This window comes from Danaus plexippus, chromosome 7 (assembly GCF_018135715.1).
Source record: "Danaus plexippus chromosome 7, MEX_DaPlex, whole genome shotgun sequence".
NCBI classification, from domain to species: domain Eukaryota; kingdom Metazoa; phylum Arthropoda; class Insecta; order Lepidoptera; family Nymphalidae; genus Danaus; species Danaus plexippus.
The window spans coordinates 7,052,241-7,196,419 of record NC_083541.1 but is presented as its reverse complement, the minus strand read 5'-3'; the positions used below and the strand labels follow the sequence as shown (position 1 = coordinate 7,196,419).

General features: G+C 30.5%; 1 protein-coding gene across 1 annotated transcript; it reads left to right on the top strand.

The window, feature by feature from the left end:
- Positions 1-56,694: 56,694 nt before the first annotated feature.
- On the top strand, positions 56,695-129,427 carry LOC116770787 (connectin-like). The gene is made up of 4 exons (XM_061520937.1): positions 56,695-56,886; positions 56,968-57,018; positions 126,514-127,576; positions 128,224-129,427. Exons 3-4 carry the CDS (start codon positions 126,523-126,525, stop codon positions 128,706-128,708), a joined length of 1,539 nt encoding a protein of 512 aa, XP_061376921.1. The 5' UTR covers positions 56,695-56,886; positions 56,968-57,018; positions 126,514-126,522; the 3' UTR covers positions 128,709-129,427.
- Positions 129,428-144,179: the final 14,752 nt, after the last annotated feature.

The window sequence follows — 144,179 nt, the reverse complement described above, 5'->3', positions numbered from 1 at the left end:
GAATTGTTAATACAGATCTTTATTTACAAACAGATTCATTCTATAACGAAGCTGATATTAATTTATAAGTATTATATTATATTATTATAATACCTACAATAATAATAATATAAGTAGAAAACTATTTCTATAGCGTATTGTCTCCAACTAAAACACTCTATGAATCGTATATAAACTTTCTCCCTTCTAAATGTATTGTAAAACTTTTTTCTTCCCTTATTTCTATAACTTCATAGATCTTGTTCCTTTACAAACCACAAAACTAGAAACGTATCGCCGAGTCCTTTAACGGGTCCATTCAATTACGTGTCGTTAGACTTTTACTCTTTAAATAGATGTATATTTACATTACATTATTTAAAATATTAAAAAAAACTCACCCGTCAATTGTTTATAAAGGGGTGGACTTTATCTTCACTCTAATGTTAATCATAACTATTTGCATACGATTTTATTTTTTATGTCGTTTAATAAATATTACATTATTTTTTTGTGCTATCATTAATAATTTGTCAACTTTAATCATTATGTATGTTGTTACATATAAGTTTAGCATAATCGTTGTAATTTTAACTCTAAATTAATGAGATATCTTGTCAATAAGAGCTATGTTAAGAAAAATACCGCTTCGCGACTTAAGATTTTCGGCTTTATAACTTTAAAAAATGAATAATAAATGGTCTTTCTGACTTGAGTGTATGTAGTGATATCATGTGAATTTTACAGAGCCGAACTTGGCATTTCTTTGGTTTACCGATATTTGTTTTTTGAAAATGTGTTGTCACAGTTAGTGCTTAATTTTAATGTTAGCTGATATTGAATGAAGAGTTTTTTTTTTATTAATGAAAATTTGAAGAAGGAATGTCTTTTGATTTTGTTGAAAGTTTATATTATTCAAAGTCTCATTATGAACATTGATTTTTTTGGTTAATATCGTCAATAGAAAATGTGCAAATTTCAAATATATGTTTTATAATATGTTTCAACTCACTATGCTGCTTGTAGTTATAAATAGCGATCGTTATTTCCCTCGACATTTTCTTTAAAACATCTCTCGCAGCTAGCTCCAGATATATTGAACTCAAGGCATAGACATATAATGTCACGGCTTTTACAACCGCTGCAGACGTAGACTTGTAAACAGCTGGCATATTTACAAATTATTTTATCCTACATAATAATATAATCTATAACGAACAATTTACGAAGCAGCAAAGATATATGAGGAATACTTTTGACGGAGTTTTGAATTGTTATTACTGTTCTAATAACTTGGACAACTAAGGGATATTGCAAAAAGTTAGACAGCATATTGTATAAAAGTTATGTCTTAATTTTTCATGGTCTGGAATAAAATACTTTTCATTTATAAATGTAATAAAAGGTTTACAACCTAATTTTTTTTTCATTTCAGCTGAAATCACAGTGTATTTAATTGTAATGTTAGGAAAAGCTTCTCTTATATTAGTGTTACTGCACGAGTTGCGTTGCTTAACTTTTATGTGATTCATTTACACATAACGTATGATATAGGACATGTAAATATTATAATTCAACTTCCTTTAGTCCACAACTCCGCTCGCTTCGTTGTCATTTATCAATTAATGAAGTAACCTATTTCATTATCCTCTATGACCCTACAAAGATCCATAGAAAATTTCATTTAAAAGCTTGCTGCCTCGAAAAGTAACTGACAGACAGACAGAGTAACTTTCACATTTATGATATTGGTATGGCTAAAATCCCCTAACAGAATTTATATTAAAGTTTGGATAAATTCCGACCCTTTTATTTGCATCTTTAGATTTCGTTCGTCTATTTATGGTTCTAAAAATAAAATACTACAAATATAACTTAACATATTTTAATGCTTTAACATTTAATCTGGAATTTAATATTTCGTTTTGAATGTAAAATGTGAAATTATGGCTAATAATCAATTATATTCAGATTATAACTAATAATACATAATTATAATATAAAATAGATGAGACTGACCTTAATGAAACATAACGTTATTTTTCAGTATCACGTAATATCTAGTATATAAAAAGTAACTATAGTTTTATACTATCATAATAGCCTTGAACAAATGTGGTGATGCAAATAGATGTGAATTCCTATTCATAGCAGGAATTTTAGTCAAACAGTATGAAGTTTAAAATTAAGTTAACACACTTAAGTTCATGTAAATTTAAGTTCGAATAAGTCATAATATGGTAATAGGTATAAAGCTGGTTAGGGGAAGCTCCAAGTCTATTATATATACACAAGAAATTTTGGAATAATTTGGATTTTGTTACAAACATATCTGTTATTTTAAAAATAATATGATAGGATTACATATAGTTACTAAATACTGTGACATTATAATTGTTTTTCACCTATACGAATGTCAAAAATACGTTTAAATTACGTTTTATATGAATAATGAAATATATAAAAGGAAACGTGTTCCTATTTAAGAATTGTCATGTAGTTCGTATTGAATACTTTGTAAGATTTTATCTACTCTTAAAGTTTTCTATTATTTAACGTTTTTAATAATTCTGTATTAAAATAATACTTATATATATTTGGGTTATTTGAATGATATTAATTTTCTGATTCTGCTGGAAACCTGGCTTTATTACATTAAGAACCACAACATAAAAAAGTTATTATATGTATGTAACGTCTAATATTGTGAATATTATAAAATTATATTTTTTCAGCAATGAAACCTATTTCAGATTAATATCACATTTAACTTAATCGTTAAATGTGATATCGTACTTAGCGAAATCTGTACAAGTGGAATTCAATTCATCTTGTTTGAAAGATAAGCGAATTCAAATCCAATTTACAAGAATTCATCAAATACAATTTTAATGAAATTGTTGAAGATATTAAGAAACTTCCTTCTATATTTTGTGGCTTAATCGTACTTTTATGGAAAGAAATAGATCTCATTTCGTCATTATGAACTCGGGACATTTTATTACATATTAATTTTTATTTTTCCTATTTCATTAAGAAAAAAATTCTTTTGAGAGGCTTTTCTTTGGCACTATGAGATATTAAATTTTCAAAGGATGTTCTTAATACGGGCTTAGAAATAAATTTATACATTTTTTAATTTTGTTAGACACAAATATTGTACGTAAGAAAATTATTTAAGAAAAGAATAGAAACAAAATATAGCAAATTATTTAATTCATTATATTTGAGAGATACTTCATCCAAACTACCTTTAATTCTGTCAATTTCTTCGTTTGTTTGATTAAAAATATTTTTACTATAACGTACAAACTATTTTCAAATCTAGTTTTCTATAAGGAATATATAATAGTTATAAACCACAAATTGTGTTTTTATAAGGGTAAGTTCCTAGTTATCCAAATATTTTGAACAGATTTTAGATTCTATATGATTTCAAAGACTATATATAAGTGGATTATTTCAGATTTGAAGGGCTTATCGTCTTTCTTTATTAGAATTTTTTTTGGTACTATCTCTTTTGATTCACAGATAAATAATATTATCTAGATTTAAACATTTTTATGTGCAACAAGAAAGGGTTGCTGAGGGGAAACTTAATGGAAATTGCAATAGAAAATATAGACTTAAAAATCCGTCTCATCTTGGTGAATTTCGGGTTCTATATTAAAAAGATACACTTAAAAATAAAATAGAAACAAATGTACTTAAAATCTAATTTTCGTCAAATTATCCATATTATAAATGCGAAAGTAACTCTGTCTGTCTGTCTGTTACTCAAACACGCCTAAACTACTGAAACAATTTGCACGAAATTTGGTATGGAGATATTTTGATATCCTAGAAAGGACATAGGCTACTTCTTACCCCGGGAAAATGTCGCATTTTCATGGGAAAATTCAGGTGGGCCGATCGCTTTTACGCCTAAACTACTGAACAAATTTAAATGAAATTTGGTAAGGACATAGTTTGAGACTTAAGAAAGGACATGAGTTACTTTTGACCGCAAGAAAACAACGCGTTCCTATTGGAAAAATTACTTTTTTGGCCAAGAAAAGAAAAACAAGAAACATCGTATATAATAATGTATTGCAGTAACCTACTTCTTCTTAAAATGTGGTAACCTAACCTTTTTTTTTTTTTGGTAACGAGCGGAAATCTTCTGAAAGACTTCCGACCGAGGGGGAACCCGGTCGGGGTATGTGGGATTTTTACCCACTAAAACCACCTCGACGTTCTCGCCGCAGTGCGTAAGCTAGTGTAACGGGGACGGCCTGCCATTCATCCGTTCACTACGCACGAGCCCCTAAAAGGGGACTCCGCCTTCGGTAGGAGAGGTGGGCCCCACCCACACCCCTCTTCCTTCTCCAATAACTGCCTGCCAGAACGTAAGGCCTGCAGCTCTCCATTTGCCTGGATCATCGGGCATCGGATTACCCCTCCGACACCCGCAGGCTCCTCTCACTGGAAAGGCATTCGGCGGGCATAAGCCCGCTGCCTACGACCCAGCCTACGTCGGCGCATTGGCGCCGAGGAGGGATCATCTTCCCTCCCCCTTTCGGCAGTCTCCTTCAGCGAGATGACAACCTCACAGAAAGAGACCACCGCCGCCCAGGCCCTCTCATTACCGACCATAGCCTTGACTACGGCCGGCAGCGAAAGGTCCGCGCCAACTTCGGTGATTAGTTGGCGACGCTCCACCTCCCACGAAGGGCACTCCGCTAATGTATGGTCGGACGTATCATCCACGCAACTGCAATGGTGACACGCCGCCGTCGGCTCTCTTCCGACTATGTGGCACAGATACCGCCCGAAGCTACCGTGCCCCGAGAGGATCTGCACCAGCCAGAAGGTCAAGGAACCGTGTCGGCGATCCACCCACTCCTTAAGGAGCGGTCGAATCACCTCCACGGTGCGCAACCCGGCCACTGGCGTGGTAACCTAACCTTTTTTTTTTTTTTTTGATGACGCAGGGAAACTCTTTTTACGAGCCGTCTAACCGGCCTTGGTGGGACCGGAGAGGATGTGTGAGACTCGGCCTGGGCAGGCCCCTACTCACTAAAACCACTGCGAAAGCCATCGGCCGCTATGTTGGTGCACCCCGGATCTGTCAGCAACAGGGCACACCAGCGACTGGCCGGTCCTGGCAAAGACCGGACTTACTCTCTCGGACAAAGGGGGCGATCCCGGCAATTAGGATCGCCCCGACGACGCCGGGCTTTCACAGGGGCCGGGTTACCAGCCCGACCCCAGCCCGGAGTGCAGGGGCGCTATTGGAGGCGTTGCAAATATCGCCTCCGGCGCACCCCCGTCCGTCGTCTGCGGAGGGAGGGTGCATCAGCCGCATCCTCCCTTTCCCGCTCAGATGCCTCCTTCGTGGACATGACCGTCTCACAGAAGGAGGACACCGCCAGCCAGGACCTGTCACTCTCGAGCATCTTCTCCGCGATACTCGAAAGCGACAAGTCCACTCCGCCGAGAGCCGCCACAAGATCTTGGCGCTGCGCAGCCCATCTCGGGCACACCTCGAGGGTGTGCTGGGCCGAGTCCACCGCAGCGCCGCACTCATGACAGCCTCTTCCCGGCTCTCTCCTGGCCGTCCGACACAAGTAATCACCAAAGCACCCGTGCCCGGTGAAGACCTGCGTCAGACGGAAAGTGAGAGGTTTGCGTTTCCACCTCATCCAACGCTCTAGGACCGGACGGAGCGCTGCCGTTGTACGTTTACCGTACGGCTGCCCCGCCAGGTCCTCCTCCCACTCCCGCATAAGACGTGACTCCCCCTGCCGGCGAACCGCCCGGATCTCTTCTGATGAAGGGTTCTCTCCGAGAGCCCTCCTACCCGAGACGTAGGAGAACACCTCGGCGAGAACCGACGCCACAAGATCCCAAGGCGGATCGCCGGCAAGAGTCGTCGCTGCGGCCCAGGAGACCGTACGATACCCCCTAACCACCCTCACCGCGGGTGCCCTTTGCGCCGAGCGCAGTAGGGCCTTGACCCCGCGGCTCATCGGGCGATCAGCCCAAACGGGAGCACCGTACGTGGCTATACTCCGACAGACCCCAGAGTATAGCCGCCTGCAAGCTGCGCTGGGTCCTCCGAGGTTCGGGAGGAATTTTCCCAGAGCACCTGCCATCCTCATGACCTTTGGCCCCAACTCCCTGAAATGGGGCACGAAGGTCCACCCTCCGTCAAGGGTGAGCCCCAGGTATTTCATGGTCGGGCTCACCCTGACCCTCCCTCCTCCTATGAGGAGGGTGGCACCCGGCGGGGGTCCTTTCCGCCCAGTCCCGCGGAAGAGGAGGGCTTCGGTTTTGTCGATTCTGACCCGAAGCCCCAACCTCTCTATGCGGCTGATCACGAGGTCAGTTCCGACCTCGGCCAGCCGCGCCGCCTCCTTGTAGCTCCGTCCCCGGGATAAGACGAGGGTGTCATCTGCATAGCAAATGACACCCATCCCGGGGAGGAGGCGACTCCGCAGGACCCAGTCGTATCCAACATTCCACAGGACAGGTCCCAAGACCGAACCCTGTGGAACGCCGTTTTCGACTGTCCACCACTCTATGAACCCCCTCCGGTTCTCGACTGCCACCCTCCTCTGGGAGAGGTAGTCGCCTATCAGCCTCCTCAGATACAGGGGCACTTCGAAGTACTCGAGTGCCACCTGTATCGCGCTGTGTGGGAGGCTGTTGAAGGCGTTGGCGATGTCCAACGACACCGCCAACACTACCTCTCCTCTGCGTTCCGCCTCTTCCGTCACCACCCTCAGGCGTTTGACGGCATCCACGGTCGACCGGCGGGCTCGGAACCCGAACTGGGACTCTGACAGTCCCGGGCCCGAGCCTTCCTCCAGATGCCGAACGAGACGGGTGGCCATTATCTTCTCCAGGGCCTTCCCCGCCTCGTTCAGCACAACCACCGGTCGCACCGCCGAAGCCGAGTCCGGTGGCCGGCTGCCTTTTGGGAGTAGGCAAAGCCGGCCTTCCTTCCAGGCCCTCGGGAACTGCCCGGACCTCAGACAGAGGTCGAACAGCTCCCTGAGGGCTCCCCCGAGGTGCACCAGGGAGAGAGCGAGAACTCTCCCGTGCACCCCGTCCGGACCCGGTGCGCTCTTCTTACTCTGGAGGCGAGCCAGAATCGCCTCCATTTCAGACTCCGTGACGGGCGGTGGAACGCGGTCGCCCTCTTCCAGCGTCGGCCGGGCCATTCTGGGGGGAGTGAATCCCGCAGGAGCGTCGGGGAAGAGTTCCCCGACGATCCCCCTCAGAGCAGCCGGCTGGAGCACCTCCGTGATGGGGGCCAACTGGGCGCAGATTTTATTCCGCGCCCGCTTGTATGGTCGGCCCCAAGGGTCTCGGTCGAGACCCTCCACCAGCTCCAGCCAGGCTGCCTCCTTGGCCCGGCAGATGGCCTGCTGCAGGATCAACTTTTTCGCCACGTAGATCCTGTACAGCCGGCCATCTCGCTCCTCGTCCTGGGGGCGGCGACGCCTGCTCCGGGTGTATGCCCTCCTGGCCCCGTTGCAGGCGACCCGGAGGTCGGAGATGTTATCCGACCACCAGTATACCGCTCCCCGAGGGGGGGGACGCCCTACGGGGGGCATCGCCGCTCTGCAGACGTTTTGGAGAACGTCTCCAAAGCGACTAGCCCCTTCATCCACCCCCAACTCCGCACTCTCCGGGAGGCTCCAGCAGCCGACAACGGCCGCTTCTTCGGCAAGTTCCCGGTTGAGCTTTGACAGCGCCCAACGCGGGAACCTACTTCTCTCCCGGGGCGACGAGGAATTCGACGCTGGACTCCGGCGACCGGCAGGAGAAGCAGACACTTCGAACCGTATGTAGCGGTGGTCCGAAAGCGTCTCCACTCCTGCCTCAACCCTCCATCCCTCCACTCTGCGTGCGAAGGTCGGAGTGGCGAACGAGACGTCCACCACTGAACCTCCCAACCGTCGCACGCACGTCTGGACTGTCCCCGTGTTGAGTAGGGACAGCCCGGCAGTTAGCGCCCATTCCTCCAGTTCCCTTCCTCTGGGTGTTGTGAGGGGGTTTCCCCACGCCGTGGACTTGGCGTTGAGGTCCCCCATCACAACCACCTGGAGAGGCGCTAACTGCCCTACTACCGGCCCGAGAGAGTCGAGAAATCTCTCGAAGGCCGGCAGGTCGCGGTTCGGGGAGAAATATACCCCGACTATGGCAATCTCCCCGCGAACCGCAGCCACATACCCGTGGCCCCTCGCTTTGACTGCGAGGGGGGGCACCGCGCCCGGCCGCGTGACGATCACGACGGAACCGTCCATGTCTCCCGCCCAATGAGGTTGGGCAGGGACACAGTACGGCTCCGACATGACCGCCACGTCAACGGCCCACTCCACCATGGACTGCAGGAAGAGATCCTGAGCCCCGGCGGAGTGGTTGCCGTTGGCCTGCAGGAACCTGAGATGTCCGGCCATTACTCGGACATCTCAGCTCCTGACGCCTGCCTCGAAACCCCAGCCCTTGTTGGCTGGGCCGGAAGTTTCCCACGGGTGGATGGGGGGCGGCACGAATGACCCCCCATCACATGGTCCGCCGGCTTGCTCGCGTCCGCGCACACAGCGCAGCGTGGTGACGCGGAGCACTGGGCGGACCTGTGGCCCTCCTTGCCACAGCGGTAGCACAGACCGCTGCGGTCTTTTGGGCTGGGGCACGCGGCCGCAACGTGCCCCATTCCCAAGCACTTGAAGCAGTGCTTGGGTCGTGCCTCCATGTATGAGAGCCGCACCTGGCTCCACCCCACCGATATATTACCCAACTGCAGCAGCTTTTTGGCCGCCGCAGCCGGTACCTCCAGCAGGGCAGAGCCTGTGCCGCGAGGCCCAGATCGCACGTTGCGCAGCCTGACCTGGGCCTCGGTGCAGTTCCCCTCTTGCGCGACAGCGGCTACTAGCCGGTCCGCGGTCGTTGCGTCGTTGAGGCCCGTGACCCTCACGTCCGTGAATTTCACAGGCCTCGACACCTCCACCTCCCCTGCCAGTGCGGATTTCAACCTCGCGGCCAAGGCGTCAGCCTTGTCCGCACTGGTGGAGCCAGGCACCTCAATGATGCGGGCCCCCGTTGCCGTTGCCCGGATTTTTAGGGGCCCTATGCCCAGCTCCTTCCTATCCACCTCCTTTTCGGCCCTCAGAAGGACCGACAAATATGACGCTCCCTTGGCCGCTGCCTCAGGCCGTAACTTGAGCATTACGGCCTGTGAGCGCGGGAGCGTCACTTTCTTAGGGCCTTCCTTAGGGCCCGCCTTCTTTTGTTGTGGTGCCGGCGTCTTGGGCACCGGCACCACTTCCGTCTTCTTCTTGGGGGCCTTACGGCGGACCACCTCCGTCCACTCCGCCGCATTGGCCCCGTTCCCCACTTTACCCGGTCCCTTTTTCCCGGTCCCTCCGCCCGACGTCGATGGACCGAACGCGGTCCATGCCACTTCCTTCCCTCCATTAGTCCCCTTGCCTTTCCCTTTGGAAGGCGCAGGGAGGGAAGGGAACTCATCCTCCGATATTAACTCCGGCGCCGATGAAGCCGGTAAAGGGGCCGATGACTTCACCCCTCTCGAAAGGGCTGCCTGGCGGATCGCCCTCTTGGCGGCTAAGGCGACGGCCGAATTGTCACCCGCCAGAGGGGGGCGGGTGAACTCTTCCCTCATGAGCCGGGACTCCAGCGCAGAAAGCCGCCCATCGACCAGGTTGCCAACCAACCTGGCGATGTTGGCCTCCAGCATCTGGAGCTGATCATGACCGACCAGCCCGTCTGAAGCCGCCTTTGCCGCTGCCGTCCTCTCCTTCCTCATTTCCTCAAATTGGAGGCGGTGTGCGCGCACCTCCTCCTTGAGACCCGCGTTCTCTCTCTGGAGCCGACCAATGTCAGCTCTGAGACGGCGGGTCTCTTCCGCCTCCGTGCGCGTAACAAGCACGTCCAACACCTCCCTCAAGAAGGCCGAGGCCTTCATGATCTTGGACGAGTACCCCCCTTTGAGGTTTGAACTCTTCCCGACCAGATCCTTAATTAGGTTGAGGCTCTTTTCTGCCTCAACGACGATGGCCTCCGCCCCCATAGTCTCCAGTTCTAGAGGGACCTCCCTCTTCTTCGCTCTTACCCCGTCCCTCTCCCTCCCGAGGCTCCTTTCCAAGCAGGAGTCAAACGCGGCCTCTAACTCCTCTTCCTGCCGTTCCCGCAGGAATTTCTTGGCTTTACCCAGCGTACGAACGCGGCCTCGCCTTCCCACCGGATCCGATTTTCGGATAACACCGCCCCCAGTCTCGGTGTCGGAGCCAGACACCTCCGAAAAGAGTCGTTTTGCTCCTAACGCTGACTCTGGACGCGATGACATCGAGTCATCCGCACCACAACTATCCTCCATCGACTTACCCGGAATCCCCCCCCGGGCACCCCCCCACCATCATACTCCCTATCACCCATCTCAAAACGAACCAACAACCACAAATCAACAACGAAAGCACCAAAAAACAACGAAAGTAGCGAAAACCGGAATTTTTTCAAGACGTCCGTACCCTGCAAAGGCTCGAGCGAGACCGTGGTAACCTAACCTAACCTAACCTATGACAATCACACTTAGTATGGCCTCATCCCATCTCGGCACAATTCAAAGATACGTACAAGAAAGTACAAGTCAAAAGTATAAGTCACGGCTAAAAGCTATATATAACTAATTCTGAAATTTACGCGGACGAAGTCGCGGGCCAAAAACTAGTATTGAATAAATATGAATTAAATATACGGTAGTTGTCATAAGGATTTTCGAGTAGAATCCCCTTTGGCGGTTACTTCACTAAATTATGAATTCAATTTTATACGAAACGAAACCAACATAAGCACTTTGAAGGTATACCATACCATACCTACACTCAAAAATATTATAAAATTGACGTTATTTAAAGATTTGTGATTATCTTTTTAACTAAAGGAAATTTTAATTTTTTGGATTAAGTCACATTAACTTACACACTATGTTAGTTTTGTAGTTATAAGCAATTTCAAATATTTTTAGACTATAAATCTAGATAGATATCTATAAAAAAAAAAAATAATTTACTTGCATTAACGTCTACATTTATAATTGTTCTTTTTTTTGTTTAATAAGCAAAGGTATCAATGCAATATAAGGTTGCATCGATTGCATCGATGATAAAATGTAGGTCAATAATGAATAAAATATCCAAAATTCCATTGTAAATAAGCATAAATTATATGAATAAATTTTTCAATTAAATTCGCAATGCTAGATTAAAAATGATACAAAACTCTGATCAAGTATCCCTGGACACAAGGTATCGTTTATTTTATTATGGTACATTTTACCCGACATTTCGATTTTATTGAATTTACCGTAGGCACGGACAGACGACGCGTTTACTTGCGAAAATTTCATATATCATTATTACAATTTGTTGTTCTTCGTGAAAGCTATATATGCTATCATAGTTTATTTGTCAATTATAAGTCAATATAAATGAGGTTAGATAAGTTAAAGTAATTAAATAATTAATTTTAATAAAAAATATCTATTATAACGAAAACTTAACCTAAGGAGCACAAAGGAACGCATGAAAAAAAAAACGAAAGATAATAATGAAAAGATGTTTGAGATTCTGTTTCATCTGTAGAACTTTAAATTCAATATTTTTAAAATCTTCAATTGAACATTGAAAAATTTTAAAGAATTAAAGAAAAATTAAATTAAATTAAATAATAACTGTGTTTTATTTAACCTTCAAAACTAAGTTCTTAATACAATTTAAATACACTTGAGCAATCTTTTATAACGAGAAATTATAAGAATTTATTGTTGTTGATATTGTTGTGTAATTACAGCAATTATTCTAAAATTGTTTATAAAATTTCTCTTGCAAAAACATTTTTAAATATCATAACTAAATTCTCTCAAAGCGTTTCCTCAAAAATGTTTAATCGATATGGACACTAGTTTGAACAGTCGACACCTAATAAAATTACATACGATGGTATCTCAAATTTACAGAACGAAGTGTACCCATAATTCAATATATAAACTAATAGACGTTCTAAGGACGTAAAATATTATACACATATATTAAAATTGACAGAGCGTAATCATGACGTTACATATATTGGACCGAATATCTTTTATTTACCTAATTAATTATTAAGTGTAGTTAAAATTATCAGATGTCACCTGCATAACCACTTGCGTAGCCATTTGTGCAAGTGCAGTCACAACCATGAATGTGAGTTGGTATAAAAAGTTACTTGAGCCGTTGCAGACATCGGACCTCTTCGAAATAAAGGATGCATCCGACCGTCTACGACGTCTACTACGTCTACTACGGTTACCTAAAAAAGCTCGACAGTCAGACGATAATCAAGAATAAAGTAACTTGCGAGGTCTGTTATGCTGGCGTTACTCTTTTAAAAACGACGAAATGGTAATAACTCCAACATATATTATCCGATATAATTTTTAGTTGGTCTAGTTAAACGAGTACTTATTTATATTTACAGGAATTCCAGTTTAGCGTTCAGTTTTTTAAGAATCCAGCTAACAAGTCGAATTCAATAAACAATTAAAGATTAAAGATCTGTTTTAAAAATATTATATAAAACATGATATGGCATTTTCTTTACTATCTCTAGTAAATTTTGTGAAGGAATTATTATTACTTTATATGCCAATGAATAGAAAAACTGCTTGAAATATCTAAACGGTAAAATTGTAGCTTTTATTTTTTTCTATTTTTTCATCAAAACTTGAAGTTTAATTGATAACCTTTATGTTGATTTAGGAAAGGGGTTTTCATTTCAACATTATGTCGTATTTGCTCCTTTACCCCTTTTTCTATTAATTTTTTTTTTTTTATACTGAACACAAACAACAATCCCAAGTTAGTATGCATATAATATAGGGTTTTCCATTAAGGGCGCTTGATCTTTGAAATGCAAAAAAAAATACATGTAGGAAAGATATTTGCGAAATTTTTTTTTTATTTGGAAGGTCTATCGACCCCATTATGTATGGAATATGACATCATTCAAATGACCGCCACGGCTTCGGTTGGTGGCGCGCACACGAAAGGTCCAATTTTCGATGACTCTGGCGCACAAATCGGGCTGTATTTGATCGATGGCGTGGCGTATGTTGACTTTGAGGGCATCGGTGGTTTGCGGCTTGTTGGCATAGACCTGCGACTTAAGAAAACCCCACAAGAAAAAGTCCAACGGGGTCAAATCGCACGATCTCGGTGACCAGTTCACGTCGCCTCCACGCGAGATGACCATGTCCAGAAATTGCTCGTGCAGAACTTCCATCGTAGCGTGTGCTGTGTGGCACGTAGCGCCGTCCTGTTGAAACCACATGTTGTCCAGATCCATATTCTCGATTTCAGGCCAAAAGAAGTTGGTTATCATCGACCGGTATCGCTCACCATTGACGGTGACGGCCACACCATTATCGTTTTCGAAAAAATACGGACCAATCACGCCTCCGGCCCAAAATCCGCACCAAACAGTCACTTTCTGCGGGTGCATTGCCACTTGGTGAACCTCGTGTGGATTGGTCTCGTCCCAAATACGGCAATTTTGCTTGTTGACATAGCCATTCATCCAAAAATGCGCCTCGTCGCTGAAGATGATTTTTTTGCCAAAATCGGCGTCAACTTCCAACTGCTCTAATGCCCAGTCAGCGAACACACGGCGCTGTCTATGGTCATTAACCTTGAGCTCTTGGGTCAGCTGGATCTTGTACGGGTGCAGGCTCAAGTCACAACGCAAAATTCGCCAAGTTGTCGTCTGCGAAAGGCCGAGTTCCTGTGCGCGACGCGGAATTGACTGCCGCGGGTTTTCGAGGACACTGTCGCGCACAGCGGCGATATTCTCGGCAGATCTCGCTTTACGTTGACGCACGGGAACCGGCTGATTGTTAACTGACCCGGTTGACTCGAATTTGTCCACCAATCGACGGATAGTCGACTCGGCAGGACGATCATCGCGACCGTAAAACGGGCGAAGTGCGCGGAACGTTGCTCGAACTGAAGACCCATTTTCATAAAACAATTTTATGATTTGCACGTGCTGCTCGACACTGTTACCTGCCATGGTGGTTTGGGAGGACGGAATGAATATAACACACTGCATTTGACAGCTGTCACTCAAACAACATGGCCGCAATCAGCTGTCAAAGTTCAAGCGTCCCTATTGGAAAACCCCTTATATACATATAAATGTAATATACTCTAGAATATACGAATATATTAAAAAAAAAATGTTTCGGCATATCTGTTATTGAGGGTAGTTTTTATAGGTAATGAAAAATATTTAAAAAGACATAAGTTTCGTTTTTCAAACGATATTGACCAAATGCAGGCCAATCTATACCCAATATCAAAAAAGTAACTAGTACCATTCGATTCAATCAAATTGTTTAATAAGTCAGAAAGATTTAATCTTAACAATATCTACAATATTCTTTAAAAATTTAACATTTATAGAAACAAGGAAGAAACAGCAGTGATAAGAATACTTTAAAAGAAAACAATTCTCAGAGAACTTTGTTAAAAAGTATAAACCTAAATAAAGACGTTATTACGAAGTTTATAATATTCGCCAATGTTAAAAGATATTAGCAGTCATGAGAATAGTAAACACTTAAAGGAATATATCGCAGAAGAATAACAAGCAAGTGAGATGACAGATGTAAATCAATTTCCTTCAAGTTTAATCAAAAACTAAAGATCTTCCAACATAAAAAATGTACGGACTATATGAGCATACACCTGACCAGAGGTCACTGGCCGCAAATTATCGACCAGCTCCACCTAGAAATTTTCTATCTCATCAGAATTGAGGTGATGACACTTGGAGGGTAGATGAGACTTAGGATACTAGCACTTTAGATGGAAGTTACTTCCGCCCGTCATCACGTTTACTGTAAAGTAATTGAAACGTCGGGTAAAATGTAATATAACAAATACCAAAAAATATCGTTTTATTTAAATGTGTACTTGCGCAAATCTTCGATAACATTGCGCACATCATATTCTTTATTTATTATCCAGGATTCTATTTTAAGTCGGATAATATCTTTTTAAATTTAATTGTTAGTAAAACTATGGCACACTCATTATTCAATACAAATTTCAAGTACCATACTTTTTCATATAATTTTTTCTTTGTTTTTGTGAACATTTCATAAGTTTTTTTTCCGCTGATCTTCGTTTTATGCATTTGACGATACAAAATGATGACTGGGCTAATCTGATTTATATTGACAGATATAAAAGAACAAACATAAAGCATTTTACCTTAGTTGATGTTCTTGCACAGGTTCTTTCTTGTCTTTGACACAAAATAATTAAGTATCTTATGTTTGAAATTCACCTTCTTCTCATAGACCTTTTAGTTCAAAGTGTGCATTTGTGAATCTCGATCAGCGTAAGAGTCTCTCTGATTGTATTCATGTCTATAGAAACAGTTTTCGTCTAATAGACAAGTCATATTCTGGTTCATATTTGACGTTTGATGAGGAGTTAGAGAAAAAGCAGCCTTACTTTCAGATTCTCTTTCTACTAGTATTAAGCAAAAATTCCTCTTAGTCTCAAACTTTACGGCTGCTTTCGTTATTCTGACGTTGGGTATTATTAAGACTGGGTAACATTTGTCACCATTACCATTATCGATCATCATGCTACCCTTATAAGGCCGTTAGTTCATTATATAATCTCCACTTCAGTGTGACCTCAACTGACTATATGTAGCTCTGGTGACATGTACAGTCATTTTCCATAGTAGCATAATAATTCAACACATAATATCGGCAACTTAGTGATATATATATATATTAAATCAATATTAAACAAATACTGAGATTAAAATTTGAAAACAAAAAAAAATTGAAATAATTCATAACATGAGTAGGTTTCAAATTTCTTCTTACAAAATATTGAAATCAAGCAACCGGAATGCGGTATTCTGGAAGCTCTAGGTGTTTTTGTTTTCTAAAGGTTTGGTCAGAAAATAATAAGAATGGAATATATTTATTTCTTCTGATATTTATCTAAAATCTAAGTCTTCAAGATTCTGTAGAGTTTAAAAAGAATTAATGAATATTATACATACATTTTATCATCTGAAATTTTATTTTAATCTTTTCTAAAATCTTTTTGATAATTCGTAAATTTTTATAAATTTTTTACATAAAGTCTGCGAGATCTTTTTTATATTTCAATTAGCTCAAGCATACACAAATTCAGCACTTTTAAACTATATTCAAAGAAATGAATGAGAATTACGCAGATTAAAAGTACGAATAGAGAGAAATCGTATAAAAATATGAGACCATTTTCAATTTAACTTAATACGAAACGAAACTGCTAACTCTGCTTTCAACGCGTTAAATACATTTTTCTGTATAAGAAATATCGGAAAATTGACAGAGCTACTTAATGCGCTGTGTGAAATAGTGAAACTATTTATACAATTTTATTCTTTAAGTTCGAAGCTAAAAGGACTAAGTTTATATGAATTACTGACTGTAGACATATAACTCCCTACATTTATATTCAAACTAGCCCCAGTGCTTCCATTGGAAGGAAAGTGTTTCTATTTATAAAATTTTTACTTAATAGAGTATTTTTGTTAGATCACAAATAATTTTCAACAAGTGTTATTGTTTGATTAAAAGATTAGATAGTAAATAATAACCAATAAAATTATTGATAAAGCTATTGATTTGGTTCTCTATTTCATAATCTTTACTTAGCTTTTTTTTTTATAAAGGAAATGAATAATGTTCTCTTTATTAGATATGTTAACCAAACCCACATACAGATTTATCGTCTGCGTATACTACATGATACTCTTAAACTGTGTTCCCGTGAAAATAATATGAAAACAATTGATAAATCATAGTTTTTATATTAATCTGAGATCTAAGCTACATAATTCGAAAAAAATTATCAAAATCCGTTTAGTATCTTTTTTAGAAAATAGCAACAAACATCCATACATCCATAAACCTTCTTATATTTTCGCATTTATTATATTAGACGATTTTAAGCTAACCTTAAAATAAATAATCTATAAATTCAAGTATTATAAGGCTATTTAATATCGCACCTGATCTTAAGAAACATTATCTGTTATCCTAAAAAGTAAAAGGTATTAATATTAATCTCCAGAGAAACTTACAGTTCAGGAAGAGATTATTTCGATCAAAAGAATTTTATACTGTGGATATCTTTAAACGTCTGCTTTAATTTCAGTTTGTTTCAAACAAATTAAAGTTTATTTTTTTATTTTATTTTTATATTATACATTAACGACAACCTTTGTGGTGTTCCCGTTCCAGCATTACATTTAAATTATGTTAATTATTTTAATCCGTCTCTAATGACATCGATTTTAAAATTATTTGTATGTTTCATAGTTTAAAAATATCATAATTGAACTGATCATAATTTGCAGCTTCAACAAGTTCGTGTTGTAGTTGAATATAATATAAAATATAACTTTAGCAAAATGACAAGGGATTTTGATGAAACCATATTTTAATAAATTAAATAAGATTTAAGTTTTTTGATAGTTTTATTATTGTTGGCTGTTCTATAAAACTTTAATGAGCAATCGATTATCACAAATACATTTGTTTCACAATCTTTAACATTAGCACACGTTGCAAGGTGCGACCTTGTAGCTCGTTCTCTTATCATTTTAAGTTGTTTATATGATTTTGATTTGATTGATTGGGCTATCAAAGTCATAAAAGTAATTGATATGGGTCCTCTCGATATGTAGTGTGTTATTGCTTAAATAAAATTATAAAATGTCTCATTACGCCTAAAAATTTTCAAGGGACTAAACTGTCAGAAATGTATTAAAATTTTTCTCCTTTCATTGTCTCCAAGCTATTTTTCTTTTAATCTCAATTCTTGATTATTGATGTGAAATGTACTGAAAAAGTAAATTTAATTTATGTATACGGGTATGCTATGCTTTTGTTAGTTTATGTTAGAATAATGCGAAAAAGTTGGACGAATGTCCTACTTAAACTTAAAGGTTCAAGTGAATTTTTCATTCAGGTCTAAAAACACAAAAGTCTAATTAAGAAACTTTTAGTTTTCAGTAAGTGGACCGACACTCAGAGTTTGTCGAATCGAGTTACACTAATTGTCCTAATGGGAGGTTGAACTGTTGAAACTAGTCTTTTTATGTCACTGCTTATACTTTGGTTATATCTTTAGTTAATATTTAAATACATTTTAAGTAACACGAGGTTTTTTATGGAAATTTGTTAATAGCTGTACTATCTAGATTTAAGTAGTTTCATCGTTATCTACATTATTCTTAGAAAATTATTTTGTCTCAATATAAAAAAATACATAAATATCTTGTAATATAAATTAATAATTAATAAAAATATAAAATTTAAACCATTATCAGAATCACCTCTTACAAATGCATTGCTACGTCGATTTCAAAGATCATATGAGAAATGGCGTGCAAGTACCTTTTGATGGCGAGAGGCTACAAGTACATTTCAACAAACGAGGTATGCACCTGAGGTCGAGATGCGGTGCTTTGTTCCTGTAATTACACCAGAGTTTAATCATATAGTGAAACTAAGTAAGAAAGTTATTCAACTTTGCTGTAAGTGTTTATTTTAACTGTTTGAATTAGTTATGTTTCGAGGTTTGGTTAAAATTAATTTACAGTTTTGTTAAGTACATTAGTCAAGAGACACATATTTTTTATTTAAAAGATTTCATACTTTAACCTTATTTAGAAGAAGGTGTAAAATGCTCTTAATTAATCTTTATGCAAATGGGGATACGTGTCATAAAATAAAGGACATATGTTTTGTCGCAACAAAAAATCACCTGTGTTATATTTTACAACTGCACGCTAGATTTTTTTTTTCATAAGGATTAAAGAAACCCATGAGACATCAAATCCACAAATTATTACAAAACTCAAGGTTAGGAGCACTCAGAATATGAATCACATCACCACCAAGATGCCTTTAATGAAAGTACAAATCGCTCCTGTCAATGACGTTATTCAAAGCAAACCCTGTCTCTCTAATAAGATCCATCAAGACATTTTTTTATTAAAATATGTGTGTGCTAGATAGGAAATGGTCTAAATTGTTAATTACGTATGCTACCTACCTATGCACCTAAGTTATACTTTTTACACATCGGCACGGAATAAAGCGTACAGTAATAAAGTATGGAATTGTTTCCTACTCTAAGCTGCGCTACATTGTATGATTGCATTCAATGTAAAGCAATGTAACCTACATTTCTCCATAAAACTGCATACAATTTAAAATTCAGAGCTTATATCCCGAGTAATCTTTGAAAAGCTTATTGCCTTTGCTTAGTGTTTTTGACATTTTGTAAAGCGTGAAAATAGCTTTCAACTTAGTTGCGCCATTTAAAAAATAAACTGATGTTTACGCAGCGTGTTTTAACAGAAGATAAAGAAGATAAGATAATTAAAAGTAAAGAATGTTTTCTGAACTTTGATTTATTTAAGTTTTCTTTTTATATTTTCATCAAAAAAATATATAATAAAGGAAAATAAATGTTTTGAAATCCAAATATTTATTTAAAACAAAACGAAATAACAGAGCTACATAACTTTACTCGTGTAGCGTGGGTTCGTCTGGATTTGCTAAGACGCCAGCTGAGATAATGTCAATTTAGGAACAGGCGTTTATAACAACATAATATTTTATAAATATAATAAAAATAACATGTTATACCTTTGTAGATAATTATATTTCAAAAGATAAATAGCTTATATTTTGGGTTGCTCAGTTAATGCTCAGTTAATTAAATTTAACATAATTAACTTCATTAATGAAGATTAAAAAAATGCCTGCATTTTAATTATATATAGAAAACTGATAAAATAATACTGACGAAATAAATTAAAGACACTCCTCCACTTGGAAGCTTTTATTTCGAATAATACTTTATTATAACTTTATGTTGATGTAAAAATTCATGTTAGTTTTTTTTTAAATTTAAATTTGGTAAAAATTTGTAAAAATATATTAATAATTGAATTCTGTGTGAAAATAATTGTCTCAGAAAAGCACAATGAAAACGAAAACTCTGCTCAATGAATTATCTTACGTCAGCCAAAAAGGTCAGTGTATTTCTTGTCCCATTTCAACAATATTCTTTTTTGTACCTTTTTAGATAAAGTATTGTTGGTTAAAGTGAGTTTAAATTTTCTTTGGTAATGATGTGATTCGTTTAATATCGTTTATTAAAAACAGTTTCCTTTATTCGAAAATCTATTATTGCAAAAATATATATATCAATTAAGAAATGTAAGTTACGTTAATATTACAAATAAAAAAAAAAATCTCTTAAAATTACGTGATTTCTTTTTGTGAGGTTTTTCCTTAAAAATAACAAAGATAAATGCTATCATTATCTTTTATATACGAATCAAAAATACTAAGTATATTAGCCACTCTTATTCCAAATAGTCCGACTGTTTCTAAAAAAACATTCAGTCTTCCTGTCGCCGACTGTGGTAATTAGACTCGGGTTTTTTATGTTTTTATTCCATAGGACCATAATTTGTCTGGCTTTATTCTATCTTTCAGTTACCGCTTTTATATCAGAGTCTGACATCAAATTAATTATTGTGTATAATATGAATAGTTTCGTTTTCTTTTGTGCTATCTTCACGTCACTTCAAAATAAAAATATATTCTTAATTAAACAAAGAACTTTGTTTTTCATGAACATTGAATTGCTTTCCTTGTTTATATTTATAAATATCTTCTTAAATCACAAAGAGTGTTTGAAAAAATCAATATTAATAATTAATAATCCAATAAAAAAAGTTTTAAAATTATTATGTTGCAATATTTTAACCGTTCTGGAGATTCTAAATTTGAAATATCAGGGACTAAATTTTTTCATCCAATGCAACAGAAACGTGGAGCATAAACATTGAACTCAAATCACTTTCATTCTTTCAGCATGATTGAGCAACACAGCAACCTAATTATGATATTTGTTCCAAGGACGAAGGCTTCAAATTATATTTCCATCGACGAAAACAACTTCTTTAACGTATTTCTAAAATACTGTTTGTGATGAGGATACTTCGGGGCTTTAAAACTCGTTTATAGTAGATCAGTTGAAAATTACTATAGAAGTTGGAAAAGGTTAAATGGCGTTGGATATCACAGCGTGCGGTTATGCGTCGTGGTTTCGATGTAGTTAAGTGTCGGTGATTAACTGCCGCTTGTAATGCTGAGAATAACATTTCAGCTGGATGCTAATGTTTTTGTGTTGTTGGCGTATTGTTTAACATGTTAATTTTGGTTTTGCTTGTCTTTATAGACGGTCACCGTTGAAATGCTTAGATTACTCAAAATAAGAGTTACTGTGGATAATGTTTAAATATTTTTATTACACATTGTTCTGGGTGGACTAATGATTCTTGGCTATTACTCTTCTTAATACTTCAATCAGGCGTAAACCTCTTTGTTGATCATAATACTATACTTGACAATTATATTATGTCTTTTTACATAAATCAAAATCATAGTTAATAATTACAGTATGTATATTAAGAAGCTCATGTTTTTTCACCTACCGCTTGATTACTTAATCTACCCTCGAGTGAGTTACTGGTCAGCTAGGTATTTAAGACGCTAAAAAATTTGCCAGAGTTACTTAAGCTGCAATAATTGATCAGACTGGTTATTGTGAAATAGAGTATTGTTGTACTGTATATATATTGAGTGAAATTAAGTGAAATACAGTGAAATTATGTGGTTAGAAACAAAGTTAATAATAAGGAGAGCATATTTGAATCTATGTCCTAATAGTCTTAATAAAATAAAATTCGTTTAATATTCCGTATTTTATAAATGATTTGGAATTGTCAACTAAATAAAATTCAGTTTCACGTCATTTAAACAAGTAAATAGAATGAAATGACAAATTAATTTATGTGTTTCCGGTTCGCTGTATAGTCGTCTATACAATTGATAAACATCGTGACCGTATTGTATAATCAAATATCATACCGCGTTGAAATAATATTATATGGTCATGAATATTGTATAAATATTAATAATAACTAGCTTTTGGTATGGTTTATCATTCCGGAAAATAGGATATGGGTTAATGCAAGTCTGTCTTGCATACCAAATGCTCCGTACCTAAATGCATATAAAGCGGTCGACATTAAGTCCATACAGAAATACTAAGGAGAATTACGATAGTGATATTGAATAAGAAAATTTAAAAACTTGAAAACAATGTTATATAAAATAAAGACGTGACTTGTCGTATTTACCGGACGAAACGGAACGAATAAAATAATGTATTTTTATTTTGGAAATATGTGATTACAAAATAAAGAAATTATAATAATAATATTTAAAGGGAAAAAAAATGAGGAATTTAAAAACATATTTTTTTCGAAAACTTAAGTTTTATAATAAAGCTAATTTAAATGTTTGTATTCATCAATGATATTGTTAACTTATCATTGGATAATATGGAGTTATATGGCAATAAAGATCAAAGAATTGCATGCAATAAATAGGTCGTAGCTTTCAGTGAATTAAACCGTAGCGGACAATTTTATGAGAATATTTTGAAGTTGCATTTTATCCGTCACAATGGTCTCTCCAAGAGAATATAAGATGCCAATCTTGAATGTTGCTTTTTCATCTTACATTTCAAAATTTTTGTGGTTCTCTCTCTTTGGTTATACAATATTTTTATGATTTCCCCTTAGATGCATTTATGCAGTTGTGAACATTAAGAGCGTATTTTGAACGTTCTAAAGATACAGACGTCGTTTAGTAATGACTTCAAGAGAATGTCATAGCTATGATGCTTTTATATAGACTCTTAAACTTAGATTTTTTCTAAAAATTACAAGCAACCATGAAATTTTGGAAGTGTTTTTGACGTATTTATATATTTTATATATATTAAGACTCAGATTAGAGTCATGGCTGCTTAAAGACTGTAATCTCTTATCACTATTAAAGGGTATGAATTGTTCTTGTAATAAAATTTATAATAATTTTTAAACATAAGTATATTTCTAGATAAATTAACACTTATTGCTTCACATTATCGTTTGTAATAATAAGTGGTCAGGGCCCTTGTAAGTCCAATGTGCTTTGTTAGGAGACCCTTTTAAAGCATTATTTGTTGACTTGGACATTACGCTTGTCAGTAATATAGATTTATATAATAAATAAAAGGAAAACTTTGTCACAGAAGTAATCTTGTTTAGTAATTGGATCTCCTAATAATATAAAAATAATTAATTAAAAAATACTATTGAAAAGTGCTTTTATAAGGTTATATAGTATACAAGTATGAGTATTTAAGATGTGATGAAGATCTCTTAAGATTATTAGTTCTGACAAGATGAGATATAGAAATACAATAAGAGAGGAAGTATTTAATAAACAATATTTATTTTTATCTATATCTACAAACATTTATATAAGAACTGTAAATATGAATACGATCCAATTACATTCTTCAATGTGCTGATAGAAAAAGTTCCAAAGGTTTACTCCGGGAGAGATATTAGTTTACCGGAGGTCTTCCAAATAAACTAGTTGGAGACTGCGCCGAGTTTTATCAAATTTATTCCGACTATTAGAGCGGAGAAACCCGGTATTCTTTGTGAAAAAAGTTTCCTTTTATCATCCGGTCCTTTCGGAATACAATGAGGTAATGGAGTAATGAAGGCAACTCTCGAGTATGTTTTTGCGTTTAGCTGAAACTGTTCTTGAAACTTTGATGGTATTTGCGTTTAATGTTAATTCGGTCAAGATCATTTGTCATGATTTATATATTATATGGATACGATCCCAATCTGTGTACAATTATATCTGGTTAAATGTTTCACTGTGATAAGCATACGCTTTGATGTTTTATCGTTTCGTTTCCTCGTTAGCTTTTCAAATACATGTTAAATATGTATACTATCCAAATTTGCGTCATAATTTCGAGTGATTTTACTAAAGGTTGTTTAATTTTCCTAACTATAAAGTTTTGATTACTACAGAACTTTTTTTACATGTTAAAACGTGATCTACCTAAAATATCATTACGAGGTAATAAGAAAATTTATTAGTGTGAATAAAATTTACATGAAATGCTTTCGAACTCTTAATTTTTTTCTTTGTAATGTAATAAAAATATTTTATTCGTACAAATGTATTTCACAATTTACTAAATCAAAGCATTGACAAATTTTCGATACGGCTCTCAATTTATACTAACAGATAAAGCCTTATTCAAATCCTTGGAGATATTCCTTTAGGCAATTAGGTAAGCGCAGTGACGTCGTCACAAGTCAAGGGATTTGGCGGGTTTAAAATATTGAAAGTATGAGTCATGGTGCTGGTATCTTTGTTAAGAAATGTAAAAAGGTATAAGTGATAATAATTTGGTTCAACCACTTATCCATCCATTAATATTGAAAAAATTACAAATTAAAATATTAACTTTTCAATTTTTTACAACAATTTCACGACCACAGTAATAAATTCGTTGCTTTAAATTAAAAAAGAGAAGATACATTCCTTAGATCAAATCTCATTGATCTTATACTTTGTACTCACCAAACGCTAGCCAACAAATTGCGTAATATCCAAATTAGATTTGTCTTTAACCCCTTGGGGGCTTATAATCTGCACAAAGCTAAGTCCAAAATCTGATGTCAGCTGAATCTATACGCTCTCATGGATCCAACACTCATTAAATGGATTACAAATCCGATTCAAAAATGACATTTGATTCATTATTATATTATCAATATAAAAATAGAAAAATCGTTTAAAACAAACATTACCAATATTTTTTCCTATTCTGAGCAGCGTCATTGTTAACAATCATGTTAGTTTATTCAGAGTATATAAATTTTTTCATAGGAAAAGTATTCTAGGTAACTTATTTTATCATTTGTAACATCAGTAAAGATTTACACTAACCGATGAGAGTTGGCCGAAGCGGTCTACTTGGTTCGTTGTTTCAGAATTGACGGATCCGGGATTTATTTCTCACGGTTTTTATATTTGCATGATGAAGCCGTTTGGTCTGCGAAAGAAAAATGTTGCAAGAATACTTTTACATTTATTTAGTATTCAGAATTGAAACATTAACCTGCCGTTCTGGAAACAGTTATAAATGTAATGATGTTACTTTTATTTATATTATTTTCAAACTATCTTTTTATAAAATACAATACATAACATAAGTTAAGTTATCAGAAATTAAGTAATTATATGGTTATATGAAACACTGAATTTGATTTTCTAAAATATTGAGTTGAATTAATGAGTAGATAAATAAAGTTATAGTTTTGTTTTAATACAAAGTAAATAATTGCTTATTTAACACGCACGTCTAGTTGCTTTCCAAATAAAATGGTTTCCACAAAGTTTATAAATCTATTACAATAAGTAAAATATGCTTTAATAAGTTGTATATTGGCAGATAGTTACAGGTATAATTTAATTTGGTCTATATAAAATCGTATTAATTATATTATAATATTAATAAACATAAGATCAAGATCAAACATCACTTATAATATAATACAATAATTTTCTATAATCTTCTCGTTTAAGAGATTTATCCTAATATAAACAAATCATACATAAATGCCCCTTTTCAAAATGAAATTAATCGTACCAAAATAATTTGGGGCCCACGTAATAAAACACATATAAATTGGAAGGCTCACGTCCAAACAAGATGGCAATTTAGTATTCCGACATTAAATTAAACAGATTCTCTTATTCAATTTGTTAAGCCCCGAATGTCTTTAAGACCACAGAATAAAATAAGTTAAAAGTTACTAAAACGCCTCTGTGCATATGTACTATATATAATTACTATCATTATTAAATGTAGGTAGTATGAAACGGTTATCTTTGTGTTTTAAAATAAAATATTTTTATATCTTTTTCTCTAGGCCACATAAGGCATGTGTCATTGCAACTGCCCCGGAGTAAGGGTAGTGCAAACGCTTGATAAAAGCTGTGAGTTGTTTCTGACCATTTAGCATTTATTTACACTTGTTCGCGAAACCGGTCATTTGTATATTTGTGTTTCAATTGGTAATTTCTAACATAAACATTTCGTTTTTAATTCCTATTGATATACGAATGATTGTCCACTATCATTCCAAATAAGTAATAATTAATTTCGTGAAGCCGTGGTAGCCTGGAGGTTTAAAAGCCCGCCTCTCTACGTGAGGGCGCGGGTTCGAAACGTGGCAAGTAACAATGTGATTTTTTCTGAGTCATATTTACTTTCTAATAGTATTTAGACACCACTTAAGAACGGTGTCACCGAGCAGCGGCGGGATAATCACAAGCCCAGCCGGAAAACTGGCTGGAAGAGGTTACAGCAAGCCTTGGGGGGTTACATAAAGCCAAGCCGTGATGACCACGACGAGTCTGCAAAGACTCTTGCGACGATTATACGAATGAATAATTAATTTAAGATTAGTAACGAGATTCAATCTTCCCGCAACCGAATATATAATTTGTCAAAAATTATCAATAAATTACATGCGAAGCGAACAAAGGTAAAATAGTAATTATATAAAACAGATTTGTTTGATATCAATAATTTAATATCAAACTGTTTGGTAAAAGCTAAAGGATAAAGAAAATTATATATCTTGTAGGTAATACGATTTTTTTTTAATAAAATTTACCAAGTTTTCAAATCACAAGTAATAAAAGTCACCCCATTTACCGATAAATTTGTTACAGCATTAAATAGACTACGACAGATGCTTAGAAAAAAGCTTTTAGGAAGAAATGTAATTTTGATTTATGTTTTCCATGTGTACAGTTGTTGACATATGATTATTTTTTATTTAGTTTTTTTCTTTAATAAATCTTCTTATTTAATGTTATATAAAACAATGTATTGTTATTTTAGTTAATAGTTAATTAAGTACAAATAGATTCGTCCTGTGCAGCTGAGGTTATAAATATAAAAAATAAATAAAAAAGAATTCCGAAATAACGAATACTTACCCGAGAAACGTTGAAATCATTAAAAATCCTGAACTGAGAAAACAAAGCATTCCAGTTTCATCGTGCTTTCAAAATTCAAATTGAATATCTATCATGAAATTCTAAGGATAAAAAAATGTTCCGTAAAACCGTTCTGGAGGCCTCGATGCTGGAGGTTTAATAATTTAAAGATGTTTATACACTGTTTGACGTGTAAAAAATAATTACGCCGCAAAATTCAACCCGCAAAATGGAAAAATATTTATAGCGCACTACCGCATGTCACTTTTATTTCGAAATATTAAGGCGAGTAAAATCTTTATTAGTTTTTAATTTTGAACGAAAATTTGATTGTTTCCGTGTTGTTTTAAATATAAAATATATTAGCTCTTTAGGAATTTTCATTGAATACTATGTTATAATATTTTTATGTACTACAGATTTTATAAAAAAATGTAAATAAGGAATTTTTACCGGTATATGGCTTTAATAATTACGTATCTTTCGTGATTTCAAAGTTTGTTTGAAAGTTTTTATACATCAATCATTTAAAATTAACATATAATTTAGAGAACAATTATTTATTAGGTTTGAAAGCTCGAGTATAGTATACATTTATCCCATAAATCTTACAAATATAGGAGCTCTGTGGTAAACCTAACTCGTGAGGGAAGACGTGGGTAAAATATAGTCCTTAATAAAACGAACAGGAAAGTATAAAACAAGTACTTAAAACTGTTTGTATCCAGTAAATTCCAGATCATTCCAGAACTCCGCCATATTTCGTGCGCCGCGTGCCGACATCGCGTAGCAGAAATTTAATTCCAAGGCACCTTGCGCTCAGTTTGAGCTCAAAGCGTACATTTCATACCATCACATGAGCTATATACCTGTGGCAATTTTAAAAGACAAACCGCTTAAATGCATTAAAGCAAAAATTTGAGACTATTTTCATTGGAGCAACGTTACTTCCCCTGTCTATTTACAGACATGAACTATGTATTATGACTATCAACGTACCTAAGTTTGTTTCTGCGTGACGTTTACTTTATTATATTATTGAATTTACATTCGATCCTTTTCCTTGTTTGTAGCAGTCCTTATTTTCAAGTTATAAATTTTCTTTTCTAAAAATAGACTTATATGAACAAGGATTAAATGTAAAATTGTAAAATCGCTACGAGGATGGCTAATACACATAACAATAGTCCGATAGTCCCAGAGCCCATGCCTCAAGTAATACGCATCCAGCACAAATGTAGAACGGCTTAGTCTAAGCCGGGATTTTGAAATATAAGTATAAGCTCTCAGTTCGTTATGTCTGGAACAATTCGGGAATTATGTACTGTTGTTCGTTTTAAAAATAAAAACTTATGTTAAAATAATAATTATAAAAAATATTAAACACCCATGAACGCGGAAAGTTTAGGGGATTAAAAATAGAACCTAGGTGACCGAGTTTCGCTCGCTATATCCGACTTTTATTTGGAAATCCTACGAAATGGTGATAGATAAAAACCCTGAAAAAACGGATAACGCTATGTTGACTTGAAATTAGACTTGACTAGGTCACCTTCCACGTGTTATATAAATTGAAATTCCGAAAGACTTCTAAATGATAGAAGTCGTTAATTATAATTTATTACAAATTATATATTCAACTTAATATTTTAAATAATAGTGATATATACTTGTTGTGTAATGACTTATATATTATTACAGAATTTTCAAAAAATTGAATAGTTTAGTTCAAATGATGTTCATATATTACACGTGCTGAATACAAAAAAAAAATGCTGACAATTTATTAACAACTCAATTTTGAATTAATTTATATGAATTTGAATATATGAAATTGAAAGCACATGAAGTTATTAAATCTAATTTATATTTTCCTAGTTCCACACTGACTATCAAATATCACAATAGGGCTGTAGAACTAAGTCGCACTTCCTAGGATTCCTAAAGTTACTTTATATTCGATTTTAGTTTATCCTTCATGCACTAGACTTCATTTTATTGGATTTTAAGATCTAGGTACCGAAGGGAAATCTTACGCCGCAAAATACTTCCATGATTTAAATTTAGTTAATATAACTCTTACTAAATGTTTCCTCACAGTTCAAATCGTACTTATTTTCGTTTCGTAATATATGTAACATAATACATTTCATTCAAAATTACTTCCATTGTTTTTGTTTTTGAATGTGCCAGATTTGATAAAACGCCGTATAACATATTCTGTCTAAATAAAAATCTAATTGTAAATGGGAAAAGAATCGGTTTACTAGTTGTGCTTTCACAATAAAAATAAAGGAAGTATTTTTCATTCACAGCATAAATAAGGATTTAAAAACAAAACAATATTTTGTTTAGAATTAATATTCAGAAATGTTATTGAAACAAAAGTTTAAACTTGGTTGAAAAACGTGTGGCTTAAAGTGGCTTGGTTAAACAAAACGCTACGGATTTGTTAACTTTGCGGCGTGTTCCTGCAGTTGCATTACAATAGGCTTTGTCTGGGAAATTAATAAGATACTATTGTTTTAACGTTTATATATTACGTAACTTTCAATAATGGATATGAAGACAGTGTTTTCTTACAGAGGGTTATGAAACGAGTATAGGCTAATGATTAAAGTTTGTATGGAAATGATTTTGAATTTTAACGTTATTGTAACAATATTATACAATGGCTCAATTTTAAGAGTGACAAATAGACAAACAAACGATCTAATTGTAGTAATCGTTAACTGTCGTTGGTCGATGTTCTTAATTATCGTTGTAATAGTGTTGTTTTGGTAAGGGCTTCACTTATTCATATAAACAAAACTTTTAAGACTTTATTTAACTAATTTCATAAACTTTATATTTTATAACAAAATTTTATGAAACTCAAAATAAAAAGCGTAATATTTTAATTGTTATTTTATTAAGATATATACACCTTTCACATTTTTTTACATTTATACATTATTTTAGTGTCATTAAAAGAAGTAAAGTCTCTTTCAAAATTTTTACAAGGCTCAATAAATTTTATTTTAACAATTCCTTTTTAAAACATTTTTTATATTATAAATTCGGCTATTTTTTTACACATATAACATATAATTAAATCCTGAAATAATATAATATGCGTTTTCTATGGTGATCCACGTGTATAAATTAAAGATATAACTATTTTAAATTAAAACAAGTGACTGCATAGATGTTCTTAATGTATCGATGAACAGATTTCGTTGGAATTCACTAGAGATAAAATTATCTCCTTCAAATGTAGTGATGTTTTATTTTTTACTAAGTACAATAAAATATCAAAATTGAAATAGTATATATCTTACAAATATATAAATAAGGAAATGTCGATTTAAGCGTAATCTTAATCGATTTTCTTTCAAAAATATGTGTAAGCAATTATTATTGTATTTATATGAATATTAAAGAATTTTATACGTGATTAATTCTTATTAATTTATGGAAAACCAGCGAGATTATTTTAAAGTTTTATTCCATGTAGCTCACAGATTTTTATAATAATTTGTTTTTTGTTCACAAACTAAAATGGAGGAGCTTTTGCAGATTATATTATCTAAGGTATAACACATACTACAGTACTATAAGTAGGTGTTATTCTGCAGAATTTTATTATATTATAGTTTAAGTTAAACAGCATGCTATACTCTTAATCAAGATTATCTTACACCAGCTTTACAAGTTGCCAAGTTTTTAATGAAATTCATATACTCTCGAATCTGTACGAAATGTTTTTTATGGAATATAAGGAAAATGTACATCAAGCAGAGCGGGACAATGGAGCCACAAAAGTATCTACAAATTAGTATTTGTACCAACGTAACGTGTTACGCTTGATGTGATGCGAATTTAATGAAACGACGAATATGTTATATGACTGTCGAAATATAACGAGGTCTAATAACACAAATTACGATGCGCCTTATTGGAAAGACGGGTGATGTCATGTGATTACTTAAATGTCGTAAATTTACAATTTGGTTGTATAACAAGAATTGGTGAGGGTTACTCGTACCATTATAAATTCTAAATTTATTCGATAAAATTTTTCATAGCATTATGCATGTGTATGTGATTAGTGTCTTTGTTTCATTTACTCGAGCTCTGCGTTAAACAGAGTAACTATACTTATAATGCAAAATAAGTTTGTTATTCTAATAATATAGAAATTACACACAATTTATAGTCTAACTTAACATTAATACTTATTGGTTGTTTCGAAACACACAAGTCAATAAAAACATAGAATTTAATAGAAGGAGAAGCGTACAAATAAAAGTTTACAAAAAACATATTCTTGCATTGTTTCTTATATAAAAATATTTTTATTTAAATGTGATTCATAGCGTGGAATAATTTTGGTTTAATTACCTTATTCATACAAGATAAAAATCTCCATCTGTGACCTAAAATAATAACGAAAACGTATATTGGTTACACTTTCTCCAGTTTCGCTATATTATTCAATTACTAGTACAAAGTAGTTGTCTTTATACAAAAGTCTTTTCTGTGACATTTTAAATGATGAATTCAAATGATTGTCGTCCTATTAGACAGAAAACCTGTTCAAATTTGTTTGCGCGTCTATGGCTTCATAGATATTCAAGACATTGTGATCATTGTCATATAATTAAAATGATGGTTTTTATAAAAAAATCAATATTAACAAAAAAATCCACATAATATAAGATTAAGGACATTATAAACCTGCAATATTTCAGGATTCACAGTAAATGGTTTCAACTCCTTCTTTCATTTTACGTAGCAAGCGCGATTATAACTACTTTATAAGGTAGCTGTAGAACCCAAACGTTTAAACCTAACCGAATATTTCTTGAATATCTTACGTAGTTTTTTATAACTGTTCTTTGTCATATTATGCACATTATGACTGTTATTAAATTGAGTCTTCAATTTTGTGTTTGTAAGGCAATTATAAACTCATTGACTGTCAGCATTTTTTAAATTGTACTCAATAAAGTGGTCACCGTCACCCATAGACATATTAATAATCATTTTGTCAACATGAGGGATGTTGAGGACGCGTTACCAACCGTGATTGTGGGAGAGGAAAGAGCAGGAGAAGGTGGGAAAAGGAAAAGACTAACCGGCTCTCTCACTAATCGGACGAAACGCAGCCATTTAAGACTACTTCACGCCGATCTTCTGTGAGAGGGTGGAACTTCCCCGGTCGAGTCAGCTCATGCTCAAGCTGTAGTAATTTGACCACAGCTACACTCTATCCTACCTTCAGAAGAGGAAGAATGATTTTATTTTGCAGACTAAATATTGAAATTTAGAACAAATAAATTTTGTTTACATGTTTGTTTCGAACGCGAAAAGTATTGAAAATGAAACGAACATCTCCGGGGTGACACCCTTGTATGGATAAAGTATGTAACGAGTGGCGCTGCTGACTCCGCAGAACGAACACCTGGTCGTGTGAACCAGAAGATTCATGATACCACACAAGCAACTTTAATGTCAAATCATATTTTTAAGACTTACGAATATCGTATTTAAAATGGTATCTATATTATAACACATACACAGAATAAATGCAGAATTATACAAAATTTAATAATATTACAAAAATAATATGTAATGATATTAAATATTTTCGCGTGCACTCATTACAATGGAACTAAGTTTCTCGGATGCTACGCGCACACGAGATAAAAGCCCGTGATTACGGTTGCTGTAAAGGAACCGAAGTGTCCAAGTTCTGTAGTTATAAAATAATAAAAAACGTGTGGTATCCTAAAACCTAGGTTTCATTTAAAATAATATACTTTCCCATTTTTTATAGATTTTACTCAATGATTTTTCTCTATGAATATCATCTGAACTAAATATAAGTTCTTCATATTTTTTGTTAGATATCTTGCATTTTAATTAGTTTATTTTATATAAAAGAAGATGGTTTATAATATTATATTTAAAAATCAGTAAAAATCATTTGTATTAATTTTATATTTTGGCTTTATCGAAAAATAGAAAAAAAATGTTATAATTTTTGTCAAACCGTGTTAAAACAAGATCACCCTAAAAATTATTTTATTTATTTATAATAATTAAATGATAAGGCACCGCTCAATCGCGAATGAAGTTGTAGCGAGGGATTCTCAACCCAGAACTCTGAACCTTTATCACTCTGAAACCGATATTACGTTTTTATATAATACAGTATCATAAGTGTGATATTGGTACTTAGGTTTCACTTTAGCTTACAAAAGACCAAGGTATCAGTAACGTATACTTACGTTACAAAACAAAATACTCTTCTTACATAAATTATTCTTAGCAACAAAATAATATTTGTATTGATATAAACATAATTGGATTCGATATATGTATGTATATAAAGTATATTGTTTGAAATTTAGAAAGTAATTGGGGACAAAATTACTAATTTAGCGACTTAAGAAATAAAATATTCATACAATTTATATAATTTTTAACATTAATAAATTATAAAACCTAGTTTGTGTAATTAAATATTTATATTAGACTTATATTTTAATTTATTTTGGAAACCTTTTTTTGATTACGACATAAATTGTTACTACTAAATATTTAACTTTACTAAAATTATAAATTTGAATAAAGCAATATCCATGTACACTCCTATAATTTTATATTTTATTCTATTCACCTTTTAGGTTATCTAATCAATGCAAGACATACCAACATTCACCGTAAGTCCCTTACTGTAAACCTCAACTTGTCATTATGAGTATTTTATAATAACAGACGTGGCTTAGTCACCCAAATCGTGGTGTGCTTATTTTTTTAAGGAGGTTAGTAACAGTCGATGTCGCGGACTCCATTTTCATCCTGCAGGGTCTGAATTAGTGTAACGATGTCCATCGATAAACACATACAAAGGATAGATCACAAGATCAATCAAATTGCATCTTATAAGACAAGAGAATGTTATCTTTCCGAAACTGTTTACCCATTCATTAGGAGACGTTTTCAAAAGAAACTTATTTTAGAACCATCTCGGTCTTAGTACCAATTTCCTTGATATCATCAAAAAATCTTGTAGAGTGTCCATCAAGGTGACAGGGTCATCAGCAAATCATAGTTTATTTTCTGATAATGCCAAGCATCTTGAGAAACATTTAAAAAGATTTGGATGTTCTAATGGGACCTTGCCGAACAATCCATTTAGGCTGATGTGATTTTGAAAAGGAAGAAAACTGAAGGATACTTCTACGCTAGGTAGTGTTCAGAAAACTACTTTATATTCTTGAGTAGTCAATGTCACAATTTTTATAGACCAGAGTATTTAACATCTGGTCGAAAAATTCAAGGCCCTTCCACGAGTTTGAGAACCTTGCAATGCTTGTAGTTTCTATTTCTGATCAAATTACGGTTAAAGTGGTATGCCAATGAACTAAATCTCCGTCTCCATAAGAAGATAGATGGAGTCGAAAATTGTTGTAGTGAAGGCCATGTAAAGTAACAACAGCATAACCTGCAGCAAAGTGGAAAGACTATTTGTGAAAGGTACAAATTTTAGGATATAATTTTTTTGTAATTTTGTTCTGGTAGCTATTGCGTCAATGTCTGTTGTTAAATTATATTATATAAATCCTAATTAGCATAAAATAAACAGTTCCGTATCAAATGTTTAATAAAAAAAACATTTTTAAATCTATATTTTTTTTTAATTGAAAACTCAGTATTATTAGTAAGTAAATAGTTTTCTTGCCTAAACTTATGATAAAACGTCCTGTGAAATCCTCATCTTTTAAGGCATACTGGAAAACTTAGACGCAATCAAAATAAATGTATGTAAGTGGACTAGTTCATTTTAGCCATTTTCATAGTAATGTGTCTTCCGTTATGAACTTGCCTGTTAATGTAGATAACATCGACTCATTTTCCTTTAAAAAAGAGATTGTAACGGGATATAGTGTATTGACTAAAATAAAAATGAGATTTCTATCCATTGTTCAAATGAACCATTTTTTTTCTACATATTTTCATTAATATATACAATAATAATAATTTAGATTTTAAACATTTTATATTCAATTCTATTTCTTTGTCTCTCTATAAATGTAAGCGGAGTCTTTATGATGGCTTTTACGTTAAAACATATTTTAAAATCGTAAATTAATTTGTTAAACAACTCAAATGTACTTGCTGCTAACTTCAGTCTCTTTTATATATTTTTTTCTCCGTCGCGTCACTTAATTGCCTCGGCTGAAGTATTTCACACATTTCTACTTTAAAAATTTTTCGAATATTCACTCTGTAGTATTAGTATGTTTATTTTAAATTTCAGAAAAGTAGTCTGTATTAATATGTTATGTGCTAAAAATATAACACAATCGTTGATGTCGTGTCAATTACGTGAAATGCTGTCAAGATTTTTTGTTTATTATGACTTAAAATAAATAGAATTTAAAGTTTAAATTATACATAGAATCAGCAGAAAAACCCGCGAAATTATCTTAAATATTGAAAAAAAAATGTTAACTGTCAGACTATACCGTGGTCATAAGACGTGAAGCACAAAACAAACGTGAGATATCTTCAATTGTTCATTTGTTTTAATACAACAAATTGGTCTGTAGTTCGTGTAAAAATAAAAAATGAGATCTAAGATTTTCGCGAGTATTCATTTAAATGAAACTAGTATTTTTCGGATTTACTACGCGGATTTTATTATTTAAAAACTACATAATCCCGACGTTTCGGTTACTTTTCAGCAACCGTGATCACGGGCAGACGAGGTGTGAATGTCTGTCAGTTGGTCCTTGTTATTTATCATCTACCGCCATCGATTTCTTAATTTTCTGGCGTACCGCTCTGGATGCCGGCAGAATGCGCTCACGGTGTCGGTACAAGGGTTAAGGAACACATCTCAGACATCAAAAACAGGCGCGCGTCGAAGTCAGCAGTGTGTGAACACACAATGGACAAACCAGGCCAATACATTCGTTTTGATAAACCTCAAATCCTCGCTTGGGAAGACAAGTATATACCGAGATTAATTCGCGAGGCTATTGAAATTAAAAAACATCCCAATTTCAATAGAGAAGATGGCTGGAATCTATCAAACACCTGGGACCCCGTTCTTAAAAATATAAAATCCCATGTCCGAAACCACACCGCAGGACCTCAAGACACCGTGAGCGCATTCTGCCGGCATCCAGAGCGGTACGCCAGAAAATTAAGAAATCGATGGCGGTAGATGATAAATAACAAGGACCAACTGACAGACATTCACACCTCGTCTGCCCGTGATCACGGTTGCTGAAAAGTAACCGAAACGTCGGGATTATGTAGTTTTTAAATAATAAAATCCGCGTAGTAAATCCGAAAAATACTAGTTTCATTTAAAAATAAAAAAGTTGTGATTATCAATAAAATTTGTTATTTAAAATATTTTCAATTTTTTTTCATTCCGACTAAATGATAATGGATTTTGTAATATTTTTATTGAAATAATAAACGAATATGCAAGGCCCAAATAGGTTATAAAAATTTTATTCAATTTAAAAAACACCCCTTCATATTGTTTGTCATTTAAAGGATATACTGGCATGTGTGAGACACCTACCTAATCACGTTATCATCGTCCAAATATGCCTTAAATCTTTTTGAATAGCTGACACCCTTACACTGCTAGACCGATATTAGCCAAAACTGGCTCAGAACTACCGCAAGGAAACTGGATTTTAAGAGAAGAAAATCTACATTGAATCATTATAATCGTTCCAGTGCCACGTACAAAGGCATACGCTCATATTCACATTCACGCACACTCACACACATAAAGCCATCGACGTCAAATTTATACCACCACTCTTTTGCCGTCGGGGATTCATAATATTATTCAACAAAATCGGTATCGAAATGTGGTTGTATTATTAATAGCAACTAATCTATCAAACTAACAACAGCATCTTTTGTATCGATCGTCATAGAGCAAACTTCCATATAAGCTCTGGGGAATTCAATAAGATAGTTATAAAGAAGAACATTTTAGAATGTTATATCCTTATTTAATACTTAACGTTGATGTTTATAGACTTACAACTGTCTTTATAGAGTAAATTTTTATATAACTTGACTAAACCATGGCATACATTTTATAGCAACGGTGAAATAATATGATATAATAATAATAAATTTATTATTTAATATTACTTAAACCTGCTTTTGTCAAGAAAAAAAAATTAATTAATATCTGTTATGAGAAGGGAAATAAAACGAGTGTGTATTGTAAGAAACAGCTTACATGGTACGTTCATTATACATATTGATTAAATATTAAATGAATGTGCCCTCACCTTCAGAAGATTAACATCTTGATGCTACTCCTGTTAAATATTGAACTCTTGTTCTCGTTTATGACATATAACACCCCTCTAAAAAAATATTATACCATAATTAACATTCTAAATCAAGTAACTGAAATGGAAAGTATAAAAGGAAAAAATAACAAGTAATTTAATCATCACGATCGTACTAACAATATCAAATTGTTTTTGCGTGTTGACGTTATATAAATGAAAGGAACGAGGAAAACAATTATAACTAGTAATTACGTTATAACGATCTTTAAAACCTTTTAATAATCTGTTTTAAATGTCAATTAAAATAACCTAAATATTTATTATATAAGCAACGAGTTGTTTACTATAAAGCAACTAAATGAATATAGAACAAAAATATAATCATAAAATTAAGGTTCATAGTATTATTTATATTGAAATCGAGCGAAGGGCAGATAGTAAGTATAATTAAAATATACCATAATAAATAAATCCTTTTGTTAACATTAACGAAAAACAGAAAAGTGAAACTGTTTTATTGTGTGTATCTGATTACCCTTTATATCTTACCTGACTTGAACACTTCAGTAAATATTTAATGCTTGTTCCTGATGCGAAATTCAACGGTTTAAAAATTTTAAATTACCAATACCGTTGAACCCCAAAGGAATAACCGATGTATAAGTTAAATACACTTTTCTCAAAAGCTATACGGTGACGAAAACTTTGAATTAAAAATTGCACATTCAACAATGTTAATTTTATTTTACATGGAACTAAATAGAATCTTAAATGACTATTTGTCAAGATACGATTGTATATATAGTACTGAAATTGTATACTTAGTAGCATTGAACGTCTCTAACTAAGCTCGATGCTGCATTTGCACAAGTTGTCGACACATACTAAAATGTCCACAGTATTATTTAAGTGCGACATTACTCTTGTAAGTCAGATTCATAAATCTTTGTTAGTTAAAATTAGTTAATTAAAATTAACGTTTATTTACATGTTACTCATATAAATAGACTTTGCCCTTTCGCTTTTACTTATCTGTCACAGTTATTCAAGAATTTCATTGTGATAGTGTTGTTACTATTAATATATAAAGTTATACAAACATTAAAAATACAATTCGGATTTTTTGCTATTTTATAATATAATATAAAATTATAAATAAAATTACACACAATGGGGCGACTTATAAGCATTTAAACTATAAAATAATTGAAAAACAAGTCTGAAGAATCTACTGCCGTGTTTTTCCATATACATATTCTACTCTTCTATCTTATTAAATAAAAAATAGATAAAAAAACTATCAATTACAGCCAAAACTATTTTAAAATACTTTGTTTTTCATTTTTTCACATGTTAGCAGGAACAACTTTTATAAAATAACTGTTAAAAATATACCTCTATTTGTGACGTGACAATGTCGCCTGGTGAATTTTTTTTTGTACTAGTTCATTACTTCGTTTTGCGGACAAAATGGTACAGTGAGCTTGAACTATAAAAATAACAACGAGCGTTCAATTGATATAAATCACAAAGAAAAACAGGAACGAATTTCATGAAACAGTAAAAATGTCTATTATTATTATAAGAAAGAAAAAAACTCGAACAAAAAAAATCTTTGTTAAACTTTAATAATATATCACTCTTTCGAATTAACTTTGCTGATCCCTGTATTATTAAGATTATCGCACGCCTGCTTTAAAAGTTTCCAAGTTTCTGAAAGGCATTCTATATGAATAATTTCTTTTTGATTCACATACGTATTTCAATTCAAACAAATGAGAATACCATAGCGAGGGTAGAATATATTATATATTATTAGGAAGTTATTTTCCTAACATGAGAAAAGACACAAATAAATTTTTGAATTACAGCGGAACATGACAATCATTGTTGATGTTTTACGTATATTTTTATACATTTCCCCATTTCTTGTATTATATACATGTATGTGGTATTCACAAAGAATTCATTCATCGCGTACTACCCATTCAGGGCATGTAAGAAATGTAATTACTTGTGAAAATAAACAGAGACTTCGTTCCACTTTCTTTATGGTTATTATGTTATCAAAGTATGTTTGTATTTCTTACAGTTAATAACCACAATATTGTCTTACTTCTAAAAACTAATCAGATTGATTTTTTAAGAGTATCAACAAAATATAGTTGTAACGAAATGGCGAAAGAACAACTATCTAATAGGGTGTAAATATATCGATAAAATTGATGCCTCCATTATTTTTCCCACTAAAAGAATATAAGTTATAAAACCTTGTATTAATATTCATGCCTTAAATATTATTATTTTTTTACTTACAATTTTTTCTTACAGTAATGTAGCCTGTCTTATGATATAGGTATACACCTATACATGTATGTTAACGTAAATATGGAATATTTTAATAGAAATTGATTCGGATATATTGCCTTGATAGAGTAAGACACGCACGAGCTTACAAACTTTCCTGCTAGGACAAATTACTCCCAATGAAATTACGAAAATATTCAATGTATAAAAAAATTATATCAATTGAAAATTTTAAATATATTTCCTATATTGTGTGACTGTAGTCAGTATAGCTCTTATTCCATCTGTCAAATGTCGGTCTGAGTCCATGGTTTTGTCGTTATATACTATGTTTGTCCCTTAACTATTTATATTTAAATGATAACATTATGCAGAAACGAAAATTAAGAAAAAGGCCTTACCACAGGTTTGCATTTGCAGACTACACACGAAGCGTTTTTAGTTTTTCATTTATAATTACTCAAACCTAACCTTATCAACATAGATTATTGAATAAAAAAAAGAAAACGCTCCGTATATATTGTATATAGGTATACATTATTAATAAATTTAATTTTACGTTCATAAACAGCTCATAAACATATTATACGTGTTGAAAAAAAAAGGTGATTTTATTGGTTGAATATAGAAGCAATAAGATTCGACTTGAAATAAATATATATAACATTTTTATTGACGTCTTGCAAATTTTACTTTGATTAAGATTTTAATCACATTTGGTTTATTAGAAAACATTATTTACTATTTTCCTAACGATTGTTTATTTATTTTATAAGTATCATGAAAGTTGTAATTTTTTTGCTACGGTTCGTTATAAATATGAAAGAAGTTAATTTAAGTTAAAATTTGACTTATGAAATGTAAATAAATGTTAAATTATTGTCAATACATTTTACCATTCAAAAGTAACGTATATAAATTCAATTTTCTCTTCAAATTATTATCTGAATAAAGATTGTCTAAAAGTTTATTGTAAAATACACAAAAGTACATATTAAATAGCTTAGTAGTTTTAGGTAACAAAGACCCAAAAAATAAATGAGTATTCAATTTTAAATATCCTGCTTTTTTATTAATTAAAAATCAACATACTTCCGACGTTTCGGTTACTTTGCAGCAACCCTGATCAGCAGTTAAATAAATACTCGCCAGTCTTCTAAGACTCTTTCTATCTATCATATCTATCTCATAGTCCTGCTTTCGTTGATATTTTTTTTTGTTATATACTATTAATTTAATTGAATTATGGTAATGACGTACATATACGTAAAAATAAAGATACATTATTTAAATATAAGAAAAGCCGTTAAACAATTTAATACGCAATAAATGTTCTTGTAACATATTTAAATGTATTAAAAACATAATCAATTTTTCAACACCCAGCCTGATGTTAAAAAATTACCGATTGTTACCTGCATGTGTGGGCTATGTTCCAAAACACCAAATACAAGTCCAGTATCTAATTATGCCTATAAAAGTGATATTCAATAAAATCTATTTCAATATTAATTCTAGAACACAGCTGGAAATTGCCTAAATGTAAGAAAACATAGATAAAAATGAAAAAATGAATGTCGTCGATTAATTTTAAAACTTTACTTCGTGAAATAACAAATAATGTTAAAATTGATTCCGAAACCTTTGTTTTGCGAAAAGCGATGAAATAGTGTATATTTGTTCCATTATTGGATCCGGATATTTTCGCGGAAATCAGCAACAGAATTGTTTATCGATATAATATTTCAGTTATAATAATAGTTAAGTTCCAAAATAGCTCTTCCATTTCACATTTCAATTAAGTTTAAATATATTTAAATATGCTCTTAATTGCAACGAAATTTATATTCTATTTAGGTTCCACAGGTGAAGATATTTTTTTTAAATTTAAATCTGCCTTCGAGAGAAATCTGTCGGCCTACAAGATGACAATATTTTTTTTTTATTAACTATGTTTATTTAACAAAAGAGCGGTGCATTTTAGAATTACGTTTTCTGACTTAAAATTCTGATTATAGCCTATCCAAAAAATGTATTCGCTTTTATAAACACAAATAAGCTTTTAATCAAGTTGACAATAGAAGTGAAGTTAAACGGATGAGGATTTTGATCGAGATTTTTTTTTAAATCTACTTTCATTCTGATTATAATACGTGCTCCCCTGTTCATAGCTACACCCCTGTTCTCCCTCGCATGCAATTATTTTACTTATGGTAGAAACGTAACATAAAACTAAACCACGAAAAAATCCTAACCTAAACGAACATTATTGTTAGAGGTGTTATTTTGTGTTAGGAAGACCAAGAATATATATATAGGTTGTGTCAATATTTTATGAAACAATAAAAATTTCGTAAATAAAACGTTAACATTAATAATATGGAAACGCTATTTCTTTTTTAAATAATCAGGCAAATGTTTAACATCTTATGAGGCACTTTATTATTTAATTTAAAACAGTAACTCATTTAAGACAAGGAACTACAGTATGTGTCAACAAACATAAAAGTTACATTTACATGTGGCTGAATTATTATGATTACCATTAATCCAAGGATCGTCACGTCAGCGTTGTTCTTCAATATTCTTATTCGCTTGCCATTTCGCTTAAGTGACGTATTTCTTAGCCTCATTTATTAATGTCACGTCGAGTATAAACTTGCGAATGTGGCGCATAATGTTCCACGAGAGTTTTTCTAATATTTGATAGACTAAAGATTTAGGAGCAAATATATTTGTTATGTAGATAAAATATTTGAAAACTTATTCACTATTTATTTAATTACAATTTCATCACCTATCTATAAGGCAATAAAAAATATTTTTTTATTTAAGTAAATTTGTCTTAGTATTATAATTATAAATAAATCTGACGTCATATACACTTGTTGCAAAATATACAGTATGCTAAACATTTAGCACAATAGAACATAAATTTAGTGTCAAAGTCTACAAAAATTATATAAACGGGACAACGAGATGTAAATCGCTCTTTGAAGCTATGAGTAGGTATTTGCATATTTCGTCGGGAGTCAGGTGCAGACAATATGTAAACATGCTGTCGGTCTTGTGTTTATAATTCATTCTAAATTAAAAGCATGAAGTATTCTCTGTGATTCATTTGTGTTAATACTTAAGTATTCATTAGTTATATATTAGTTATATACATTTGGTTTATGCAATAACATATTTTTTTATTAGTTAATCTTATTTAACGCTGCGAATATCATAAAAAATACATATTTTTTATAGTTACCGCAAAGAAATGTTTTGCCGACAGGAATCTTAAATGCCAACAAAGCCGAAGTCAAGCTTCGTAAATTTATTAGTTTTACTTGTTATAATGTTTTCAATGATTTAAATAATAAGAAGTCGTATTTTATAAGTTTATGTATTTGTATATTTTTTCTCTGAATTAGAGAAAAAATTTACGCCGCAAAGGTAATTATGTTATCGGTATTTCCAGTTTAATGAGTTTGTTGCCTATAATTATGTTATTTATATACATATGACATAATATAATAATTCATTAGATTATTTATAGCATATGGGGTCAATTCCCTTTTTTTTCTTATGAAAAAAGTTTCTTGTTTAGAAATTGATAACTGTCAAAAGTTTAAATTTAAATTATAATATCTATCGGATCAGTTATGGTTAATATAGAGAAAGTTTACTGGCTCCTACTTTCCTTAGGACAAAATGGTTGGTGTTTTTTTTCTGTTTGAATAATTTTTTGGGTATCATGCCTCGAAGAATATTTTAAATATTTGTATAAATATTTAAGGATAGACTGTTCTGTAACTACAAATAAACTATATTTCCTAGTAAGTAACCATAAAGCAGTTTTCAAGGAGTCCAAATATTATAATTAATTAAATTAAAATACACATTTTTTCAATATAAGTATATATATCACATTTACTATATATTCAGGATGATAAACATTTTAATGATAACATAAGATAAGAGAACAGGGTACCTTTCTGTAGATTTATTAAGGTATAAAATACAATGAATGAGGATAAAATTTTAGGTAGTCTTTAGGAAGTTTGGTTTAAGTGCCGTGACATTCAGGGAGAACCGATCCAAGAGTGTATCGCTAACTACCGGCTTATTAGTTGGTGATCCAACCTTCAGTGTCCAGGTCAACGGCTTCACCCTAAAAATGACAAAATCATGCTAGTCAATAGCTTTGCTGTAATGGGAGACTATAGTGGAATTCAGCTTGTAATAGTGGGTGGAGTAAGAACCGTCAGCCCCCTTTGCGTGCGACACAGGGATTCAACATTCAACGTGAATGAATAATTGCAGTACCAGTAGATATCACAAAAGGCCTTTAACTTCAATAGGGCACAAATTTGTGCATATCCAAACAAAAATTCCCTGATTGTAAAATTCTCAAAAATTCTAATCCTATCTTCAAAATATTGGCGAAAGTTTTCATCTATGGGTTCGGTTAATAGTTAAAAAAATATTAATTTCCGTAATAAGGGCTACTGAATAGAGAGAGTTCATGACAAATATTAGAAATAATTATAACGATAGTAAGATGCACCTTCTTTCATTATAATTTAATGAGGTCACTGCTTTTAAACATAAAGCATTGAATTTTGATAGACTTCTTTAAATTTTATTCACTAAATTTGAAAATTCTAGAATAAATAATTGATGAATTACTTCATACATTTCGATTACATTAAACTTTACCTAGAACACTATACCTTTAATTTTCATTACTAATACGTAACCATTATACAACTTTAGTTAGAACTTTAGTCGGAACTACTAAGAATTAGTAGACAACTTTAGTTAGAACTACTAAGAATATAAAAAAACTACGACTAAGTTACTTGCCTAAGAAATACATTATAAATGACATAAATCCAAATTCCGTCTGTCAAAGACTAACAAAAATTACACAAACGGGTCAACGAGATGTAAATCGGTCTCTGAAGCTATGAGTCTGTATTTGCATATTTCGTCGAGACAGAGTCAGGTGCAGACAATATGTAAACATGCCGTTGTTCTTGTATTTGTAATTCATGGTTTCCAGTAAATTAGAACGCTGAGAAAAAAATCGTGATTAAATGTTGAATAAACGCTACAAACATCCAACAATATTTTGAAAACATCCAACACAAAGTAAAGTGGGCCTTTGAAAATAATAATGTTGTATTTTGTTCTCTTTTAAAATTAATATAGTCGACTTCTAGTTTCTTTACTTGAGTAAAAAAGAGTATATAATTTGGACTTGTGTGGTTTCAACAAAACTTATAAACGTATAATCAGTTAATACGTGGATAGGTACATCGGCATTTTAAAGATAATAACTACCTTTAAAACATATTGTAGTTACAAAGAAAATTAGAAACAGGTTTTCATAGTAATTGGTTTACATTAATGTAACAAGCTAAAAGAAATATACAAAGAAACATAATATCCATTACATGTTAAAACGTTTACTTTCATCTGCGGTAATTGGCTAATTGAGTATACGTTACACTGAGAAAACAAACTATGCGTATTTTAAAAACCAAATGTATATTTGTTTGAAATGTTAATAATAAATTATTAATAAAATCTATACAAATATCTACAAAAACTAAGTACAACTTAATATTTATAGTGTTTTTTTTTAAATTTAATTTAAATATAAAGATATTGTAAATTGAGGAATCCGTAAAGTTGATAATAAAGAAGAGTGAGTACTAAGTTCATGGCGGTATCTTTTGAGTAGGACCAACTTTTCGAACTGTTGCTAGATTTATACTACTTTTGACGATTTGTAAGTAACTAGTTAGATAGTAAAATAAAAACATTCTGATATTGGCGTATCATATTTATATTTCTTGATGAGTGATTTAAAACTTAACATAAATTGATACAAAAAAATGTATTAACATTTTTTCTAGTTCACTTATGATTTATAATTTTTTTTTATTTCATATAAAACCTTCTTATATTATACTTGAAAGAAATAAAACACGTGTTTATGCATAATCAATACAGTTATTTAAAAAAAATATATGTCTATGTCTATCATATTCAAATGAGTTCATAAAAAATGTTTACAGATACAACTGTCTATATCTTGTGTTAATATATCAAATTCGAATCTTTTATAATATATATAAAAAGTCTGTATAGCAATACACAAGAAAAGATGTAGGAAACACAATAATATTTAAATGTGGCCTGTATTATTTATATTAAGGGAATAATATGAGAACAAACATAGTTTAACTATTAATAGCCAATATGTAGCGCTTATTAACTCATCTTGGCGAGACAGTATCATATTGTGATATTCATACACGCTTCGGTCTGAAGCTCATAAAAATTGAAATATTTTCTTATTAAGGGAAAGATATTAACTTTACGTATTCCATGAAAAAGTTCCCGCTTTAAATATAGTAGACTGTAGACTTTTTAATTAAAAATATCTTGAAGATGAATATTTTCCATAGTAAAAATTAAAAAATAAATGCGTATGGTAAAATTATAACATTCAATTGATCATTTTAATGCCAAATTATAAAATATCGTGTCTTTGTTTTAAATGTGAAATGTAAATGCCGTTTTTTCTCCTTTTATAATTTATTGTCCTTTTTTTTATTTTTCCTTCGATCTTATCGTGCATTTAAAAACAATTTTTATGTATTCGATTATAAAATTTATTTCAAGTTGTGATGAAAATACTCGTACTACAATATTTTGTTTGTATATTAAAAAAACACCTATATTTGTTAGTTCATCTGTTATATTAAACCTCTTGTTTGCAATAGTTTTAGATTCAATATTAAAATTACAATTCAAGAGAATTAATTTAGGTTCGGGATCAACTAGGCTGCATAACTGACAGATCATACAGTTCACTTGTCGGTTATATCTAGCATAGTAAACAAGTTGCTTGCGAATACATTTAACGTTCAGTTAACGTTCTCGGAGGACAATAAATTAATCCATTTCAAAGTTTTAAATACGTCTTAAAACTGTTTCTAAAAAATATTTATGCTTTTACAAATTGTCATAATTTTATATACAAAAATATTGTTATGCACAAAATTTTAAACAATTGAAAAAAATATTTTAAACTTTATTAATAATAGCCAGTCGTTTGTTTAAACAAATATTCGATGCATTTGACATTGATAAAGTGTTTGAACTAATCCGGATAGTCGGAATAATTAATTAAACATATCGAATGCTGGTGCCGAACTATTTCCCCGCCTTTGTGGTACAATGACAAAATAAACACAACTCTGATTGTTTTCAATTAAATACAAATCACATAAATTACTATATCTATATAATTAAAATCTTATTTTTAGTTTATATTGTTTGGGATTTATTATTGTGTTTTATGTTTTATTTCATTTCAAATATAAGCTAAATAATGTTTGAAACAATCTCTATGTTGCTTACATAAAACGTATGACTACGGCGCTACGTAGCATTTTGTAAATCTAAACTAAACTAGTTATTGTAGCGGTTGTTTCCTGTCCGGCTGCAAACTTTTGAACTGAAAGCTGTCACAGAGAAAGTTTCTATTATAAGTGAATATAATAATTTTTTTTCTAACTCAATCCTTATAAAGGTATAGCAAATTGCTGTGATGAAATGGATTGATTAAGTTAATGTAATTCTAATCCATTTGTTACCTAGAAAAGATACCCGAATCTCTCATATTTTATTAAGATCTGTAATGGAATTGTTGAAGGTAAAGGATCTTGTTTATAGTCCGTTAATGTATTCGGTACAAAATGATTGCCGGCTACCCTTTTATACCTCAATTTGTAAGGGTATCGGAAATTAAACACCAATATTGATTGTAAGAATTTAATTTTTGTTTTAAAATATATTGTTCTGTGGATTTGCTACATTTATATAATACTATTTGATTTTAAGATTGTTTATAAATCAAGCACAAGAAGACCAAGGTAGCAAATTTAAATATTGATAAATATTCATATAAATCCAAAAAAATTGTATTGAAAATTCTTTCGAAAAAAAAATATCGAAACCATTCATAACCGCAGGTATTGCCAAAATATAAAAATAAATAAATGTCACTAATACAAATTTTTGTACATAAAAAAATATAAATGAAATGTATTTTAATAGTACAAAGATTGGACAATATAATCTTAGCAATACAGTAACTGTACCATTACAAAAATCACAATAAATGTTGCTGAATCCCTTCCTATCACATTTTTTAATGTTGATACTGAACTTCTAAGCAAGATCGTTTTTATAAAATAAATTACGGAGGCAAACATGCCACTGAAAAATTTTTTTCTTAAAAAAACTAACCAAATAAATTTATTATTTATGTCTTTAATGCAATTAAATCAAAACTAATCATAGATGCTGTTATATATCTTACCTTACTCATGTAATTATCCTATTGGTATGATTTTCTCACTAAGGATTAGGCTAATAAGATTATACACTTGACCTTGCTGGATAAACAATACCGTACTCAGTCGTTTATTAGATATAAATGTTTATTTTACATTTCACATCTCCATCGTTACTAGACTGTTTCCATAGTTATGTAATCGTTTTACCCCTTTTATTTTAAATTTGTGTGATATTATTTTGCAAACTAATAATGATATCATGCCACGTTAATATTCAAAATAGAACGCTGAATAGAAAGCTTATTAAAATGAAACAAAGTGTTAAGTAATTCGTTGGTTTCAACTTAAATAGTAAATTTCAAGAAATGTAAATTAAATGAATTGATTCTTCCCAATATTATAAGTCAAATTTATTTAATTTATTTAATGATGTCTGTTATTTTCGAGAGTACTCCTTTAAAATGAAACTATGTTTTTCGGATATATACTATGCGGTTTTTATTGTTATATTTTACATATTCCAGATTTTTCGATTACTTTACAGCAATCGTGATCATTGGCAGAATGGAACTTTCATCTCACCACATAGTATATACGGAAAACAGTTTCATTTTAAAATTTATTTTTTCATATATACAAATCAAAGCGTGAAGAATTGAAATCTTCTATTACACATAATGAAATCGTCAATTTCCCCATTGTAAAGATGATAGAAACCGCAGAGTAAGTTTACGACCCAACGTTCTCCACGATCCCAAGTCGGTTGTAAGGGTTCAAGGTCGTCTGTAAGATAAAGATTGTGGACGATTCGATGTACTCGGAATTGTACGGAATCGAATGTATGGAATTGTTAAGAAGGGGCACAGTACATAGACTGAGAACGGTATTCCAAGGGGGGATGAACTTGTGTTTCGTATAGTAAGCTTTTAACTTAAAAGCTTGTACCATGGTGTATAATCCTGTCTTGCTCCACTCTGCACCTCCTGGTTTTGGAATACTACTAAAGCTTACTTTCCAAATGACTCTGAAACTGGATCTCTTTCAATATAATGAACAATAAAATATTAATACTTGCACTATGATTACTTATTTCGGGGAATGGCTAGAAATTTTGGAGATACAGAAAATGGAATCTTTTTAAAGATAAACGTTTAATTATAATTCTTTTTGGAGTTTAGCTGAACTTATTTCAAATAACTCATTCGGAGATATATGTATATTCCACTGAAATATCGAATTCAGACAAAAATCTCAGCCTATTTACTTGAAGTTTTTCCAGGGCAATATTGCTCGATCAGAGTTAAAAGCATCACCTGTGCTGTTATACTGTTCCGCATAACACGCAGTATATAAGAAGTTTCTTTAGTACATAATCCTAGCCAATCATGATGATGGAAAAAAAATTACTTCTGAAAGCGAAACTCTCGCTTTGAATCTTTGTATATCTGTTAGAAAGTTACCTTTGTTATCTCACCACGGTGGTGGACGGTGTCTACTTTAAATTTTCCACCTCTTATATTATAGAATTTTACATAAAATTACTCAGAACCGATTTAGCCTGATACAGGACAGAAGACCATTATACACAAAAACATCTAGGGGCAGACAAAATTGAGAAAAAGAGAAGAGTAGCACAGCTGGGTTTGTCATTCATTGGACTGAATGTAACGTTCAAAACTGTTACCTTACTCCGATTTCCTATTGAAAACTACCCTAGTCGAAATAGCAGAAATATGAACGTTAATCTACTGTCTTAAGCTAGACTCTACTACCTGCAGTAGTAGGTTTATTCCATTTACAATACGATTAACTAATACAATAAGGGAAGGTTTTTGTTACGATTTTTTGGTTCTTAATTGTTCTTTTTCACAGAACCCAACCTGAGTCATGAGTATTTTTTTCTAATTTTATTGATATGAAGATTTAATTTTAATTATTTTATTTTTATATTGCAATATTAAACTCTTATTTTATTTACCTACATCTAGCTCTTGAGATTTATTTGTCAATAGACAACAATACTTCTGTGTACTATTCAGTAACTCATATGAGTAGTACGTTGTAGGATGTGAATGTCCTTTTACTAAGTTTCGTTTGAGTTGCTTTGACTTAGACAAGTCAAATCACGGGTTTGTAATGAAGTTTCCACACATAAGTGTATATTTGATGAATTTCGACGTATTAAATGCATATAGTTTCTACCTCAGCATTAATATCAGTCATTCATTAAAAATGTGTATTATGTAAGTTTAAATTAAATTCTATTTTGAAATATTTTACACATTTAAATTATTACTAAATTGGTACTTTAAATTATTTACAAATTATCAGTGGAAAATGTTTAACTCTTTAAAACTATGTTTCATGTTTTTTGATCGTAGACCGGATAAGACTTTAAATGAGACCATGGTTTGTCTATTTAAAACAATATCCCTGGGAACTGTTGCTCCTACCACAAATTGCAATGATTCTTATTTCTCGAAATACGTTGGTTTCGATTAAAAACTTCGTCTTATGACTAAACTATATTAATAAAACTATAATGTATCTCAAAATCTTATTTTAGTCCTGGTAAAACTGGTGACACCCTTTATGTCTCCCAGTAGAGTGAAGTTATACGTCTTAAAATATATGTGAAAATAATCTTTATAATTTATTTTTTTTATTTTATTCAATTTGAATAAAGTGTTGTAATATCCCCGTCATTTTCGTATCAATAAGCTGAGTCCTAATGGAAAATGGATCGACACTGATTCAAGTCTATCCGCCTCGATGATAGATGGGCGCTGGGAGCTATTCATAATGTTATTACTTTGAGTAAATTATTGCTGCGTTACGGCTGATAAATTAATTTAGAGTGCAAATGGCTTATTGAGGATGTTACTTAAAGTTTTGATTGGTTTTGTAATATCTACATATTTATAACATAACACCCATCTGTAGGTTTTAATATCTGCATGCATCTTAACTTTCATTTCATTACAAGTTTTTGAATACTTTGCACCATTTGCACGAAAAAGACTCATCTCTAAGTTTACTCACATAAAAAGTTCCGTCTTTATAGATCTTTATGGATACGCTATAATATATATCGGAACGTATAGCTTAATAGAAATATGGATAACTCCTAAAAATCTTAGAAATCATCATACTTGAATATAAAATTTCTTATTACATTATTTTATTTACGAAGTTCTCTTACAGCTTTAAGCTTTATTAACTTTGAAACTTGCGTATTGCACGTTCATTTACCCTCGTAATTTTATTTTTCACGGAATAACTACAAACAGCATACACTGCATCCATTTTTTTTTTGTTACTATAGAGCGAATAAATGTTAGGTTTTATAATCCCAATCATTGGATATCATTTTGACGACAATGTTTAAATTGAACATAAACCGTGAAAATAGTTTGAATTATCTTCCTGGTATATGTTAAAGTTTCAACCGCTTTACGAACGGTTCTTTAATAAAAATGGTGGTCAGTAGTGGGTTTTAGTGTACCCTGAAAATCCATCTGTGACTGGGTTCTGATTGCAGTATATGCTGGGCTGTTGTTGATTCATTGATGTGCCTCATTTTTACCATTGCGATATGCTATTTGCAGCTTTGCGCAGAAGTATACTTTGTTTGGCCTATATAGCAACTCCAAGCTCCGGATTGTCGCGACAGTAACTGGGATGATATTCCGAAGGTTTCTGTTTCTAATCTTGCTCGTTTATTTGAATTTTTATTCCATATTCTTTATTTAATTTGATTTGAATTATTAGCTCAACACTTGCTTTAATGTCAAGAAACCTTAACTAAACTTTGGACATATAAATTTTAGCAGGGCGTATAACTTATTTTCATGTAGTTATCGGCATGATTTTGGTTTGTATAATCCATTGTACTCGTTTTTTATGAAGTTCTTGGTATTTGTGGGTAAAAGTTCGTAGTTTTCGTGTTACACTTGCTACTAGATTTTACGATACCGAGTGTTACACCACAGCAGTAGTCATTTTATGACAATAGCCAGTACAACCTGGACAAACCATTAAGGCAAGTTTTTAGCATGTTTCAATATTAATACTATCTGTATATGTAAGTATTTTCATAAATACGTAAGATTTTTCATTTTATTCCAACTTAATTTTTTTCTCTTAATTCCTCTTATATGGCACATGTACGAAAGTTACTTAATATTAACTCGGTGCAATGTCCTTGGCAAGGTGCGACAGTGCTTCCTCCCGGGAAAGTTCTTTGTAAGAGTACAGGTCCGGTCGTATGTGGAATAATGCTGTTACGTTTGTATAGGTGATATCAAATGTCACCTATACAATAAAACAAGACATTAAATTTTTTTAAATGTGTACTTATTAAGGAACAAGTTGCTTTCTTTTAATCCACCCGTCTCTTTATGAAATCAAAAGATTTATTAGGTCTACAGTTTCTTAGTACTGCCAAAAATATCTGATAATTTTGTTTAGATGTTAAATATTTCATGATATTTTGAATAAATAATGAGCAAAGAAGAAACATTAACGACAATAAAACAAAAAACAACGTCAATTTTTCATAATTACAAAGTATTATACAATTACGCATGACCGTAACAACTTTTCGAAGCCGCGACGTCTTCACTTGGAAATTCTTAAGTTTTAATGCTCTTTGAATCAACTTAACTGTAATTTGGAGTGTCCATTAGCAAGTTTACAAATATTCTCCGGATTTACGTCCCTGTTTTAAACAACAATAAATCTGTGGAGTAAGGGACCGTATATTTGTAGTTTTTTGACTTTGCGTATGCGGATTTTTTTTCTTCTAATACTTTTTTCTGGTCTTGTGTTCAATTTAATGTATTGATTGACATAAAACTTTTGATAAATACAGAAATAGGACACTTATTGTATTTTTAACTAATGTATATACAGCCATCGCTATAATAGGCAAGTCACTATTCAAATAAAAATTCTTAGCTATTGAATTAAAACCATGTATTAGTAAAAAATTTCTTCACCACTTTTGATTTTAAGTTTGTAATTTACTGCATTTCGGTAAAGACCCAGTGAATGTGGGTCGACGTACAAAAACGAATTGGAAACTATCCAACGGGGCTGATGGGTTTTGAGCGGGGAAACTTTATCCCAGCCGTGGGTAAGTATTTCAGGTTGTCTTTTTAACTACCCATTTATCCTTATCAAATTAAATTACTTGGAATTAACTGACACAATAAGCATGAAACGATGAAATATAATTTTTTCATAAAAATTAACATTTTAAATTAGTTTGCTTTACCTTTAATGTAAACATAAAAATATTTTATTCTTTAATATTTTTTAATCGATAAATATTAGTTGATAATTTTCCTATATGAGAGATGAGGTACGGGTAAGATTTGAAGCCTTCAACACCTTTATTATTATTTTTATTATGATTATGCTAAGAGATCAAAATTGTATAGAAAAAATTATATTCTTTTTTTATAACAAACGTTCTGTATAGATATCACACATATTTCTTAAAACAAATTCTTTCACAAAAAAATGTTAAAATCAGATTATAATTTTTTGTCACATCGTAACGATAAATTTGTATTAAAGTATTCTATAAAACTTTTAGAGTGCACTACATTGGTAGTGTATAGAAAATCGACCCTAATCATTCGAGTGCCAAGTTCTAAGTTATGCTAATATAATGAAATGTACAGCGCTCCAGAACTTTGTAATACAATCATTTTCAGACTTCGTGGTCCAGGAACTAAAATTTGCATTTTATATTTTATGAACTGAATATGCATCGCATTGTATTTTCTAATGATCATTATTCGTCTTTATTTATGTTTCAATAAAATATAACTTTTTCATTAGGGATCTACTTTCACATTCTTATTATTACAAAAAAACTCTAGTTTTATAATATCAAGAGACGTCAGCAACAGGTAGGTTTAAGAAAAGAAAGGAATTAAAAAATTTCTTAGAAGCAATCAAATATTTGAAAAGTCCTTAGGAGATGTATCTTACCTTATAATTTGTCTGTCCGTTTGTGGATACTAATCTCAGAAACGGATAATTCGATTAAGTTATAGTTTTCATTAATATATTGTGGTAACTTCCTTTAACATTAAGTATTTATTCATGTTAATCGACTAGTTTTTTAAAAAGTTATGAAAAACTTAATCATTACGTCGTACATATAATTAATAATATTGAACTTTTCAATATACATAGGTATATATTAGCTATTGCCCGCGGCTCCGCCCGCGTTTTGGTCGCTTTTCGCATAACCATAGACATATCAAACTTAAAATTGACCATAACTTATTTTTCCCTAAACCGATTTTGACGAAACAAGCTTTGACAATGCTCCTAATTATATGTAATCCAACTGTGAAAACCGCTTTCAAATCTTTTGAGTAGTTTTGAAGTTATAACGTACCAGACGAACAAAAATTCCAAAAATTGTTTTTTTGGTTTCTATGACTCTTCTTTAATTGCCTGCTATCAGTTTTTTGGAAAAATATTTTATGTACAGACATTGGATTTTTACTGTCTTATATTACTTCTCTGTACAGTAGAAGTGATTAATACTTCACTTCATATAAAATTACTATAGTAAAGTTATTTGATTATAAATTATAAATATTTATTCTAATAACCAATGTAAGTTCACCTAATATCTATTTATATAATCAAGAACAGGTTAGAGACAGAACAAGAAACAATAAGCATCGAATTAAAATGACATGTAAATGAACGTCTTAAAAATAATTTTTTTTATATACGGCGTCATTTACAGCTATACAACTTACAAAAAGATTATTTTTCAGGGTAAACATAACTCAGAAAAATAAAAAATAAGTGCATATATTTTATAATACCGAAAGAAAAAAACTTTACAAAAAACCAATCGATTCAAACTTTCAGCTCAGGTCTATCATCTGTCTAAAAATATATTTAAAGCTCTGTTATAAAAGTAATAAAAATTCAAACGAGACTTGGAAATAGTATAAACATTTCATTGAATTTTATTAAACGGTTAATTGGATTTTTATGTTCTCGGAAATAGATTGTTTCAATTCAAACTGATACCAACTAAATGTCAAGACAGTCATTAATCAAATTATCCTATTTATCTATTTACTTCCAAAGCGTATCTCCACTAAACAAATAAGGTCAAACCATTCACTGTGAAAATTATAATAGCGACTCGTATTTTCATAATACATTTGATTAAAAACATTCTCTATCTTTATATTTATTAATAGGATTCTTCAATGTAATGCTGTCACGGATAACAGATACAGCCGTCATCGAAATCCTACGGCAGAAAACCATTGCAATTTGTTCTATTCGCCTAATCTATTGCCAAGTTTTCGAGCTACCAATCAATCAGAACGACAAAGTGCGGACGGCGTCACCCTAAGTTTAGTTCTATTCGATTAGTTCTCGCGGAGGAATAGCAAAGTAGGCCTTTAGATGAATTGGATCCGGTAAAAGAGTTCTTTTAAAGGTGATCATTTGTTAGATTTCAATCTTGTATTTCTTTTTGTTCTCTGGGGAGTAATAATATAAGAACACTTATATTTTTGTTAATATAAATAACATTTTAAATAATAAGATTTTTTTTTCTTCGGATTTAACAAATATATTTGTACGATAGTACAAAAACTTTTTCATAAATAGTAATGTGATTATGTAGCAATAAAAAATATTTAGTTCATACTTCATTTAAATATTGCGATGTCTGATTTATTATAATATTATAATAAACTGATAGCATTTCAATTAAACCCATAAATCTTGGTGTATTTAAATCACTAAACATATTTTATTACGTAAGTAAAAGCACAGCTGTTGATCACCCTAAGCTTTCCACTTGACGGATTGCTTGAGATTAACAACTGCTTTCATTTCGGAGGCGTTCCCATTGAGATATAACAAAATGTTGTCGCTCACATAAATATTTATTAGAAAGCATAGAAACCGGTATTCGTTTAGTCGGACTGTATATCTTTTACATTTTTTTACAAAACTGTTGGTTAGTTTTTCCACATAGTGCATAACGTAAAAATTTGCAGAACTGAATTAACCAGTTTCATCACATCGAGAAAAAGTAGAATGTAGTATAGAATAAATTTTATATTAAAATTCGTGGGTGTGAATTTATTAACATACCGAGAATTTTCTTTAAATAGTGTGTCAACAGAAATATATTTTTCCAGAACGTGAAGCACCAACTATTTTCAGTGACTTAAATATTTTCGATCACCTTGTTACCGAATTCTGCAGTATTTTATAAATTAAATTACAAAAAAAAGTAAAAACTTTGCTTTATTTTTTTTTTTGTAGTTCTTTGATAAATATTAACAGAAATTCCATTTGGGGAATTTAAAAATAACCCTATATTCAACTATTTAAAAACAATAATAAAATTAACTATATTTGTAGGTATTATTCACAACATCGATGTATACCTACAATTTTAAGAGTTGTTTATTGCTCTACCAAAAAGATATGATATTTTTTGTTCGGATTTTTTGTCCAGATTAGCTTGAATTTTGGTCTATGTAAAACCTATTCCGGTTTCCAATTCTATTTCGATGACTGAATAATTTGACATCTGATGTTTTCATTGTGCGAATAAAGCTGTGGATAACTAAAATATTTATTATGATATTACATTGAGATTGTAAGCCGACCCTTTTACGGAAGGAAAGGGACAATTTCTCTGTAATTAGGGAGGAGATTAAAATGTTTTCTAAGCTTCATTTATATAAATTTAAAGATTGCCATTCCAAATTTATATCTCAAAAAGTGTCCGCCATCTCAGAGAGTATCTTAGACATTTATTATAAAAAAATAAGTATGTAAGTTTTATTTGATTTGAAACTACATTTTGTAATTTTTGTTACAGGTTGCACCGATCCAAAAAAGTAATCCAAAGAATAATCAAGACGAGTTAAATGTAAGCTTTGTTTAGATAAGATTTTTTTTGCTAAAACATTGAAAATATTAATGGAATATGTTATGATTTTAGAAAGACCTTAGGGAATAGGAAATTTAATTATAATATAATTAAATTAATTTATGAAAAAATAATATTATAGTGATTATTTATGTTTAAAAATGAAACCAATAAATAAAATCTGATTTAGTAGTCAGGTATTCTGGAACGTAAATTTGCTAAATCTAGAGAAATCCCCCAGAAATAGGTTTTGCGAGACAAGTAGATTTATTTCGATCACATTTTACAATCGAAGCGAACCGTTTTGGAATTGCATTGCATTATTGTGTTTTGTTCATCTCCTTCTGTTCCATATCAGAAAGTGTACACAGATTTAAAACTGAATATTTTATTATGGCATGCAGTATCAGTAAGATTTCTTGTTCGATAGAATTCATCGGAAACTAATATTTGTTTTCACAATACTTTAAAATGAATTATAAGAATTGTTGTGAAATTGACATTAATAGCAAATATTTCAATTTATTAGATTTTTCTATACATTATTAAATAATATTCTTAGAAAACAAAAGGTTTTTTTAAGACATTTAAGTAGTAGAAAGACGCATTTTTCAATTATGTATGTATCTATGTAACCAAATAGCTTAAAATTTAAACCATCGCTCATTCGTTCTTTGTTTAAATAGACGTAAAGTTAGTACAATAAGGCTGTTACAAAGTATATTATAGAAAGTGAGAGTCAATGAACGATTTTTTAAGAGAATACCTAAAATGTTTATAACGTTCTAATTTTATAACTTCTGGTGACTTATGAGATCTAAAAACCATAGCCCATTTTGAACTCCTTATAAAGCGAAGCCACTAAATTGAACGTTAATCTCTTTTGCCGCAAAACAAGTGACTTTTTGTAATTGTAATTACAATATGTTAATATTTAAAAAAAAACACTCATGTATTCAGAAAGACCGACTTTTTTGAACACTCTTTGCGAATATTCTGTTTTCGTCACCATTTGGTCTCATGCTGAATATATAGGGGCAAAACAGCTGCATGTAAAGCATTCCCTTATCGTCGAAAGCTTGCCCGTTCCTCAGCCCACAGCAAGAACTAACTTAAACCACCCATAATATCATAACAATCTGACATATTTCCATAATATGTGAAGTGATTTTCTGGCAAAATAATTAATATTAGTATGAAAATTTCTATAAAATTAAGTGGCTTCACTCTTTAAGGGACCAATTAAGAGATCTTTTCTATATAATAAGCGGTTTTATAAATACTTTAGATTGATTGTGGTTTGTTAGCAAAACGAAGAGAAATATATATTGAGATTAATCCGCGATGGTCTTGAAATTAAAAAAATCCTAATTTCAAAAGTGAAGATTACTTTCAATTGCTTAACACTTAAGATCTGGTCATAAAAATATAAGACCAATGTTCGTATTGATTCTATGGGACTTTAAGACATAGTTCGTGAGTTGTGTGTGCCTCCGGGGCAGTCGGTAGATGACTAAATTAATAAACATTTTTGATAGGAGTGACAACTTAAAAATCCGTCATACAATACAAGATCTTTCGTCGTCGTGATAGATTAAAATAACACAGTACATTTTATGTCAGTGCACCTTACTTTACTAAATATACACAACTATCCTTCCACTAAAAAAAGTAAACTCTTTTTTTAGGACTCTACCTTGCTAAGAACTTACCTGAACACTTCGATACAATAATGGCGATCGGGATTGCACTAAGCTGTTCGCTCTAAAATTCAAATCTATTATGGTTTATTCGGTGCACTTTAATAATATCACCCAGTATTTGATCCCATAAAATTATGATGAAACTTTCACAGGCTTTCTAAACCCTAACTTACCTAACCTAACCTATAAGCCTCTAAAGATGTTTGCGAATGTTACCTTTAAATACGAAAAATTCTTCCAACCTTTTGTATGTCAAGCCAGTTGAGATGCTTTTTAATTGCAACAGTCTTATATTGTAGTTCATTTGCAATCAGAAGCAATTAACAACCGTCTACTTACTTCCTCCTCGAGGTAAACAAAAAATGTAATAATTAAAGCTGTTTAAAGATAAGAATAAAACTCAAGATCAAAATTAAAACTATTGCATTTTTAAGTTACAATGTTATACCATCCCAGTCACAGCTCCGAAGTTTACCCCAAGTTAAGGTATAAAGCATCACCAATTATGAAAGTTAGAGCTCAGAACACAAATCCCGCTGCACGCAATCGAATATGTTACCACAATGGCAATTTATATCTACCCAACCAAGTAACTCGGGAATGAGTTCCAGTTTGTGAAATCCACTGCCAATAACCTTAATTGAGAAAACACTATTTATGAAATGTAACTTCTGATTCGATATCCGATACGGTTTTTGATTATTAACAGTGAATAGCATACCGGGACAATTGTGTTGAAAAGTAATAATTTTCATTTTATGCAAAGGTTTTATTTTTACATATGTATATATATTTTATAACCTTCGTAGCTTCATTTATTTAAATTGAAATATAATTTTTGATTATAAAATACATATAACGGTCATATGAGAGCAAATAATAGAAGATATTGCAATATAATAATAAGAAAAAGAATACATTGGTTATACAAAAAGGACAAAGAGACTCGATATTTATTTAACTAATATCATTTGTCTACGATTTACTAGTGGCATCATAAAAAAATACAATAAAACAAGTAAAAGCTTTTAAATCGGACATTGTTTAGTACCAGCCAAATTGTGTCAATAAAATAGTTTTGTTGACTCATAAATTTTTTGTTAGTGTTGACTTTGCGGATCACTAATAAATCGCAGAGGGACAAATATTGTTTAACATTTGACCGTTATGTTGATTTAAATTAAACAAAGCAGAGATATTTATAAAATATATGATACGTTTAATACTCGTGATAGTTATCATAATCGCTATAAGAGTATTTTTCTGTCAATTTGTATATAAATCTTATGACATTTAAATTATATTAACATTATTATTAATTGAAAAGTAAATAAATAATCATTACCATTTTTAAAATTAACATTTAAATTAGTATAACAACAAAAATTAGACGATAATTTTATATTATTCAATTAAAAAAGATTATTCTATGGTAATTTACCGTTCACGAACAAATAATACAACAAATTTAAATCTTATTTCTATAATTAATTTAACTCAGCGTACATACTTTTATTCACCTGTCACGGGATGTCATGAATACTTTACAATTCACTATGTACAAAGACAAATAACGTCACCTGGTTTAGCTTTGGATCTGCGCGTTGATTGCGCGGTTACTATTGTTAATCCTGACTACGTTGTACAGTGAATAGAAAACGGTTCAATGGACAGTTGTATTCACTTTTGTTATTTGAACACGTACAGATAAAGAGCGCCCTTCAAACATGTCAAGCTTGTTAATTGAGTGATTTGATAGATCAATACATATCAATCAAAGCGTTTTGGTCCGAGTTCTTGTTTAATTTATCTATTTAGACGAAATTATTATGATTTTTAATTAGTTATATCGCATTGGACTCGTTTTCAATTATGTATTTTCATTAAAGCATTACTAAGCTTATCCACGATTGTTATTTATCAACTAACGTTTCTGAGATATATATAAAATATATATTTTGGTATCTGTAATATAACAAAAATATTTTATGTCCCCGTATCAGAGCGGAGCGCCAAAAATAAAATAAGTCCATTTACTGGAAATAAAAAGAAATATATATATTTATATCATCCTGTACAGTCATTTTCATTTTATTATTTCAAATGTTAATGTTTTTCAATATTTATTTTAAAATTTATTTAATAGCTGGAAATGTCATTATTGAGTCATCATAATGCTTTTAAACCTAGAGTTAATATGATGCAAAGGATTCAGCTACTAGATCGTTTTATTGACAAAATAGTTAACGGTCGTAAGATATACCACATGTAAAGGAATCGCATATATTTATTACTAAAAATTACATATATATTTACCACATCCGTGGATAACAAGCATATAGTGCGGGTGATGTAGAGCGGTCACGGTAGGACGCCTGGAACACCAAGGATATCTCGTGTGCCTCATGATTTGCCGACCTGCTTTCATTGTATTCAGCATCAAATGTGTAAAAAGTACGTAGCTATAGATGAAAAATATCAATATTGAAATATCTGAATAAAACTGTTTTTAAAAAACTAAAATTGTCAAATATTGTCTTGCAAGGACGGCATAGCTTGCCGTTATCGTGATCAACTGGAAGGAACTTCCGATTTTTTTCACTCCTTATATTCTACAGCTTTATCAAAATTATTTTCTCATTTTAGTGATATATAATATCAGAAATTGCAATTTATCTTAACATCTTACCATCGTGGAATACACAACTAAATATTACAGAAATTAATTTCAATTGTGAAATTTATATATCACCTTAATTTTGGAGCGTTCTTGACTAAATCCGGAGACGTAAATTAGAGCGACAATGTTTATTATTGAGCCGTAAAATTTATGTAAAAGGTTGTAACTAAAATTACGTTGTATAATTTTTGTATTATTTGAATAGAGCCTCATCTTGCTGGGAGGTAATTTAAATTATCACAACATTTTTTTTATCATCGTAAAGCCCATTACTAGTTTTTATATGTACCTTTTATATTTAAAAAAAATATTTTTATAATTCATGTTATTTGTATAATTGTAATTTTACTATCATCACGAAAAGCTGATGGCAAATATCTACATAAAAGATAAATCAGCATACAAAGCTGCAATTTCGATTCCTCGTCCCACTCGTACCTTTTGATAGATATTACTTTAGTTAACATGTTAGCATGTTTTTATTTAGGTTTTTATCCGAGTATGTTTCAAAAGCCTTACAGCATAGACTGATTTAAAGACACTTTTTATGGAGCTGCATTTAAAGAATGTCCTCGTCTGCATGCTGCATTCATGTGTATTCAGTTTCCGGCAATTTTACTGATGTCGACGTCACCTGCAAAGCATGGATGTATAACACTGCTTCGTAGCATCTTTTTTAATATTCGTTAGAAATGTATATATGTAAGCGAAAAATATTTATAAATTTTTATTGAATATATTTCAAGCACAGTTTTATATGACAAAAAACTATTGTCTATCAGGATTTGTATTATCGAATGAAACAGTTACTGTAACATGTTTTAACTAAATAAAAAACACGCCAATGACACAAACGATCATTGAAAAGGCTCGGCTCACAATTTGCTGACAACGCTCGAGTATTGAAAAATTTTTCGACAAAACAATTCGCGGGTATAAAACTTGTTTTTGTTGCTGTACCAGTATTAACACCTGCACGAATTCCACATCACTGGAAATAACTAGCGGAGGGAGAATAGTAAGTATTAAAAACTCTCTTCAAAGCGTAGAATATTCATTATGATTTAGTATTATCTACTGTTACTTCTCTGGGAATTTGAATAGGAGGTATTATGTAAATAAAAAAATAATTTCTATAATAGCATTTGAGATAATACGTAGGATCAGCTCCATTATCCTTTTTTATGGTAAAGGCGGCAAACCTGCAGACAGACTACCTGATGGGAGGTTGTTACCATTGTCCATGGGCATCTGCGACATGGTGTTACGAAAGCATTGCCGGCCTTGAGGTGAACGGTAGGATGGAGAAATGCTGATGGTCCCACTGTCTAAGAGCTTTGCTACTGGTCTGAACTGAGAGTCGAGTTTTGTATGTCGCTGGCACGGAGAACAGAACGTCCCCCGATCCGAGCCGCAGTGGCAGGATCTCATTGAACCTCATGCAAATGAAACACGCTCAACACCACAAAACAGACTTAGGACACAGGAGAGAAGGATATTGTATCATCAACAACCCGATAGAGAAATGTTGGAAAGAAGAAAAGGCTTTTGGATCTCTCGTTCATCAGACGAAACGCAGTCATTAAAGACTACTTCATGCTGATCTTCTGTGAGACGGTCGAGCGATGTTCGAATTGTAGTTACTTGACCTTAGCTAGGCTCTACCACCTTCAAAACTTATTTATAAACACTTTGATGAAAAAAAATATATCTTGCTAATCAAAAATGTGTACAATATTATAAAATAAAGTGTTTTTCTTTTTAAAGTAGCATTCACTCGTGATAATATTACTTATATATGGCCACAAAGTCATAGAAAAATCTCACTGTTCTTACAACAAGTGATACCTAATTATCACAATATGAAAATATTGTCTTTAAATTTATTTTGATATCAAAAAATAACCTGAACATTTTCTTACAACGTTTAACAAAACATGCCTATCAAAAGTTTAATATGTTATGTTAAAATCATATCAGTGAAATAAGCATTGTATTATATTTTTGACCCTAAATATTAGCAATGGTATTCAAACCGCAGTTGATTGCTGATAATATGAAGTATTTGAATAGTACTTGTTTACATTTCGAATTCAATATTAAATGTATACAAATAACTAAACAGCTTTATCGTGATATGTTTTATATTAACTTGAAAAGATATGGAAATTGTTGTTATACTATTTATATATTGCATAGTTTATTAATGTTGGTATGCGTACACTTAATATTACTAACTATTAACTACGTTAAGAATGTACTGTAAATCCAAATTTCGAAGTATAATAACGTTTCCTTAGTTATTGATCTGCCGAAAGTTTACGGAATTTATGTATTGTTTAGTGGATTATTAAATAATAATCTGTGTTATTGAAGACGAGAATATATTAAGTTTGATTATGTTTAATTCTTCAGTTCAATATTTTATGTTTGATTCTTTAGTCTAAAACAGGTTCAAGGATTTTGTATAGTTTCGTATTTCCTTTAAAGGTATATTTAGTTATATAAAAATATCTTTTAACATAAAACGGCATAGAACTAATTTTTTTGAATGTTACGTATTGTTACTTCAAGTATTTTTCCTTAAAATTTTGGGACTAATTAATAATTTTCAATTTTTGATATATTTTTTATGTTTTGATTGAGTTACACAAAGGGTTACTAATATTGTACTTATATTCACGTAGAAGCAAGTATAACGCCATAATGTTCGTAAACTTTTAGACGGGATTTACATATGTAATATATTAAAATAATGTTATTTTTATAAAATAAAAAAAAATAATCAAAATACAACATTTAATAAAATTGGAGAAATAATGTACTTGAAATATCCCACTTTGGTTCATTGTTGTACAGCTGCGAATTCTCACAGTCTAACGTAAACAGGTGGAAATACAGGTATGACAACTAAAGTACGATTTATTTGTACTTGTTGTGGTAAAATTACATACAATGCCGGCATTAAATGAGCATGTCATCATGTTACTAAAAAGATAAAATAATATCAGACAATTTATAATCAAACACACTTGAATAAAGAATTGACTTCTTAACTGTTACTACTATTAACATTATCTAAAGAACGGCTGATGTAGGGTTAGAAGAAGAAATTAGATTTTTTTGTACACCCACATCTCTAAGAGCGTTTTTCCTTTTCTCTTCTTAGCAAGCTATGTTCGTAATTTTTATGAAACCGTCTCTGCTTAAATCTTTAATATCGAAATATTTCCAACTTCGCTCATTTAGTTAGGTGTTCTATATGAATCATATAATTTAAAATGTCTATTATTATTTATGAAATATGGATATATCAATGGCATTAATGCATTCGAAGAAAGATTGTTTTGTTTTTCTGAGCAAGTGGACATTAAAATTAGTTTCAAAATTAACATGCGTAGCATACATATTTACATTTTTTTTTAACTAGAATTATGATTCTTTGAAAAAAATCAAGCATTAAAACGTATCCAGCACTTTTACTGAACATGCCCGAGAATTATAGTTGTGCCTTAATTTAGAACCATTAAGACGTACTTTGAGTAATGCTCGTTTACTATTTGTCATTTAAGTATTGATTCCGCCCTCAGAATATTTAAGAAAACAACAGCATATTTCATTTTGTTTCTCATTGTAATAAATAATTGAAAGCACCAAATTATTGAAATTTTATATTCAAATGTTGAAACAGTGATGATACCTTAGACAACAAACTGTATCCAGGCTTCACAACTCAATATATGGTTTTTGGATGGGTTACATTTTTTAATTGTTTGGTTTCATTTGCATGTCGTTGAAGGCTTAGGTATACTATACCATACTACGGCAACTTCCATAAAATTACTGGTTTTTCCAAATGGATTTTCACACGTCTTGAAAAAAGTTATTTTATTCAGCATTATGAGATTTTCGCGAGTTTTTATTCATTTAAATGAAACTAATATTTTTCGGATAAACTACGCGGATTTTTATTATTTTAAAAAACTACATAATCCCGACGTTTCGTAAAAATGAAAAGTGCAGTTTCTTGCTGAAAAGTAACCGAAACGTCGGGATTATGTAGTTTTTTAAAATAATAAAAATCCGCGTAGTTTATCCGAAAATTATTAGTTTCATTTATTCAGCATTCTTACTACCAAATTATTTTAAATGTAACTGTTTAATGATTATAATTAACGTTCATACTGAATAGAGAATTTCAACCCCAGACAACCATTATCTATTTTCTTAAAAATAATTTTACCATTTTTATTTTTACATATAAAGTGTCATATGAATAGATATCAGTCAATTTTTTTTTTGTAGCGTCCAAGAACCGAGTTCTATATCAAATAGGTAGAGATGTATAAAATAAATTCACTAAACAACGTTAGTTCAATCTTTTATGCTTTACAGCCGCGCATAAAATTTCTATTTCCTAGTGATAACCCCAGTTCCACTAATAAAATCTACGAAAAAGGAAAATCTTTTAAATCAATATTTTATTTCGAAACGCATAAAGCTACATCATCTTAATCTATCTTGAGTGTGTTAAACTATTTTTTTACAGAAATTTAATTAGAAATAGTTTTTTAATTTCATTAACTTTATTTCAGCTTATTGAATAGTTCTTTAATACTAGTTTAAAGTGTTAATTAGAGAAATATACTGAGGTTATTTAAATTTTAAATATCCAAAATCGAGAACATAATTTTGTCTGTTCTTGATTATTCCATAGTTTATTTATCTTGGACAGTTGTGTTTAAATTATGCTGAGTTCATATTCATCACTTACTGATAGCTCTTAAGAAAGTCAAATTGTACAAACTGCATATTTATTTTCAGAAAGTATAAGATAAATATTGTGGTAATTAAATTATTCACATGTTTCATTATTTTATTCTGTGTTCATTTCTTTTAAATAAGCTGGGTTTAAAGAAAAAAAATAATTAATCGTATGTATATCCGCAATGAATACAGATCGATTTTATACAGGGTAAAAAAATATTTATCGAGACAGCATTTATATTTATCGATCGATTTATATTTATCGAGCAGCAATCGAAATTGTACGTTTAGAGATGCCATTATAGTCGCAAAGTAAATTATTTTTTCAGTAGAAGTGTTAATATTTATATCTTGAACAAAAATGCAATATATCATATGGATAAGGTAATTAAAAGGGCTTATTCCATTATTTTCTTGTAAATTATTATTGTTTTTGTTGAATTTCAACTTGCATAGTAACATAATGTAAAATGTAACATTAAAATTCTGTTGAAAACTAAACTAAAGCAAATGTATGAAAATCATGATGCCGGGCTGGGCGAGCGCCAAATCTACCTGAACGTGTTACAGCACTGAATAAAAGATGCCTTTGTATGGACTTTTCAAATTATAGGGATATGTGGAAGGTAATAGTTTAATGAGATTAAACTCAGTTCATTCTGTTTTAGTGAATATTTATAGGCGTTTGAACAATTTCAAAAATTATGGAATAATTAAGTAGGAAAATGTTTATTAATATAATGTTATGTGTCATGTTTAAACAATTTAAAGAGGCTACAATCGTATATCTCAGCACGCTATGGATTGAAATCGTCAAGGGAAATGAGAACGTGGTCATTCTTGACAATTCTGTCGTTGCTCTGGACGAACATAGACATGAAGCATGGGATTAACATGAAGTTAGGTGAAGCAGGAAATTTTAAACCAGTCACGATTGAGATTTACTGACGACGCTGTATGGGTCACATCTGTGACATAGAACTAAATGGTATCACAGTAAGGGACGATCATTCGAGTTATTTACTATCTCTGATAAATTTATTACTTTTGATCAATAAAGATATCCACATTACGATTTTATGAAATACAATCCTGCATATACATATATATATATTTCATTTTACAAAGATATATCGCATTAGAGCTCTTTGTAATAATTTAGAGAATAAAACACTTATCATGAAAAGAACAATAAAAATGAAAAATGAGAAATTAATCCATCTTGAGTCTAATTTTATCTACAAATGAAAAATAATGTGTCCTCTACAAGTCCAAGTGTATATTTTAATAAAAATATCGTCAGCTCAAAACAGTGTATTACATAAATAAATAATAAAATTGGCTGTAGTGAGAAAGTTATAATTTCGTATATTTCTTTTATAAGTAAAAATTAAGGAATCCTGACTGATTATAAACGTGAACTCAAGTTACAGCTAAAGAGAATCGAAAACGTTGAATTTTACATTTTTTCTTTGTTTCACTGTGAAAATATATTTGTGTATATTTTTAACATTAAAGCGTTGAACAAATAATATTTAAATTTAAATTAGAAATAAAAATAGATAAATATCTCATTCCAGCTGCTTTCCACACCAACATCCGGAGGTGGTTTAATTTATTTATGTATTTTAATGAATATATTAACACACTAAAACCAAATTAAATAATTAAGCTTATAGTTATAACAGTCGCCGCCGTCAAGAAGCCATGTTTAAAGTTAATACAAAAGAGTAGAATTCAAAGTACAGTCGCGTTCTTACATATTATAGCAATTGGTATAATTGCTATTGCTTTATTTGCCCACGTTTTTGTTCTCCTCGCTGTAAGATCACGTACACTCGCTGCTATATTTTACATCATTTGAAACGTCATTTGCACGTTCACATAACATATCATTTTTATATCCCTGTATATTTTTTTCTTGATTGTACCTCGTACCTCGTACGTTAAGGTTATTGAATTAAATTCGCATTTTTACTGTCTTCGCAATAACATACAATGTTTACAACCGTATAAGAAACTCCTTATTTTTATTTATATATCAATATATGAATTGAATACAAGCCTCTTTAAGAATTATGTAGTCATAAAGGTATGTAATAATTTTCATAATTTTATGTTTGTAAAGATATCATTTCCTTTTTTATGGAGAACAGATTGTTGACGACGAATCACGTTCTATACTTCGTTACTATATGCGGCTCAAGAATATTAATATTTATCTTATAATGCTTTCCTTGCTCGAATAATATGAAATCTAAAAAAGTTATATAAATAGAAAGGCTATAATCGATAAAAGGCGTTCGATCAGTTCAATGACGGTAATATTTTTCTCAAAGAATCTCATAATGTATTTGGAGGCGCGAGGGTTAAATTTCCGGCCCAACCCGGACAGGAAGTAACCATGACACATGTCTTTATTCCAGATGACCCGAAGACTTCTACTGGAAATGGATTTGAAAACGATAAGATTTGATAGTTTTTATTCATAAGTTGAGATTTATGGGTAGCATATTTTTTATCTGTGTTTACGAAAGCCTAAACTTCACTTTAAGGAATTGTCTCGATTTAACTGAGTTATATTCTTGAAACCTTCATAATATATGATTGACAAACTTCCTTGACAGTTAAGCGGATTATAATTTTAGGTAAAGATGAACTCACAATTTCTAACGTCAATATTAGAGGAACTCAAAAATTAGAGATTATCTCTGAATTAAACCTAAAAAAAAAAACGAAATAATTAATATTATTCACTATGGTTTGTTCGATCGAATTGGTTTTTATTGTGTTGGCCTAAAATATACAAGAAAACATGCTAGAATATACTAAAAATGTTACGCAATTTATTGATTGTGAAGTCAAATACAAAATTTCACTAATTTGTAATAACATAGTTTCCTTAAAGAAAAATCAAATAAAAATACTGATGAAATACCGCTCAATATATATATATATATATTTGCAACTTACTTACAGTGATAGTGAATAGATAATGCCATGCTTTTTTATTTATATAAATTTATCTTAAAACTTTAGACATAAGAATACCATTATACTGCATAACCTATATGTCTTGGGATAGGTAATTGCCATGTATCTCTGACTAAGTGACGAATCAATCATTACAATATTCATACAACTGGATCCTAAAAGGCTAAAAGCTGTTCGTTCTATTATTCAATAATCTATATCATTTAATATTAAGAAATACGTAAACGTAACAAATCTTAAGACACTCAGAATTATCAAAAATTCTTTTAGTTTTAAGTAAAAATTGACATACGTAAGAGTGAAGAGAATTTTAGTAAGGGAATCAAAGAAATTATAAATTGTATGTATCAACATGTTTCAACTCACGTTAAGTTTTGAAATGTCTTATATCATTCCAATGCATGTTTTCAAACAAATTTTACCATAGTAGAAGCATTTCTCAAAGGAACTAAAGTCATCTATTCCGTGAGTAAATTATGTACAAATATCTTAAATAAAAATAAATAAAAAGTTCTTTACCAAGTTTATTTAAATTCATGCTATCTTAAGTCAGCTGCACTCTTTGTATAGAGATACAGAGGCAGAATGCGCTGGGACAGAAGTTTTACCATTTATTTTCCACATTGAGAAATGCTCTTAATAAACATTATAAATGATAAAGAATTATTTAAGGAAGAAATTTATGATTTACATAATAATACACATTGTGGGTAAGAAATTTGAATACCGTAATAAGCTAATTACAGTGATAGAGTTTTTTTTTAATACTTTAACGCCACATTAATTTGTTTGGTCTCTTTGTTTCAAAAAATTATAGCATGTGTCAAGAGAGGAAACGAAAAAGGTTCGCATGGCAAATTCTTGGGTACAACGTGAAATAAATGGGAGGCATCCGATGCGCTTCATTATGTTCGAATTAGGAAAGCAAAAGCCGGCTTTGTTGTTAAACCAATTAGTTAGAGCGTGAAACCGCAGCGCATACTTATAGTGCTTTATTTTAAAGTTTATAAGCCCTAAATTACATTTTAGCTTGAGTGCATTTTCGTAAATAACAGGATACAAAGGCTGTTATCTCGTTTCTCAAGGCCGAGAGTAGTCCTACTTTGGATCCAAAATACTAAACGACCCAAACTTTAATTAATACCATAATATTGGCGTTCACTTGTTACGTATAGAACAGAGTACTAAATTTATTCTTACATGTTTTAATAAATTGGATGGTAAATTTCAATATTTTGACGATATTTTATAAGAAAGAACAAAATAAACTCTAAGTTTTAATTATAAATGTAAAGATCTTCATATTTACGCTATTCAGTTATGATGCCATGTTATTAGAATATTTATTAAAATGAAAAATTTATACACAGTTTTGTTATTTGTTGCGATAACAATTTCTCATTTTGTTTAATGAATATATAAATCATAATATATAAGTAACAATAGTTCCAATCATCACATGCATAATATGAAAGGTAAATGAAATATTTGACTTCCAAAGACTTTAAATTGCGAAAAGTTAAGATTGTCTAAACTAAACAAAGTATTTTCAATTTATTCCAAGTAATCAAGGATTTCGGCTTTATATTTATATAAGCCAAATTCTATCTAAATCTTAGTTTATTATTACATTTCTGTGTGTTTTGAAAATACAAATAATTTCTTAATTTGATTGTTTAATTTATTCAGTCAGAGTTTATTTATGTTTAGAAGAGATTAAATATATTTTCATCGTCCCTTTCTTGAGTTAAAATTTGTCAGCTTGTAAAAAAAATTAGGCATAATTATAATAAATCAAAATAAGACCGTTTTTCATGAAACAGTGCGAACATAAAAATGATCATAAAGTGCTTAAAGCAAAGGAACAAAGTGTCGCGAAATGCGTTTATTCACAAACTTTTCGAAGCTAAAAATAAAAAGTCGGAACAAACTGAAATATGAGTACCAGAGGGAAGCTTTGTAGATTAAAGGGTATAAGTTATTTTTAAGGAAATTAAGTATAAAATAATTTTACCTGCATAATAACAAACTAAAGTTAATAAATATTACTTAATTTAAATAGTCAGCGTGGGGACAAATTAGTAAATATATTTAATTTCGTTATGTTACAGCCTGCTGTTTTAGCTGTTATTCATTAGTTCTGAAAATGTAAAATTATAATATTATTGGGCTTAAAGTCTTAAAAGTTTATTTATTTTGGAAATGTAGAAGTCTGTGAATAATTTTTTTATTTCAATAAAAAAAAGTATTTCTAAATAAGTAGTTAATTTAAGTAGGTCAGTCCATTAATACAATATGAAGTTATAGTTATGAAAGTGCACGTAACTTTGAGGTAATTAATTAATTAACTAATTAATCTTTAACTACAATCAATTAAGTTAAAAAATTAATACATACATGTATAATTAATTCAGTTTAGAATTACTATAACTATATTTTTATTAGGTAATGAATATGAAAACAGAAAATTCCCGTCATATTTTTCAATTAGACAATTCCCATTTAATAAATATATGTACGTGTAATAACCACAATTTATTTTGTTAACTTATTTAGTGATTTCCATTATATGTTGTTAGGATAAATGTTTTATTTGAAAATTAAACTCATGCTAGCCATATTTAATAGATACAAATTAAATCGGATCAAAGCGCCTACCATTTCCATGGGTAAGCCATACTAAAATTGAATCGTCACAAGAAGACGAAATCATCATGTGCAACATTCAAAATCAAAGCACTTTGCAACTTGGCGTTGGTTCATGAATAAATTTTCAGGTTGTTTGACTGTTGAACACATTCCCTTTGGCTTTACTGCAACCGTTTCAATTGGTGAGTCACATATTCATCTGAGATGTAAGAAATTTTATAACGTGTCCGAGAACATTTAACCTGTTTAAGAGTTTCCTCTGATTTTAAAGAGGTAAAGCAGTTGATGCACGGCACTGTTATATCTGCGAATTACAAATAAAGTTTTCTAAATCATGGTACTTGGTAATTTTAAGAATAAACTAAACAATATAACATCGTGTCCTCGATAAGAATCCAGCAACGTAGACTAACTGTAACATATTTAATAAACATAATATATTTTATCCTTTAGTTTTTTCTATTCAAAATTGTTCGTAAAAGATTAAATGAAATTGATTTTATAAACAGAAGTTTTATTGATAAAAAATAACGCTGGAACATCATACCATGTTGACTTATACCTTATTATTATCCATCATGGGCCATTTTTTAGCATGCAGAAAAATCTGATTACAACATTTTTAATTGCTTTCCTCGGCATACATAAAGTAACGAGAATTCCTTTGATCTGAATCCGTGAACATTGCAGCTCTACACGTTATATTTATATGTACATTATTATCTCTTAAAATAACCCTTAGTTTACCCTAAATTCTCCTTTTATATCTATCCCCTGTGAGTCGTGCTGATTTTGTACTTGAAACCCATTCAAGGGAGTGAAAAATATGATTTCGCTCAATGATGTATCATAGACGAAAAAAATACATAGATATACAATGTGTATCTCTATAAATAATATATAAATATTATTTAAAATAAAATATTAATAAACATAATTAATATATTATATATATTTTAATTAAAAAAATATATTATCATAATATATATGAGACTTTTATTATATGCGTCTATTTTCAGAATTGTTGATCGTTTGGTATCAAAAAAGCTTTTTAGACTAATGCATCAGAATCCAAATGGCAGCTGGAGTAAAACAAAATGACAAAGTCACTGAGAGAATTGTGGTAAAATTGCAGGGTACGTATCAATCTATTCGTCTAACGCTAACCACTCACTTGAAGTATTTATACAAGCTAGTGCACTCGTTCAAGTGGATATTTTATACAGTGCCTCTCCAAGCGCTGCCATTCCGATAGACGTATGTTTATCTATTTTTTGAAACGCCAAAATGCTAAAAAAGTAAAAAAGTTTAGCTTATGCATTATAATAACTAGATTTCTACGATATTCGTACATTATAAGGAAATAAAAACGTTCACATAAACAAAATATTCAATATTAATTTCTGTGAATAAATATATGTATCCATTGTCCTTTTTTGATTAATACTCAGCAAGTTCAAGCGCAGCACGGCAGTTTCGATTGAAGCATTCACAGTTGTAATTGCTGACCCATTGTGAGACTTTGATAGCCAAATTTCAGTATTACTATCAACATTACCTTACACTATTGGTTTACTTATCTTACAATTGTTATTCTTATTTTTTTCTTTTTTCGGCGTTATGTAATAGAAATCGCGTCAGAATTTCTAGATATTGCAAAGGTATTTACTTCTAACATCGTAGTATCTTGGTTACAAGGCAATCTTTTTTCAATGAGTGAACAAACTTCCCCTTTTAAAAATTAATCGGAAATATGTTTAAATTGTGGTTGTGGGATATTTTATATAAATTATCTTTGTAAAATAAATATTTCGCAGGGTTTATAATAATATTCTATTGCAACTATAGTAGATTATAATTTTTTTTTATAGTTTTTTGTTTAATTTTACAATATTTATAATGATTATTTTACTTAATTGTACTATAAATTGCCTAAGACGAAAAATTTGCTTAACAATGAACATAATTATTTAAATGTGTGTAAGGTCAAGGTGGGGGACCATAACCTCGGCCAAAGCGTATTGCTATCCATCATGAAAGGTCAGGCTGCCAAATGGCTCGACGTTCCGGTTCCGGTATTTTGTCTGATAAAGTCGTGTGAAGTATGGGTTCGAAGTCTGAACAGTTGCCTTGAGATTGTTGTGTATGTGTGGAGTTCGTTGTGTTGGTGCCTTGTTATGGAGAGAAGTGAGATCAAAGACGGGTGTGCTGCCAGCATTTTGCAGTCATTAGGGAATCCAATTAGCGGTCTAGCCAGTTACGAGAGGCCACCCCCCAAACGATATATAATTTAAAGTTCCCTTCATCGTACCCGTTGGCGACAGGGAAAGAGAAACTGGTGATGACCTCTGGGGGGTTCAGGCGTCCTTCTAGTTTTGAGATATTGGGTTATGATTTTAAGGAACTGTTCAACTTCCATCCTTGATATTAATCTAACCTTTCTCATGAGTGGGTTTCCGAAAGGAAGTAAGTTTATAATGTCTTGATAATTTACCATTCCTTTGAGTCCTAGTAAACCACGATTTTTATTTTTTATGGAGATTCTCTGTTTAGACCAGATTGAACCGCCTCCCTTTATTAACTAGTATAGTGCCCTAAATCTTGGAAGCTTGCCAGCGTGTTAGATGTACCTGAGAAGAGAAGCCGTGGAGACCCTAACTGTTTTCGTTCATACTCAAATACCTCTAGGTTCTGTAAGATGGTGTCATGTTTATAGAACAAACACCTGGTGGTAATACTCTCACGTTTTTACTGAAACGACTCGAAAGCTTTAGAGAGGGGCCTGCACGATAGCTTTGATGGTAAGTTTTCTACATATGACATATACCAATGGTCTGGACATTAGGATTTCCAACTTTCTGAAGAAGCGTGCTTTAGTTATTATAGATGATTTGTTTCAATCCAGTTCTAGGGCCAGCTGGAATCTAATATAATATTTTCCCACTTCGAGCAGTTTCAGAATTAGGTATGTATTTTGGTACTTTTGCAATTACAAGAACTAAAATATAACTACATACTTGACTCCAACTTTTCGGAATGTTGTTTGAATTCGCTGACTGCCTTCAGTTATAATCTAATTGGGTGTTTTCTAATCGTCTAATTAATCGGTTTATGGATTTGGGTGCTAAAACAGCTAGTAACTTGGTGTCGTTGCAAAAGTACAGCAGACCCACACAGCTTCTTTGACTGTACGGAACACAGATTGGCAAATGTGTGATATACTGCTCTCCTTATTAGGCAAGTACTGCAAATTGCAGTATATATTTAAAGGCCATAGAGAACAGGATTTAGTGGAAACCAGTTTAGTTAGTCTTGAACACGGGCGTAGACCTTCATCCCATCTGAACAGATGGGATGGTTCTTCCTTTTTCTTCATGTACACGGCGATGGATTGGAAAATATTTCCTTTGTCTGTGTATCCTTCCAAAAACAGTTTTGGTATCTTCAAAACAAATGTAAAATAGGCAATTATTGAGATAATGCTTTAATTACCTACGACTTTATTTCGAACTTCCATCCGTCGGAAAGATACTCAAGTATATCCCTTTGAATTTAAAGAAAATCAATAAAAACATCAACTTCCACAAGTTTAAGATAACTTTATATATCAACAGGCTTAAAATACATAATACTTGTAAATGAACGGTAAAAAAATTATTGAACCTTCAATTGGAAGTCAATTCCGTCGTTCTCAATCCTTTATTTCAGTGTGTATATAATTTGCTTTACTGGAAAATTTTGGGTAAATAATGTATGACCTCCAAAATTATGTAATTGAAAGTATTATTAATGGAGTTCAGTTTGTTTTGTATTTTTCTTACAATTGAGAATATTGAATCAATCTTACTCCAGGGGTGTAAACGTTTTGTGATTGATATATTCGAAACTACATTTTAACTTTTTAGCTAGTTACTGTTATGTTCTTAATTAATAAATGGAATGGTATTAAAAAGTACATGACATTTCGTACAATAAAATAATACTTTATCATTTTTATTGGTACATAGGTCCAGTGGGGCTGTAATCATTGTATATCGTACGTTTCTTGTATAAAGTTATGAGGGACGCAATATGAAGGCCTGGTAGAGGCTTGATACCTCTGGGAGAGTTAAGATTTGTGGAAAAATAAAATTATTAGGATTTTAAGTCAGAGTTGTCTGTTTTTCTTATTTGCAGGTCCGATTGTACCTTTATACAAAAAAAAAACTATTTCAAAGGTGAAAAGTAGTTAATAAAATAAGTTAAACATATTTTGCTAATTGCTTAGCCTATGACAAAATCGCACACAACTTAATTATACCGTGAAAATTACTCTAGTGTGCATGTTTACTTTATTTTAAAAGCTTCTCAATCTAAATTATGAATTGTCATTATATTTCATCCATTCACGCCACCTGTTACGAACAATTTAATTGATATATCATGATAATTGATATTAAAATGGTCGCAAACATTTTAAAATACACACGTTGGTTTTACTATCAATCAACTCGACAGATGGATATGAAATGCTGTTGCGTGAAAGATTTTGTATTACAATTTATTATTCAAATATAATGTTTTTTCATAAGCTTGGATTTGACGCTTTACCTAAATGCTATTTTAGCTCACTTCTGTCTTCAGATACAATTTATCCGCTGTTTTCATAAACTATACAAAGATTTATATCCGGCTGATCGATCTTTTACTGCCTAATTTTTTTGAGCTTGATATATATATCCAGGAATATTGCAATATTTCCGAAATATTAGCTAGTATTAAAAAAAAAGTTATATTAAAGCAGAACTCCTCCTGATCTCATCACTTGGGTTAAAAATGTTACAATAAAAAATACAATAATTTTATAAATTCGTAGAAAATAAAGTTTGCTGTGATGGTAAAGTTTTCAGAATAATTCTATAAAGCACATTCTTAGTCTTCATAAAACCTATGTTTAATTTTCATTCAACACAATAATCCCTGAGGATTGTTTGACAGGGTAACTTCATAAAACTTAACGTTACTTTTGCACTCCGAGATATAACACAGACATTTGTTTTTAATTTGTTAAAAGATTTTGTTAAACTGGCATGAATATTTACTTTTATAATTAAATAAATTTGTTTTACATCTTAAATTATGTTTTCGTTCGGTTATTCCAGAAATATAATTTGTACCATAACGATAAGAAAAAAATAGCCTTTCGAAATTCTTAAACTTAAATTATTTTAAAACTGTCCTTTGCCTGAAAACTACATTGCCAACATACATATTCAAAGGAAGTCTATTGAGTTCCAAAACTATTTTTTTAGGCTTTTTCATACTAGCTTTCCGTTGCCATTGTCAGTTTGGTTCCAAAATAAAATTAGCTCGGTGTGCATTCCAGTTATATGGTCGGCAATTTCAGGCCTTTGTCGATTCACTCTCTTACAAATCAACCGTATAGGTAATATGTTGAACTTAATTGAAATTTACGGGTGATTGGAGTGGTTTTTAATTGATAAACAAAATAATTCAATTTAATTGTTTTATTACTAATGTATAATATTTCGCTACAATGTTACATATCAGTGAAACTTCTCAAATAATATTATTAATAAACATAAGATAAAATATTAAAAACTATTTCATAGTGTAATTTTTATGGTCAAGGATTTTTTTTGATATACTGCAAATAATAAATGATGCTTCTCAAGATACGGTGTGCTTGTATCCGTTACGTGATGCCCGAAAACTTAGGAGACGTCGTCGGTAGGTGTGACAAATAACGTGACTTACTGACGTTCACAAAATACTTGTGTTTCCGCGCTGTGTTATTTAGATGTCAAGGTTATAAACGTATTAATAGGAATAAAAATGACTAAAAAAACACAAGTTTGAGTTTCAATTTTATGTACTAGTTTTTAGCATATCAATTTTATATAACAAAACGGTAGCTCCAAATAATTTGTTTTTTGAAGCTTTCCACAGCAATCCTGCAAACAAAGGTTTTGCAATCGACACCCTCAACGGTGGCGGTTTTTAATTGAAGTCAGTTCTTTTGTTCTTTCTGTTTGGCAGGAATCTTTTTCTGAAACACGTTTTTGGTTATAACTTTTTATAATCGTTTTGATATTTTTATATGTGTATAAGTACTTTGAAAATAATGATATTAATTTTTTATATAATAATTTCCAACCTATCCACAAGCGCATTATTATATGAAACTATATTTGTAGGATATGATTCGCGTTCCTTTACTTCATCTCAACCTTAATTTCAGAATCATGCTGTAGAATAACTGAGACGTAATTGTAATAATGGCAAAATTTTAAAATAAAAAGCATGTCTTATTAAAATAACGGTAAATTACAAAACTAATTGTATAGAAATACAGTATTTTAATTATTATTTAAAGATAACATTGGCATGCGTGAAGTACTTAATCGACTAACCATACACTAATGATACGCAAACAAGCGCATACACTCACACATTACACACATAAACATTCTTAAGACAATCAAACTTAAAGCAACCTACTTATTGTTTAAAAAATTAACAGTAACACAACGCATGAATATTCCTTGATCAATAATGCTATAAACATTTTATATCAACGTCTTTTTTTTTGGAATCATGCTGTGGATATTTTTGAAAAAAATAATTCAAAATTATTTTCTCCTATATTGTTGCTAAAGCGTACCTTCAATTCTTACAATATAGTATAATTACAGATACTAGATTGAATACATTTCGTAAGTTATACAAATTTTAATAAATTTCTCACAATTTTCTCTATGAAAATTGTTTTTCTCATTTAATTTTTATAGACGCACATTGACAAAAACTTTATCTCATTACAACCAAGAATGTTCGGTCTGTCAAAGCGGATGAAATGCTTTCAACTTATCCTAGCTGATAACATTGATAAACGTCCATGTTGATGCTCGCCGTTTGTATTTAGGTCTTGTGTCGGTATTAACTTTATATATTTACTCAAAGATAAATCAAGAATGTCTAATTAAAGCTTTGATAAATTTTATAAATTGTAGTATGCGTAAAACGTATGGTATATGCGAAAATCTTAGTTTTATTTGTTACGACAGTTGTAGGTGAACTACTTCTGGTTACCAGGAGTTCTTCCGATGCTGACAAAGAGAATCCATGTTGATAGGGAGAATATTGAATATTGAACATAGCAAAGATATTCGTTTTACCGTTATTTTTCATTGATAAAACGGCGTATGAGATGACATCATCACATACGCTTGAATTATTTTCGAGAATATTCCTGAAAAAAATATATTTTCCTGGAAAAAATATGTTACTAATATACTTCATAGTGCACAGGCAAATAAATTGTCGTATTTAAAATCTATAATTTAATTTAAACGGGTACTAGAAGCAAAATGTATAGAATTCAATAAAACCTATATCTTTAAGAGAAAGTAAAACTTTATCGTTTGAATTGTGATTCATTTATATTAAAAATTATTTGAAAATAAATGAATCTTTGTAATTAGTAAGTAATCTAGCTCAGATTGGCAAAATTCCTATTCTTAATTACAAACCTTTAACTCAATTATACGTTATATATCAAAAACCTTCGAGCAAAATAAAACCGCTGTCGGTTATTTTGTCATATAGAAAAGAATTTGTATGAAAGTCATAATTGCATTGCTACCATTCATAATGTGAGTCGAAATTTTATTTGAATCATTTTTGTTCTACATCCATCTATATATATAATAAAAATACTCTCAATATATTCATCTTTATTTTTAGGTATTATGAAAAAAATATAAAAATATTTTTACGTACAAAAACTTGTTATTTCTCTGGAAATCTTAATTGGATTTAGAAAGTGGCTATAAATTTATTTTCGCAATAAAAATTGAACTAAAACATTGCAATCTGATACAATGTGAGCATCATTTTTTATCTTTGCCTGTCAACATCCGACAATACGTCACCAGTAAACAGATGACAGAGGCACAATACTAAAATGTTACACTTATCTATTTTCCTTATAAATAAATATATTTGTGAACCAGCCCTCAATGTTTGTGTAATCGTTTACTACATGTTAGCCTACTTTTTGAGGCGAAGATTGGGGTGTTTATACGTTGGATACAGTAAATAGGACAATAATAGCCATACACAGTACTTTTTTGTGTAAAAAATGAAGCGTATTTTTGTTGAGGGAGTTCGTTAAAGTAGCTACTTATATCAAAAAAGAGGAATGTGTTATATGCTCGCATTCATATTCAACACAACACAGAATTTACTTCAAGCTGTTATTAATCATTTGAATGTTTCAATTATAAAAATATGAATAAAAAATAAGAATAAATAGCTAATTTTTGATTCACGTAAATGTAATGTGAAATGTGAGGACAACTTATGTTCTTATCTACCGTTATTTAAGTGCTTCATTCACCTTATAATAGATTTTTAACAATAGTATTGTTCTTTCATGTTATGCATTGACTATAGCTGAATAAAAAGAATAGAAATAATAGATCTCAAGAGGCCTTTAACGTAACTTTTTGACTGTTTACGATCATACGAGATGTTGCCTCAATAGTATCTTGTAGGCGTGAAGTATACTTTTTGTTATTTATTGTGTGCTATAACCTTTATTTTATAAGTTTATTTTTCTCTCATATAGTTTCACACTAGTTCTTAAGAATGCTGGCTGCTCAATTTTATACGAATATATTGTTTGAAGAAACAAAACGAAGTTTATCATATCGTTGAAATAAGAGATTTTTTAATATTTTTATTTTGAATATTGTTTATTTACAAACTTTGATCTTTAGTCCAATCACACAATATTCCTTCCAGTGACTTTTATCATGTTTAAGCTTCAAGACCTTCGCATTTTGCTCTTTAATAACGTGTCATTGTCAATACTTGCCTGAACTTTTATGGGCCACAAAAGGAGCACTCTTTAAGAATATTCTTCTAAGATGCATAAAAGATTTTTTTTTGAGGTTAGTTTTTTAATTCAATATATGTATAAAACTTCATTTTTTTCAGCAGTATACAATAAATTTTACTTCATTGAAAATATGAATAAAAATTTGTTTTAATTAAGTATATAAAATAGATTTCTGCTTGCTTCAATCAAATACCTTGAGCACGGTTTTCATTTACTAGTAAATCTATTCAGGTGTTGCGATTTGAAATCACTTTGATTGACATTTGATTGAATGACGGAACAATTCTGAGGAATAAATGGCTGACCGCTTTACTGAACACAGTAGCGGCCATCTTTAGGACAATTGACGGTTCATTTGGTTTAGAATACAATAAACAGAAACACTCGGTTTGGATTTGGTAACAAAAAAGGGAATGATTTTTGTCGAAATCATAATATATTTTTATCTGTTTAAATTCAATAAATTAATACAACACTTTAAATACACTTGGCACTTGGTTGGTTTTTTATAAACAATATTTTGGGATAAGATTTGTTATGTAATTTTTTTTTTCTTCTGAAAACTTTATTATTCAATTACGCCTTCTTGTATCCTGAGCGTCTTTAATACTATGTTTTCTTAATATTAATTTGATATTTTTGGTAATTAGTTTAATTATAATATTAAACTGTAGTACAGTAATTTAAATTTAAGAGAGAAAATAAGTTTAAACAGTTGTAGCATACACATGTATGTACGTACCTTTATAGCATATAAGGATATCATTTAAAACGCTCACCTTACAATAAAGCGTAATCATATTTTAGGAGTGTGTACGTGGTAGCGCTCAGAAAGATTTATAGCACTAAATTTGTTTCTAATATAATTAAAAATTTTGATATTCATATAATTTATAGAAAATTAAGAGTTGTAATAACCAAAACTAAATTTTAAAATTACTTCGTCTACCGTAGTAAAATAAGCTAAATATTTGTTGGTATTTTTGCAGGAAATCTAGAATTTAGTGGAAATATTGAGGCTATGGGACGCGTGGGAATTCAGAGTCGTGACATATTTGTAGAGAAATAGAACAAAGAGTTTTGATATAGGTATTTGTGGTCTGTTGTATTGCTAACGCTCGGTTTTACCTTTGTGTTACCTGTCTAAAACTCTTATCCAAAGTAAACCTCAATATACCTATAAGCTTATGTGAAACTTAAAGTATTAAGTCAGACAAGTATACGTATAATGTGTTCCTTTTATTTATATCTGAGAATTAACGTGATATTTAGAATATTCTCAATTAATTATTGTAAAAAATAAAAAGCTGGTATATTTATTTTCATATTTAAATATCAAGCATATTATTATTTAAATTTCAATAAAATTTAGTTAAATTTATGAAGTAACAAATAAAGAGAGCTTTAATGGTGAAATAGCATAAAACCTAGATAAACTAACAATTAAGTCGGCCAACCCCCCAACCCACGCCTACCTTCGTCTCAAAGGCATTACCTTGGAGGCGATTAGTGAAGCAATATTTTACATGACGAAAGATTTGTCTTTCTCTAATGCGATTTTCGCCGTTTCAACTGGATTAAGATTTCAGAACAATGCCATTTATTTATATTTACGACCTACCTTCCTGGTCTACTGAGATTATAGATTATGGACAATTTGATATTCTCAATTTCAGATTTCTTTTCTTCAATGATCTGTTAAAGCATAAAATATAGTATTGTAATAATAATAATATATTTTGTATAAATGAATACATAAATGTAATCTTTTCTACGTAGCTTAACATAATTTAGTTTGAAACACTTAAAAACTTTGGCCAATAGAAAACATTAATTGTTCTCAATCAACGCCATCTAGCGGCCATTAAAGGAATTGCGGGCCATTAGACAACATTGGCTCTTTTGTATTGAAATCGCAATAAAACAGCCATCAGTTATTTTATGACTATCATTTATTCTGACAGGATTAACGCTATCAACGAGTAACAGTAAGATAAAATTCACGATGATCTCCTTTCTGATACCACAACTGCTTTATAAAAATAAGCTAATTTTAATTTTTTTATCCTATCGGGTGATTATAGAGTGAAACTTTATTTAGTCACTTGATTATCTCAAACAACAAAAAAAAACATTCAATGGTTGTCAAAAATATTTGGCTGTAGCTTTGAAACAAACTGCCATAAATAATTCATTAGTAATAACTTGCTGAAACGCAACACAATTAAATTTAAGACTTTATAAATTATAATTAATTTTGTCTTTTCATCTTTATATGATATCAATATTAATCAAACAAAAGGCTAAGAAAAATATAAAATAAGTATCTTTTTAGGACTGATTCTAAACCTAAGCGACCACTCATATTAGTGTAACATAAGTTTTAATAATTCCCAAACCTATATCAATTTATTATATTTTCACATACAGGTACGTAATCTTAGCGGGGAACCTCTGTGTCCCAAAATTGAATGATATTAACTAAATTACGGTGACAATGTTTGTTGGTAGATATAGTCTAATCTAATACAGATTTATTTGACAAAAAATACATTTAATAGTGATCTCAAATATAATAGTGATGATATTTTTTATACTCCTTTATATGGAGATGAATATATCCTCAAATTAATTCAACGATCCTATTCAGTTGATGAATAATAAATAGCTCTGTTGTGAATAATTAATTAAAATATTCATTAATGCTTTATTCTAAATAAGAAGTGTATAATTGATTTTATTCATATTTTACTTAAGTTAAAACTACAATTATTCAATTAATTGATATAGGTCCATGCAATACGTTAGCGTTCAGCAAACTTATGCGAACCCGAGATTAGACCCCACACAATGCTCGGGCAATCTCAACTGCCGTGAGAATCTAATTAACACATCTGCCCGCCAGCGTCGCCTTTCATTAATCACCCGCCTTACAACTTAATCAGACTTTCTTCAGTGCACCTTTCCTTGTACACTGAACACTTCTGACAATGGACCTGACAAGTTTGAATCATGGAAGGTCTCTAAGAAATCAAATATAAAATGTACTTCATAAATTTAAGTACATTCTATCAAAAATTACTTTGACTTCCCAGATGACAAGAATAAAATATTTAACACTGAATTCTTATTAAAGTAGTTACACCAGGAGAAGGAAGGAGAGAAAAAACTAGTTACACTACATATTTTTATTTCATCTTGCTTTTTAATAAAAAGATTCGTAAAAAATTACAAAAGTAGTCTCCTCTCGTGATAGATGAAAGAGTAATTAATGTTCTATTTAAAAGTAATCCCGAACGCAATTCATGGCTTTTATAAAAATAAATGTTCATTAAATGTATAGCGAATATTTAAATGTCTCACGGTGTATTGTTAACGCTGTGACATTATTTATATTGTCATGAAAAATATTACCGTGTTGGAAATGATGTGAAATTTTTAATTATTAATTAGTTATTGCCAGTAGAATAATCAACAAACTGAAATACGCTCATATATCCTACCTTTCATTCGCGAAATACAATTGAATTTGTAGCGAAGTAGGTAGTTACTTTCGTTTCATTATGTCATGATTTGAATAGAAGTAAGATTACATTTCATATTAAAACGCTAATAAAGCAAATCCTGTAATAACATCAAGTTTACAACTTCAAATCTTCAACTAAATACAATGAAAAATAATTGGCAATACAAACTTTATCTGAAATGATTGTTTTGAAACAATTTGTGGGGATGTTTGGTTTACGGCCAGTGTCCCGTGTGATAAGCGATTTGGAACCGTCCTATGTACACTAACATGTAGGCAAATGAGAATTAGTTGTACTTGTAAAGCTATTTCTCGACAGTTTGATTAAATTTTAGTATTAATATTCGTTTTGTATAATTTAAAAATAAATAAAAAATAAAAAAATCGAATAAAGTAATAGAATTAAAATATATATACATATACATTTTGAAAATAAAAATCAGTTTTTTGTACTCTTTTTCCAATAAACACATAAATATGATGTTTTTTGTTAATCTCGATGTGTTTTGTGTATACATATGTAATTTTCATTTTTATATACGTGTTAATAAATAGTTAATAGTACCGTCCCAATTGCTTACGATGCTACATTTTAGCTTACCTCCGTCTCTTACATCAAGATATATACATAACTCTGTGTAAGGTCCATGTCTTCTGTCTTAATACATTTTTTTATCAATGATTGCGCAAGCCTTACTATCTGTAGTTATGTTTTCATGAATACTGGTTTTCTCTTTAACAGACATCACTATAAATAAAATCAGTATTGTATTTTATAACGAATTTAAAAGATAGATCCTTCTTCACCTTCCATTTTGTTATAAGGTTGTAATTTCTTTCATTCTTACTTTTATAGCCTCGAGTAATATTTATATTTTACTTCTGAAAGAGGAAGATATGTGAATAGAAAATTCCCCATACAAGTACATGTTAACACATTATACTTTATACGAAATCGCATCATTTACATCGCATATCATTAAAATCTTGAAAGTTTTGTTCATAATTAATTTTATTGGCACTCTTGTAGATGTAAAATATTTTTCTGCTACAATTAAGTCTATTAATTTTCAAGTAATGCCTTTTTATACAATAATGATTTATTTAGTAATATGTTATTTTAATAATAGCCTTCAACTATCGCTGAGATTGTGATTTATATTTTTCATCTCACTTTACTCAACCAAATTTTCATTTTCATATCTCTAGGGTCGGCCATTAGTAAATATAGCCGCAGTGTCCCTGGACGAGTATAACCTCGCTTTATAGACTTACCTAAAACATTAAAAATAAAAATTATGCTTTTATTTTACATTAAGATTTGAGATAACAAGTACGTATTAAACCTGTTTATACTGACTATATATATTTTATGTGAGCTTTTAGTTTGAATAACGTCTGAAAAACAAATACATTAATAAGCTTTGAGTGATTACGTTCAAAAGTATTATAAATTTACCTAAGTCCATACGGAAGCCTGAGATTGGACAACACTATTGAATGACAATTTACATATAAATAAATTGTTTATGTATTTACAAAAGGACTTCTATATTTATTAAATGTCCTTATTGTGATTAAGAAAAAAATTTTAAGAGTGAAGATAAAAAGGGTATGTTTAGTGAGGAGAACATTGTCTTGTCAAGTTAACTGCCATATAGAATGTAATATGTATTTTATTATGATAATAAAGAGGCGACTCCTAGTGACTGTAATAAAATGTTAACTGCATATCTTGAAACCAGCCTAATTTTATTAAGGCTTATGGTCTGGTGTTAATGTGAGCGTATTGTAAGGTTTTATCGCTGTTCACGTTTCGATATGTTGAAATTATGAATGCTTAAATTAAGTTGCAGCTGAAACTTCTTCCTACCAAAAATTATATTGAAGTCATTGCGAGTATGATTTTTTTTAAATTCATAGGTCCTTTAAAATTAGTAGTGACAAATAGATTTTTTTAAACTCTCTTACAAATACCAAAATTTAAAATGTACATTAAAATATCTGTTAGCTTCTATTATGTAAAACATTTTTAGTGGCTACTTTCATAAAATCCTGTTTTTTTTTCATATGAGGGTTAATATTTTACGTCCTATGAAAATTATTATTAATTTTATGATAAATTACCACCGGAAACCCTGAAATAAGCTGAACATTTTTGTTCTCAATATTCTTTTTACATACAAACAATGATATAAAAGACAGAACAGTCAGAAAACTATTTACCAAATCATCAAGTGGTGACTTTTGTAAATAGTAGTCTAAATAACAGTCATAGAATATTTCCAGGTGGAATATTCGATTACGCGGAAATTCATAGGTACCTACTGTTTAGTTAAAACGAAAGCGTGTTTCATTATAGTAAATCATTGATATCAAAGAAGTTAAATTATTTGGGACATCGATCATCTTGATCATGGGCTCATTAATCACGAATAATGCTGTACTCATTTCATCCAAAATTAATATAGGTCCGATGATTGATGACACTTTTTTAATTAATACTACATGTAAGAGACATTAACTCAATCAGGCAAATATTTGTTACAATTATCTTGTTTGATAGCATTTATTTTAATTGTATGAATATTTTTTATCCGTCTTTTTTAAAATGTTATAATATATATTATTAGAAAAAATTCATGACTGAATTGCTAATTACTAGTGAAGATAAATCATGAATATAAAACAAACGCAATTTTGGCAAAAAAAATAATCTATTTCGAATAATATCAAGGAAAAATCAAAATAAGCTAAGCGAGTTCCACATAAAATGCCAGGCATGCTATTTCTGAATTCTTTATTACGGAAATAACCGGCATGTACCATTAACAAGAAATGACAAGGGTATATTTCGGCTCAGCACTAAGGAGTGGATGAGGACCCATACATTATCTCCGCCACTGACAAGCTAGCTTAGGGTAAGAGATATTTAAGGAAGATTAAGAAATGAATTTTGTATCTACGCAGTAAAATGCTAAATATGACGTCACGGCCTGAATTCCTCATAATAATTTTCAATTTATTTAATAAATTAATAATACATATTAATCTTGATAAGAAAAGAAAATGTTTATTGTACTTTTTCTATATTATATGTTATTAAGAAATAAGAATGTTAAGAAACTGTAATAGATCAAGGATCTATAAGAAATAGTTCAGTCGTAATGATAAGAACATTCTGTAAATATTTTCCATTCATCTAAAGTTAATATTTAATTTCTACTCACAAATCTGTTAATTATTATCACACAGATCACAGAGATTGCTTTTATATGATGATTCAAACAATGAAACAATACCCACGAAGTAATTCGCTTAGATAAAGTTCAAACTGGATTTAGATTTAGATACACTAAAGCAGTTTGTTAAACAAACGTGTACTCACAAAGTAATGTTAATTTGCAAGTTGACTCAACATATGACTTTGAAAACAAACAATGCCAAATAAATATAAAACGTAGTAAACTATGTAACAATTGAGTTAGTTTCCAGTCAAACTTTGATTTGAGTTAGATTGACTGAGCAAACTTTAGCCTATGTTTAATGGAATGTGAACTTTATGTCATTGTGATAAGGGTCATATGGTACGGCTTAACACACAATGTGTGCTTATGTTATTCAAACTTAATATGGAAGGTAAAGCTTCTTACACTTCAACTTAGTTTTACGTTTTAATTTTTTGATGTCTACAGAGCGAAGTTATATTACATTCTTGCCTTTAGGATTTCTTTATGTTTTATTAAAGAATATTATATTTCACGTTTTATTGAACAAAATTTTATTTATACGTTAGAAAATTGTAATGTTATTATCTAGGGACTAGACAATATAAGCCACTGGAAAAATACAAACGAAGTTGTCTTTGTCAATTTTATAACACTAGCTGAATATTATAAGAATTTAAAAAGAAATGAAAAATGTGCGAAATGGCAACGTGATATTTATGCATAATTTATTCTAGACAACAATACAAAAAAAGGAATAATTCCGTTACTTAATTTAAAGTATTATACAATTTACTTCTCAATATTTATAACCTACCAACTACTTTGACACGAAGATTTATAACGACGTAAGCCTTTAGAAATATAATAGACTAGATAAAAATAATCGGCACTCAATCATCTATAATTATTTCTGCACACCATCCGTCTCACTTGTCAGTCGCTAAATATAAAACTTTATGCTATGGAATATAAACACGCTTTTATTCAGCACTATTCATTGTATTTATTGCTTATTACATTAATCCGTCATGTAAAAAGTATCGTGTGCACGTATATTATTCTCGCTGTGTAATTTCAATATGTATTTCATTTGTCATTGAATCGTCATATTACGACAAAACGCTGCATGTGCTGTCAATGCATTCAGCAATCAAATGTTAAAAATTAATCAATTAAAATTATATATATTACTTAAATCTATGTGTTAATAAGAATTAACTATATATGTTTCTAGCACTCGATGAGTTAAGTGACATAGGTGTGGCCGAATATTTAAACGCCAGCAGCATAATTGAAGACTGCTGTGTTAATGCCTCCCGGTGACACTTCTAATTGTATCACGTATAACGATTGAATCAGTCTTGTAGTTAAGTGTTGATGGCATAGTTTCAGTTATTAATAATTTTTTTTATAGCGAGAATATTTACCAGCAGTTATCAATAAATAAATACTTAATTTTTAACAACTTCGTGCTCTCGTTTTGTGTAGAAAAGTTATTTTCTAATATAATTATAAATATTTTTATTTGATTATTAAAAAACCTACTATATAGAAATTCATCCTCACAAACTGTATTACAAAATATTATTTTTCTTATATATCTTCAACGGACATCATATGTATAGAAATTGTTAAAGATTCCAGTTCAGCGTGATTTGAAAATTCCATAACTTTTTAGAAGCATTTATTTTACTTGCAATATACATATTATGTATGTGTGCTATTTGTTCCGATGAAATCGTACAACTCAATTTTGAACCAGAGATATTCAATCGATTAAACTGGAATTATGTAAGCACTCCGAGTTTGAATGACAATGCATGACGCAAGTTTGGCTTGTGGAGAAAAAAGTGAATAAATTCAATAATTTTATGTGTTTGCTTTTAACTTTCAAAATGTACAAACTTAGTAAATAAAGGTACGTAAGCTTTTATTTTATAAATTACTCATGACAGATACTTATAAGTGGATACAAAATATCTTGTCTAGTCGTGGGTGTTATTTCGTATGAAAGAGCCCCCTAATATTTTTTCTCCCATATCATTTTCATTTACACACAAACATCGGTTACATTTTTATTATGTTCTTTATCTAGAGATAATCTTATGAAAGAATGGCTGGTAAACATTTATTCGCTCAATCATCAGAACTGCGATTTCAGTAGCTTGATATGTTTTCTTGCTAATAATAAAATAATAAATTAACTTTATGAAAACATAGCACAAGTCAACACGATTTATTCATAAACAAACTTACACATTGACATTTGTAACACTCTCATCATTTTTAAACAATCGCAGCCACAGTACCATAAACAGAAATTACAACGAAAAAAAAGACATAATTTTATGCTGAAACATAATATTCAATGTTCACCTGTAATCATGCAAACAAGAAAAAAACAGTAATTACTAGGCTGACGGTTGTCAGCTACAAAATGTAGGCGTATCTTCGCTTATAAAGAGAATATTCGTACACATAATTTATTTCAAGTTTGTGGTGCAATGAGAGCCATTGAACATTATCATAAAAAAAAAAAAATTTTTATGGGTGAAAATTCAAACTCATTTTTATAATTTTTTTAAAATTAGATTATTATATTTATTTCGTAATTACATTTGTTTATTTAAACATAAACTTAAAACAAATAATGTAATTTCTTTGTGTTACATCAGGAAAAATAATGTATACAATATATTTAGCTTTAACGAGTACATAATATTATCGATAAGGTCACGTAATCGATAATCAAGTTTATTATTTAATAAAATTTTTAAAAACATGAAAGAATGTAAAATATATAATCAAAAATAATAATCCTGTGTATCCCGACCTTAACAATGCTTGAGCAAACTCATCGCGGCTTTAACAAATGGGACCTTTAGTCAACGTGAGTGAAACACTCTCGGCAAATGAGACTTCTTTCATGCCGAGCTTATTTACGTACGTTACATGTTTATACACACGGAGACGCGGATTATTTTGGAGTTCGAATAAATTTTAATTTAGTCAAATTGTTATACATATCGTATTCAACATATATTTTTTGCAATTGTAATGTCTATTGTTATCAATCATAACACTTAGCAGAAGCATTCGTTCTTTAATGTACTTATAGTGTAAATATTAGAGATTGTTGTTAAATAGCTACATTCTATTTTCCCAAACATCTTAAATAAGATTTTTTATCAAAAGTTTATATAACATCGTTTTTTTGTTCATACGTAATATCTATTAATATTTGTTTTGAGTAATAGAATTAAATTGCAGTTAATATTGTTACTGCTATAAAAATATACAAACAAATAAATAGTTTTGTTTTCAATAGAAGAACTGGCCGGAGAAATTAGGGTCAAAAGTAGGGATAAAATGTCACGAGCAAACTCATTCGTATTCTAAGCGCGGCCAATCACACATGAGTACGGTTAGAATCGGGATTCATGGTTGTTGGCCGTAAGTAAATCAGGGAAAGAAAATCATCAATAAGAGAAGGGCTGAGGGAAAATTCGAAGGGACATTTTAAAACGAAATTTATTTAGCTACGATATAAATGAATAGAAATTATTATATACGTAGGTTAAACATTTTTAATTATAATCGTAACTACAAATAACGGTGATATCCACAAAATCTATTTAAAACAAAAGCTAGCTTTAGTCATTTACAACGCTTAACAAGGCCACATCTTAATGAATGGTCTAAATAACACCTTGTCTGGACCGAAGCCAGACCACTGCACCCCAAATGCCTGACGAACTCGGCTCTCATATAAACTTTGAATATAAAGATGTCTACACAAGACATTCCAGCCTTTGAGCTTGAACTGAACGGTGTTGAAATTAATCATAATTTAAGTTTCTCATTACATTATGATTAATTTCTTCATATCTACCTTTGTTTTAAACATCTTCGTATTTTCTTAATCACTAGGATTATTTTGAAAAAGATATACAACCTCTTTATATACATTTTAAAGCCTTAATTGACTTTACTCTTCGTTTAAAGTTATTTATTCTTCTGTAATTAAACGTAAAACGCCATAAATAATTCATTAAATATTAAACGGGTCTTTAATTTTTTATAAATATTTTATTTTCACTAAGAATAACTGATTCCGTCGATAGATTTTGAAAAACTTTTAAAATTTAAGAATAGTTTTCTGCTTTATTTTAAGACTAATAGAAACTGTCACTGTTTTTGGGATAACTGCTAAAATGAAAGCGATTATTTTTAAAAATAAGAAAGCTTTAATGCCCTTAGTTGATTATTTAAACAAATACATTTATTAAGTAGGTTTAAAAACTACAATTTCTGAAATAAATATAAGATTAAAATCGATACATTTAAACTTTATTACCTAAACTTAGTCCGTAGTGACTACCTCAATGTTTGGATAGCAATAATGTTATATGGTTCCCACGGCGAGGCGAAGTAACGAATAGTCAGCAACGTCATAAGTTAACGATATTATATTCATAGAACTCGTTAAAGAAAAGAATTTTTTTATAAGCGACTGACGTACGAAACACATTCTCTAATATTTACCTGAACATAAGAATAAAATTTCCAAGATTCGTATTAAGCAAGAATGCCTTTGAACAGACGTTTTCCCAGAAATCAAATTACAACCGTCACCTTGTTATAACTCCTTATATACACTGTATGTTTATTACACGCGTTTTTGACCTAGAGATATTATGTAGGTGAGGAAAAATAAATAGTAATTTAGGGTAAGAAAGAAAAGAAATTAAGGCTTCTGAAATGAACAGTATTATAACATTCTTTAGTGTTACATATAACAATAAAGTTTGATGTCTTAATGACCTTATGATATTAAGTGCTCAGATGCCGTAATTGCAGTACTATATCAAATAGTTATAAATGAAGATAATTAAGACAATTAGCATGCAGTATCATACGAAGCTAGCTAATTAACGGAGCAAGTGTTAAAATAAACGAGTATGTGACCTAAGAATGATAACGTGTAATGCGTAAGCTCTATGTTCAAATAATGAGATCTAAGATTTTCGCGAGTATTCATTTAAATGAAACTAGTATTATTCGGATTTACTACGCGGATTTTATTATTTAAAAACTACATAATCCCGACGTTTCGGTTACTTTGCAGCAACCGTGATCACGGGCAGACGAGGTGTGTCACGGTTGCTGCAAAGTAACCGAAACGTCGGGATTATGTAGTTTTGAAATAATAAAATCCGCGTAGTAAATCCGAATAATACTAGTTTCATCTTTATGTTCAAGTTGCACTCAATAGAAAAACAAATAGATATCTACTTATTCTTCAGGCATAATTAATTTGTATCATAACTTAAAATTAATTTTACGTTTCATGTAATAACAAATTTAATAAGGACTCCAATCAAAATTTCCCTTCGGTTTGAAGTTTTGAATATAAATTATCGAACTGAATATCCGAAGTCAAATGCAAAAGGCACAGTAATGGTGCGATTCCATTGGAATTGTCATAAACAACGTGTCGGGCCGTTTGTTCGCACATAATATCCGTACCGTTTGGAGGGAAAATGTGGTTCTAGTAAATATTGCTTTAGAATGAAGCAACTAGTAAATAATGAAAGCATAAATTTTATAGGAATTGCAAAATCTATTTTAATGTTTTTATGAGCAGTATATAATCAATTACATTTAATTATGTATTATACCCAACAAAGTACTCCAATTTTTTTTAAGTTTTGTCTATTGATATTAAATTTTATTTTTCTTTTTTTCTTTTTATTATGAAGCTAAACTTGAAAAAGTAACAAAAAATAATAAGGTTGATTAAAACTCATGAACTGCGCTTTCTGCTATAGAAGCCCTAGGACACCCACAACTTCCCATAGAAGTTACGCCTTCATAAAAGTTCTGTATTAGCAGTATGCTATTTACACTCTCATAATTCATTAAATTGTACAAGGGCATTTCATAAACTCCCCTTACATTTCACACTCAGTCTGTTTGACCATAAAATTAAGAATAATTAAGGAGAAAAAAAATCATCTTGAACCTTAAATGTAGACTTAAATGTATTCGTATTGTTGTTAACTTTAAATCACCGCTATAAGTACAGTAAATTAATTATTTATAGGTATATCAAGCGATTACAGTTGTCATTGTTTATGCTTTACGTCCTTTTTTATTAAGTATAATATTGATATGAATGAACTCAGTTGTTTGATAAACATAACCGACATCGATGAAAAAGTAACAATATCAGTAATTATTTTCCCTCAGGAAATTCTAAGAAACTTTAGTATATTATAATTTAAAAGTAAACATCGAAATAAACTGTTCACGTTTAAAGTTATAATACTTTGTTTATATGGTATTATTTTACGTTGTAGCTATTAAAACTATCGTAAATAACGTGTATTGTAAGTTTGCAATACTAGTAAATGTTTCAGATGTTCCCATTGTTTTATTGCGAAAGTATGTTCCGATAAATGCTTAGGAATTTAACTATGTATGAAACTTTGAAGTTGCCTTACTCCTATATATGCAAGGTAAACAAAAAGTAGTGTTTATTTAACTTAGTTGTGAGTTTATGTTAATCCAATTTTACATGTAATTCATTAACATTTGCGTGGTCGTAAATTCACAAACAGGGCAAATAATTAAAACCATCGTATTTCACTTAAAACGTATATATTACGCGGCTTGGTCATGCTCCAAGTATGAAGGACTTAACTGCTGCTATAAAGGTTGCTTTACAAGTCTAAATTCAAGGTCCGTTTAGTCCTAAAGCGGGTACAATTTTTGCAGTGAAAGGAGGTTTTTTAAAAACCTAGGACAGCTTTTAAAAGCAGCTCACTGATAGTGCATCGTTTCAAAACTTCAAGCACTTTGAGGCTTTTTACAAAAATAATTGTTTATTTTCAACTCACTCTACGCTTTTTACATAACATGACAATAACTTTAGATTTTTAATACAATATAGATAACAAGTTTATATTTTTCAATATAAACGAGATAAATTTTTGATTTCTTTAATAGAATACAATTCTCACTTCAATAATTTTATAGAAACCGCAAATGCCACGCACAGAGCTATCGACAATCGCATCAATTACAAACGATAAAATATATTACTCTCTGTCTTTTATTAAAAGAACGAAAGAGAAAGATAATAGTTTCATCCTATGATTAGACATTGGACAGTTGTGTGAATTTGACACGAAGGAAATTACAGGCTTCGTATTATCAAAAGCATGTAAACTTTAATCGTTTAGTGATAATATTTCCTAAATTCCATCCTAATTTGTTAATGATATCTGAATTAATTCAATTAACGGCTGTTTAATAATTAGTTAAAGCTTCATAGTTGAAATAATATTCTTATTTGTTTGTCTGTGAAGGCAAAATATAAAAAATAGGAATTTACGCTACATAAGTTCAAGCAATGGATTCCTAAAACAATTGCGCTTTAAACTAAAAATATAAAACTTAATGAATAAATTCATGGCTTTAAAAAAAAATACTTAATTGATTGTTACCGAATACCGATTAGCTATTATTTTATATTCTAATTTTTTAACATAATGCTTTAGCCAAACTATTCTCAAGCTTACTACTCCTTGGTACACGTGTAATACAAGTTTAAAATATAATGCAAATTCAAGAAACTCGATATTTTTATGCTAAAGAATTTAATTGACTTGGCCTACATACACGTACATTTGTCTAAAGTATAAGCACAGCGATCCAACAGGTAATAGTAGGTTTATACAAAATACTTTACATTTAGTGAAATTTTACCTACCACTATTAACTATCTCGGCTGATTTTTTTGGATAACTTACAAAATCTGCAAATTTTCACTTGCAATTTTTAAATGATTTCAAGTGTGTGTAACATACTATTTTCATTAATAGTTAATTCTACCTAAATTATTATAGACGTATTGAAATATTCAATACTATTACAAACTTCAATTTTAATAGTATACCTATAAAACGTAACTTTTCTTAACATCTTCCGCTTTAAAAGGATTTTTAAATGATAGCTCTCGTAAGACAAAGGTTACCCTTTGTAAATTTTCTTTAATAAGTAATTTATATTTTACGTAATAATTTTAGCATATCATATTAAAAATAAAGCACATAGAGAATTATAAATTAAAATTATTTAATTGTTTTTAATTACATGTAACAAATAGAAATGTTGTACATAATAGATTAATACGTGAAGAGTAAGATTTTCCACGTTACTTGAAGTTACTAGTAAAAATCTGGTAGAAACATTTTTAACTGAGCCTGCGGATTTTACGAGCCGATGAATTATTTATAATTGCTTCTGCCACTGTTTTCCATTCTTAATACGAAACTATATCAATGGAAAAGTGATCAAGCTTTTAATAATTACAAGAAACGAATTCGTGGCGCTTTCATTTATTATTTGTTTGAATAAATGTTGCAGTATGTCGAATTCACTCCGGTAAAGATAGTTCTTTTATGAATTTATTATTTGTAATCCATTCTAGGGGTCTCTTTATATAGTTCATGTTTTGAGGGATTTTGGAATTTCTGGTTGATATTGATAGGTTTCAAAAAATATGGAATTAAAGTGAAAATAGGTGAGTTAGACGAAATTCTACTACGAGTATGTTCTTACTTATGATATCACATGTATAAAATTTGTTTTTAAAGAACTCGCTCCCTAACATCTGAAATAAGACAATTTTAAATGTCGGAAAAATTTATTTAATATTAGTATATTAGTTAGTCCTAGAATGAGATAGATGACTAAATTAGATATACAAATATATCAGCCACTACCCATAATGGAGGATCGTATAAAGTAAATAAGCAAATGGGATCTCAAAATTCGTCGCATAACCCGTAAGCACTTTGCCATTTGAAGATCCAGACCTTACTTATAAAAATGAAATATAACCGTTGAGTATTTCAAATGCAATACACTTAGATATAATGTGAATTTGTAATTGAATAATATTTATTAGTTTGTATTGTGCTTCAAAAATTTAATAGGAATATAATGTACAAAATAATGTCATTTATTAATATCGAGTTTAGGACTGAAAAACCAATGTCTATTTAATTACTCCAGATAATTCATTAAATACGTATATGAAATAGTACAAAAGATATGTCTACTGAAAGAAATATTATGAAAAATAAAATTTCTATACACTCTAGCTTTGTGTATTTCTAAACAAATATGTTTTATAAAGCTGTAGTTACATTCATTCGACACGAAAAAGAAAATATTTTTGCGAAATAATAAGCTATAAAGTGTAACACATCGTTACGCACACATAAATTTTATCGATACATTCGCGGCTTATCACGGATAATTAAATATCCTTGGCAAAAAACTTGTTTACGATTTTCCCAGCGGGATATCAAAAGTTTTTTTCCCTCTGTTTTCGTCTAAGGCACCGACGCAAGAAAGATATATGCCGCTTTCATTCCACCTCTTACCTGCGGATGACCACAAAAGAGAAAAAACATTCCTTTTACTACAAAGTTATCTAAGTTTGGACGGTAAACTTCTGGGTCCTTTCGAAGAGTCGTGGTCAAAGTTCTAAATAAGATTGGCAATTTTTTCTGTTCTCAACTAAATCCTTTGCACCTCTAACAAAATTTTTTATTTTTTATAGTAAAATGCTTAGTTTTTTTTTTTTATATTTTACAATTTCTGCAATAGCACCAATTATTTTCAACCAGGTTATAAAATTATAATACTAGTATTTTTTTTAAACGTTCGAAACTTTAATGTGAATTAGAAGATAAAAAAACTAAAAAGAAAAAATATCTCGATGTATTTGACCTTCATCATTATGTCTTATATCACTGGTTACATAAGCCTTCCATAAAATTTCTTCACCTATAAATTATTTGACTTATACCATTCTTAATACAATTTTTTTTTACAAAAAACTCACAGATAACACATTAACGTGATACACTTTAAGCCTTGATCTTAACAGTTGTTTGATATACGTCACTTCTAAATCAGGTTTCTTGGATGTGAGCCAGAGTGAGTCCTGACAATATGTATGGTTAGCGACTAACGTGGGTGAGAGTTAGAAACTGATTAAAATGACCGGGTAAAGAACGTTCATGTGATCTAACTTGAAGTCACTACAGTATATACTCGCATGTCACTAACTGTAAAACATTACAATTTGTTTGGTTTATGGATTCAAAAAAGTTATACGAGTATTAGTGGTTATTAATTTGTATTAATTTTTTTACTTATCCATATTAATAGAAAATTTGACAAAATTTTTAATTCCTTTGCCAACCATACCAGCAAAGTTTAATATTTGTCGTTGGGAGATATATTGAAGTTTACCGCAGAAAATATTAGGTGGTGCCTTTGTTGTCCCTTTGTCAAGCCAGTACATAATATGCTTTTAAATGGCCCCAGTTGCTCCTTATTGGAAAGTTATTAATTTAATTATGCTAGATATTAAATTTATAAAGTACATATTTACACAAAATATATCATTACTATAGAATGAATCAAACCAGCATTGTCTTAGTGTTTATATTATTAAAAATATTATTTTTAATTCTGTCCCGTAAAATAATATGTATTTTAAATCTTTTAGAAACGGTTGAAAGCAAATCCTTTAAAACGATTTCACGGATCGCTGGCCTTTAAGAAATCGGTGCATGGTTCAAGCTGCGATCGTGTCACGGATATTCTTTATATTATGTGTTGGAGTGTTTGTTATTTAGTTTTATATATAGTTGGTAACCACGCATGTTACGTGCTGAGATAAAAATTGCTGAATATTTTAATTTTAATTTTTTTTATTCACGCTAATAAATCTGACAAATAAAGTTTTACCAACTCATTATGCTTTTACAATTTATGTACAAAAAATTTATATCATGTTAAAATTATATTCATGTAATTCAGTTCAGACCTTAATATATTATATAATTAATTTAAAACAACAATATAATACATAAATAAAGTGAATATAAAAAAATAAATTTAATTATCTTTTAGAATTTGAAGTTACTCTGAGATATTTGCAGCCGCCGCCTGAAATAGGAAAAGCGCTGAAAATCCATCTTATATAATTAAAAGTAAATCTTACACGGAACGTCCGTAACATTTCACTTTGCAGGACTTTAATTAAAATTGTGAAATCAACTACTATATTACTATTAAAAATTAATCTGAAGACTAGTTAACTGTGTTATATACATTAAATATTCCAAGTATTAAACGAAATAATATTTAATTAAGGTGTGTGTTATAAGTTTAACTTGCACCTGTTTATGCAAGACTACATCTGTTTCTGACTTAATGGAATTAGCATCACAGCGATGTACAAAGGAGACCCTTTAAAAACCGTTAGGAAACTATAAAGGAATATCCGCAGATCTCTCAAGCCAAATGGATCAAAGATTTTCATTGTTTTGTATAAATAATATAAAATAATTCTCAACATATTTTAAAATGGGTATATATCATCATATAATCTAAAACATAAGTTAAATAGATAGTTTTCCTTATATTAGATTGTTATAATAACTATTTAATTTAATTAATATTTTGCAAACATCGGCCTTATTTAGGACTCCCACATGGAAACGAAAATAATTTTTGTTACTTTGAGGCGTGTAAGAAACAGACTTGCTTAGTGCCTCTTTGTGGAGTGCTTCCCAAGTGACAGTGACATGTCGACGATACAAGTTTGTGATAAAGAGTACTTCTATGACGCGCTCCGGGAAATGTAAAAAGAGAAAATATCATGTGCTTTTCAACAGACTTGAAAAAGAAGAAGATTCATGTTCGTTATGTGTGTGTGTTTGCTTACGTTTGTGTGTGCACGTCTATGCGCGTGTGTTGTATATACATATGTGCGCGAATATCTGTGTGCTTATAAGTGTGAGCAAGCGTATGCCCTTATGTGTGTGTGTGTGTGTATGTGTACGTGTCCGCGTGTGTGTGTGTGTGTCTATGTGTGTGTATGTGTGTGTATATGTGTATATGTGTGTATGTAGTTTTGTTTATGTCTGAATACAAATATTTTCTGTTTTTTATTAACTTAGTTTAGAAAAACTATCCTTAGAACTAATCCACATCTTTTTATAAATTAAATTAATTATTCCATTATGTCTAGCATTAAATCCTGTTAAACAAGCCTAATTATAATCTTAAGTTCACTTAAATTTTGAAAAAGTGATAGTTATTAACAAGAATATTTGAACGATCTTTTTAGCTTTTTTAATTTTCAGACGTTAAGTGCTTCTAGTTCATACTAACAATAGATATGATAAAATAGATTTTCATTAAATACTCCATTAGGCTCTCTGAATAATTTACTAAAGAAATTTAATATTATGATCCACTTTTCAAAAACGGGTAGATAATGAATAAATAATTAAAAAATATCAGTTTTACATATCATTAAAAAATTTCAGACGAAAGTTGGAATTGACTTTCAACTAAATTCAATATTTCCAATAGTTGTCATTTATGTTATTGCATTCGATAACTCAGTAGAAACTTCGCCTGTGTTATTGAAATAGGCTTTCAGGATGTGAATACAAACTGTATCAATATACATCTGATGCGGTTTACCTAGCTTTTGAAATGTAAAGGTTCTTTAACCGGGTTAGGCTTACGATTATGGATATATTTCTAATGTAATGTAAAGAAAATAAGAAAAGTATTAAAGAATATGTATGTTTCTTTGATTGAATTCAGTATAAACATTTATATATAATTTAAAAAGTTCTGGACTGAATACTAAGAGAACAAGCTCCAAGAAAGAGCTTTTATATAGTTTTCATACTTTAAAATAATACAGTTTTATGATATTTCTTAGCTAGTGGGAACTATTATATGTAGTACGGCTTAAGCATTAAAATTGGCAAACATCGCCTATAAAGTTGTTTATGGGCAAACTTTTATGAGACCACGACACAATTGTGATAATATAACAGTCTTTGAACATTTTTATGGGACTACAAGGACCTTAAATTACATAGACAGGTTTACATTCTTTAAAAATATAACACAACGACAAAACAAACACCAACCAAAAGTACCAGGAATGTATAGCATCGTTAAAATGTACGTAAATTTATTTCATTATTTCTATTACAAGGAAAAATATACGCCCATATCCTTTCCTCGTGCGTATTATTCCACCGTCTCATATACCAAAAATATCCCTAAATGACAAGAAAGATGACAAACGATCTTGTACTGTTCTCGGGCCACTGATTTTTGAATGAAACTGTGAAACAAGGTAACCGAATATAGGTGTTGCTCCATTGAAATACAAGTGCTTATTGAATGACAAATTTTGTTTACATTTAGGCACGTTTCGATGTTCATGTGGACCAAATGTGACAATTTTAACAACGGTTTAGCCCAATTGTACTTTCATTGTTTAGGTTGCGAGTTTTGTGGTTAAGATAATATTTAAATTTCGTTTTTGCAATTTAAAATTTTGTAAATTTTGTATTTAAATGAAATGCTTACCTTTAATGTTAGTTTTACAAATATTTACCTAATAGGTAACTGATATCGAAAAAGTTTTATTTTTTACGTAACTTCCACATTAGGAATGATTCTATAAAGCAAAATGGAGAGAATATGTGAGGATCTTTGATTTAAGTCACAATTAATTTTATTGTTATAATGATTTCATATTTTGGATGAAAATAGGAACTAAATGATAACATAGCAACTAACTTTAATTATTCTGGACAATAACAAATGAACAGAAAAAGAAAATCCAAGCCCAACGACAGATTAACAGTGATTGCAAATCCTATACCCAGAAATAGATGCAGTTAATCACTTTGCAAATATCATTGCTTCAAAGTGAATTTAATTAGTATTGAAATGAGACCAGATTTTAAGTAACACAAATATGCGGTTATTTGTTTAACGATGGAACTGAAAGATCGTTCAAGTGTTCTTTAATAAAAAAAAGTAACAGTACTTAAAGTTTAAGTTAATAGAACGCTGGCTTGCATTAAAAGTGCTTCTTTGACAATTACAGTAATTTTGTTTGAATACATTAGGGATACAAATGGAGTATCTAACTTTAACCCATCAACCGATCCGTGGGACAATTTATTTTAAATTAAACCATCAGTGTTCACAAACAAACAAAAACATACAAACCTTTTGCTCTTAGCTCATTTACAATTCTTTTCCATAAATATAACCTGCACCAGATCAACGACTCTGGTAAATATTAACTAAATTAATATATATATATATATATATATATATATATATTTTTTATCGAAAGTAATAAAACATTTGCTAAGAATAAGTAAAATTTTATTGCGACAAAACTAGTCATTGCTCGGTATTTTGAATTAGCAGAGCGCATCCAAGCATTAAAAAACTACACTATATCCTATATCCCATTTGCTCACTGACCGTGCAGTTAACAGACTGTTACACAAAAAGGGTTCATTTGACAAGGAAATATTATAATTCTTTATGGTTTTGCTACTTGGATGGTTTATATTTACAGAGATTAAAATACCGTGTTTCATATTCAGTGTTGCGATGTCATTTGCCAAATAATCAAAAGCTGACTGCTAAAATACCTGCTATTTAAAAAATTACATATATTAAATTTTTTAAATTGGAATTTAGACTTATTCTAGTAACTATAATACTATATTTATACTTTAAATGGTGTTACATATAAGAGTGTTTCTGTATTGCTGCAATAAATCCTAAAATCTTCTTATAGCCGCTATATTCTACTTTTGACTTTTTCTACAAAGCTGTTTAGGTGTATTATACTCTTGAGTAGAACTTTATAACGTTATATTGTTTCTGATACCATCGATTTTGTTAATTATAATCATTATTTGAAAACATGGGGGTTGTTTCCTTGGTTTCAAGTGTTCGGGTTTCAGGGGCACTAGTAATTTTACTGTTGAAGTGAGTCACACCGTTGCCGAGAGCGTCAAGATTTTATCTATATTCGATGTTTATTTTTACTGAAAAATTACATACGCAATAAGTGTACTGAATACAGTTTTTGTTATTCGACTGCGAATAATAGCGAGGTTTGTATTTGGAATCACTGGATATCACGACGCAGAAAAGCAACAATCCCCTTTTTGATTAAATTTTTATGTTTCTTAATTTCAATCGCTTCTCACAAAATTCTTGAGTAGAAATGAAGGTGGGTGGAAAGGATTTGTGAAAGGTGAAACTCAATTCATTGATTGTATTACTCTTCGGGGTTTAATATTATTTTTCGCACTTTATGATAGATTTGTTTAGTTTAACGGACCTCTTTATTATTTTACGGTGGTGTAATTTTGGTAGTTTTAGTACTTTTGAGAAATACGTAGTTGATATGAAACTCAATTGAAATCGTATATACACTATCTCAGACTGAAAGACTTTTTTAAATCGGAGCAGTAGTTCCTGATAATTTTCAATCAAGTAAATAAACTGTTTAGCTTCATAATACTAGTAAAGGTTTAAGGGAAAATTTATATTTATTTATATTTATGTGTACAAATTTTAGTTCATATGAAATAATTTACGTTAAAAATATATAACATTTGAAAAAGTCATCTACACATTAAGGATTTGAATCTACAACCTCCGGAATATCACATTTCAGTTGCTCTCGTTCCAGTCCCTGTTCGTGTCGATGAATTTTTGTTCTGTATTTTAAAATTTCAATTTTGATTTAAATATAACATTACTCCAATCTTAAAAACAATTACACATATAAAACAACTTATTTTGTAGAAGCGTGCAACTAAATTATGCTAAAACTAAAAACTAATAACGTAATCTGGTTGTTTTTAATACATTCTCTAAATCCCTTCCTTCAGTTCTATATGTTCAAAATTCATATTTATGTAGATTGTAATTTAATTTGATAACTAGGCAGTACAAAATTAACTTTAACTTTGAAGGCAGTTTGTATACGACCTAGCCACTCTGGCCTACCACTTGACGCTAGCGTTAAGTTCGTTAAAGTGCTTAAAGTGAGGAAGTAAGGCCAGTTTGCCAACCACTGGCATTGTTTGATGTGAACAGACTCTTATAAAAAAGTGTCAATTACACAACTACATTTAGAATTTTAGATTTTACGTTGACGACTTTAAAGTACGACCCCACGTTTTATTTTGAGTGTTCTACTTTTTTTAATTTTCATACTTCGTACTTCTATGAACTAGTTGTAACAATGTAACATTTTATGATCCTGAATTAGTTGAATACTTATTTCGAAACCAATTTTCAATCCAACAAAGTTTGTATGTTAGTTTTCATGTCTGATTATAATTTTTTAAGTAATTAAGTTTTTATATTAAACTTCAACTGAACCTCTATATTTTGATTATTCTGTGTTTTTGTGATCTTCCAGCCGTGAGGCTTTCATTACAGATTCACATTCCCATACCTTAAATATTCAATTTGTTTCGAGAGTCCTACATAAGCGATCCGATACAAAACCTTTATTTAAAATCCACGAGTATTGACCAAACTGCCGATTTACAATTATTGAATTGTGCTAAAATTATTTATGTATGTAGATTACAATGTTCCTTGGTTTTATCTTGTTAAAAATGTATCTTTTAACTTCATGATATGTTAAAATTTTGCGAGAATTTATGGTATATTTAATAGCCTTTTCTCAGATATGAAAGTTTATATTATAAGCCATAATTTATGGTCAAATTTCTAAACTGAACATAAAAAACATATCTGGTAGAGTATCTTTTCGAATTACTAGTCTTATAATCAGATATTATTAGTCTTATAGTATGTATTTTTAAGAAGGATTATCAAATAGATAAGGACTTCAATATTAAATTTTAAATGGGAATTAATTACTATAGGATAAAAAAAAATATTTTTATAGAATTATTGATTAATGCAACAACTTATAAAAGACACTTCCACTGGCCGCTGGTCCCAGCTTATATTCAAGTTTGAGAAGTTCCTAAAACTTTTCACGACGCTACTCCTAAGCAGGTGGGTGGACCTTAAAGTTGAATCATAAAGTTTTCACTCAGCTAACTTGGACGAATCGAAGTATTCATCACTTACCTGGTGGATATCAAATTCAAGATCGATACAGCGGATACAATAAAAACACTCATAAAGTCATTTATTTAAACGAATCGGAAATATCCGTTTTATATAAACAAGTATGATATAAGTATAAGCTAAGATATGATGCTATAAGAGATATTTGAGAAAATACTATAAAACATCTATCATATAATCATCAAATTGCACGTCTACCACCATATAAATATTTAAAAAAAAAGTCTTAAAAGAATCTGATAAACAATGTTAGTTGTAATCAGTTTATAACTTAACAATTAACCTTTTTAGTAACCACTATCATAACACAGCAAAGTATTGAATCCTATTGATTTACCATATATCTTTGCTCTGAAATTAATTTGATTAATTCTCAAGGATAGCGGTCTGAAATTCCAATAATATAAAATATGATAGGTGCTTGGACAAAAATATGTAGATTATATTATCCAGACACATCCCACGAAAGAGAGATCCCTTGCATTTAAGTGCCTTCAGAATAAAGAGCTGAGGTTTACAATTTATTTATATGTTACTTAACTTCTTGAAATTCTAGTAGTAAGGTAAGGTAGAGTAGTAAGGTCAAATAGTATATGAATATTATTTAATATGGACATAAATTAATACCTTATAATAAATATTATAGTAAACACCCCTGATATTTTGAATAACTATAGCATATATTTTATTATGGTATATAACAAAAGCATGACATTATTACTTTTAATTCTTCAAATATAAATCATGAAGTGTCCTGGAAACCTTTTTGGCAACTCCGCAGCCTATCGCTGCCAAGTGATGAAAAACGTTACATGCCATCACGATGTAATATCCATCACAAAAATTCAGAGTTAGCTAAAGCCGAACGAAACGTCTTATATAAACGAAATTATTCCGTTTTAATTATGGTACGTTAAAAAATATTTTTAGGTTAATTGAAATTCAAAACCGTATTTATTTTATTTATAATAAAATTTTATTAAAATGGACTCCATTGAAGTGACCGTAAGCTTTTACGATATAAAGTAAACGCATTACATTTTATAGTATTTAAGGGTAAGCATTATATTTAGTTAATCTCAGTATTTTATAACGTTTTTCTGCGTTGCTTTAGTCGTAGTTGTTTTTTTAATTAAATTATGATGATATTAATAAAACATTTTTTTTTAGATATTCTGATAAATAAATTTTATAAATTTCACGTTCTAGTAAAGAAGTTAGTTAGTATAAGCATTGTATAAACTTGACATTAACAAATATTAATAAGTAATATTTTGTTTATATGTTTCGGTAGTTGCAAACAAAGTTATCGCAGCAGGAAATATATGGGTACAAATCTAGTTTGATTTAGTTCTATAGAGGTAAAATTTTAAAAGATTTATTCCAAATAATTATTTTTGTTATTGTATTATTATAATAATAATGCTTTAAGACGATTCAATTTTTTTTTGTATAATCAATAATCATATCCAATTTTGATATTACAATTTGGTTGGTAAAGGCATTTAATGCTGTGCGGTTTTGTCTAGCTGCCAAATATTCCAGCGTTTTAATTAGTTAATAACGAATTTAGTTGAGCAAAGGTTAATATTGAAATGTGTGTAAAATTTTAATAGAACATTGTCACGCAGTTTGGGTTAATATTGTTAAAAGTATTTTATAATAAAACACTGTATGAGTATTTAGTTAAATAAGCTTTACTTATAAGATTAATAACTTACAAATACTAAATATTCAAATGTGCGTTTAACAAAGTCTGGGCTAAATTAAAAGAAATTGATGTACAAGCCGAAACAAAAACCTGACAAACAAATAAACTTAAAGAACAAAGGTGTATTTAACTGAACGAATCCTGCCCGTACCAGAGCTGACTCGACCAACCCAATAAAGAACAAAAGAAATATTCCGAACACATTCTCGGTCACATTGATCAGAAAGAACTTGCAATGTTCACTGAAATCCCTTATTTATAACCCAAATTATTTGATCTCTAAATCACATAGGATTTTAATCAAAGGTAAAAATTCCAATTAATGTCTACGCTAGAGATGAGCAATTGAAATGTTTCTATGTATGTGTTTTAGTTTTAAGATAAAATCTATCATTCGTTTTCCAAGATTTTTCTTGATTCTCTATCATTGTTTCCAAAATTCTACTATTTATCAGGAAAGTTCAGGATATTTGTTCAAATTCGAACATGACGTCTGCAGTTTCCAGACCGCTCTTACATCCAATTTGTATACTATTTGCACTTTTAAAGCGTTTAACCAAAGATTATTCTAATTTAATTCTATAAATAATGAAAAAATGCTTTTATAAAAGATGCCACGTAATCAATATATACAAGAATATTTAAAAATAAGGGAAAAATAATATCAAATTTAGTATGACTTTTTACTGCAGAATAAAAGCGTAAAAGTTCTAAAATTTTAACTCAAATATAAGATTATAAAAATTAAGATAATAAGATAAATAAATTAGCTTTTTCAAAATTTTAAACCATTTTAATAAATTTTAGTATTACGACTGATTTCATTAAGTTCTTGAGTGATCTATAAATTTTTTTATTTGGTTTACGTAATAAAGAATATAAATGTAGATTAAGATTATACACTGCTTTTTATCTTGTGAATCGAGCGTTTGAATCAAATCACAAATTTTCATTTAAAAACATTTCCCATATTTCATAAAATATATATTGATACAAATTTTGATACATATAAACTAAATCATTCGCCACTGGGAAAAGATCGAACGCCTCTTGAATACAAACAGAATAAATTGTTTATCCGTAACAAATTCAAAACGGGGCTATCACATTATCCCTGATATGGTTTCTGTCAATGTCCTTGTTTTATCAAATTGATAGATTTTAGACCCTTTATATTTTCTTGATATTAAAACTTCTGTTTATTTGTCTTTTTATGGCATAAAATTTAAAGCAGCATATGAAATGGGTCAAGCTCGTAACTAATAAGTAAAAACAGTTTGACTACATAATTGTACGCCAGTGACTCAAGAATTCATCAAAGACAATTAAAAAAAACTGACGTTAGGGAATTTACCTTTGATTGAGGTTTCGTAAGATATTTCGTAGCCAATACAAATGTTTCTATTAATATTTAGAAATGTCTCTTAATGTTTATTTGTTCGTTTAAAATATGGCCTTCATCCGTGCAAAGACGTGCACAGTATGTGTCATTCAATCAAGATACAGTGAAACACTAAGACAAATATGCCAATAATGAATAGTTTCTTTTTCACTTTTAACTTATATTTTCTTGTTTTATGTATAATCTTTTATATACACCTGATTCTGTTTAATTATGATTGCTTTATAATTTGAAATCGTAATTTTTTTTTTATTTGTTGCACAATAAATTGATAACAAGTTTATCGAAATTTTTTTTTGACATAAAGATAACAATATTATAATATATTGTTAAAACATTATAATTAATTCAAGATGCTCAACAAACTTTAAGTCCAATAGAAAACAAGCCTGAAAGTTTTAGTTCAAACACAACAATCAAACAATTCTTAAAGTTTGAACTGCTTTGTTCTTATTAAATATTTTATTTAAAATTTGTTTTTAAATACAAATCTTTTTTTTATAAATCTTAATTTTTTTTATACAAAAGCGTTTTAGAAATGGATTTAAACTTAAATTTTAATGTTTTATTAATATACGTCCATAGGTTGTTTATGATATGGGCTTTGCTAACAACTACTGAAGATAGATAGCGAAAATAAATCTTAGTAAGATATTATAAAGGCATGTATAATGTAAATTACAATATTTTGTTTTCCTGATTTGAATAATATAATTTTGTCTGTATGTTTAGGAAGAAATGTTATTTTAAAAATTTTATTTCTTTCGTTGTACACCTTCCTCGCACAGCTAAGGATCGAAACAGTTTGACTGCGCTTGTGTCTCCTTACAATACCAATTTTGCTGATTTTAAAATTTGAATAAATAGGCTGGTACTGAGATAAATCGTGCAGCACCTCGAACTTAATTTTCACCTTCCAACAGGTGCAATGACAGTCTAGTACTACTCAGTCGCTGGTAAAAAGATAATTGGGCCTTTAAGAACAACAAGTTTTTTTCTAAATTCTGTTTGTTGAACTTATTTTAAATTAAATTGAAATTGATCAGACTAAATTAAAATACTTTTATTCATTATTTATAAAGTTTTATATCTTGTGATACGATGCGTTTTGATGATAAATAAAATAAATAAAAATATTCCGCCATGCCACAAAATTTCAATAAAGATGCATTTAAACTACCATATGTGGCAGGGATCGGTTATTGAACGCATCCGTTTCTGGTTACGTCCCACCAAAAAAATACAACATTAATTTTATTAATAAACATCCTATACCAACAGAGAAATATTTATATTATGGCGTATTTTGCCTAAGACTAAGACTGTAAGTACCGAATTGTCAACCCACATCATAGACATAAAAACACAAGTGTGCAGTATTGGTGTTGGAGTTCTTCCAAATTCTGATGTCCACTCAGCGGAAACCAATTTTATATTAGACGCCAGCTATTACAGTAATAGTTATAACCTATTGAACGCGGTCATTTTCTGCGATATACGTCCCGAATATCAACGTAGTATGAAGGACACTGATGTCAAATAAAATGTTCCGATAAGAATTTGTTGTGCTTCTGGATAATTTGTTACCTTTTATGAATTTGTCTTAATTTGGATTTGAAATAGAAATAATTTTCTTCTCTGACTGCTCAAAAAATTTTGTTTTTGGATGTTTGGCTTACGTTTGCAAGGAGCAATAAAATAATTGAAAATAAGAATATTGTTTCGGTTGTCTGATCCTGAGGTTAATATTTACAATAATAAATATTATGTGTATGAATAGGACAATGTATTATTTTATTAATGAATTATTCAATTATACTTGTCAATTTGAGTGAAATATGTAATAATTTCAGCGCTTAGGTAGGTAGATAAAAATAATATTTTTTTTGTTAAACAACTTCGAAATAGTTGTGGATCTTTTTTCGATTGTACATTTTCAGGTTATGAGCAAATAACATATTTATTAATGATTTCCGTTGAATGAATGGAGATAATATTTTAAGGAATTATTTTTCAATCTCTCTCTTATAAAATTTACTATGTTTATATATTCATACCAAACTTAATTTTTCTTCCAACCTAATAGTGATAGTAATTGGGTTTTCAAACTTTTGCTTGTTGACCTATATGTTAGAATAAAACGCAAACAACATACAAAACAGTAAATATGTTTAATAAAATAACATCTCCATGTTCATATCTAGCATCTATACTATTTACACTATCTACATGTTCATATCTATAATATCTATATACTTCTACTTAAATTGAACTTCTTTAGTATTCAAGGCTGTTTGTTTTTGTTTCCACATTTTTATACATAAACATGATTTTCACTACCAAATTACTGCTCATGCTGCTTTGCATGTCTGGGGTGGTTGTCGTTTGTTTTAAGTAGTTCGTGCTTAAGCTAACGCCTTATAACGTGCTACAATTTAATGAATGTTCATAAGCGCGATGTCTTAATCAAATACCTTTTGGAAATGATATTCAATAGTACAAATTACTAGTAGACCCGACGGACTCTGTCCTGTCATGTCCAAGATATCATTCCGACCAGGGAGGTGGGTAAGTGATACAATTCGTTTTTATAAATCATGGATTACAATAATAGGGTTCCGTTTTCCGTCTAATATAATTCTAATTAAATACAAAAAATACAATGTTACTATAGAATTACGAGATTTTTGTAAACGATATTCAAGGTGTGCGAACAAGTGATGGTTTTGTTTTCTAGATATTAGTCTTGACTGCAAAAAGTTCTAAAATAATTATCTGTTTCAGTTTAACGACGTTTTCCTTCAAGGTGTTCTTGACACGATTCGCGGATTCGTGGAGTTAGGTTATTTATAAACATTTTTTAATATCTTTTAGAATTTCAAAGTGTCCTATGTCTTTTAGGATTTGAACAAACACATTTTTGATTTTCCAATTCTAACCTCATCAAACGAAACATTTGTTGCCCTAATGTTGGTTTACAACGGCATCTACTGTGAAGTAACTTTAACAGAACGAAAAAAACAGCCAAAACTGAAAATGAAACCTAGCTGAATAGATTTTTCATGCCGGAGACCCTTTACAAACAAAATGTCATTGAAATAGTTGAAACCGTTTTCGATATCCTGTTTATGTTGTATACTATTAATATACGTATATAACAGTTTTTCAATAAGAACGGGTAGATTTTGGAATGAAATAATACAAGCTGTGTGTAAGGTTTTCACAAAAATATTTTTTTTATTTAAAAGGTCTATATATGCCATTAAGTATGGAAGATGACATCATTCACTTGCCCTCTTCTGTTTCTCACAGTGGCACGGATCTGAGTGGCTAAATTTTCGATTACTCTTCCGCATAGATCCGGCTGAATTTGAGCGACTGCTTGTGTTATGGTTGCTTTTAGGGCATCGGTGGATTATGGTTTATTTGCATAAACTTGCAACTTCAAACAACCCCATATAAAAAATCTAGTGGGGTTAAATCGCATGACCTTGATGGACAATTCACATCACCCCTGCGAGAGATAACCTCAGTTTCAAATCGCTCGTGTAGAAAGTCTATCATGGTGCGCGTTGTGTGGTGCCATCCTGCTGAAACCACACGTCGTTCAGGTCCATATAATTAAGTTTGGGTCATAAGAAATTCGCTGTCATCATTCTGTAGCGCTCGCCATTGACGGTGACCGCTTCGCCAACGGCGGCGCCAAATTGACCAATGACGCCGCTGGCCCAAAATCCACACCAAACGGTAACTTTTTTAGGATGTATTATCACCTGCTGAACCTCGTGTGGGTTTGTTTCGTTTCATGTGCGCCACTTTTATTTGCTAACAAAGCCATTAATCTAAAAAATCGCCTCGTTGCTAAAACAAATTTTTGGGCTAAAATCTGGATCCTTTTCCAAACGACTGGAAGCCTGATCAGCGAACGAACGGCATTGTCTTGAACTTTGAGCTCTTGGGTCAGCTGAATCTTATATGGGTGTAACCCTTGTAAGTCTTGCTGCAAAATTCGCCAAGTTGGAGTTTACGAAAGACCGAGCACTTATGCACGTCGATGAATCGACTGTCTCGGGTTCTGCTGTACAGTTTGACGGACCGCGACGATCTTCTCGGCTGACTTTGCGTTTCTTGAAAGTATGAGAGTGGGCAGATTTATTAACGAACCGATGGTTTCAAGTAAGACCACCAACCGTTTAAGAGTCGACTGTGAAAGACCACCACGATTACCGTCAAAAGGATACAATGAACGCAACGCATGCACTAACAAACACTCATTTTGGTAATAAAGTTTTATCATTTGTAAGCGCTGTTCAATCGTGAAAGCTTTGGAAATTGTGAACGTCATTTGGCATAAGTAACTAAATAGTAAACAAATATTTGACCAATTTCATCACGACAAAATGGCCGCCTCGGGCGGCTAAAATCTACCCGCTCTTATTGGAAAACCCTTTATTACTAGTTTAAAGTTGTTAGATTAAGATTTTTGTCACCTTTGTTCCTATGTAAGTTATTTTTTAAATGTACAAACACTTTTATTGCTCGTTGCAGTTAAGTGTGCTCAGTATATTCTCTATAGGGATTTCACTGCTGTGTTATGTATATATATACAATAGGCACATATGTATCCAAGACACTGAAATTTTTTAGTTTTTATTTTTAAACGTTAAAAATAGGTACTACATCTAAATTAAATCACAATGATGTTACAAAACTTAAGTAATGTCGTAATAAATTGACATTTCCTTATAAACTTAGATACAAGATGTTGAGTAAAGCAGTATTTTAAACAAAATTAATAAAAGTTTTCAGAAGTGGCACATCCAAAAAATGTTTCTCCGTAATTTGTACCTTACATCTTAAATCCCAATAATAAAGATAATATTTTATGAACCTGGCAAGATCCCGCTCCCCGGGGCGAGTTTGATTGGCAAATACTTTATGCGCCGGATATTAGGGAGCAGAGCCACGGAATAATTTATAAACAAACGTTCACAATATTGTCGATATTAGGGGGATCTTATTAAAATTTTTGGAGTTTTGGCATCTCAAAGTAAGAAGGAAGGATATACATTTTATTACAAAACAAAATTTTAATATCACTTTAAAATAATACTCAGAGCAGAATCCAATAAAATTTATTAGAAAGGATAAAAAGACAGACGTGAATTTGTGACCATACATAGTTGTGGTTTTAGTAAAATGTTGAATTAACACGTAATTAATAAAACCGTATGCCACGAGGCTACATACATATATTATAAATAATTCCAAAGTGAAATCGCATGAGAGGCGTTTTAGGCATTCATAATAGAATCTGTATATTTGTGTGTCTGTGCAAGAAAGTTCAAATACATTGTAAAATTGTTTTTGCAATTAAGTTACGTTCAATTCTTTCAAAGATAGTTGCTTCTTGTATTTTGTAAACATGTTTAAAGGAAATCTTTGGAACACCTTTAAGAAAAGTTTTTGGTCTAATGTGGATACCCAAATAATTGTATTTAAAATTGGTTACATTTATAAAATAGAATGTTCTTTCACAATGTAACAGTTTTAACTGATGCTGCAACCATCGCATCTGTGTTAATAAAAAGTACATATAGATATAATAGATTTTTCCACTTCAGAGAGAGAAGAAAAATCTTCTAAATAGAAAGGTCAATAAATACCCAGTCTTATTTAAACACCCAGAACCACAAAACCTCACTTACTATTTCTTATTAATGCAAGTACTCTGATACATCGTTTCAGCATGACTTTCCTTACATACTCTTTCATTGTGGTCCAGTTATTACTAGTACACTTTCCTCTCACTTTTCCAGTTTAGCCTTATTTCCAAAGACCGCTGACAGACAATTAAACGTTCTGGGTGAGATCAACAACGCTCAAACAGCACGGTATCGGGTCCTTTGCAGAATTCCACACGCTGTAAACAGGTCTTGAAATATCCGGGTCCACCAACAAATTGTGTGAAGAACTAATTCGGCTTCATGTGTTCGCGCAAGATTCGTTCAAAGACCCGTTTAATATGGCCGCAAGTTAGACACCCGGTTTAACTAACATCCTATCATGTGTTCTTTCTTGAGATGTTGAACTTTTTTCTTGACATTGTCAACTGTCTTTTGTCAACAGTCTTATTAGGGGTCAAATAATACTAACATAGCCACTTAATCATTACAGCATTGATTGGGCTATATGGATTTCAGGTTTAACTAGGATTATTACCGTTATTAAATTCACCAATCTCCTGCAGTATTATGCAGAAAATCGTCGACATAATATTTCACGACAGGCCATTTCCCGACATGTTCTCGATTGGCCCAGTCTGTTCCTATTCACCGAGATTAAGACTCTTTATGTCAGTTAGAGAATTGACCAGTTATCGTTTCATATTTCCAAAAAAAAAAAATCTCCATAATACCAAACATATATATATATTCGGAATTATTTTGTTTAATCATCAGTATCCAAATTTTACTGTCCTGTTATCTTGTCTTCGTTTGTCAAGATTAAGGTCTAGTATATGTTACATTTCTTCTGTATACTGTTTATGTTCTAATTTTTAGACAAAAATAGAAAAGAATATTGATAGATCTTACCTTTGAGGATTTAGTAAAATTAACGAAATTAATTTTTTTAAAGACCACACGAATAACAATTATCTTTTTACTTTATTTTTATATTAAATTTCACCGAGTTCTTAAAATGTTTCGAAATAAATTAAGTACTTAAAAAAATGAAAAGAAATACGATTTTACAAACCATCAAACTTTCATCTCAAATCATCTCGATCGATACAATAAGTTTACTTTAGAACTTCGTGACCTAGACGTAAGTACATTTAAACTTCACGATTCGTTTCCTTCTCAGAACCGTGTCTTTATAATGTGAGTTTGAATACGTGGGTTCTGGGCTTACGTGAAAGCTATTTAACTTATATGAAATATTTCAAAGAGGTTATAACTTGTTCGCATATGTGTAACTTATATGTGAGGCTGATTGAATGCGAGGATAATTTGTTCAGGTGATGATTATATATTTTGATAATTTTTGTTTTAATTAGGACATTCATGGAATTGTGTTTCAATCCGAATAATCTTATTTTAAGTAAACAAAGTAATGTTAAAAAACAATAAAAGTGAGCTCCTTAAGACTTTTTAAAATTCGAAAGAGAATAAATTCATTCGAAATGAGTATAAAACTCAAGTAATATTGTTAGGATACCTCGCTCGTAAAGCAGTACTGCATTATCCAGTCCAATAAGAAACTTTTGCTTACACAATAACGATAAAGTTCACTCTGATCTTAAAAGTGAGGTCCATCGATTAAGGAAGCCTAATAAATACGAATTCGATTATACATTTTTGTTATACTTATTTTTAAAACTTTATAACACACATAGCATTTGCATAATTTAATGCCAAATATGCTAATGCTTACGATTATAGAAAATAATGAGTCTAAAATCATTACTGTGGGTGCTTTTTTTCCTAGATGAGAATCAATGTTTATCATAGGCTTGAAACTTATAAAACGGCCTCGTCGTTCATCTATCGACCAATCACTTAACGGATGGTGTGCAAAGATTATCAACATTATTGATCTATTCACAATAATAAAGGTCAATATAAACAAGCTTTTATTATGCAAAAATGTTATTTCTAAATTTATAATTATTTACTGATAAGTTTTCCAGATGAAAATAGAATGAACTTTTTGAACTTCTTCAACAAAGAGTAAAACAACTGTAATAAAATCAAAGCTGTCTAAAAACCGTAATTTCGATTTATTTTTGGTGTAATAAGAACTGAAATTTATAGACACTTTATATTGATATAGATTAGAAGTAAAATTTCAAAAGGAAAGTTTTTAATTTTTTATAAAATACAAAAACAATTATTAACCTTAATAATATATGTAGAACAAAAATAATGAACAAACAAGAAACTCAAATTGGGTGAGGTGAGGTGAGAATACAGATCAATTAAGTTTTCATTATAATTCATCAATAATTTCACCTCAAATTCTAATACGGCCGTCTATGCCTTTTTTTTCTTCTCCCTTCTAAGAATTTGGATTTATTGTTTCAGAACTGGCTTTAAAAAAAATTAAAATAATTGGCAAATATTCCGTGATTTATTCAAAAATAAACAAACTTTCTCATAAAATCAATAACAAAAGTTTAATTCAACATATTATTTTAAAGTAATCCATTTAAATACAGTCCGTGACAAAAACACAGGACATATAATATATGTGTCGAGAATATTATATTTAAAAAAAATTCGTTACACTGCTAAGAGGTTTCTGCGATACGCTTCCGGCGGATCGTGTACAATGAAACGTAATACGGAAAAATAAAAACTGTTGTACATTACGTATTTGCAATGTGAAATTTTATCACAAGTGCCTTTTTTATTAAATAAAAAGGATGTAATTTTCTTTGAAATTGAATCGAGTGAACTTGAACTCGAGTGACTTAAAAAAATCTAAAAAAAATACATTCAGTTATTTTAAAATAATTAATTTTCTATATAATTTTAATATTTTTTATGTTACTGATAACATTAAAAATACTTAACATATAAATACTGCAATCCATACTAGATAACAAAAGACAGGGTTGTAGGTAGATCCAGAAAATACATTGAGTACTTATTGACTGATCTGTCAAAAAGTACTCGATGTATTTTATTGATTTTTCATAATATTTTTCTTATATCAGAATAACTAATGGACTATAACTGTAATTGCGTGTAGGTCAGGAAATGGCATGAAAATTGTCCTTTATAAAAAGTCTTGTAACTCAAATGGCGATGCCTGTTGGCTAACATTTCCATATGTTTTTCAATATACAACGTTGTTTTCCTCTGAGCCCAATAACGAGGTCCACGCATTGTTCATCTCGGAAAAGCTAGAACAACATTATGCGAAAATAATTCAAATGTTGTTGTTTAATTTCATTTTATGATAAAAATGTTGAACATCGTAACTCTTTTCTTCATTGTGGAATGCCAGGAGGTCCTGACATATATATATATGTTTATATATAAACATGTATACTATATAGCTGTTCTAATTAATCGAATGCAAAACAGCTCAATACCCTTCATATTAGGATTAACGGGTTCAATTATTTATCACAACAGTAGAATTTATTACAGATGTATTATACCAATGAAATTAATTATATTCAATTGAATTATATTATTAATCACATATCAATTCAACTTAGAAATTCTCAAGAAATTGTAAAACTCAAGATGTGGTGGGATGATTATATAACAATTGCATATAAACAAATTAAGATTTGTTACGTACGCGCTACATATTATAAAATAAGTGAACATCGCCGGGGTAACATCGTTGTATAGATAAAATATCATATAACAAGTGACGCCGCTGACTCCGCGGAACCAACACCAAGCCGTGTGAACCAGAAGATTCCTGATACCACACAAGCTATGGAATGGCATTGCTATCCTAACATCGGGGCAATCATGTAGTCTTAGGTATAGGTTATAAGTTTTATTATGTAATTTTTATTATAATATACATATAAGTATGTTTCGTAGTTTTCCTGGAACCTCCGGTTGCCACCTTATATAATTGATTTCCTTAAGTTGTTTGTTTGTACATAAAACAGCACAGGTTTACACGTGTTTATGAATAGATGGCGCCTCTGACATTATAATTGTCAATGTCATGGCAGTAGATGAAACAGGAGCTTTTAACATGGAATAGAGTTTAAATAAAATTAAGTAATTATTATATTGTACTTCAGTGAAAGAGGAATCGACAAGTTAATTAATAAACTTTAAATTTCGTTTCTTTGTAGGATGGTGTATTGGTATTCTATTGTATTTGTCGTTAAAAGTGTAAACTTATGTTAAATAAAAGCTTTGGTATTTCAGAGCAACACAACCCGTTTATTAATTCAGCGATTCCTAGATTTTCTTACGAATTAATAATTAAATATAATAAGTATTAGACAGGATTTTTTGATCTGTTAGTTAATAATTTTCAATATGGCAGCACGTAAGAAATATATTATTTTAATGTAATTTATCTTTTATTTTGTATGCTGGGCTTGAATTGTGTTCGAAACCTATTTCTAAGATAATTCAGGGTATAATAAAATGAACCCTTGTGATAAGACAATGCATTGAATATCATTAGTAGTGAAAATTTTACTTGCTTCAACAAAGAACAACGAGACAGAAGCAACAGAAATATATTATAAGAAATATCTCACTCTAAGCAGAGGGTGCCATGAGAGTGACAGACGCTAGACGTTAATCTCAAGCATATCCTAAGGAGTGATTATTTTTCTCATTCCATGTTTGTATAACGTCTGGTTTTCGTTGCCACGTAAACGTGCTTTGTCTCATATGCATAAAACAAATAACGTTGCTTATTTATCCAATCCTCTGAAACCATATTGTGTCAGAAGAATTTATTTTAGTTTAATGAATATAATATGTATATTTATGTAGTGCTATTAATGTATATAATAAGTGAGTTATCTTTGTTATGTAACCATGAATACAAAGCATTAACTGAATATCAATAGCTCACATAAGTTAACACACTGCCAAAGTTACAAAGCTCATTGACTGATTTAGTTTACTTAGTATATTTGGTCAATATTGCTAGATAATACACACAATTCCATAAATTGAATTTATGTGTAAGGATTATGCAGAACTATGAAATCTTAAAGAAGTATTAACTATCGTTCCACCAATTTTAAATAAAAATAAGCGCAATATCCTAAATGATTTTAAATATTTAAGAATTTTTCCGATATAATAATGAAAATACATCACACAAAAGGAACAAAAATATTTTTTTTATTGTTCACAAGAGTATAATTGATTATTCTTTTCCAACATAATGCTTATCCTTGTAACATTTTTTCAGGATATATAAGTTAAAAAAATATTAACCTTTAAGTAGTCATTGAAATCTTATCAAATAAACTAAAGTCGTTTAAATCAATTTAAAACTTTGATGTAATTGCCACTAACATTATGCATAGCTATTTTGTACATGCTCGTATCAAGTCAGCTTAGAGTATTTCAGTTCGTCGTAATAGTACACATTAGTAAGCTAAGGATTAGAACTAATGCGATTTGCTGTCGAGATAAATTACGTAATTTGTCTCAATATTAACCTTCCGGATTATTTATGAAGTCTCAAGTATGTATTCTATAGCCATATTTATGTTACATTGCCCTCATTTGCCGATATCATTGGTAGCACATATTTTTATGCAATTAATAATTTAGAGTCATCATTCATAGTTAAATGAAATTGATTGATGTGGGAATTACTTTATGTCAAGATGGACAAAATAAATTTTTTAGGTGTTTTCATAATACATTACTGTAACTAAAATTTAATTGAGCTCTTCTACGTAATACTTATCACTGTATTTGTGTTCATTGATCTTAATTCAACTATATAATACCCAACGACAGGCCACAGCCAATATCATACTGCGGTCGGCAAACACGGGATTGGCAACGCGAGCAACGTCACGTGCCAAACATTACCTACAAAGCTGATATGTAGCTATTGTTTGAAAAGGGATTAACCCAGCTTTGGAAACATCACAATTCATTGAAATCAATGATCATTTTATTTTTTTATTTAATCAAAGTTACTAGTCGTTAAATAAAATATAATATTTAAAGAGCTTTTCCTATCCACGTATCCTATTTGCTATTTAAATTAAAATGATATATAAATAATAAAGAGAATACATTTTAATGAATAAAAATAAAATATGCACTTCAAAGTAAAATAGCACTTAGATTAATTACATCAAACTGTGTCACTTGTGCCGAATTTTCTTAAAAATTGAATTTACTAAACTCTGGCATTGCAATTGTTTGTTCTTGCCAAGACTCTAACGACGTAATTTATATTATGTATGACCATTTTATTGTAATGAATAATAAATTTTTATACTTTTACGATTGAATTTTAAGCAGCAAGTGACTGTTTTATTGTTGCTATCCTTTCAAAGTATTCAGTGCAATTGCCAAAGAGTATAATATTGTTGTTAAATAATTAGGTATTAAAATTAACGTTTAAAATAGTATTATTTTGAAGAGAAAAGGTGCTTTTGTTATTTTTAGTTATGATAAAAGTTTTGAAAAATGCCTACTCCCAAAGGTACATTTACTCGAAACTTTTTGTTTATAATGTTCGAAATATTTCGCGTGAGGCGACTGCTTCCGAATAATTTATTTAGTCTACTTCCAGAATTACATGTAATGAGTTATTTTGTTGAATATTTGATAAAATATAATAAGGTATATATAATATGATAAGGTTCACCTTATTATGATATAGCAAAAAATACTATTAAAATATTAAATACATATTAAATTGCAATTTCTTTGAAAATTCCATTACGAGTCCCATAGAAAACTTAATATTTTCTTAGGACGAAGTCAGACTACTGAATTTATATTAATTTACATATATTTTCTTGTAATTTTTCACACATGTTACTATCTCTTAACCGCGTTAGTGAAAAAATGAGAATATTATTATTTTGTATTATTTTTATTCAAGAATAATGCAAATTATGAAATTATATTGCTTTCGAATAACATGTTTCATCAGGAATCGTTTGCACTTAAACAACTTCGCAACAATCAAAGCCTTATTATCCTCAGTGCAGATAAAGGAAACATTAACGTAATAATAGATACGATTGATTACCATTACCAAATAATATAAAGTCTCACAGTTAATTTTAATTATAAAAAAGATAAGATGACGCGACAAATAGAATACCAATAAAAACAAAAACATTGATCAATAAATGTAAATAATATGATTTTCGTATATAATCACTTGCATTGTAATCAAAACCACCTAAATTGTATAATATATAAGTTCCCTAAGATCCGTAAACAAGATATTCCCTTTCGCCCTATTGTGTGCCAGATTGATTCACCTCCTTATAAACTGGTAATTTTTTTTCACGTCACGTGGTTACAAAAATTATTATAAATTATTTCTATTACTTATTTAATAATATTTAACATCTAAAATTGTCACACATTGATAACATACTTATTTTCGATATCTTCATCCAGGTTTTAAAAAGGAAATAAAGGAATAACAATATACCTATGGAATACTCAAAGTTACTTAATCATTATTTATCATCTGGCTACCCTATGTAGAAGGATGAATTGTGCATGCAAGTAGATGGGGCTTACACAAGTTCACCGGTTTTATCCATTGCCACTGATATATACATGAAAAAGTTTAAGGCTTTGTGTTACTCAAATCAAACTCTTTATGTATAAACAGTATGTAGACAACACCTTCACAACATTAGCTAAAAATTAAATATCTGTTTTTTAATACCCCTTATTCTATTTATACTAAGATGCAATTAATTACAGAATTAGATGCAAATAAGACTTAAGCCTTCTTTAATATGCTTGTCATTAGGAATCCTGGCAACACTTTGGGACATTCTGTTTATAGGAAACTCACGCAGATAGATAGGTATCTTATCCGAAATCACAACGCCTCTCTAGCTAGTTACACAGTTAGCTACGGTTGGCAAATCTTTATTGTGCTGATCCTCATTACAAGTTATCGGTAGTTGAACCAAATCAGTCACATTACCAAACGTAAAGGAAGTGACTCACATAATAGGCAACATCTTCAAGAAGATTACCATCAAAACATTATAAAGCCACACAAAAAGTGAGCTTATTCTTCAAACCAATTAAGAATACCGTTCCTTTAAAACAAACTTGATAATGATAGTGGCTTCTCATAATTGGAAGACGAAGAAAAGTATCATTGAATTCAAACGAAGAGGAACATCAGAAAAAGGGTCAAAGAACATCTCAGATATTACAAACAGTCAGCAGCCTGAACACACCATGAACAAGCTCAGCTATTACATTTGGTTTGACAAACTACAGAACCTTGTTAATAAAGATATACCGGGATTACTCCGCAAGGCTATTTAAATTAAAAATAACCTAATTTGAATTTGTAAAATGGCTGAAAATTATCTAACAAACAGAATCCACTCACCAAAAATATAAAATCCTATGTCCGTGATATGCTCGTCCTAGTTTTGTGATTTCCCATTAAGATACCTTTTAGTATGCGACTTTACTGCAAAAAAAATTCTAACATATTGTTAGGATTCTAAATGACTAGTGTGTCATGGTAATTTTTTTTTTTTTTTTAATTAAACAAAGCTATGTATTATATTCATATGAATGATATAACACGCTTTACTTATATTTAGTTAGTGTAGAACAAATAGCATATCTTGAAGTTCCGCACTGTACTTATGTGTCAGCGACATGGGAATGATAGTTATTAATACACATTAAAGTTACAAGTTTACCAATGTATTTATTTCTTAAGAATTGTCAATAGCACTAAAATGAAATATTTTTGAATACTTATGGATAGGTACAAATTTAAAATACTATAAATTCATGACTTTTTTAATTATCTTAAAAATATTATACGTCATCAATGTAGTAATTCCTTCATTAAAATCCAAAAATATTTTGACGTATGCAGGCCGCTATGCCACATGCGACTAAGAGCAAGTGAGACATATGTCGATGCCATTTCCTTCATGTTATGATAGGGTACAATTTGAATAAAAGTTTGGTCAGGGATAAATTTAAAAGAAGATTATTCGAATATATGGTTATACGCACTCACAGGAAATGACCAAAGCGTATCATTGATAATTTGACTATTTCAGAGGCCGGAAATAACCTAATACCACTTGGGACTATCTTTGTGTAGTTTGCCAGGATTTCATGCAATACTGGATGTCACATTAAGCCCGGCCTTTTTAAAGGGTTAACAAAGACCTTTTAGTATATCTGTAATATTAAAGAATGCATAAAAGCAAACTTTGATACAATTTGGAGAGTAAGAGATGTTAACCGATGAGCTTGAATAATAAAAAAACCAATACAAATAAAATGATAGAAAAGTAAAAACATATGTATTCTTGGAATCCTCTAACGCCCAAACGTCGGGATAAATAGTTTGTGTTTGGGATATTTTTAGACACTACAATATGAAATATAAATTTGTAACACTTACCTCAATCAAAATAAATTTAGTTTTATACAACTTTAAAGTTTCTGACAAAAGTTTTGTTCCATGAAAAGTATCCAAGTCTTATGATACTATTATGCTTTAACACAATATTCTTCAAAACATTTAAATATTAGCCATAAAAGTCACACTACATAATCACAGATTATATTAGATAGTTTTTCCATGTAGATCATTCTTATATGGAGAAACTATGTGACAATCTATGAGGTTGTTGATTTTGCGTATCACTTCAGAATAGGAACCGAGAAGATTCTCATACCATGTATAAAGTATGAAAATATGGCGAATCTAACATTCGGGCCATCACTTAAGATTAGGTCTATACCTATGTTTGTACTGTTAGAACTCCCGACAAACAACAAACTTGCACCCATATAACTTGAGTAAAGAAACTATAAAAGAGATTTTCAATTAAAAATAAATACAAATAAGTATTAAGAATCAATACTTTCTTGATATGAAGTGGAGATGATAATGGCAATTAAAAAAAAAAAGATTGTTTTTTTTTAACTCCATTACATTTTCAAATGTTGTATTAGATTAATGAAAAATATTCATAAAAATCTGTTTCTATCTTATCCATTAACTTAACTAATTAATAAATAACTTGTGATAATATTTTAAACTTCCCAAACTTGTGACATAAAAACGTACGTAATACACAAATAATGCGTTTCATCAAATTAAAATATTATCAGCATGTTATTGTCTAGTTCTATGCTACGTACATTTTCCATGCTAGTACTAAAATTATTATTTTAATTTTGTGTTAAACTGCCTGAAATAATATGAGCATAGTTTATAATATGATGCTATTGTAAAATGATTTGTAAGTTTTAAAGTTAACGTATATATTTGAATGCGTGGAACAAAATAATGGACAAATCTCTTCGGTATATAACTATTAGGGGCTATTTAAATAAACAACCTCTAACGATGTGTTATAATTAATTTATTAAACCATAAGTCATTTGAAATATTATTGTGAACATTTTGTTATAACTTCATTGAATTATATTTCAATTTCTGTGTTATTATATTATCTTGAAAACTGACCAATTTTAACCATAACGTTTTGAGGCAAACCTCTTCATATGCATGTTGGGAAAGTCGAGTGTGTGTGGACTTGGTCTGTTTATTTTACACAAGCTGTTTAAATAAGCGATGTAAATTGTCTTTTTTCTGTATGGTTTCCAATGAAAATGTAGTAACCCACTTTTGACAAATTCAAAAATGATTTATCCATTTTAAATAAATTCATTTCTTTTAATAAAACTAAAATAATTTAAATTACTAAAATTATATCTTTAATATCTTCAACAATTAATTTATCACAAGACAAGATTTCATAAATACACCAGAGGCTAAAAGTGAATTAGGTTTTTAAATATAAATAACGTTAATTTTACTTTGTAAAACTGACTTTTATGCTGCAATAACTTTAAAATCCTTCAACAATATCAATATTTTAAAGGTTATGAAACCCAGGGAGGTTGCTGGGAATAACTTAAATAACTCTTCCTAGCTAATCCGCTTAGCTACATTTAAGATTAAGGCTAATCCTTTGTTCGAATGAAGCTTTGTACACAGTTTCATTTGCTCTACTTTTAGTTGTTTTACATGATTAAAAATTATTTTATTTTTACTATCTTATAAGCAAATTTGTTTTTCAATTTCTTTTAAAATTTAACGTAACGTACATATTTTTATTCTGAATTTAAAAAATAAAGTAATGCATTAGACTATTCTACAAATATAAACAGCTTTTCTGTCTCCCCATAATGATAACATTTTTATCAATAATATTAAGTATAATGTAGTCTTATAATATTCTTTTGTTCCTCCAAAAAATATTTAATCCTAACTGTATAATAGAAATTCAAAATTCACATAATCTCGAGAATCCATAAATCGTGAACTGATTGAGTTATCACGAAAGTTGGGTTTGAGTGATATAGGCATTTACAAAATTCTCTCCAATCCCCATCACCGTAGTTGGTTTAAATAGGTATTAATTTAATAAGTTAAGAATACAAGTTATTTTACAACAATTATTAAATACATAATAATCTTACCAACCAAGCTATTACTTTTGTCTGACAAAAATATTTGTGTATATTAATTATGTTTGACTATACGGTCTGGTTATATCAATTGACTACTTCTATTTTATACATAATTTTTTTTTGTGATATACAAAAAAAGATTTGAAATAAAACATATAAAGACTAAGTTTTTAAAGGAGTTGTTTAAGGAATTTTATAAAGAAGTTCAAAAAACAACTAAAATACAGTAATATTATTCCTGCTTTTCAATCAAGCTTAAATTTTACTCCTGGAATTGATAAATCAGGGAAAAAATGACAGTGTTTCGGTCCCAATCTAGATAAAAGGCTTGTAAGGTTCTTTGACAAAAAGATTTATTGCTGTAAATCTCTTGAGAACAGATAAATTTTTCACATAACCGTAGTTCAGCCACTTTTATTACAAACTTGACGGGTTTGATTTATATTTGTAGTGATTTGAATATTATAAATCGTAGTAACCAAATATTATGCTAGTTATTTACATTTATTCAGATCGGCAGATAACAAACTTGTCTCTGTTTTATAACTTTTTTAAATAAAATATTCCTTGAGAATTATATAAAAGACACTTGTATAAAAAAATAATCTTTTAATGTAAGAGTTAAAGTATTTGTCATTTATACATTTTCCATACTAATCCCATTTCTGTAACAAAGATCAGATATGTGACACGACCAACTGACTCGCTTTGAATTTCAAATTTTGAAACGCATACTTCATAACGCTTATCTGGTTAAGTTTAATAACTTTTGAATATAACTTAGTCTGCTACATTCTACTTGATATGTCACGAGATATGTTTATAAAACTAGTATACATACGACTATCTGACAAGACCTAGCTGAAAGGTTTAAAATAAATCAAATTTTAATATAACAATAATAATAAGCCTCTGGATAAATTTAATTAAGACATTTAATTTAAAACTATTCATGATTTTGAGTAAAATTTACTTTACATAATATATGATAAGCGCTATAGCAGGTAGTCGTGTCAAAGATAATTCACCTCCAGCTATTAAATTTATAGGCAATAAATTTGTAACTGCCTGAACATTAGTACTTATAATAATTATTTTGACATATTTCGTTCCGTTATGATAATTTTTTTGATTAATTTAAAACAGTTGACTCGTTTTATTTTTTTATTATATACTTGATAGTATCTTGGTATGTCTATGAAGGTCAAAGAAGATCTCACTTTTCAAAGCATTTATATAAAACAGGCATATTTATAGATAGTTTTAGGATTAGCTACTTATAATCTAAGCGTATTTTTTCCAAATATTTTTTCTATATATTGTTTATAATGTTAATAACAGCTATTGTTATATTGTGTTTTATATTTAAATTATAGCAATTATGCTTTTCTAATTTTTATATATGTTTTAGGAGATTGAAAATTTTAAGCTTCTTTTTTCTTTTTCCGTCTTTCATAACAAAAATTTTTTGAGGGCAATAATAGGCATATTTTTTAAATAATAAAGTAAATTGTATTGGGAAGATCATATAACTTGTTAGATTTTTTTATTACTTTTATTATAAATATATTTTTAAAATAAATAGTAACATTATAAACTTAATTATATATATTTTTTAATAAATTATCTTTTCTAAAATATAGTTTTTTCTTTGTTTCAGATCTGCAGAATGGAGCGACGAATAGCAAGAGTTATGTGTATTTTAATAACACTTGCTCTAGTCAACGAGTTGTCAACAGCTGTCCAAGCAAGAGATAACAATAAAAGAAGAAGCAAAGAAAAATCGGGTGGCTTTCAAAAAAATATATGTGATATCACAGACAGAGATTCGAAAGTTCACTGCTATTGTGAAAATACAAGGGAACCAAGAAATGCGACAAAAGCTGAATGTTGGGTATTCAACGGTGGCATACCCCGTGACGACCTCATCTGGCAAAGTTTCGCATCACAGCCAGCTCTGCAAACTTTATCTTTTAACGTCCGAGTCGATGGAGCGTTGGGCTACGTGCCCACCAAAGCGCTTCAATACTTACAAAGACTTAGATCTATTAATATAAAATATGGAAATATTGTTGAAATTAGTTCATACGCTTTTGCTAATATCACAAATTTAAAGGAAGTAGCACTGTCTCAAAATCAAATAGAGTCAATACAGCAGTATGCATTTGCACACCTACCTAATTTAACAGTTGTAAATTTAGAGGAGAACATGATATTAGAACTTGTTCGTGATTCTTTTATTGATGTACCAAAATTACAGAAATTAACATTTACTAAAAACAATATTTCGACCATAAGCAATGGAGCGTTTCAACACACCTTTAATCTTCTGGAATTGGACTTAAATAGGAATAATATTTTTCACTTAAATCGACACACGTTTGATGGATTGGCGAACTTAAAGAAATTAGATCTAAGAAGGAATCACATTTATAATTTGACTGAATTTACTTTCGCTGAGCTTTGGAATTTACAAGAGTTGCTTTTGGGAAAGAATGATTTAAAATATATATCAGAGAGAGCATTTGATGGGTTGTCACAACTAAGAAAGTTGTCCCTGGATGATAATAAGCTGGCTTCACTTCCCGCCGGCTTGTTTGAGGGTGTGCGAGGGTTAAGCTCCTTAGACTTGCGTTCTAATGAATTGCATGCATTGACTTTCGATAACATCAAGCCTATTTTGGATAATCTAAAGCCAACAGGCAGCAATCTGTTACTAGAAGGTAATTAATTTTTATACTCATTATGAAATAGGATAAAGACGGTATGGTAAACTTAAAGAACATTTTGAATATTTAATGACAAGAAATAGACATTTCGGTATAACTTGGATATACTTAGCAGTTTCTTCGGCTATGATCCCGCGGGGAGTTTTTAAGTCGTAGTGAACTATCTTGGCGATTATCGCGCTCGTAGCCAGTGAGAAAGTTTGTTGGTAAAATTATCACTGCCACAGCGCTGCGCTTTGTAATAGAAACAAAACAACGAGAGTTACATGTAAATAGCACTTTTCACACGTGAATCGTGAAATTGCCCATCTATTTTAGAGATGATACCTAGTTCTAAAATGTTAAGTTCTTCTGAGGGTATTTGAATATTCAAATTAAATTATAATGTTTCTCCTGCCTTAATAGTATGTTAAAATTTTATTACAAGAACTTGGAAATTCGAACATTATGGGTCTCTTAATAACGTTAATTTTATTCATAAAGTTTTGAAAATATATTTTAAAATAAAATGTTAGCAACACAATTTTCACGAACTGATATATAAATCGCTATACATACATATATTTTTGCTATAGCATTAAACAGATAATATCTTAATTTGTAGGAAATTAAAATGTAAATATTTATTATTGCCTTCACAGAAAACAACTTTGTTTGCGACTGTCGGCTCAAATGGATGCATTCACTCCGTAATGAAACACAAAGCCAAAATACAAAGGATTCCCTAGAGGGTGTTACTTGTAAGATGGACCCGCCAATCGTTAGCTCCGCGTATAATAAAATGCCAGAAGAAAGTCTTAATATAAACAAGGACAATTCTCTTACGAACATAATAATAGAGACAGTAAAGAAAACGAATTCAACAGAAAAGAAAGATATGACTATTGATATTAATGGCAAGAAAGGTGTTAAGAGAAATGTATTAAAGATACCACCGGAAACTCTGCCCTGCCCTGTCGAAACAAAGAAGACAACCCAATTACCGGCATTTATAGCGGATCCCGTTATACCGATTCAAAACGAGATGAAAACATTTCGGTTTCATGAGATGAATGCCGCTACTAAGGTCTCATTTGTACACAGCATTGTTTTATGGAATATTTTCTTTATCTTCTTCTTCACTTAGGTCGTTGAAATTTTACTTATCTAGTCTTTATTTTAAGTGAGATATAGACTCTTTTATACTTAATGATTAAACACAAAGATTGCGTGCGTAAGTGATAAATAAATGTTTGCTAAATAAGATTTTAGGGATAAATGCTACAAATTCTTTATTTACTTTAACACGATAAAGAGACATTATTATATTTCAAAATGTATTTCAGTACATTAATATATACAAACATTATTTGAATCATAAGTTTGTTAGTTTGTAACTCAATATTTATTTTGTCATTGTTTTTGTTTCATTACAATAGATACAATACTGTACAACATACAGTATAATTGAGCGAGAGGGTTTTAAATTATATAAAAGTAGTACCTAATTGTTTCTTTTAAAGTAAATATTTGTAATTATTAAGCCCACTGTTCGTATTTAATCAGCTTGGTGGACTTCCCACATTCGGATTGAATTCCTGTCTTTTGGAATACCGCACATTAAAATTATTTTTAATTGTTTAGCTCTTCGGTGTTTTATATTGTGTAAATAGATGGATTTGTTAATATATAAAGTAAATAAATAAATGTGAAACATTCTAAGTCTAGATGTATGAAGGCTAAAATTGCACTGAACATTTTTAAAATCAATTCTTAATGAATATTCCTTAAAAGTATTACAAATAAGGCTTAATGTAACATTAAATTAATATTAATTTGAAAATAAAAATTAATATAAATAATATACAAGGTATTATATGGTGTTTGTTAGTTTTGAGTTAAATATTTTTCTTTTTTTTTATTATTTGTATCTTAATTGTAAGTTATTTTAAGCATTATAACTTAATTTCTTTGTACCTAAGTTAGAACATGTATGAAGTATTCCATGATTTATTTGATGGAAAGTTTTGTATGAATTAAATAACTGTAAGCATTTTTATACACACTTGTTTTATTGATAAGCCCTGTGTAAAATAAAAATGATTTGAGATACATTATATACCTAACATGAATGATAAGTATTTTTTTATGCCTTTAAAATAGATTACATTTTTTTAATACGAATTCAAATTGAAACAGTTTTTACGATTTTAAAATCTCATGATAAAATTTAAGCAGGTCAGTTCTTAAAACTACCTATTTTATTATTCTGATATAAAGAAACTTGGCTTAGAGTGAAATATTTTTCGTTGTAGGTATAAAAAACTAAAATGAGAGTATTTATTATCAAAAAATATTATATTATATGTATAAGAACTTATAGTTGATTTTTTTTTTTTTAAAGCAATAAATAAATTAAAAACTAAACCAATGAGCACGATTTACAAGAAAAAAGAAGAATATTTGAATATAAATACAAAAGTTTATAATTGTAGTCTCAACAAATAGCGAAAGACGTTTTGTCTCTAAGATCTTTGATTTCTTCAAAACAGATTTTCGTTAATCCATTCAATCCCTTTTCAAGCAAGAATTAGTCGAACGATAAATTTCTTAGAAGGCCCCATATTAAGTTCAAGCGAGAAAGCTTATCGGTGTTATATAAACTTGTACTGCTATGTAACTATATAAATAAAATAAATGCAGAGATAAATATAGCCTTCAAAAACAATCAATGTTATTGTAACAATACAATTCAATATTACCAGATATTACTTTCTAATTAGATTTCTTTTTACTGGAACAAAATTCTTTTGACACAATATAAATTAAAATAGTGATATCATTATTATATTATATAAGGGATAGTTTTTCAGCTATGCGTGTTTGTTATTCATTTGCTAGAATACTATCCACTCAAACAACGCAATTAAAAACGAATCGGGGAATTGTTAGAGTGATCTCACATATAAAAGATAAAAACCCTTTATATTGAAAGATAAACAAATTCACAATCTGTTATTTTTGTACAATTTTCAACTGTGTCGTATTAGTTTTGTTAATATATTGTGATATTAAAATGGAGAGGGTTGATATAGTGAACTGAACTGATTTTACAGAGTTCTTGGTAACTAAAATGAATTCTCTGATTGTGACAACATGTGTGTGATTGTGTAAACAATAAGGACAATAATTCTAAATAAATCTTGTCAGAAAAGAAAAGATTTATCTCGAATTATGAAGACGGCATATAAAGTTATGTCACCTATTTTAAAATATGATTTAGGACTTACATATAAATTGTGCAGTGATAATTTCTTAACTATAATTTAAAATGAAAATATAAAACTAATTTAGCAGTACGCAAAAGATAATCACAGAAATAAAAAAATACGTTGTAATTTTTACAATTAAGCAATATTTATTTAAAAAATACCTAAATATATTCTGAAAGCTGTAAAATACCTACCTTATTAGTAAATAGATTGAAATGTGGGCATTATCCAACTTTAGTGAGTTTGCTGAGATGCTAGCTATAATAATGGGATGGCATAAAAGATCAAAATATTAACAGGTTTATCGAGATGGTAATCTTTAAGATTCTCTTAATGATAACATTTTCAATAACCAGAAATAATCTTTTCAGAAAGACTGTTAGTTAGAAACGATCGTTCCGAATTTCTACAAACCTAAAAACTGGCCGTCTTTTAGTCCTAATCTTAATTCATATTGATGCCCTTATGTCTGACGCAAAGTGTATAGATTGGACTCCTCTTTACAATTCCACATGTATCGAAGAAAAAGTGACCTTTTCAATTCTGAAATTTATAAACTATAAAATGTCCACGCTACCATGAGACGTATTCAAGTTAGTCATTATCCCGCACCTTGGCTTATACCAACAATTAAATCCTTAATGGCCAAACGGGATGAAATTAACGCATATTCAGAATGGATCAGTCGCTTGATAGCCATGCTGCCTACAAAAAGCTGCGTAATCACTGTAATAGAATGTGTTGGGATGCAAAGCGTCGCTATATCTTCTCCTCTATTTCTAATACTTAAGCTCATAAATGTGGAACTTCTAAAACTCCTTAGGTGTGAGTAATCGTTCCAAGTGTTAATCATTAAAAAATATTAAATTCATTAAATAATAATTTTCATTTCAATTAAATGAATAAAAAATCATGTCTCCAATTCTCTGTTGTCTGTGCCTTCATCTCGTAAGAACTATCATTTATTGAAACTAGCTTCCACCTCCCCATCTAATAGTAACTCTTTTTTAATTCCCATTATATAACAGAAGATGATGTCGAGAAATCTCTTTTATCCATTTCTTCCAAGACGGAAGGTTTTGATGAAATCCGTGTTGACATGCTTATACCAATACTCAGCATTGTCTTACCTGTAATAACTCATATTTTTAACTTTTCTTTGGTATCAGAAACATGTCCTACAACTTGGAAGTCAGCTTACATTATTCCACTACCTAAACTGCCTAACCTTACCTTGTCATATCACTTTAGACCTATCCCTTTTCTTTATTTTCTAAAGTTCTTGAACTCATTATTCATAAACAACTTTCTAACTACTTCTACCGCAATAATCTCCTTAGCCCCTTTCAATACAGTTTTCGACCCCAAAGTAGCAGTTCTGCTTTACTGAAAGTAACAGGTGATGTCCGCTATGGATAACAGGGAACTAACCATATTAGTTCTCCCAGACCTCAGTAATGTATTCAACTCGGTTGACTTTGATAATTTATTAGGAATTCTCTTCTCTCTCTCGATATCTCCAGCTGTTATTAAATTGTTTCAATCTTACCTCGTCGGACGTCGACGGTGGTGAAATCCGATGAAGGCTCCTTTGATTGGAATGACACTTATGCCGGGGTCCTGTCTCTTTTACTCTTTTCTATATTCATAGATAATATTTCCAAAAATATTTATACTCCCTACCATTTCTATGAAGATGACTTGCAGCTCTATAGGCATCCTCTACCATCTACACTTAAGGTATTAATGAGGAAATGATAAATATGACATGACATGACATGACATAAATGGGCAAATTATTTCGGTTTACTAGTGAACCTAAATAAATTTGAGGTGATTATTATTGGAACCAGGCAAATGTACAATAAAATTAATTTTTACATCTTGCCCAGTTTAGTGTAGGACGGGGTTACAATTCCATTTCTAGATCGGGTAAAAAGCTTAGGTTTATTAATGGATTGTCATTTGTCGTGGACAGCTCAAGTGAATGAAGTAAGTTAAAAAATTTACCTTACCCTACATTCTCCTACACGTCTGCGAAACTTCCTTCATTTTAAACCTTAAATTATTCTTGTACAATCTCTTCATCTTTCCGTGACCAATTACGGTGATGTCTGCTACTTAGATGCCAATGATGAGCTGCTCGATAAATTGGATCGGCTTCAGAGTTTATGCATCCGTTTTGTTTTTGGCTTGCGTAAATACGACAACATTTCTGAATTGAGCAGTCAGTTAAAGTGGCTCCCCAACCGCTTCCGCCGGAATATACATGTTTTAACGGTAATGTACAATAGGTTGAAATATTCTTCTGCCCCGTAACCTACTTCATAGTTTTAAATTTTCATCCCCCAGAATCCTTCCTAATCACTCTTGTGTTACACAAAATCCTCTTGATATCCCCTCCTTTAATAGATTGTTTTTCCTTTCTCTGTCCAAGATACACTCACTCCAACCTTTTGTTTACAAAGAGAGTCCAAGTGCACGTGCATTTAACCATCGACTTTAGAGACATCTTCTGTCACTTTTAGCTTCTGATATGTAATGTTTTTTTTATTAATACTATTTCGAGACAATGTTGTATGTATATATGTATATGTATATCTGTGTATATATAATCCTCTAATTTTTCTATTACTATAATTTTATTTGTATGCCTATATATACAGGTTTATAACATTATGTGAAAAGGATAATAAATTTTTACAAAGGAACTAAATAAAATCTTTCGTAACTAATTAAAATCAATAAAGCAATAAAATAAAAACAGCACTTGAATTATTAAGTAAATGTAGTGACGATAGGGAGTTTTTATTTATGGGCAATAATATAATAATTTTAACTAAAATTACTTTTAGCTCTGTAGTTCACACGAACATCCTAATGTTGTTATTATATCAACTAGTAGTTAATTTGTGACAATAAAAAATAACTGAATATAAAATCGCTTCAATATGTGTTGTGAGAAAGAATTAAAAATACGTACTCAAAAAGTTATGGATTTTTTTATATCTATTATATATATATATATAATTTACTCATCATAATTTGTAGAAATTATGATGAGTAATTATCATATCTTTCTTTCACTTTGTTAAATTTATATAAAATAAAATGTTTATACGTATTTATATTTTAATTTATAACAGCTATTTGATACTTATGATGTTTAGTGTCACATTCACACAAAAATTTTCTTATCTCTATTTCTTCCATACCTTTCTTCTAGTTTATATTTAAAATAGTTTTAGAAAGTCCACCTTTTTGCAATAAGTAAGTACATAGAAAATAATATTTAAAGTTTTAAACATATTTTAATTTTACAAATTAAAAATAAAGTTAAACGAAAAGATAGTTCATGTTGTGAATTTCATATCGTTATATTATAATCAGAGCACAGAATATAGAATTTGGGATTTATTACAAGCGCTCATATTCAGCTAAACAAGTACCTTATGAAAAAATTTCCTACATCGAATCTATATATATATATATATATATATATATTACTGACGTTATTTTTATTTATAAAACTTTATTATTTTTACTAAACTCTCAAAAATACTGTCATTAAAATGTCTCGTAACTAGTTTTTGCCTACATCTCCGGTTGTATGGACTGAGGAAGAAGACAGAGGGAAATGTATAAAGTGTTTCAAAACTATAGATGTGGTAACAATCTAGTCTGTGTCAAGTCTGGTTTGTTGCTATTTTAATTAGAAGAATTTTATTAATAAATTATAGTTCTTTGTCTAAGCTACATTACTATAAAATTTAAAAAAAAATCGTTTAGTAATTTTTGCTTTAAGGAGCAACAAACATTCACAAATACATTCATACATACATTAAAACACCGCCTCAAAATTTCTTATTTATTAGCAGGAATAAACATTAATTATTACTCATTTAAACCATATATATCGTAAAGTAATATTTTTCTATATTATCTATTAGGGACGAAGAACCAAAATCATTTCACTGACATTTCTACAGACATAAATCCTCGTAAGAGGATACAAATGAATGATGTAAATATGACAAAAACTCCTTCATTAAAGTAATTGCGTTTCCATTTTTACAAAAATTATCATTAGATGAATTAGATGAAATAGAACGTAAAATTATTACAAAATACTTGAATTTGTCATGAAAACAATTTTTATCATTTGTTTGCGCTTTTTATGTACGAATATATCCGAAATTGTAATTTTGTTTTTTAATTGAAGTCACCATCTGAACGTCTCACCAACACATCCGTTCTCTTTATTAAGTCCCTGTGGTAATTTAAATCCTAACTATATTTTCTGATTTAAGCCATGTATATTTGTGACACTTTCAAATCATCTTTCCGTGAACCAGATTACAGCAAAGTAATAGAAACGCTGGGCTGAAAATAAAAATGTGATTCAAATATACGAGAGCTAAGCCCCAAAATATAGTTTTATTTAAATCTGAAATACTCTTAAAAATCTGAGAAGTCCCTGTGGTGATTTAAAAAAGCACGTTTTTCATAATGAAATTTCGGTTTGAACTCACGTGAAGTGGGACTTCAATAAAACGCTCTGAGCAAGAATTATATTTTTCTCGTATGTAAAATTATTTACAAATGAATAATACTAAATAAAATTTAATAGCGATATATGTTTAGTTTCATTTCTAGATTTAATTAAAATTTCTTCCCTGATTTCCCTAATGACTACGTAATAAAGAAACTTTAATTTTTGTTTTTGTAGTATTATATTATAGATAGAACGACTTGTGTTATGTCAGCGAATTGATTTATTTAAACTCGTAAATAAATGTTTAACCAACAGTGTGAGTCGTTTTATTTTAAATCTAAGAAACGATTAAAATATATATTGAAACTATAATAGTAAAATATTCATTCTTAAGTTTGAATTCGTACAGTAATTCTAATCAACATCTAGTCTTTTGTACCTTTAGAACAACGTGTATATAAAATATACAATAAAATGATATTAATATTACAATCCCAAGTTAGAAATAATTCTTCAGATTTGATGAAGAAATCATCCAATAAGACGAAGCTGCTTAACTGAAACGATTATTAAGCTTGGATAATAAGAAGGTAGATATAGCAGACGAAGTTAGTGATGAGTCGCTGTTTTATGAATAAGAGCTGGAGTTTTCAATGTCGATTGAATATTATCTAGTCTAGTCCAGAATTTTTTTCTTAAGAATTTCATTTTAATATATTTTACTGGTTTTTGTATATTTTGACGTTGAGCACAATCCAGTGTTTGAATGGATGAGTAAGAATAAAAACACTAAAATATCTTTGACGTCATTATTATCGTGTTTAATATTTTTATCGTAATACTAAGTTAATCGATATTTTTAGAACCATTAATTATGTTTGACTTATAGTATTTCAAACTCAACCAAATATATTCTAAGACCAATGCTTTTCCTAAAACATATCTTGATATACGTCACTGGTTACAGCGTAAATAATGAACACAAATCAAGGAAAATTGGTTTATCGATAATCGACGACTGCCAACCCTATTTCTAAAGACGTCAAACGTCTAGCTGCAGTTAATAACATTTCACAAATCTGAACTGTAATAGCTGTGTTTAAGGTATCTTTTAAAATGAATACTTTAACTATTAAAATAACTGGTGACAACTGAACTAGATTTCTATATTATACACATTATATTTAACTTTATGGGTTTTAATTACGTCTGTATTAAATGATCGCAGACAAAGGTTTTTGTATTTATTTGAATTGCTTTTTTTTAATTTGATTAAGTAATATTAATAATAACTTTTTTCGCTGAAAAAATAATTGGAAATATTTCACAACTCACCAACAATGTTTGTTAGGCAACTCACCAGTTACAGTCACACGAAATATTAATGAAGTAGGCTGGACCGAATCCTTATTTTGTGTAGGAAAATCGTCCAATATTCCTCTGAAAGCGCTAGCCATATTGATTAGGTATTCATTAAAAGGTTAAAGTTGACCAATAATGAGGACTTAAAAATTTTAAATTTAATTAGTACTTTTGTGTAATTAAAGTAATTATAGATAATGTTTTTTCGTTTGATTCCTTTCATTAAATAATTAACATTGAATTTCAAGGATTTTTTTCAATCTCCATTGTGACTTTAATCAGGGAACTACAAAGAGAATTTGTTCGTATCAAACTTACTTTTTCTTCCTTAAGTCGTGAGAGACAATCGTAAAATAGGTAAGCTTAATAATCTCTATTTATTAAACAACTGGACCGGTCACCAAGCAACTACTAACGTGGCATTAGAGTATAATGAGATAACTTTCTTATGGGACCCGATCTCAAGTAATGTACATACATGGATTACGAATGGATTGGATATGGTATAAGTTTCGAATAAGATTGAAAAGACCTAAATATAAACTAAAATATAAATCTTTATTTTAATCTTATTTATTTTTCTTTTTGTAACCAAGGTACAATAATTTCGACGACACAGAATTGCCTAATAATGTAAAAAAAAAACCTTAATATATTTTCTCAAACTCAGTAGAATGTATTGCGAAGGAACAGTTAGACTAGCTTTCTAAGTAATATATTAGATAAATTCGTCAATACTCCACGCTGTATATAATTTGAAAAGTAAATTTCTTGGTGCTTTATTTCAAATGACTTGCAAAAATTGCAGTTGCATCACGACGTTAGTCAGTTTCGTGGTTTTCAAGTTTGAAGAATTAACTGTACATTAATTATGCAGTTAATACGTCCGGCTGTTTTTGAGAGATAACATAATTCATAATGTCAAGATGACTTGAGTAAAGTTTGATAGTAACTAAGACTAGACCTTACATTTTTATTGAGATTCTGGTTGTGAAAAAAAAAGCGAGAATCTATCAAGGTGTTATGATGTTTTAGAAAATTTACTTTTTTCCTAATTAACTTTAACATAAAAAAAAATTACACACGATAAATTGCATGTTTCTGATAAATCTAAAATTTTAGACGTATTTTTTCATAATCCGATACCATATCCGTTACCTAAAAGTTTCATAGACATTGGATTAGTTTAGTAACAAAAGTTTCTAGAAACGTGTGTCCAAACGAGCACGTAGATTTTGGGACTATTTCCCTAATATAACTGCCATTTATCTAATTTGATCGCATTTTTTATTATAATTATTAGGATAAGCACAAATATCTGATTAAATAATGAACAAAGTCTTTCATATTAAGAAGAAAGTTCAGATTAAGGATAAATTAGATCTTAAGCTCCGTTCTTTCTTATTTCTGTTGTGAAATTAGGCTAATCCAAATATAACCTGAGATTAAAGTAGGGAGTGCACCTGACGGTCTAGGGAATGCTGTCGTTCATATATATTAGAGATATTCGATTGTATGTGTGTGTTTTCTTATTTAATAATAGTCTTGGTTTTAATAAGTTGATATCTGAGGTAGGTAGATTGTAGATAGTCGGTACGTTTCACGATCAAAAAGTAAGTAGTTGTAATTGCTAATTCTTGCCGATCGTCTTCGACAACTATGCCGATTTAATCAGCTCAAATTCCAAATATACTGAATTAACTTATGGGATAAAATACATTTTTGTTAAAAAAAAGATAATTCTTGTACAATGTTAAGTACTAGTTTTTACAAAACTTGTTGTCATATATGATTTTTTAAACCAACTTTCAGGTAGTTTTTATTGCCACACATTTGTGAGTACTACACTAATATACAAGACTACTACGATACGTGTTGTTTTAATATTTAATGGGAAACCATATATGATATTTCGTTTATTTCAAAACATATTTTAGATCAAAAATAAAGAGCTTGAAATCTGAATATAATATTGCATGAGGCACTCGCAGCATTTGAACCTAATGTAATAGTAATATTAGTATTATTAGATATTTTTTAAGGTATGGAATATATTAATTATATTTTTTGGTTATATAATTGTCTAATAATAACTAAAATTGTTATTATTTTAAATACGAAATAATTTAAAAATATGTATTTCTTTGTAAATATCAATGCTGATAAATCTTAAGTTGGATTCTTAAATCTTTAGATACTTATCCACCAAACACATGGTATAAGTGATATCTTATATACATCGAACTTTGAACTTGTAGATAGTGATAAAAAAAAAAAAGATTAATTTTTTTTTTATAAACAGTTTACTTTCATGCTTTTTGTATCTAGATAATGTCGTTGCCTGCAAGGGAGCAATGACAAATGATAAATCATATCCTATAATTATAAAAAAGTACGCTCACGTGATATGCTTTTTTTTAAAACATAAGCAATATTTAAGTCCTATTCTCTCGTATTATTTGAAACTGTTTTTTAATAATGAACAAAAGAATGAACTCGTCTAGTTTCCTAACTTTGTTATTTGTTCCTTCAGGTGTTTTACTGAACAATGATTAGTTTCGTTAACTTCACAATTATTTTGACATCTTGTTAGCAAACTTTTGATAAAGTTAAAATAAAGATTTATGAGACAAAAAAATCATTATGTTATATAAGTTGACGGCCAGTGTGAAAAAGAACATTTAACTTAACAAAAATACATAGTTCTATAATTATTTACGAGGAAATTCTACAGAAATTTCACCAAATGAGAATTATTTTTAGTACTTTAAAACATCAAATACGTCGTGGTGCTTAAAATAAATGTCCAATAAACTCTCCGAGCACATGAATAGCATAAATTACTTAAGTAAAAATCTGGAACTTTGAGAATGATGATTCGAAGGTCACTGCTGATACCTTTCGAAACACCTTCTTACTATAACTATGATTACTATTACAATTTTATGTTAATTATTTATATCCTTTATGACAAACACTATCTTATCTATTACACTATTCTTTACCAAGAGGAAGTTTGAAAGGTGGAAAATAAGATATATCAGTAGCATCAGGACCTTTTTGGAACTTGGCAACAACTTGCAGAATAGTCTACGGAAATTGACTACAGGATTCTTGGATGAAAATGAGAAAAGTCAGGGATTCTTAGACTATGTCTTTATTTACTTATATAAAATAGTAGTTGATCACAAATTCTATATTATGCTTATGGGCAGATTAAAAAAAAATTTTTGTTCTTAAAACATTATATATAAATGATATTCTATCAGATATGTTATTTAAATTCAGGCAATTATGTTTTTGACATTAAAGCGATGTTGAACTAATACTTAAAATTCAATTTAAATTAGAAGATATATGTATAATGAAAACTTTATCTATACGAGCTGAAATCGAACCCGTGAACTCCGGAATGTCGCAAAAAAGCAACTGGAGCTACTGTAAATACATTTTTAATTTATATTTTCATATTTAAATGTCATTTGATATATGTATTTAATCCTATAAGGAAATATACAATAAATAAAGAGTAATTAATGATGTATTACAACCAAAAGATTGGGACAAGTTTCATGGCGTCTCGAAAGTTTTTTTTTTTTTAAAAGCTGGTCATATTCACCACGGTTCCATGCTGGGCAATAAGGATCGAAACAGCACGATCCCGTAATCACGATTGCACAAACGTTGCCTTTATACTGGAACTTAACTCTAGCCTGAATTGCGCTGAACGGGTCTAATGACATTCATTTATTGCGACACGACATTTTATTTACTGATATATTCTATGTAAAAACAAATTCTTTTAAAAATTTTAATAATAATTAATATTAGAAAGTTCTTTTAGAACAATCTATTGCAGATTACTTTTTTGAACCTTGCTAATACAATTTAAAACCTTATAAATTTGGCGTCATTAAAGAGATAATTTATTTAAATAATTATAATATATTTATACTATTTATAAATATTATACTCCTTCTAATTATTATTTTTTTATATATATTTAAGAGAGGAAGGTTACTTAAATTTTTAAATCGATAATATATATAGGACCATCGATATATAAGATGGGAGGAACTAATTTAGATTTAACCCAAATTTACTAATTATACCAACTAAAATGAACACTATTAAAGCAATGACTGACTGTAAAATTGCAAAATTTACAAATTTCTGTGACATTACGTTTAGTATCAGCGAAGAACTTCCGCTATCACTAATACATACAACAAATCTTTTAAAGAAAACTTCTAGATTGTATTCATATTATTCTCAAGTACATTCAAAGCCGTTACTCTTTATATCAAGAAGTAAAATCGCGTGTTATAAAGGACCGAAAGTCACAGCTGTGGTGAGAGCGTGTAATACTGGCAGTGGAGCGCTATCAAAACATAACAGATAAGAATACTCCGTGATATCGTCTCATTGTTGATGGTATACAATTTAGTACAAGCATTGTTTACTTAAAAATTCTTAATTTAAATTTATAACCATAATTCATTAATATGCGGTTAATATTTAAAAAATAAAAAAAACATATAAATCTTGGTTACAAATAACAATATTTACTTGGTGAAATTGAGTCCGATAGTTTTGTTTATTATATATTTTTTCAATATTTTTTTGTTAATACAATAATACACCTTTGTATTAAAAACAACTTTTAATTTATTTCGAAAGCGGCGTAATGATCAAGAACAATTCTAAAGATAGTCATTATCCCAATAATTGAGCACCATAAAGAGTTTCATTAAAAACGAGCATTTTGAATTGTACTTCAACAATGCCTTTAAAATGACACACTATGTATAATTGTGAATAATCCGAATAAAAAAGGACATGCATTTAATACAAAGCTACTGATGAATTATAGTTTTAATACTAAAACAAGGCTTGAACCGTACAATAGAATAATGAAATGTAAAAGTTTTTAAATGGTATTTAATATTTGCGTTTCTTATTCAAATTATTCCTGAGAATCGTTGACATCGAGGCATGATTGCTTTTATTCCTTGGGGACGTTTATATTGCATTGTCAAGGAACAATTTCTCAGAGACAGTCTATTCACATTTACCCGATATAAGTATCTATCATTATTAAAAATACACTTTTAATATACTTGTATAAAATCAATTAAATTTTTTGAAATACGTTATAAAAAACATAAATTTAAACAATGAAGTTAAAGACAGTTTAAATGCGAGTTTGTGAGTTTTTTCGGCTAGTTAATTCTTAGTTGTCTAGCTTATATTAACGTTCCCATTTAAGCTAACTAAAAGTTGCTTCATATATAACTAAATTAAATCTTTAACAACAGAAAGAGTAACTTTTTTATATGATTATAATAATAACTTAATACCTCATGGTCTACACAAGTTCCCAGAAGTAATTTAATATCTTTAAAAAACTATATTTATATAAAATATGTTATACCTCCTTGATATCTCTCACTACTTAAATTATTTAGGTATGAATTTTTAACAAACGCTATTTTATCGTCGTCAACTATCATCTAAACTAAATTATGGGATGGGCTGAGAAGTTTTTAATTTTTCACGAAGCACTAAGCGAGGGTCGGAGTTTACAATTTAAAAATGTTACTTGGGGAAACTAAATTAATTTTTCTAAAAGCAACTTTCATATTACTATAAAGTAATTTAGTTTTTCATTAAATAGAAGAGACGTTAAATAGTATTTCATCCAACATTTCAATGATATAGGAAAAATTTTTTTTAAAGAAATTGTCTCATCCTTGTGTGCTCATTTATTGGATATATTTTTTATCCTCCCCTGTATATTTTTTTGCTTTTTAAATAAACCTTAAACTGCTTCTGAATTGTACCCGAGGGCCAAGTTAAATAAGTCTTCGATAATAGTAAAAAGTTATAAACAGTAACTGAAATTGTTACGAATTTTTACAAGTAAAGTTGTTTAAGTAGTATTGTAGCCTTTACGAAAATTTTCATAAAGCAGAAAAAAATAAATAGAAAAAAAAATACAAACCAAATAAATAAAGGATATAAATGATTTCGGTTTTATTTATTAATACTTCAGTAGCGAAATCTGAGTTCATATTCTAAATAAATATATTCAAATAGCAAGAACGAACTTTACCGCTTAACTTTAGTATGTCTGTTAAGTTTCTGTCTATATTCTGTCTTTTCCTTTTGTTTGTCAAAGTCATATATCTTGGTTTTAGCAAAAACTATTTTATAACTCTATAAGGAATTTTCCTCTTTATACTTTTTACTTCTTTTGTACATAAAATTATCAAGAATACAAAGGGTTTGTATTCGAATAACTGTCAATGTGAAGGCAATTATTTAATTTTCATGGTTGTTGAATTTTGTTTGTGCAACAAATTTTATATACCCACTAAGTTGCAATTGCATATTTATTTAAAGATAGTTTAAATATTATAAAATCAAACAAAATATTGATCATATTTCAAATCCTATTATTTTTTCTTTCTTTATAAAAATGATTAAATTATTCACATAAAACATGGAAAGTATCTATAAAATCAAAAACTAGAGAACTAACATTATGAATCCAAGTGCCATGTTCCTAAGAATAAATACGGCCGAGAAAATGTACAAATATCACACGTGATATGTTTGTGAGAGTGTCAACTTTCAGCAACTAAAGGAAATAGCCACGAAGTGTAACCAATCAGTTATACTTTTACTACATGTGTGAACTTACTATGAAGTCGGCGTCCACTACTGGAACATAAAGTTATATTTATCAGCTGACAGAAAAACTTGTCGAGAACTGTATGAGTATACGTACCCAGAAGTGACTAGATCCCAAAACTGTTTAATTTGTATAGTAATTGAAAGATAGTTTTTTTCATATAAATCAACATGAAAAGATATTTAGCCATTTTAATATTATGAACTCATATTCCAGTTATCAGTATTTTATTGTTGAAGTAATATTACGTTACATACCATTGAGCTTAGGAGGTTTCAAAACTCCCCATGTCTTGTCTAAAGGTATAGTAACTTAATTTTACTTGAAATATGTATCAAAACAGTTTGAAACTGGTAGCGGCTAGCTATGGTTAAGTTACTACAGCTCGAACCTGGGCTGGCTTATGGCTCGACCTGGGAAGTTCCACCATCTCACAGAAGATCGGAATGAAGTAACCTTTAACGTCTGCGTTTCATCATGAGTTTTCGTCGTTTTTATAACTTAGTGAGTGAGAGAGTCGGTTGCCTCTTCCCTTTTCCCATCCTTTCCTTTTCTTTCCTTTTTCCCACCTTTTTCTCTCCCTCTTCCACAATCAAGGTCGGCAAAGCATCTTTCAAACCCTTACCTTTCCGATGTCTATGGGTGAAGGTGACTACCTTCCACCAAGGAGGCCGTCTGCTCGATTGCCGCCTTTGATATTTAAAAAAAAGATTAAATTCTCGCTTGTATTAATGACTTACATATTTAATGCTTATTTAAATTTGTGAATTATATGTAAAAAAAATAGTGATA

Coding starts and splice junctions, on each gene's coding strand:
- LOC116770787 (XM_061520937.1), top strand. CDS start 126,523: ATGGAGCGACGAATAGCAAGAGTTATGTGTATTTTAATAACACTTGCT. Junction 127,577..128,223: donor CAGCAATCTGTTACTAGAAG/GTAATTAATTTT, acceptor TTGCCTTCACAG/AAAACAACTTTGTTTGCGAC.